General features: G+C 41.5%; 3 protein-coding genes across 9 annotated transcripts; 2 read left to right on the top strand and 1 right to left on the bottom strand.

Annotated features, from left to right (window-relative positions):
• The first annotated feature begins 23,120 nt into the window (after nucleotides 1-23,120).
• Mfsd2a (MFSD2 lysolipid transporter A, lysophospholipid) lies at nucleotides 23,121-35,369 on the top strand. Of its 2 annotated transcripts, none has more exons than XM_076862911.1 (14): nucleotides 23,121-23,275; nucleotides 24,724-24,855; nucleotides 26,543-26,667; nucleotides 30,703-30,826; nucleotides 30,924-31,002; nucleotides 31,447-31,604; nucleotides 32,066-32,156; nucleotides 32,280-32,401; nucleotides 32,611-32,694; nucleotides 33,142-33,225; nucleotides 33,320-33,432; nucleotides 33,865-34,008; nucleotides 34,103-34,279; nucleotides 35,000-35,369. In XM_076862911.1, the coding sequence occupies exons 1-14, from the start codon at nucleotides 23,189-23,191 to the stop codon at nucleotides 35,061-35,063; spliced, it is 1,584 nt and encodes a 527-aa protein (XP_076719026.1). In that variant the 5' UTR covers nucleotides 23,121-23,188; the 3' UTR covers nucleotides 35,064-35,369. The 2 variants fall into 2 exon arrangements, with proteins under 2 accessions (XP_076719026.1, XP_076719025.1); XM_076862910.1 differs by having other exon boundaries at nucleotides 23,121-23,281.
• Nucleotides 35,370-87,086: 51,717 nt separating this feature from the next.
• Cap1 (cyclase associated actin cytoskeleton regulatory protein 1) lies at nucleotides 87,087-114,403 on the top strand. Of its 6 annotated transcripts, none has more exons than XM_076860663.2 (14): nucleotides 87,087-87,175; nucleotides 88,037-88,110; nucleotides 101,610-101,731; nucleotides 102,337-102,437; nucleotides 104,216-104,293; nucleotides 105,849-105,992; nucleotides 106,092-106,177; nucleotides 108,062-108,167; nucleotides 109,676-109,853; nucleotides 111,591-111,772; nucleotides 111,948-112,071; nucleotides 112,219-112,301; nucleotides 112,627-112,770; nucleotides 113,225-114,403. In XM_076860663.2, the coding sequence occupies exons 3-14, from the start codon at nucleotides 101,620-101,622 to the stop codon at nucleotides 113,306-113,308; spliced, it is 1,422 nt and encodes a 473-aa protein (XP_076716778.1). In that variant the 5' UTR covers nucleotides 87,087-87,175; nucleotides 88,037-88,110; nucleotides 101,610-101,619; the 3' UTR covers nucleotides 113,309-114,403. The 6 variants fall into 6 exon arrangements, with proteins under 6 accessions (XP_076716778.1, XP_076716782.1, XP_076716781.1 ...); XM_076860662.2 differs by having other exon boundaries at nucleotides 87,115-87,194; XM_076860665.2 differs by having other exon boundaries at nucleotides 87,115-87,194; nucleotides 101,607-101,731.
• Nucleotides 114,404-114,466: 63 nt separating this feature from the next.
• On the bottom strand, nucleotides 114,467-139,992 carry Ppt1 (palmitoyl-protein thioesterase 1). Its single transcript, XM_076860669.1, has 9 exons — nucleotides 139,869-139,992; nucleotides 135,633-135,742; nucleotides 135,297-135,424; nucleotides 134,901-134,971; nucleotides 132,337-132,439; nucleotides 120,235-120,325; nucleotides 119,168-119,266; nucleotides 117,409-117,480; nucleotides 114,467-115,868 (listed from the first exon to the last, which is right to left on the bottom strand). Exons 1-9 carry the CDS (start codon nucleotides 139,990-139,992, stop codon nucleotides 115,746-115,748), a joined length of 921 nt encoding a protein of 306 aa, XP_076716784.1. The 3' UTR covers nucleotides 114,467-115,745.
• Nucleotides 139,993-144,179: the final 4,187 nt, after the last annotated feature.

Genomic DNA, 144,179 nt, shown 5'->3' with positions numbered 1-144,179 from the left:
TTGCTAATTCGTCTAGTCCTTATCTGCCTGCTTTCCAGCTTGGCAAGCTTTGTGGTCCTCTCTCAGTCGCTGTTGTTTTCTCTCTTTTTAAGTTGAGAAAAATTGATATGATTTTTTTTTTTTTAAATGAGACAGGGTCTTGCTATGTTGCCCAGGCTGGATTCTGGGCTCAAGTGATTCTCCTGTCTCAGCCTCCTAAGAAGCTGGGACTATAGGTGTGCACCACTGTGGCTGGCTTACCCTTTTTAAAAATTGAGATAAAATTCACGTGACATATCATGCACTCTTGTAACCATTTAAAGTGCAATTCAGTACATAAGGTTAAGCACAGTCACTGCTATAAATCTAGAACATTTTCATCAGCCCAAAAAAGAAACACTGTACCCTGGCAACTACTTATCTCCATTGCTCTGTCTCATAGCTTTCCCTTTGTGTTTGTTGTCTTTCACTAAGCATGTTTCCAAAGTTCATCCATGTTTAGGCATGATTCAGTATGTCATTCCTTTTTATGAATGAATAATATTCACTGTATGGATTTTTAACATATTGTTTATCCATTTACCAATCAACTGACATTTGGATTATTCCCATTTTTTGGCTATTCTGAATAATGCTGATGTCAACATTAGTCTATATAAAGTTTTTTGAGGGAGGTGTTGAGAATTGACCCAAGGCCTTGCATGCTACCACTCCCAGCCCCTAGTGTACAAGTTTTTTTTTTTTTTTTTTTTTTTTTTTTTATGTTTATTTACTTTTAGTTGTAGTTGGACACAATATCTTTATTTTATTTATTTATTTTTATATGGTGCTGAGGATCGAACCCAAGGCCTCACACGTGCTAGGCAAGTGCTCTACCACTGAGCCACAACCCCAGCCCCCTAGTGTACAAGTTTTATTTGAATATATGTCTTTGATTCTCTTGAGGATATACATAGCAGAATTTCTGAGTCATATGGCAACTGTTTTTCACAGTGGCTGCAATATTTCATATTCACACCAAAAATGTGGAAAGGTTCCAATTTCTTCACATCCTTGCCAATGTTTGTTATTTTCAGGTTGGTTACTATTATTACTACTATAGCCATCTTTATTGGGTATTAATTGATATCTCATTGTGATTTTGGTTTGCAATTCTCTAACAACTAATAATGCTGAACATCTTTCCTATTTTTTGGTAGTGCTGGAGATTGAACCCATGGTCTCATGTGCTCTAGGCAAGTACTCTACTGCTGAATTATATCTCCAGCCCATTATTTTTTCATGTACTTATTGGACATTAATATATCTTCTTTGGAGAAATGACTATTCAAATACTTTGCTCATTTTAAAATTGGGTCATCTTTTTGTTGTTGAATTATAAGAGTTTATTATAGTCTGGCTACTAGACCCTTATATTTTCTCCCATTCTTTGAATTGTCTTTTCACTTTATTATTAGTATCCTTGGATGTGCAAAAGATTTTAATTTTAGTGAAATCCAACTTATCTATTTTTGAAAGCTTACCTATATTTATTATTCTTTAAACAGAAAGTAACTTGGGAACTATATCTCCATTCCCAAAACTTGCTGAGTTACTTTTCAAATGGCTTTATAACTCAACTATTTTTTTCTTCATTACTTGTGAGTTTTGGTGTCATAGCTGAGAATCCATCGCCAAATCTAAGGTCGTGGACTTACCCCTATGTTTTCTTCTAAAAGTTTTATAGGTTCAGCTCTTATGTTTAGGTCTTCAATCCATTTGAGTTAATTTTCATTATGGTATGAGGTATTGGCCCAACTTCTATTTCTTCTTGTTTGCGTGAGTTTAGACTTTTTCCCCCAGTACTGGGCCTGGCACACATTTTAGCAAGTGTTCCACCACTGAGCTACATCTTCAGACCATTTTAAAATTTTATTTTGAGACATGGTCTTACTAAGTTGTCTAGGCTGGTTTCGAATTTGCCATCCTCCTGAGTCAACCTCCTAAATATTGTGTGCCACCACACCCAGCTTAAAATCACCCCCCCCCCCGCCCCACCCCTTATCCATTTGCTGTTATTTGAATGGAATTTCAGGAGTGAATGAAAATAAATACATGTGATCAATCCTCATATTTAGTCAGAAATCTGTTCTTTTTTTCAAACTGCAACAATTCTTACTTTCATTAGGCAGATTCCTGAGCCATGTGGTCTGAGAAGGCTTTCTGGAGGAGGGAAATTTGATCTAAGCCTTAAAAATGTCTAGGATTCCAGTAGAAGTAAAGACAAGAAGGTGGGAGAGGGTGAGAAGGGAGAGTTGGGGGTTGGGGGAAGGGCTCTGCAGTCAGCACCAGAAGAATTTAAATAAAGTCTAGTTTCTCATCCCATATCTGTGGCTCTGGTTCACCTGCTTGCATTTCACTGCAAAGCAGTCCTTTCCTTAGGTTTTGAGAACTTTGTACCTCCTTCTGTAGTCAATCCAAAGATGAGGCCAGGCCCAGAGAAAGAAAAGCAGCTTTCAATAACAAGGAGAAGAGTCGAATAGAAAACTTCCCTGTTTGCGAGCTGTAAACTAAACTGGCTTATACAGACCCTCAGTTTTCTCATCTGAAAGTAGTTCAGCCTATCCACAAGCATTACTGAAGAATTAAATTAAACTATTTGCAATGTGTTTAGCACAGTGTCTGGCCCAGAGGAGAGTTTCTAAGAAGTCAGGGTTTTTTTGTTTTGTTTTGTTTTCTTTCCGTCTCTCTCTCTCTCTGTCTCTCTCTCTCTAAAATATTTTTAGTTGTCAATGGATCTTTATTTTATTTATTTATATTCAGTGCTGAGACTCAAACCCAGTGCCTTACATATGCTAAGCCAGCACTCTACCACTAATCCACAACCCCAGCCTCAATTTTTTTTTCTTCCTCTTTCTTGGGAGATTTAAGGTAAACAGTCTGGTGGAGGTTTTTTTTGTTGTTTGTTTGTTTTTGTACTGAGAATTGAATGGGGGGGGGGGCTCAACCACTAAGCCACATCCTCAGCCCTTTTTGTGTTTTTATTAGGAACAAGGTCTCACTAAGTTGCTTAGGGCCTACATAAGTTGCTGAGGCTGGCTTTGAACTCAGATCCTCCTGCCTCCACCTCCCAAGCCACTGAGATTCTAGGCATGCACCACCATGCCTCTCTAGTAAAGTTCTAACCAAAACTGAATTTCTGGCTAAGGAGCTAGGACTGAAGCTGGAAGCAGGAAATTGCAGGAGGTTTGTGAGGAAAGACTGACACAGATGTACCTGTGCTTTGGAAGAAGCATTTCCAGAAGAGTCCAGGTGTAATGCAGAAGGGAGTGTCCTGAACCCCATCTGATGGGCTCCATTTTCTGCTTTGTGTCCAATACATAAATAATTGCCATCAGAGTTTCCCCAGTGGGCTATGAGGTTTTGGTTTTTTTAGTATTTATTTTTTAGTTATAGTTGGACACAATTCTTTTATTTTATTTATTTATTTTTATATGGTGCTGAGGATCGAACCCAGGGCTTTGCATGTGCTAGACAAGCACTTTACTGCGGAGCCACAACCCCAGCCCCTGGGCTATGAATTTTGTGAAAGCTTAATCCCTAACACAAACTTGGCTTACAGTTTGCCTTTTTTTTTTTTTTTTTTTTAATGGGGGTGTTACTGGGAATTGAGCTCAGGGGCACTCGGAGCCACATTCCCAGCCTTATTTTGTATTTTATTTAGAGACAGATCTCACTGAGTTGCTTAGTGCCTTGCTTTTGCTGAGGCTGGCTTTGAACTCACTATCTTGCCTCAGCCTCCCAAGCCACTGGGTTTACTGGCATGTGCTACCACGCCCATCTCCAGTTTGCCTTTTTAAAGAGAGACCCAATTGCAGGGTGGAGAAGGACTAATATCACCAGCCTGAGGTGCGATATGGGGGGGTGAGATGGGTTTTTGAGAAGCTTTGGAGATTTTGGTAATGAATGAAGTCCAGTAGGGCCTTTTGGCACTGTCCCTCACAGACACATAATTCCAAGTGCCTAGTGCCTGAGAATTTTATTTATATATATATATATATATATATATATATATATATATATATATATATATATATTAGAGATTGAACCTAGAGATGCTCAAACTACTAAACCACTTTCCCAGCCCTTTTTTATTTTTTTATTTCAAGACAGGGTCTTACTAATTTGTTTAGGGTCTTGCTAAATTGCTGAGACTGGCTTTGAACTTGCAATTCTCCTTCCTCAACCTCCTGAGCCAGGTGGAGGTGGGGATTACAGATGTGTGCCACCATGCTCAGTGCCTGGGAACAACTGTGAAACTGTAAGGACTCTCCTTAAGAAACTCTTGCCATGAGTGATGACAAACGCAGTTCACTCTGCTGAGTGCTGGGCTCTGGACAGGTAGAGGAAGAGAATCACCTGGAAATGACTTTTTTTGTCCACTAGAGGGAAACACAGGCTAGAGAGATTGGGAGCCCAGGAGACCTGAGTTGAGGAAAGAAACCAAGGAGCTAAGTCCCTAGGACTTGAGTGACCTAGGGTTAGTGCTGTCCTGGAGTTGGCTTGTATCAGCTTGGTGGGAGCTGGTTGTTGCATTATTAGAAATCATGTTGTTAAACATGATCATTAAAAATTAAATAATATATGGGGATAGGGTTGTAGTCAGTGGTAGAGCACTTGCCTAGCATGTGTGAGAACTTGGGTTTGAGTCTCAGCACCACATATAATAAAGGCCCATTTACAAGTGAAATAAATAAATATATAAATTAGGTTATGTAAACTTACACTTAAAACAACTAGATTAAAAACAGACTCCATGGGATGGGGATGTGGCTCAAGCGGTAGCGCGCTCGCCTGGCATGCGTGAGGCCCAGGTTCGATCCTCAGCACCACATACAAACAAAGATGTTGTATCCGCCGAGAACTAAAAAATAAATATTAAAATTCTCTCTCTCTCTCTCTCTCTCTCTCTCTCTAAAGAAAAAAGTCATTGTTAAAAAAAAAAACAGACTCCAAACTCATCATTTCCTAATTGTTTTACTATACGATATGTATCTGTTATGGTGGAAGTACTACATAATGCTATGCATTCAGCTTTGATAGCTTAAAGTTGGCTATGCATGATATTTACTCCATGGAAACCCACAGATACTACAAATCAGGGCTCCCTACCCTCCACCCCCACCCCCAGTTATTAAACACTGCCTAAGCCTTTCCCACATCAGGTATTGTGCAGAGGGCATGCACTTTTGTTCCAAAGATCTGACCAGAGACACTCAGAGATGTCTGTGTGGAAGGAGCACCCCATTTCTGCAGGCAGTGGCTATTGGGGGGTCCCATTGCAGAAGGCTGGCCCTGCTCAGGCTTTGTGACAGCTGCTCCCTCCACCTAAAATCCTCTTGTGCTTCAGTGCTCAGGCATGCCTTTCTACTTGACTAGCAAGGAAGTGAGTTTCTAGCTCTTGCAGCATTAGAACATGTTCTCCCAGGGGATTGGAGAAACCCCCACCTAGATCTGTATCCCCAGGCCTGGCTCAAGTCCCTGGGACTAAATACTGGAGCAGTTACACAGAATACTGCAGAATAAGAAGACATGGAAGTGAGATCAGCGCTGTATCACCCCTTAGCTGTGTGACCTGAGAAAAGCACTTAACCAGTCTGGAGAAATAGGAAGAATACTACTCATTCTGCCTGACTGATTAAATGAGATGATTCAGGCAAAGCTCTCTGTGTTTCTGTCACCTAGAAGGTGTTCCCTGATTCAGAAGCTCTTCTTATCATCTTTGTGGAGAAATGGGGATGCTGAATTAAACCAGCTCTGAGTGCTTGACTACCCTAACACTGTGTGTCAAGGAGGAAGATAGGTCATAGGTGGGACCCGGTGGGAAGGACGAGGAGGTAACGATTCCTTGCTGGCACCTTTGGAAGATATGCGCCAGACACACAGCCAGGAAGTAGACCCTGGGACTGGACACCAGCCTTCTGGCCAGGATTTTGCTCAAAGTTCTGTCCCTGGCAAGGGACGCCCTTTCCCTTACCACCCCCCTCCCCCTCACATCGGCGGGCCTGGGGGTGGGAGGGCCGGCAGCCGGGTCTGCAGCGCAGGAAGCAGCGGTCCAGGCTGTCCAAGAGCCTCAAAGCAGCGGAAGGGAGGGAGCAGCCGGCACCTGCATTGTGCGAGCCCCGCTCCCCGCCGAGCAGCCAAGGACCCCCAGGAGCACGTTCTTGGCTCCTGCGACAGGCCAGGCCTGAGGCTCTCAGGCAGGCATTAACTGGACAAGAAGAGAGCTGTATTTTAATTAATTCGTGTATTCACTCGTTTAGGTACCCATCGGTTATTAAGCAGTGGTAGGAGTTAGTGCACAAAAGCAGGATCTCAGGGATCTTCACAGTTCGTGGCTCTGTGCAGACTGCAGGGTTGGAATCTTGGCTTCTCCACTTGACTCGTCATGTAGCCTGGGCAAATTACTTAACCACTCTGGGCCTTAGCTGGTGAGTGCTGGATTAAATGAGTGGAGGTAGCTCCCCTTCTTGGTGGAGTGGTGGATTAAATGAATTTTATGCGAAGCACTTAGAAATATGTCAGCAGCTAGTAAGCATTAGTTAAATGCAGGATTTTTTTTTAAAAAAATATTTTTATTTTTACTATTACAAAAGACCATTTTAGGAGCAGAGGGATGAATTAGAGGGGCCCAAAGTTGCAAACTAGAGGACTGAACAGTGGTTTTAAAAATTCTTCAAATTGATTACCAACATTTAAAAGTTGCACAACTTCATCTGAAACTCAGATTTTGGCTTCTTTTTAAAAGACTGAAAGACTTGTGTTTTAAAAGCTGTTGTTGGTGTTATGCTAGAGGCAGTCTCTCTCTTTTTTTAATATTGTATTTTTATATGCACTTTGCAAAGTGGTTTTTAGTTGGTGAAAAAAATTCTTGGGCAATCCCCCTGTTGCAAGGGTCCAAAAGGCAAATTTATTTTAAAAGGCAGGGTGTTTTTTTTTTGGTTGGGATTCTCAATTGGCTGATTTTAAAAATGTTGCCTTCTGGGACATCTTCTAATGAAAAATTTCATAAATGTGTCAGAATGGGCACATATGCTGCCACTGGAGTCCCCTAGAACCAAGGAAAAAAATCTATAGGCCTGAGTTAGCATAGCAGGGCTAGAGGCCAGAAGGAGTTAGTAACAGGGTGAAAGAAGTGGTGATCTCATGTGGAAGTGGCGTGACAAAGACAGGTGACAGGTGATTAGAAAGTAGGATTTGCCTGGATGCCAGGCTGAGAGAGAAGACAAGGCTGATTTTGGTTTTCTGTCCTGGGAGAAGGAGTGAGAGGTGGACCCATTTACTGACCTGAGGGTCCTGAGAAGAGCACGCTTTTAGATGTATAGAGTATGAGAGTCTAGATCAGCCATGAGAGTCTAGGTCACCCATAGGTGGGGCTCTGGTGCTCAGGAGAGGGACCTGGGCTTTGGGGCTCTGATACTCATGAAAGGATTTCAGATTCATCATTGATAAGACATGGGATGGGATGGGATGGAGTTGGCTGGGGTAGGGCAGGGCTTGGGAAGTTGTAAAATCACCCCCTGCAATGTGTGCAAAGGGCTAGGCTTCTGACAGATTTTGCAGATCCATTTATATTTAAGGGATTATGTTCATGGGGAGTTTGAAGGATGTTAAAAGAGAAGAAGAGGATGAAAGATTGCTGGGTCCAGCTCCTCCTCAAGTGGCCTTAGCTTCCATCCTGTAGGACTCCACCTCTCCCCGGTATGTCACCACAGGTGGACTGAGAAACAGGCAAGGAGGAGGGAATCTGATTGGAGCTTACTGTAGCCAGATAAAGGGTGAAGTGGGGCAAGATCCTAGGCAAGCCAGGACTTCTAAGTGTCCTTTAGTAGCTCTTTCCTGCCCTCTAGGGCCACTTGGTGGGCCCCCCAGGCACTGCTGGGAAGGAAAGCTCAGAGAAAGGGCCCTATTGGGCCCCACTGGCTGGAAAGAGAGCAAATAGGACGCCCAAGACATTCTTCTCAGTTGTTGGGAGAATGAAGTTGGAAGTCCTGAGGTTCCCAGGGCTGCCATGCTGATGCCTCAGACTGTCCTAGGTGGGATGCCAGCATGGCTGTAGGCCTGGCTAGAGAGTCTTACCCCTGGCGGCCAGGAGGTACTTAGATCATCATTGAGGAAGGTCAGCATCTTGGCTTAGAAGCTAGGGATCTGGCATACCAATTTGTTATGTGCCAGACACCCTCATACATATTTTGTCTTATTCTCATGAAAATCCTATGGAGGAGGGGGCTGGGGTTGTAGCTCAGTGATACAGTGCTTGCCTAACATGCACCAGGCACTGGGTTTGATCCTCAGAACCACATAAATGTAAAATAAAGATATTGTATCGACCTACAACTTAAGAATAAACATTTAAAAATAATCCTATGGAGGTAACACAATTTCCTCCATTCTAAAGAAGAAGAAACTGAGGCTCAGAGAGCAGAAGGCACATAAGATTCACAGATGGTGAGAAGTAGAGTTGGGAGGACAAACCTGGAGCTCTGGCTCTGTCCTTTAGGTTTCTCCTGAGGTAGCCCCACTTTGGCAATGATCACTCAGCCTGCCTGCCTGGGCTCTACCCAGATCTTGCTGTCTTTTACTCTCTCTTTCACATTCCGCCTCTGAACAGGCAACAAATCATGTCAGTCCTACCCCTTGCATCTGACCCCTTCCCCCTTGCCTGGGTCACTCTCCCTTTGTGTTTCCTGCCCTGGCTATGACATCAGCCTCCTCTCTGGTCTCCCCACCTCCAGTGCCTACTCCACATCAGCAGCCAGAGGGCTCTTTTACAACAGAAGTCTGATCCTGTCACTGTCCTTTTTAACTCCTCTCAATAATATCCCCTTGCCCTCTGGATAAAGTTCAAATTCCTGAGCAGGTCACCAGATTCTGTGGTGACCAGATTCTCATGCCCAAACTCAGCAAGTCATGCCCATTGCCCTGCTACACACTGTAGCCAGACAGTAAGCTTGCCCACCCTCCTCTAAATAGGCCCTAGCCTGGGCTTTCTTGCCACTGGGACTTTGCTTCCACCACCAGCTCTGCCCATAATACTTTCTTACCTACCTTTGCCACCTGAAACTCCCTGTGCCTGATATCTGGACAAACATCAGTTCATCTGGCCACCCTTTAAGCCTAGCTCCATGGACTGCTCTTTTGCCAGAACCTAAAGGCCTTAGATTAAAGTGTTTTGTGTGGGGCTAGGGCTGTAGCTCAGTGGTAGAGCTCTTGCCTAGCACACATGAGACACTGGGTTTGATCCTTAGCACTGCATAAAAATAAATAAATAAATAAATAAATAAATAAATAGTATTGTTCCATCTACAATTTAAAAAATTTAAAAAGTGCTTTATGTGCCTCTGTTTCCCCATGCAGTGTGTCCCACCCTTTCTATCCAGCACTGTAGCTGACTTACTGGAGAATTCTGTACATGTGTGTTGGGAGCGCCTTCCTCTATCCCCACCCTTTTCCTCCTGGCTCTGGGTCTGGGTTCAGCCCCTTGTCCTGGCCTGGATCTGCTCCAGCACTGGTGGCAGCTCTAAGTCTAGTTCCTGGTTCAGCTCTAACTCTGATTCTAGTTCTGACCTGCCTTACGCTTTAGCGCTAGCTCCTGGTCTGCTCAGTATCCTAGACTAATATGGGCTTAGCCTATGGCACTAGGACCAAATTCACGACCAATCCAACTGTTTCCCTCTCTTCTGATCCTCATTTTTACTTTTGACAGAAGTTTCCTGTCTCCATGTTTCCAATCAGAGGGAGGAAGGAAAAGAGGGAGAAACCTATGACAGAGGCCCAGACAGCCTGGAACTATCACCCCTGCCTGGAGCCACCTTGCTGCAGCATCCAGTCCCACCTCAGGGCACTCATCAGTGCGACGGTAACCAAGAGTCCTGAGTTCAAAGCAAGACCCTCCCATTGACTGTCTATGAGGCTTCAAGCACCTCTTTGGGCCTGTTCTTTCTTTGAGCCTGTTCTCTCATTTTATATAAAACGGGGATAACAGTTGATGTGAGATCAACATGAAACAAGGCTGCAGGGCTTTGAATGCAATGCCTAGCACAGAGGCAACTACCAAGGGGACCTTTCCTCTTCACCCTTTCCAAGTCCATTGAGTCAGCTCTTGTAAGTGCCCTGATTACCTCAGACTGCCTGTTGCATAAGGGCTTCTCCTGCACCATGACATTGGTGGGCCTGGCACAACTTTGCTTCCAGTTTGTAGGCCTAGGGCATTTTGGGCATTGGGGACAGAGCTGAGGTATTGTACTAAATTCTCTGTCCAGAACTCCCTGTGCCTGATATCTGGACAAACATCATCAGTTCATCGGGTAGTGGGGGAAAGGTCAGCCTCCCTTCTTTGCTGTGGGATAAGCAAATATATTAGGGTTGAGGTGATAGGGGTGCTTTCTTTTCCACTCCAACTGCCTCGCTAAGTCTCTGTTCTATTTCAGAAGGCAAATGTTCCTATGGATAAGAACCCTCAGGGAGGTTGGAGTTTTGGCTAAATGGTAGATCACTTGCCTCTTATGTGTGAGGCACTGGGTTCGATCCTCAGCATCATATAAAAACAAATAGATAAAATAAAGATATTATGTCCATCTACAACTAAAAAAAAATTTAAAAAAAAAGAAAAGAAAAAAGAGCCCTCAGGGACCCTGTTCCCTGTTTCTCAGACATCAGTGGAGGTCTGGGTATGAGGACCTACTGGAGAATTCTGAGTGGGTGGCTATGGATGGACATGTGTAAGGCATACATATGGCATGGTAGATTGTGAGTACAGGCATATTAGAACACCATATGCATACTGTATATATGTCTGCAGGCAACATCAACAGCAGGATATTTGGGTCTCTGTGATGTGCATAGTAGGAGGGCTTTGTATGTAGCATGTATGTGTTGTGACTTTTGTGTGAGAACGACTGTATGTGTATAGACAGACGAGGCACTGGGTATGTGGTATAAGCAATTTATGTTGTGGGTCTGTATGTGATATGTGTCTTGTGGGGGTGGGCAGGGGGGCACTGTGAGCTGAAGAGCTCTGTTAGGCAGTGGGCAGGTGCTGGAGCATTTGGGATTCCTTCCTGAACTCCAATGTGCCCTGTACCAAGGTCATTATTCACTTGCTGCAGGAACAGATAAGGACAGTGGGGGCTGAGCTGAGGAGATCAAGGGATTGAGTTAATTTCTCCAGAGAGCAAGATGCCCCACACCCAGCTGGTTGCCCTGCCCTGATGTCTGCGAGCACGTCAGGGGAATAAACACAACCTTTGGAAGTCCTGCAATGTGTCTGGGGAGGAGGCCTCACAGCTGGAAGTTCGTGTGGGTTCAGTACCCCACAAATGCCCTGTCAGTGACCAGCAGCTGAGGCTACTGGGGCTGATGACCTTGCAGTCACTGCCCGGTCCTAGGTTCTTACCTCAGCACTCTAGTCCAGCTGCACAGCTTCCAGAGCCTCCTTGCCAAGGGGATTTGGCCCAGCTGCAAATCCACATCCCCCAGAACACAAGGCCTGTAAGAGGGGAGAGTTTAGGGACTTCTAGGGCCAAGCTGCACCCAGGTTGCTGATCTCTAAAGGAACATGATTTAGAATGAAACTTTAAATAGTGTGATCCTGTCTACCTCCTGCTACACCTGGAGACACACTATGTGCTGCAGAAACCCTGGACCACATGCATTTTCAACAATGCCCTCTGCAGCCTGCTACACAAACACTCCTTTCTACCTGGCTAATTCGGGTCATCTCTCAAAATTCAAGTTAAGTGTCGGCTTATCAAGATGGTTTCTGAGGCTGAAAAATGCTCATTATTGGCTAATATCCATTATCTGGCTTGGCCTTAGTAGCAGAGTTCTGATTTTTAGGTGCACCTATGATTGGCCTGGCATAAAAAGCATATTTTCCAGAATTCCTTGTAGTTAGGTGTGGCTATGTGACTAAGTGCTAGTCAACAGTTTGTAGGCAGATGTGTTTTGTACAACTTCTAGGAGCTGTTTTTAAAACTGATTTTAAAGAGAAAGTGTGCCATTTTTCACCCTTTTCTGGAATGCAGATGTGATGATTAGAGTTTGAACAATTCTTTTGGACAATGAGGTAGACACAGCATATTAAGGATGGCAAAGAATGGTAAAGTAATAAGATAGAAAGCATAAGGGGCTCTGATGATCATGGATCCATCATCTAGACTAGTAATTTTCAGCTATAATGACATCCACAACCAAATCTTGGCCTGATATACTTTCCCTGGATTAACTTTTCTCTGGTCCCTTCAGTTCTCTCTGAAAATGTACTATAATTCTAATTGCTTGTTATATCTGCTCACTAGACTGACCTCCCAAGGACAGGGTTTATGTCCTCTTCCAAACATAATACTTAAAAATAAAAAAATGTTACTTATGAATAAAAAAAATGAAATACACATTTAAGTATCCAGATATGGATGAAACTATAGATTTGGGATTATTAGTATAAATGTCATTAAAGTAGTGGGAAAGGATGGGGTAAAGAGAAAAGAGAACTAAAAGAGGAGGCCCCCTGAATTTGATATCATTTAAGTTTAAGTTTATCAGAAAAAGTTCTAGGATAAGGCTGAAAATAAAACAAACACAAACCTCAGTCAGCTGGCAAGGACCAGCAAGGATTGCAGAACAGAGGAGCTCTGAGACCACATCTAATCCCACAGCTTCCTCCAGTCATTGGTAATGGCTTGGGATAGGAGCAGAGAAAGAAATCATTCAGGTTTAACTCAGGATGAGGGTAGGGAAAAGTGTTACTAAGAGGCATGCCAGCCCCACAGGGGAAAAGATGGAGTGAAACCAGGTGCAGAAGCACATACTTGTAATCCCAAGGAGGTCAAGGCAGAAGGATCACAAGTTTTAGACCAGACTCTGCAACTTGGTAAAGTCCTAGAAAATTTTAGTGAGGTCATGAAAAAAATTTGAGACAGGTCTCATCAGTCCTTTTAAAAAAGGACCCAGATGTATTTCAGTGGTAAAGTGCCCTTTGATTCAATCCCCAGAACTAAAAAAAAAAAAAAATTTAAAAATGGTGTGAAATTAGGAGGGCTGCTAGGCTGGGAAAAGATGGTTGAAGGATGGGAAGACCTGATGGGGTTGGAAAACGGGTGATGTAGGAGGGAATCAGATGAGCAAGCTGAGAATTTGACTTTTGACTATTTTTAAGGGTATAATAGGTTACACCGTGCCTAGGATAAAATTAAGTTCACCAAATAGTACTTTTTTTGGCTTGGTAGGACCTCAGATTCCTCCAGGAGAGCACCTAGAATCCCAAGGGCTTCTTCCAGATGCACAGAGAACTAGTTCATGAGGTTCCTCCTTATTTCCCTCTCCCACTCAAGACTTCAGTGGAGCTAGCCCTTGTCAGTGCCAATACCCACCCAGGGCACTGCCACTGTCAAAGCTCATGGGGGGCCTGATGTGGCTGCTGGTACCCCCTGTCTGCACTGAGACCACCACTGCCCAAAGTCAAGAACACTCATGTTGAGGGAAGCAGTGGTCAAGGGCTCAGGATTCTAGAATCAGGAGACCTAGGTTTTCATTCTGGCTCTGCAAAGTTCATTAGCGCTGCGACCTTCAGCAAGTTCATTAACTTCCCTCAGCTTCAGTTTCCTTAACTGCAGAGAGAAGGATAACAAGGTTATCCTTGTCATTGGGTGGTTGTAAAGTTCAAATGAGAAAATGCACACAAACCCCTTAACATGACCTGGAGGTAGAGTGAGTGGGTAACAAATGGTGGTGATTCTTGATTTTTGTTATTATAGTCCTTGCATTCATTAACTCATTTAACAAACAAGTTCTAGGCATTCTCTCACATATGTCCAATGCATCAGCCAAAATATATTTCCTGATATTTTCCAATACTTTACGTGTTCCCTCAACCCCCAGTGGCTTTACACAGGCAGTTTGCTCTTTCTGGATTGCCCTTCAACCCACTGATGGCTGGCAAACTTGAAATTTGAGCCTCAATTAATGGCTGATCTTCTCAAGGAACTTGCCCTCAGGCTGAAGATGTAGCTCAGGGGTAGAATGCTTATCTAGCATGTGTGAGTTGCTGGTTCAATTCCTGGCACCAAAATAAATAAATTAAGTAAAAATCAAGGGCTGGGGATATGGCTCAAGCGGTAGTGCACTCGCCTGGCATGCGTGCAGCCCGAGTTCGATCCTCAGCACCACATACAAACAAAGATGTTGTGTCTGCCAAAAACTAAAAAATAAATGTTGAAAGTTCTCTCTCTCTCTCTCTCTCCCCCGCCCCCCTCACTCTCTCTTAAAAATAAATAAATAAATAAAGTAAAGTAAACTTATTTAAAAAAAAAAATCAAAGGCACTTGCCTGGACATTCCAACCTGGGTCAGATGCCTCCTCTGAGTTCCCATATGGTGAGGGCTATCTCATTGCACAACTCTGGAGTAAGAACCAATCATATGGACCCCCAGCATTGTACAACGTGGCAACTTTGCCCATTATCTTTCCGGGCTCCCTCTATCAGAGTTTTTATCACACTCCTACTGTAATGATTTATTTACCTGTTTACCCTCTCAGACTCTGAACTCCTTGAGGACTCTGGCTGACACATAGTCAGGGTGCAGTGAATGCTCTCTTGAGTGGAGGGATCCTGAGGCTCCTAGGCTGGCTGGGGGGACAGAATGAACCATCATGAAATGTGTCAAAAAGTAAGCATCACCAGAGGTTCACAGCCCTGGAACTTTTTGAAGACAAACAGACCTGCAAGGGGCAATTCAGGGTCAGTGGGTGACTGGTACAAGGACAAAAGAATGAGATACTTGGAAAGCCAAAGGCCTCAAACTTCTGGAATGTCTACTTAGCATTCCAGCCTCCTATCCCACAATTTGCACCTGGTCTAAAATGAAGGAAGTAATTGGTTTAAAGGTCTTACAGGGGGACCACCCTAGGCTGATTTTCTTTGCCAGGCCTATTTTTATATGCATGGTCAGCAGGGGTACAACATGGAAGTAGGTGGATATAATGAGAGGCTCTTACTCTGCTCTAAAATATAGTTTGAGGAACAGAGGCTTAGCTCAATTTTAGAGCACTTCCCTAGTATATGCAAGGCCCTGAGTTCAATCCCCAACACTGGGGAAAAGAGAAAAAAATCTTTTTTGAGCATTAGTGCTACTATAGGCAGGGAACAGATTAGAGGGCCTTTAGAAAAGGCCTCTCTTCCTCGGTATGGATTTAGATATTGCTGCTGAGAACAAACACTTTTGTAGGGGTGTGTGTGTGTGTGTGTGTGTGTGTGTTCTGCTTTTAACCACGCCACTGTCATCCCCATTTACTTCAAAAGTCCAAGTCAGAACAATGAGAAGTAGCATAGCTTGTCACTTCTCATTGATATAAAGACTCTAAAGGGACAAGATTTCAAGAACCAAAATGGCCATGCCCCCCCACAGGCTGTTGGCTGAAGCCTGTTTCCCTCTGTCCTCCTGCTATTCTAGACTAAGTATTCAGACTTTGGAAAACATTTGACTGTTTCTTATCCTGTTGATCCTATCCCAGGTGGCTTGTCTGGATGAGGTGTCCTGCAAACTTGATGGAGGTTTTCCCTGTCGGGAGGTGAAAAGGTGGTTTCTTTCTGGGTGTTTAGGGAAAAAGGATCTGAGACAGGGGAATAAAGTTAGGAACAAAGTGAACTCATGAGGGGACATCCTGTGAAATAGTTTAACAAATTTTGATGGTCTCTCCCCTTGGGTAGTTATGTGACAGGTACAATTTGGAATTATTTCTTCTAGTTGTATTTCCCTACAGGAATTTCTGCTCTTCAGTGAAGTTCACCACATTCACTGAACCTCAGGAGAGAAACTAAGAAGGAGGTTAGCTTGTCCCAGGCCATATTTGGGTAGATGGATTTGCAGGAAAAAGCATCAGGCCCTGCTCAAAACCAACAGTGTGAGGAATCCTGCTGGGCAGGAGACCCTGGAGCAGATGTGGGAGAGAGGAAGGGGACCTTGAAGGGAACAAAATATGGAGTGGTCCTTTGGAGGAGAGGAGGCAGTCAGGGTAAGTGATATAGATCCAGCAGAGGTTCAGGTTCTTCTGGAGATGGAGAGCTTCAAGTCCCAGGGTAGGACAAAGTCTCAGAGAAGGAATTAGGGTGGAGGTGAGGGTGAGCATCCCTTTGATGCAGTCCCAGGCCCTGGGTACTGCCTCCCTCTGACCATGTCCCATAAGAAGCCAAGCTATAGGCTGTGCCTAGGCTTCCTTGCTGTTCTCTGCTTAGTGGAAAGGTCCTGATAACATACAGGATGGCCTCTGGCTACCTGAGGATACTCCCAAGTGTCACCTGCCCTACCCTTCACCTCCCACTTCTTCTTAGTGACCAAGGAAATCCTTGGGCAGCTCAAGGAACCTACTACCTTTCCTAAGGCCTGCTCTCCTAAGAGGGAGCAATGTTGAGAGTCTCCAGGAAGACAAGTAGGGTGAAGGGAAGCTCCAGAAGCTGTGACTCTCCTCTGTGATATCCTTCCCACTCCCATCCAACATAAGCCCAGAGTCCTGAGTTCAGAGAAGACAGCTTACTGGTTAAGGTTTAGAACCCAGCTCAGCTCAAAAGCTTAGATTCAGACACCAGAGCTCAAAGCCATTTCAGTGCATATAACACAGTCTAGAACTTAGAACTCAGAGCCCAGAACAGCCCAATCCTAGTCCAAGTTCAGAGCCCAGAACTTAGACAGAACCCAGAGCACAACTCAGTACAGGCCCAAAGTCCAGCCTATGTCAAAGAAAAGAGTCAAATCTTAGAGTCAAGTCCAGATTTAAAGTCCAGCTCATAGAGTCAGGGACCAGAATTCAGATCAAAGTTAAGTCCAAAATCTAGACCCAGGACAGGCCAGCGTCCAGCTCAGAACCCAACCCAAAGCCTAGAACTTAACACTTAGCTCCAGAACTCAAAATCCAGTTTAACAGTCAGTGTGGCCTAGAACTCTATATCCAGCCCAGAGCTTCGTAGTTCCTTGTTGTTCTTTCTAGAGTTAGCCCCAAAAGAATAGGCCAAGGCTACAAGCTGAAGAGAGGGAATTTCAGATCCCATCCCTTCTAGCAGGAGGAGACAAGGAGCTGATGTTTGGGGAAGGGGAAGAGGGGTAGGATAGATGGTTTTCCTACTCTTATTTTGGAGGACCCATAATGGGGTTCAGAAACCAGGCAAAATGGCTTGGGGTTTTCTCTGCTACAGCTGCCCATCAGAATCCCAGAGGGACAGGAAGCAGAATCCTTCTGCTATTAACTTGCTGTGTGGCCTTGGGTAAATCCTTTCCCTTTTTGGTTTCACTGCTCCCAGAAAGGATATTAGGTTATCCTTTATTTAGACTTATAGACCCAGAAACAGAGGAAGGGACTATTACAAATAGTCTCTTCATCCATTTATTCTTTAATCCATCATTTATTAAATAAAACAATTTGTTCAATAAAAAATAATTTGTTCAATAAATGATTTTAAACTGGGGGATAAAATGGTCAGGTTTTTTTTTTTTTGTACCAGGGATTGAACTCAGGGGCACTTGACTACTGAACCAAATCCCAGCCCTATTTTTTGTATTTTATTTAGAGATAGGGTCTCACTGTGTTGTTTAGTGCCTCGGTTTTTGCTGAGGCTGGCTTTGAACTCTCGATCTTTCTGCCTCAGCTTCCTGAGCTGCTGAGATTACAGGCATGAGCCATCACACTCGGCCAGGTTTGGTTTTTCTAAAAATTCATCTGTGATTGGATCAGAGGGGACCAGTGAGGGATCAACTCTGATGATGACAAATGGCAATGTCTTCTTTAGAAAACACAGATGTAGTCATTTCACTGCTCTGCTCAGTCCCTTCCATGGCTCCCACCCTCTTCAGGAGGAGGGTGCAAGGCTTCCATCTCAACCTCACAGTGCTGATTCTTATCCAGCAAAAGCCCCATCAGCCCAAGCTGCTCGCTGGTCTGGGGCACACCAACCTCCATCACACCTGCATGCCTATGGTGCTCCCTTCGCCTCACACACCCTTGCCTATCTCAGGAACTCCTACTCACCTGATACGGGCCTGGCTCCATCATCACCTCCTCTATGAAGCCTTCTTAGACCTCTGCCCCTCAAACAGAATTTGGTGTTCTCAATTCTGCTTACGTGTTGAATCTCAGAGCATAGCAAGAAATTTGTTTTCTTGGTATCTATTAATCAAAGGCATACATCCTGCCAATCAGGGAAAGGATTAAAAAAAAAAAGAAGAAGAAACTATCACCTGTTTTGTACATACACATCCGCTCATCAGATCATCAAGATAACACCATAAGGCAATGCTACAGATCAGATAGATGATGCTCAGAGAAGTTGTGACTTGCCCAAAGTCACACAGATAGCCAGAGACAGAACTGGATTCAGACTCCGACAAGGTGGACTCTAGTTCCCAGCTATGCCATTATCTCTTGCTCTCGATCAGCATGAGATCACAGCATAATCATGAAAAGCTGGAGATGCTGACTTGACATAGTGGGGGTGGGAAGCAGAATTCACATAGCACTGGGTTGCCTGTATTCTTTCATGTGTGTGTGCAGATGGATAAAAAGGAAGCCCAAAGTGGAGACAGGACTCTAGGAGGTATCCAAGAAGATCTGCACCTGTTGAACTGACCCATGAGACTCTTCAACTCTGAGATGGTCAAGGCCAGCAGGCTAAGGCATGCCCTCCTTGCAGGAACATAGTATGAGCAGGAGGAGGGCAGAGTTTTGGCCAGCTATGAAAAAAGAGGTATTACTCAGACATCAGTCTCTGTTCTCTCCACCAAGGTCAGGCTCTGTCTGTGCTCTTACTCAAGGATCTTCTTCTATGATGTAAAGGTCCCTGAGGCCACCTAGTAGCATGGTTGAGCCACTGGGCCTTCTTACATGCTGTCCCATGGCCTCAGAAGCGTAGCTCTTTGAGCCAAAGCTGACATCATCCAGCTTCTTCCACTTGGTCATTCTTACATCTTCTCAGCACAGAGTAAGGGCTCTTTCTTTCTTCTGGGGAAAAGGACCTTGAACTTGAAAAAGGCTAGGACTTAAAGACCCTGAGACACTGATTGGTGACAGGCAGTGTGTGTGGAGGAGTACCAGCTGTCCCAAAGAATCTCTGAGCACTCTCCATACCCCTCATCTCTGAGAGAACTGAGGCTCAGAAGTCAGGCCTATCACCCAGCTCAAAACCAGCAAAGGAGGCCTCCCTGTGGCATGGTCTATAGACTCCTGAGATCAGATGGATCACTCCTGAGGCCTCTCCTGCTTTACAATTACCCAACCAATATGATCTAGGCAGGAACTGGCAGCCTCAAGTGACTTGAAGGGCCCTCAGACACTTCCTCCCCAAAGAACCTCTCTTGGGACCCTTCTGCCCTACCTCCTCCCAACAGGGCAAACAAAGAGACAAGATGGGGAATAGGCCAAGGCATTGCCATCACAGCAGCTATTCCAGGAAGCCCTTGCTCTGGGCCTGCCCAACCCTAATTTCTTCAACTTGGCCATTCTCTTGGAGCACCACCACCCTGGATGAAAATTTGCTAGTGGCTGCTGAGACACTCATATTTCAAAGTATGGGCTTGGCCCCTTTTCTATAGAAGTCAGGGTAGTAGTTCTGCCAGGTAGCGACTGGAAAGATCTTACCACTGGATAACAGATTGAAAGCTACTCCACCTAGCAACTATGGCAATCCATCAACAACTTTCACTCAGCAACAATATCCTAGCACCAGCTCTGCAACAGCTCCACCTGGTAATCCTGCCCTGGCATCAGCCCACTGTACCATCTTGAGTCACCAGACATATATCTAGCCCCTAATAATTTATAAGCAAATTTCCTTCCCTCTGGTCTGAATGGTCTTACTTGATGAATTTTTGTCCAAATAATGATAATGATAACAATAAACATTTTTAAGTGCTTACTTCATGTCAAGCACACTAAGTGCTCCACTTAATTCTCATGCCAACCCTAGGAGATAGGTACAATTATTATCCCCATTTGACAGGTGGGGAAACTGAGGCTGAAAGAGATTCATTTTTTGCCCAAGAGTAAAATGCAATGATAAAGACGAGGTCTGAAGCCAAGTAATTGTCTCTGGGATCTTTGCACTTAACACTGCTTCTCTGCCTTCCAGGAAGCTCATGAGGCCCAGTAGCCTCCCGGGTGGCCCTCTGAGGAGTATGCTAGAGCATGTAAAGGAGGATACTAGGTGGGGCTTCATGCCCTGTAAGGGAGCAGATAGGTGGAGAGCAAGCAGGGGAGCTCTTCAGTTTGCTTGTCCTTGGCTGTGAGGCTGGACTAGGCCCAGAAAGTGTATGGATGGCCCAGAGGGTGGTCCCACCACAGAGTGGGGAGCTGTTTGCCTCTCAGGGAGAAGCCCTTGTTTTCACTGCTGTCCTAGATGGAGAAAATGTTGCTGCACAGAATGGGCCCAGGTTTCTGCTCCAGGCTCTTGAAGCTAACCAAGCTACAGAGGATGCCATCTAGAGCCTCAACAAAGTCCCTTGGGCTCCAGGCCTGACAGTATGGGGGTAAGCAGGTGGGAAGAAAAATGTCCAATGGGCCCAATGTGTCAAATGGTCAGGACTATAGGCACCTGGAAGACAACCACCAAGCTCATCATAAGAAAAAGGGGGCCGTAAAATATAATCCCTGCTTCTCTTCTCTTAGTTTTAGGTTTATCATCTACAGAATGGGACCAGTCCCCAGTGGTGTTTTAAGGAGTAAACATGATGATCTACATAAGGCAAAAGTACTTAGCACAGTGTTGGCCCATCATACAGTGGGTGCTTGATAACTGAGAGTTATTGAATTAACTGTGCCCTGATTTAGTAAATGGTGAATGAGTATTTCTAGTGGAGTGTACGGGCTCTATTCTGACCAAGAATATGGAAGGTGGAGTTGAAGTTGCAAGGGGCAGCCTAGATCTAAATTTGGAGTGAGAAAACACTGGGCAATAGAGTCAGCCTTCAAAACAGTTTCCACAGCTTGGGATAAGCAAGATGACATTGTTCTGCTGTGAGCTTGACGATATTACACAAAGCAGAGGATGGGGGAGAGACCTAACTTGACCCCAGCTCCGGTGAAAAGGATCTGAATGATTTAGTTGACCACAACCTGATGGGAACTAATCATGGGAGAGAAAGGCTCTGAAGCCCAGCAGTCTTAGGCTGCATTAACAATGTGTCGTGTCCAGACTGGGGGAAATAATAGGCCTATTGTGTTGGCCTAGTCAGGCCATATCTGGAATCTTGCGTTGCTACACTGACAGACTGGAATCAGGCCAGGAGGGGGACCAGGCCAGCCTCAGCTCCCAGGCACTAGTGTTAAATGCTTCCTGTGCATTTTCTTGTTCCATCCCCTAAGCAATCCTATTAGGTCCTGTTAAAGTCCCCACCTTACACACTGGGAGGTTAACTGAGTTATTCAGGATCAACCACACATCTAGTGCATGGAGGAAACTGAGGCTTTTCCAAATGGGCACCTCTTGTGCTTGCACCTGAGATATGAACATTCATTCACTTCACACATATTTGTTAATGTCCTACAAAGAGCCGGGACATCAAGCTATTTAGTGGGATATAGAAGTGAAAAAGATGTAGTTCCTACCTTCAAGGAGCTCATGATCTGGCAGTGGAATCCAGATCACTTGTGAAATGATGTGATTCTAAGGGAATGGAGATTTTTAGGGCAAAAGGGTTCAAAGAGTCCACCGTGGACATCTCAAGCCCAGAGAAGGAATGGGAGACAGAACAGTGTCATAGGGCTCTTGATGGAGTTGTGGGGGCCTGTGCATGCCCTTTTCATGGTATTCAAGTGTTTCACTTCCACTCACTTTTGCTCAACAGTGACCAAGAACTGCATCCCCAACTGGGGTCTCTAGGACTCACAAAGGAGCTTAGTGTGGCCATCCTGGAATCTCATCTCTCCTCCCTGAAACCAGAGATTTAAAGAAAGAAAGGGAAAACACAAACAAACAAACAGCCTGATAAAAATAACTACAGGAACATGGGTGAGTGACCTTTGAGAGTCCAGCAGTCCCTTCACTAATCAGAACTGGCCTCTTTCCTGAGTACCTGGAAAGTGAATGAGCATCTGTGCCTGGCTTCTGTACTAGATAATGTCCTCCCATCTTCTTTCAAGGGCCAGACTACTCTACACTTTCTTTCTGAAAACCTATCTTGATAGTTTCAAGCCAGAGTGTCTTTGTAGCTTTCTATCTCCCAAGATTTCTTGTTGGGGAGGCACATGTACCCCATTCAGCCTTCTGAAACTATGCAAAAAGGGACAGAATAGGGTTATTAAGAGCAAAGACTACGAATCAGTCAAAACCTTCCAGGCCCGGCTCTGCCACATAACAGCTGTTCCCCTTCTCTGAATCTCCCTTTCCTCGGCTGTAAAATGGGGTTAATAATAGTACCACCCTCATATGGTGGTTGTGAGGGCCGAATGAGATCATGTTAAGCTTGGAGGAAGCTACCCATAAAAGGCCGCTGTTACCTTACTAGACTCTATAGCTAGGGAGCTCCCTGCCAGCAGGGGCAGACACCAGGTTGCCTCATTTTTCTGCCCCTTCACGAAGGTCCCCATGATGCCAAAGTCAGGAAGAAGAAATGGTCGATCTCTGGGAACTAAAAGAGGGACATCGGCAGGGAAAGGGACAGCCTAAATCCTTCAAGTCTGAGGGAGAGAGAGAGACGCGATATCACTTCCGATTTTAAAGGGGGCAGTGGACCTCCAAGCCCCTACCTTTCCTAGGTCTGGGAGTTAGAAGTTATGGGTTGGCTGCTCGACTCAGGGAGAACTCACTCTGGGGAACCTCGGGCAGGTCACTTTCAGCCTTGGGCCTCAGTTTTCTCGGGCGTGTCAGGTGGGTCCCGCAGACTTCCCTAGGTTGTGAGGACAGCGCGCAGCCGGATGCCGGTTCCGGGGCTTTGAGAACGTGGCTCAGTGGCAAGGCGCCGCCGGCCGGGAGGGGCTGGCGGGAGGGCCGGCGGGCGCGGGGATTGGCTGGAGGTGAGGCAGCGGGGCTCAGGGATTGGCCGGATCTGAAAGGGCAGGGCCGAACGTTTAAGAGGCGCGGAGGGGGCGTGCAGGGAGTGCTTCCCTCGCCTGCCTGTGGGGTTTACTAGGTGGCCCGAGGAGCAGAGGAGCATCCCGGCGTGCCGGTCCCAGACGGCGTGGCCCGCGGGTCATGGCCAAAGGAGAGGGCGCCGAGAGCGGCTCCGCGGCGGGGCTGCTGCCCACCGGCATTCTCCAAGCGGGCGAACGCCCGGCCCAGGTGAAGGTGAGGGCCCAGTACCCCGAATGGAGGGCAAGAGGTGGTGGGCAGGCCAAGATGGGATGCGGGGGCGTCGGAGGTTAGGCCTGATTCTGGGAAACAAGGGATTATCTGGGGACAGGCGGGCCTAGAATTAGGAGAGGCTGGGGGAGCCCCGAAACCAGGGAATGCCCCGGGCCAGAACGTGATGGAGAGGATCTGTAGGAATCGGCGCCCACTTTTGCCTACACACTTTCCTTGTCGGCGAGGGCCCTGCTGACAGCTTCTTGTGGTGCCGGGCTCTGCCTAGCCGGTTTTGGTTCTTATGTGTCCCGAGAGGCTCGGATTTTCCGCCCTAAAAGTTAGAGAGACCCCAGAAACCTGGAAATCCCCCCAAGGGGATTCATTGGTTCCTCATTCACCCCCACCTCCCCCCCACCCCCACCCGCCTACTCTCGCGCCTCAACTCAACTAACTCGGGCCACTCAAGTTCATTCATAAGAACAAGGGCTCAGCTCTTAAAGGAACCGCATTCCTCTGGCGACGGTGAGTGTGGGGGTTCGCGCGTAGTGCTCTGCGTCTGTCTCATCATCCACCCGTCCCAGCCCCTGCCCTATGGACTTATTTAACGACCGAATAAAACCAGGCTGTCCCAGGAACGGATCTTAGGCAATAAATATCTGCTTGGGAGGTTACTGCCTTTTCTTTTAAATTTTATTAGCTGATCCTTGGAAGGAACTGAGTGAGCAATTATGCTGTTACCATGTATGAGTAATCTCTACTTTCCCTGGGCAATCCCAACCTCCGTAGTCCCCTACCCAGAGAGGGCCTACTTCTGCACCTAGAGGCCTTTCCGCCACTCTCCTGAGGTCCCCTAGGAGCAGGAGGCTAGGACCACCCCTGAGTTTGCCTGAAGCTCTGGTTGCCTACAGGGACCAGGGACGCTCTGGGACAGATGGAAGGAACAGCTGTGCCTGCAGCCAGCTGGGATGGGCCCCTAGGGCTCTCACTCAGTAGGCAGGTGGATCCTGGCCTCAGCCAGGGTGGGAGCCTGGGCTGGGCTCAGGCAGCTCTTGGCAGCAAGAGGATTTTCAGGTTGTGGCAGCTGATGTTGGGTGGGGACAGGTCTGCTGATGGAGCATGCTCCCCCTCTGTAACTTGGGAAGGAACAGTGGCTGAGGCCTGGGGGAAGAGGGGCGGGGAGTAGCTATTTAGAGATGATGGGCTGATAGATTTCCTCAGACTGGGGTGGAAGGGGGCGGGAAACTTAGGGGCGACTTCTTCAGGAATATGAATGACCTTTTTCCCCAGGTTCCCAAGAATAAAGAATACCTTTCTCTTCTTATGGGAAGTGGAATCTCCTTGGGTGGGAACAGGGCAAGGCAGAGTTGTTCCTCCTGGCAGAGCTGGCTGGCCTCTAGGATGAGGCCAGGAACTTGAGCCTTTTCATCCTTTCCTCCTCTTCCCAGAAGGAGCCAAAGAAGAAGAAGCAGTTGTCCATTTGCAACAAACTTTGCTACGCTGTTGGGGGGGCCCCCTACCAGGTGACGGGCTGTGCTCTAGGGTTCTTCCTGCAGATCTACCTATTGGATGTGGCTCAGGTGAGTGGCCTGAGCCCTCTAAGGCTCCTCCAGCATACTGAGGTGGGAAAAGTTAGGCACCCTGAGAAGGACCAGTTAGTTTTCCCCATCTGTGAACTGGGACTAAAAATTCCTACTTTGCTGTCTCTCAGAGTCACAGTGAATGAGAAATAAGTCTTTAGAAAGTATCAAGGAGGGGAGTCTATCTGCCCCAGAATAGCTGGCAACTCCTCCTTGCCTGGCAAGAGCAATAGAGCCTGGAGGGGTAAGCGGTGGTGTGAGGGAGAATGGAACCCGCTGGTGACGCTGTTCTTAGAAGAGACTGGCACACCATGTCCCTGGCTGGAAGAAAGTCAGCTGGCTTGGCTCAGGGGCCAGTGAATGTTGCCAGGCTTGTGGAGATGTATATCCCACCTTCACCTGAGGAGCAGAGACATGTCATTGGCAGTGGGACCCTCACGTGCTGGGCTAAGTTAGAATTCCCCAGTGCACAGGGGCTTTGATTAAGAGGAATTCTCAGGGTGAAGCAGAGCTACTCTGTGCTTTGAGAAGCCTTGGCCAGCAGCCTGGCATCCCGAGAATTCACCCTGTCTGGATGGGAAAGTGGGAGGCTGAATAGCCATGGCTACCAGGGATCCTGCACTGGCTGTCTTTCTATGTAGCATCTGACTTGGCAAACAGAGTGTCTGGGTTGTATCCATTTTCAGGTAAGAAATACTAAGCCCCAGAAAGGACAAATGATTTCATTCAGCAGATAGTTTTTGAGCAATATCCATGCACTAGGCCCTAATTGAGGTACAAATATGAGAAACTTGCAGTTGAAGTATAAAAATGTAGTAAGTGTTAGAGCTTGGGGGTCAGATTGGAGAGACTACGGTATGCAAGAGGCTTCCAGCTTCCCAGACCAATAACTTGATGGTTGAGTAGGAGTCCAAGGAATCTGCGTTTAAATTCTGTTTGGGGACAGAGGGATAGCTTGAATAGGTAGAGATGGGCCACCTTTTAAAAAGCTTCTATAGGGCTGGGGTTGTGGCTCAGCAGTAGAGTGCTCACCTAGCATATGCGAGGTCCTGGGTTCGATCTTTAGCACCACATAAATAAATAGAATAAAACTATTGTGTCCAGCTACTAAAAAATAAATATTAAAAAAATAAAATAAAATAAAAAGTTTCTATAGACTCCTTCCTCATTCAAGATAGAGCTTGACCCTCTACAATAGAGATAGTAACTCCCATTATACAGATGGAAAAACTGAGACCCACTGTATATACCCAGTGAATGTTAATTCTGATTTCAGGTGGTCAGAGTCTCAGGGATGTGAAAGGGAGGGAAGGAAATGATTTTGGATTTATTCTACTTGATAGGAGTATTTTCAAGGGCAGCAAAGGGGAGGAAATAGATCCAGGAAAGCTTCTAAGGGAGCACACAGTGCTACTGTTATCAGATAAATGCTATTGTCATTTTTTTCCCCTGGGGATGGAACCCAGGGCTTCACACATGCTAGGCAAGTAATCTACCATTGAGTTATACCTCCAGGTCCACTATTGTCATTATTAATAAGGAAAATGAAGATGTTGAAGGCGCAGATGGCAGCAGCATAGGAGCTCAAGGCCTGGCTGAGGCAGGGAGGGAGTCCCTGCTTTTGCAGTTAGGATTGAGGCGAATCAAAGAATGAAAGAGTTGTCTCTTTCCCTCTTCCCCCTTCCAGGTGAACCCTTTCCCTGCTTCCATCATCCTGTTCGTGGGTCGAGCCTGGGATGCCTTCACTGATCCTCTGGTGGGCTTCTGCATTAGCAAATCTTCCTGGACCCGCCTAGGCCGCCTCATGCCCTGGTGAGTGGAAGAGGCTCCTTCAAGGTAGCAGAAGACAAATCTTCTGGCATATTTCCCTTGATCCTTTCATCTCTTGTCACAGGCTGGGGGGTGAGGAGAAGGAATGATATAAAAATGGTGTTGAAACCCATTTGAGGCCTCAGCTGCCCCATACACAGCCACTGTAATGCCTAGCCTATTCATTCCCAGACTGGCCAAAGTACCAGGCATGGCAGTTTCCCTCAGCCCAGGCTGGAATTCTGACTTCTCCCACTCAGTCACTTCCATAGTAGCAGAGCTACTGCTCTAGAACAGTTGAGCTAGCCTGCCTGGGTTTGAATCCCAACTTCACTACTTAACAGTTGTGCAATCTTGAGCAGGTGAACATCTCTGAGCCTCAAGTTTCTTCATCTGTAAAATGGGGATAAGGAACTTCTCACAGGGTTGTGGTGAGGGTTAAATGGTTTTTAATGTGTAAAGCACTCAGCAGACTACCTGGCACATATTAAGTGATATATAACTTGGCCCTCCTTCAGGGTGGCTCCTTGTGAGGCAGGGGTTGAGGGCTATATTGGAGTGGGGTAGCAGATCCATAACCTCTGGTGCTTTGGATGATATGAACTACTTTTTCCCTTGGTATAAAGCCTGTACTACTCAAACTCAGGCTGTGGAGCAAGGTGGGAGGAGGCGTTTGCCATAGATCAGACAGCAAGGGAGACATACAAGACAAGGCCAAGCCGGGGCTCTGGTTCCCTCCAGGACATCCTGCTACAGGGCGTGGGGGGGGCATACCCCTTTCATCTCCAGCCCATCCAAGCTCAAGTGGGCGCCTTCCTGCCCCAGGGGCGCCCATACCTGGTCTCCGGCCTTCAAAGCTCTTCCCACAGCCCCTGCATCCCCACAGCTTCCTTTCCCACGAGGCCCCCCACCCACTCAATCCTGCCAACCCCTGGCAAAAGCCCAGGTTGGAGCCTTTGATCCTGACTTCAGGGTAGAGGGCAGGATGGCCTGTCTTACCTGAGCAGGCTGCTGGGGACTCCCTAATCGCCAGCCGTGAGACTTGGCCTTGTGCCCATCTCCTGGCAGCCGGTAGAAGGCGGGGCCCTGCTGCCACATCGCCTCATGAGGCTCAGCCAATGAGAGGAAGCTGCTAGGCCAGGCTGCCTACCACCGAAGCACAGAAGCTGCAGAGTTTACTCCCAGTCACATTGGGCTCCTCGGGCAGGGCAGCGCTGTTCTATTCATCTGCTTAAGAGCCAAGGATGGCATGTCAAGGAAGGCTCCTGGGGAGCCCTTTCTCTCTAAGGAGACACGTGGATTTGGGAGGGTTAGAGGAGGCGGAGCACCCAGAGGACCCACCCTATAGGAGGCAGGATCTGAGGCCTTGCTGGGCTTGGAAAAGTCACTGGGGGCCCTATAGGTTGCTTTCTGCTTTAGCAGGTGACTTTGTGCATGTTTGAATGCAAACTCAAAGGTCTGCAGCACCCCTTTCTTTTTAGTGTAGGAAGAAGCAGGGTGTGTAAACCGTAGGACTTCCTCTCCTTCCAAGCCTGGGGGCAGCCCTCCTCTAAACCTGTACTTAAATCCTCTTCTTCAAACCAGACAGACTTTGAGGTTTAGAGACAGGTGTCAGAAGGGACATGTAGAAAGGCCAAGATGCAGCAGGCTGTACCTCTGGTGTGCTTTGAAGCCCCCTGGTCATGGCCTGTACTACTTCTCCCAGGGCGGCTCCTGCTAGCTTCCCTCATGTGATCACTGTACACAATGTCCCAAGAACTGCTCTACATTTTCATGCCAACTTATTTTAAGTTTCAAGACTACTTCAACCCTATGAAGTAGAACCCAAGTCCTTCCCATGGCTCCTAGGATGTCCAATTTCCTCTCTAAGCTTATCTCCTAATTTCATCTCCCTTGCTCACTGAACTCTAGCCCTCACTGTTCCTCAATCTTATCAGGCACGTTCCTGCATGAGGACCTTTGCACTGACTTTCCCTTGTCCAGCCCAGCTTTGCCTCAGATGCCTGCAGACTCACTCCCTAGTTCTATTCAGTCCACACAGTCATTGCCTTCTCAGTGGGACCTGTGCTGTCTATCTGTTGTGAAATGCACCCCCATTCTCACTTCTAATTCCCTGTAGTCTGCTTTACTTTTTTTGGGGGGGGGTGCTATTGGAGGTTGAACACAGGGGTACTCAACCACTGAGCCACTGTCCAGCTCTGTTTTGTATTTTAGTTAGAGACAGGGTCTTGCTTAGTTGCCTAGGGCCTCACTAAGTTGCTAAGGATGGCTTTGAACTCTCCATCCTCCTGCCTCAGCCTCCCAAGCCACTGGGATTTCAAGGGTGCACCACTACACCTGGCTGCTTCCTCCTTATCTCTTATCACCTTCTAACATGTTTTTAAAAACTGTGACAAAATATATGCAATATAACATCATCAATAATCATTACAACCATTTTTAAGTATAAAGTGACATTAAGTTTATATTCACATCTTGGTTAGCTATCACCACCTCCACTTCCAGTTCTTTTTATCTTCTTAGATAGAAACTCTGTACCCATTACAATAATCTCCATTCTGCCTTTCTCCTAACTCCTGCTAACCTCTCATTCCATTTTCTGTCTCTATAAAGTTGGCTTACCTTACATAAGTTAAATTATACAATAGTCACCTTTTTGCAACTGGCTTATTTCACTTAGCTTAATGTCCTTGGAGTTCATCCATTTTATAGTGTATATCATAATTTCATTTCTTTTGAAGGCTGAATTTTATATATATATATATATATATATATATATATATATATATATATATATATATGAAATTTTAATTTTGTGGGTTTTTGTTGTTGTTGTTGTTGTTGATCAACTATAATCACAAGGGCATTTTTGGGGGGAGGAGTACTGGAGATTGAACCCAAGAATGCTCTACCACTGAGCTATCTCTAGCCATTTTTATTTTTTATTTTGAGACAGGGTCTCCCTAAATTGCTGAGGCTGGTCTCAAACTTGTGATCCTCCTGCCTCAGTCTTTTGAATAGCTAGAATTACAGACATACACCACTGTGCCTATCAGGACAATGTTTTCTTTCTTTCTTTCTTTTTTAATATTTTTGTTCACTAATATATCCTGAGCAATTAGAATAGCACCTGGTACATTATTGGCGCTTATTAAGTATTCAGGTAAATGTTGGACGTAAGGCATGTGCTATTTTTTTATTCACATTTTACACATGAAAAAATGAGTCTCACAGAGGTTAAATAACTAACCCAAGACTAAGGATTTTTTGTTGTTGTTGTTGTTGTTTGTTTGGTATTGAAGATTGAATCCAGGGGCACTTAACCACTGAGCCATATCACCAGCCCTTTTTATTTTTTATTCTGGGTTAGGGTCTCATTAAGTTAGGGCTTAGGGCATTATGAGGTTGCTGAGGCTGGCCTTGGACTTGCAATCCTCCCCCCTCAGCAGCTCAAGATGTTGGGATTATAGTTATTTGCTGCCAGGCTTGGATATCCAAGACTAAGTTTTTATAGTTAGTTGGTAAAACCAGAGTTGAGTCCCAGAAGTAAGACTTCTAAGATCTTTCTCTTAACCTTTGTACTCTGCTCCCTTTCTATGCTGATGCTGTGAAGTCAATCCATCCTGAGGTCTAAGGTGACATGGGTAGGACTCACGTGTACATGGCATATACTTGTCCCCTTTATACTTATGTCATGAGGTCCATTCCTCCCAGGTGGCTCCTTCATATTCTTTCATCCGGAGTTGGCTTCTCCCACCCCACCCCACCCCAGCTTCCCTGTGTGTGCAGACGATACATGTACACATGTAAAAACACACATTTGCTGGGGTTGCTCCTTTTCCCTGCTCTGAAGTCTTGGTCTCATTGCAGTCCAGGGGCCCCATTCCATTCTGCGCTTACTGGCTTAGCCTTCAGCCTCTTCCCAGAGGCTGGGTAGGTGGGTTTAGTGGGAGGAACTTCCTTTCCAGCAGGTACCTACAGAACCTGACTCCTGGGGTTCTGGCCTCCAGCCTCCACTTAGACCCTCCCCTTCCTCAGGATCATCTTCTCCACACCCCTGGCCATCATCACCTACTTCCTCATCTGGTTTGTGCCTGACTTCCCACAGGGCCAAGAGCTTTGGTACCTGCTTTTCTATTGCCTCTTTGAGACTCTAGTCACGGTGAGTTGTGCCCCTGGGGACCTGGGTGAGGGCAGTCCCTAGGTTTTCCACATTTGTCCATCTGTCTGACTGGCCAAGGGCCTCTCTTTCATGCCAGTGTTTCCACGTTCCCTACTCAGCCCTCACCATGTTCATCAGCACTGAGCAGAGCGAGAGGGACTCTGCCACGGCCTATCGTAAGTGTCTCCTCAGCCCACCTGACCCCACCCAGGGGGCCTGGCCTCTGCACTCCTAGACCCTTCCTTGCATGTCCAGGCTGTTGTTCTGCTCTTGGGCATGGGTGTGAAGCCATCTTTTTTGTTTGTTTGTTTATTGTGGTTCTCGGAATTGAGCCCAGGGCCTCATACATGCTAAGCAGATGCTGTATCACTGAGCTATATCCCCACCCCACGAAACCATGTTAAAAACAATTCAGTCCCCTTATTGCTCAGTTGAGACCCAGAAAGACGCAAGTACTAATCTAAGGTCACACAGAGCAGGCCATGAGTATAGGTCAAGGTGCCATCTGCCCTGCCCCTTGGATCCACCATACCTGGATCTTGATCTCCCATCTGTCTGACCTTCCTCTCTGGGCCCACAAGCCATGAGGCCCTCCAAAAGACTCTCTTTTCACTGCCCAGGGATGACTGTGGAGGTGCTGGGCACAGTGCTGGGCACAGCGATCCAGGGGCAAATTGTGGGCCAAGCAAACGCACCTTGTCTCCAGTACCTCAATGGCTCTTCAGTGGCTTCAGAAAGTGCTAATCGCACATACAGCACCACCTCACTCAGAGAAACGGTGAGGCCCCTGGCATGGCAGGGATTGGGGAAGATGGGGGACAGTGAGATGCTTTGTAGTCATCCTAAAATTAGTAATAATAGTTAGTATTTATTAATTGTTGGGCATTTGATATACATAATTATGACTATGCCCAAAATGCTGATAAGGAAATTGAAGCTTAGAGAGAGAGGCTGAACAATTTGCCTACGGTTGTAGAATTGGTGATTGAAGAGATTTGGGAAGATTTGAACTGTGGGCTCTCAGCTTTCTTTGCCCAGAGCCTGACTTCTTAACATTTTGTACTTTCAAACTTTGCCCAGCCATGGAGAGCAATAGCAGGCCCAGGATGCTTCTCCTGTTTCACAGATGGAGACAGTGAGGCACCCAGAGGAAAAGGGACTGGCCCAATATCATTGAATGGGGCTGCTGGAATGAGATTAGACTGACAGTCTCTGTATGTCGTCTTCACCCCTTTATAGCAAAATGCATACCTGCTGGCAGCAGGGGTCATTGCCTCCATTTACGTCATCTGTGCTGTCATCCTGACCCTGGGCGTACGGGAGCAGAGAGGTAAGAGGGTCCCAGCTCGGAAGAGGTTCAGGCCCCAGCGCAGAGTGGCTATGTCATTCTGAGTGGCCCTCAGGATTTGGGAGGGTTCTCTGCTTCCTCCTCACTGTCCTCTCTGGTCCCCAGAACCCTATGAGACCCAGCAGGCTGAGCCAATGTCCTTTTTCCGGGGCCTCCGCCAGGTCATGAGCCATGGGCCATATATCAAGCTCATTGCTGGCTTCCTCTTTACCTCTCTGGCTTTCATGGTGAGTGGGGCCTGATGTGCTTAGCCTGAGAGGGGAGTGCAATGGGAGTGGGGTTGGAGAGGACACAGGATGTGATGAAGCTGATGGACTGATGGAATGAGGAGGGCATGGACTGAGGTTTGTGGGGTGTGGGAAATGACTTGGGGAGGCTCAGCCCCATTGTTACTTCCTTCCTTGCATTTCCTTTCCTGCCCCGCCCCATTCCTCAGCTGGTGGAGGGGAACTTTGCCTTGTTTTGCACCTACACCTTGGGCTTCCGCAATGAATTCCAGAACCTACTGCTGGCCATCATGGTGAGTGCAGGGCTTGAGGTGGGGCAGGCAGCCTGGGCTGACATGGCTTAGGCTGTGAGGGATGGTTCTTTGGATAGTCAGAAGATGTTTTCAGACTGGCCCATGGTCAGAAAGGGGTGAGGGAAACTTCTTGGAATATTTATTTGGAATTGACCTACAGTTGCTTAGGCAGGAGTTTGCAGTTGAGTATTTAGAGAGCACAACAAAAGCAAAGGTATAGAGGTCAAGCGCTCTGTAACTTTGTGCTTAGAGGTGTGAGAAGGCAGTAGAAGGACCTCCTTCAGCTCCCCAGGAGCCGTTAGGCATGCCTGTTCACTTTCTCACTGCCTGGATGATGTCATCTGGCTGTTCTTTGGCAGGGCTGGGAACGCCTTTGGGCACCTGGGAAGGGCAGGAGGGGTTCCATGGTTCTAACTTGTCTACCTCACCCACTTTGTCTGTCCACAGCTTTCTGCCACATTTACCATTCCCATCTGGCAGTGGTTCCTAACCCGGTTTGGCAAGAAGACAGCTGTATACGTTGGGATCTCAGTGAGTGGGGCTCTAGGGATAGGACTTAAATTGAGTTGGGGTTACTGGTGGGGGGCCTCCCAGCTGACTCATCTTATCACACTACCTCCCCTAGTCAGCAGTGCCATTTCTCATCTTGGTGGCCCTTATGGAGAGTAACCTAATCGTCACGTATGTGGTGGCTATCGCAGCCGGCATCAGTGTGGCAGCTGCCTTCCTATTACCCTGGTAGGTGTATTCAAATTTAGTTGGGTCTGTTCCCCAGCCTTCCCACTCCAGTTCTGAAGCTCCTTGGGGAAAATTCTCTGGGGGCTTCTCCTAATATAGACCATTCTATGGGTTCAAGTTGGGGTGGATCCATGTCTTAGAGTTGTACAGTTTGTGTACTGTGCAAGAGCACCGTCACACGGTGAGAAATGGAGCTAAAATCTAGCTTGCACTCCATTTTCCAGGCCGAGCATCCAGATTGGGACTCCTTCATCTTGGGGGAAAGAAACCTTATTCACATGAAGGTGCCATAAGCTCCTTGGAGCTGTGGGGTGCCACAAGATCCTAGAAGGCCACCTCTTCTTATTGATACAGGGGCCATACTGGCTAGCGGGGGCCTGGCAGCTAGTTGTTGATGGGGTCCTCATGGTTGCCATTACCCACTCTGCACAGGTCCATGTTGCCTGATGTCATTGACGACTTCCACCTGAAGCAGCCTCACTCCCATGGCACTGAGCCCATCTTCTTCTCCTTCTATGTTTTTTTCACCAAGTTTGCCTCTGGAGTCTCACTGGGTATCTCCACCCTCAGTCTCGAGTGAGCAGAGTGGGAACGTGGGGTGGGCAGGGCAAAGCAAAGCCAGACCCCAAAAGCTGCATCTTTACAATCCCCTGCCCTCTGGGTTCCACAGCTTTGCTGGGTACAAGACACGAGGGTGCTCACAGCCGGCAAGTGTCAAGTTTACACTGAAGATGTTGGTGACCATGGCTCCTATAGTCCTCATCCTGCTGGGCCTGTTGCTCTTCAAGCTGTATCCCATTGATGAGGAGAAGCGGCGGCAGAATAAGAAGGCCCTGCAGGCTTTGCGGTGAGAGAGGAGAGGTGCCATCCAGTCTAATCCTCTGTGGCTAAATCCACACTTAATCTCTGTACACCTTTCCTCGACAGCTCCAACACTTAGCTTTGTGCTAGCACTGCACTGAGTGGCTTTACATTTATTCACTCAACATCTACTTCCTGGGTGCCTCTTAGGTGCCAGCTTTGTTCTAGTTAACAAAACAAAGCTAAAGCCTCACCCTTGAGGAGCTTGTGTTTTAGGAGTGTGTGTTCATGATCTCCCATGTTCTTCCAACAATGTTTGGTGTCCTAGATTTTTATGATTTTCATTGTGCTGATAAAAAACCTAAGACTTAACCAGGAAGAGTGAAGGGCCCAGTGGCTAAGGGGTGGAGCTTGGCTTTGAGCCTCATATATGTCCTGACCATAGCCTGTACTCTTTGCTACCCTCCTAGCATGCAGGACCTGGAGTGTGACTCAAACCCAGAGGGTAATATAGAGTGAGTCATTCTGCCTATAAGCCAGCCAGGACCAGAGTATATATCCTGGGGCTTGTGGTGCCCCATGTACAATAAGAATAGCAAATAGAGGAACCAGAAGTTTCTGGGCTGAAAGAAGGAGTAAGCAAACTATCTGTGGTTTCCCTGTGGCTTTTACTATAGGGCCAAGATTGCTGCAGAAAGAGGCAGGTGTCCGTGGGTGTGGGACAAGAGGCTTCCTCCATCCTATCTCTTGTGGCTTTTTCTTGCAGGGATGAAGCCAGCAGCTCAGGCTATTCTGACACAGACTCCACAGAGCTGGCCAGCATCCTCTAGGGCCTGCTGTGTTGCCTATTAAAAGTCACCATGGAGAGGGTCTGGGTCACCAGGCCACACGAGGACCAGGACCTGCTTGCCTACTCACTGAACAACTGGTCTCCAGATGCCAGGATACAGACTGAAGACTGGAGAGTGAGCAGACCAGGATATCTTACCCACCATGGGGCTGGCCAGTCTGCAGCTTCCTGCCTCCTCTCTGCCCTCCCACAGGGCCAAGCCCTGGGACTGCTACTGTGAATATGCCAAGGACTGATCGGGCCTAGCCCGGAACACTAATGTAGAGATGTTTTATACAGAGACTAATTAATAACTTAATGACCATGTACATAGCAATGTGTGTGTTTGTATATGTCTGTGAGCTATTAATGTTATTAATTTTCATAAAAGCTGAAAAACTGAGCTGCCTGTTTCTGTCTGTATCCTTGACCACTCAACAAGCCCTTCTGTGCCAAGACAGATAGAGGGTACCATAAGCCTCAGGTACCCCTGAGTAGGCAGAATGTGTCTGGGGTTCGATGACAGCTTTGGCTAACATTTGCTGAATACTTGTTCAGTGGGGAGGCATTGTATGCACTTCAGTGGTATTCTCATTAACCCTCAAAACTGCCAGGTCAAGTCTGCCCCCGTTTTAAAAATAAGAAAGCAGAGCTCCATCATAGAGGGGGATGTGGCTAACTTCACACAGCCAAGAGCAATCCAGCAATCCAACTGGAACTCCATTCCAGCTCTGTGTGACTCCAGGACCTTACCTAGCACTCTTTACTCCCCTGTGTCTGATGATGACCAAAGGACTGGCAGACAAATGGTTGGTCTCTGTGTGCCTGAGCCTGCGAGACTGACTGTGCTGGTATAGACTGTGACTGAGGCCCTGAAGACCTGGCATTCTTCTCCCACATTATTATCGCCAGTGTTGAAGCGGGGAGGATGGACCTGGCTAGGGGTGAGTGTCAGATAAGGAAGGGTCCTGCCTCTGGTGGGGAGCAGGGGGATAGGGAAGGCTTACTTGTAGCATTTATCCCATTTCTGTGGTGTGAATACTCATGCCATAGCCAATTCAAGTTACCCAAAGTTGTACCATCTTGCCAAATTTCTGAACATTTACCAGTTGGCTTCTACAAGCTGGTAGGATTGCTCAGCACACCACTGGCTCTCACACACATAGGTCAAGTTCCAAAATGACAGGGAAGTAAAGCTGGCAGGATCAGGAGTGACCAGTTCAACCTCATTATTTCACAGTTAGCATTTCTGCTTTGTGGGCTTCATTTATTTGAGACTCTTCAGGCTTGGTTTTTGCCTTGAATGTGGGGGTTCCATTGTTGCTGATGAAGTTTTGCCAAGTTGCTTTTATAAATTCCATGAAAGATTACTAACAGGCACTGTTATGTGTTCACAAATATTAATTCAGTTGGTCTCCACAACTTCCCTATAAGGAAGTTACTATTATTATGCTCATTTTACAGATAAGGAAATGCTGACACAAGGAAATTAAGTAACTTGCCCAAGATCACCAGACAGTGGTGGTAAGAGGATAAGTTGATACTTCAATCCAGGCTGATTGACAGTATGGCCTGTGCCCTTAACCACTACTTGGGCTGTTACATGAGATAACAGTTTGGCCCCCACCAGTCTAGTTCTAGTACTTTTGTAGCTGCATCTCTGGTCAGAGGCTGTCTGGGCAAGGCAGGAACCTAGGGCTGGCTGGCCTCTGTAGCTAGAATACTGAATGTCTGAGCTTATAGAGGTTCTTTCACACTACCACCTTCCTCCACTCTATCAATAACCACCAAGTTCTGTCTTTAAATATGATTTCAGGTGCTAAATGTTTTCTCTGATACAAGGAGGCTGACTCATAGTGGGATAGGGAGGGGGAGCATGGGAGGAAAAAATGAATTCTAGATAGGGCAGAGGGGTAGGAGGAAAAGGGAAGGGGCAGAGGATTAGTAAGGATGGTGGTATGTGATAGACATCATCATCCAAAGTACATGTATGAAGACACGAATTGGTGTCAACATACTTTATATACAGCCAGAAATATGAAAAATTTTGCTGTATACATGTAATAAGAATTTTAATGCATTACGATATCATTTATTTAAAAAAAATCAATAAAAAAATAAATATGATTTCAGGGCTGGGGATGTAGCTCAGTGAGAGAGAGCTTTGCTTAGCATGTGCAAAGCCCTGGGAACTATTTGCAGCACCAAAATACTGTTATTACTAGTAATAATGATAATAATAATAATAACAAATAAATTTTCTAAATCACACAAGCTCATCTTCTCTCACCAGGACATTTGTACCAGCATCCCAACTGGTATTTGTCTTTAATTGGATCTACTCATATTCCCTCTGCAAATTATCCTAGGCAACTGAATAGCTCTCCTGTGCTGAAAGGGAATCTCATTTGTTTTCAGGATACAATCCAAGAGCCCTGCTGATGTCCCCAGCCCCAGATCTAGATGGAGCCCTTCTTCCAGCTTACTTGCCTTGCCCTGGATATACTTCTGTCTCAGCTCCACCAAGCAGAAACTCCTCCAACACATCTTGCCCTCAGAAAGCCTCTCTGAAGTGGTTCCTGCCCCTCTGCCCCTTGGGCCAACTCTGAGAGTGAGTCCAAGCCTCCCTCTTCATGGTCTCCCACACTGAGCCCAGGACCAAGCATGGCAGGGTGGGATGGACATGTGGAGCTGAATGAATGTGAGCCAACTGGAGAGGGCTTTGTCTGGGAGCCAGACCAAATTCCTACTGACCCAGTAAGATATTCTGTCTGAATCTCAGTTTCCCCAAATGTTCTATGGAGATTTAAGTTGAAAACCCTTCCTATCTTTCATGCCTACAGGAAATTGCTCTCCTATTTGAAGGTGTCTGATGAGTTCTTGGGAGATGAGTTGTAGTGGGGCAGATGAGGACAAGGAAAAGCAATCTGGAATCCCAGAAATCCCCAGGGTCACTGGCTACACTAAGCCCCTTATGGACCGCTCATACCTACTCATCCTTTGGGAGAAATGCCATCTTGACTTCATCTACACTTGGATTCTTTAAAACCACAGCTAAATTCTGTCTCTCTTCACTGCATCCAGGCTTTCAATCATGCCAACTGCACTCCCATCAACACCTCTGCTGAGGACCAGATGTGGATTTGGTGCCACCTACTGGAAAAAAGGAGCAAGACCTCAATATTGAGAAGAAATTCCAGATTGTCAATGACCTAGAGTATTATTCCATTGATATTTACAAGTCTACTATATATCAGGGACCTGCTAGCCTCTGAAAACAGTAGTGAATAATAGAGTTTATATTCTCTGTGGGGATAAATGACAAATAAATAACCATTGACAGATAAATTTACAATTTCATATTATAAAAACACGATGAAAGAAATAAGAGGGGTGTTGTGATAGAGGAACTGAGAAAATGGGGTTTTCCAGGTGTGGCGGTATACACCTGTAATCTCTGCCACTGGGGAGGGTAAGGCAGAAGGATTGCAAGTTCAAGACCAGCCTGGGCAACTTAGACATTAGCTTGAAATTGGGAAAAAAAAAAAAAAAAAAAGAAGGTGATGGGTGGATTGTAGAGATGTAGCTCACTGGCAAAGTGCCCTGAGTTCAATTCCAAGTACTCAATAAAATAAAATAAAAAATAAAAATATGGCCCCAACTTTTGTGTGGAGAATCCATTAGAGAGGGACAAAAGTTGAATGGAAGAGAATACTTTTGTCACCCAAAAATTTCCCATCCAGAGAGTTCGGCCTAACAACCCTGACTCCTTCAAATTAGATGAGGTGTGTGTCAATGCTACTTATGCATTAGGATTGCAGGGGTAGAGATATTAATTTATGCAACAAAATACTGTGTGAGCCCCTCCTGTGTGCCAGGCCCTGTTCTAATTGTGGGAGATATAACAGATGAGTTGTAGTGGGGCAGATGAGGACAAGGAAAAGCAATTGGAATCCCAGAAATCCCCTGGTTCACTGGCTACTTGATGGACTTTGTCCCTGCCTGGAAATACTGAGATTAACTGAGTGAACATTCATATCATGAATGTTCCACGGAAGAGGAAGGAGCTATGAACCTGTGTAACAGAATCAGCTTAGGTTGAGATATCCTGGCCTGAGGCTCAAAGAAAGAAGAGGAATCTGCCAGCCAAAGAGAACACAGGAGCAGGAGGGTCTTTCAGAGAGGAGGTCCAGCACCCACTTAAACTCAGAGGCCGGGAAGATGATAGTGGAGGCCGGGAAGATGATAGTGGAATCCGGGAATAGAAAGAAGGCCCATGTGACTGAAGCACAAGATGGAGAGGAGGAGATCCAAGAAGAGGTTCAGAATGAAGACAGAAAAGGATAGGCACACATGGCTTTTGGTCCCTGTGACCACTTTGGTCCTTATCCTAAGAGCAGAGGGAAGTAATTAATTGTTTCAGGTAGGGGAACCATGGTAGAGGAAGAGTTAGAAAGACCATGTTAGCTGTTCCGTAGGGAAAGGGAAAAGATTGAAGGAGGTAAGAGTCTCATTAGCAGGGAGACTAATGAAGAGGCTGTTTATGTAATCTTCCAAGAATGAACACTTATGAAAATACTGCCTGGGGTGTTAGCAGAGATTGAAAGAGGAGGGCTGACTTGGCAGCTGGCTGGGCTAGATATAATTGAGAGGGGGAAAAAGGTGGGGGGAAAGGAGGAGAGAGAAGAAGGTCATAGTAGATTGTAGATTTCCAATTTGGAAAACAATGAGTGGCACCTCCTCTCAGAATACAGGAAGCAGGTGAAGCAGGCATGGAGAACAGAACCATTCATTTGCTAGTTGTTTGGGTCATTTTCATATAACTCGGGAAGGAATCATATTTAGAAAGTCCACTGTCAGGTATAAGGATAAATACTATCACCACTCTGACATATAACATTCCATTGGCTAACATAAATAGTAGAAGCTGATGCAATTAGATAAGAAACAATTTAAAAAATGGAAAGGAATATGTAAATTTATCTTTGTTATTGATCTGTTTGTGTTCTAAGAGAACTCAAATGAATCGACTGAAAAACTACTATAAACAACAAAACCCATCACATAAAAGGGGTATTGCTCTGTGTGATGGTATTCACCTGTAATCCCAGCTACTCAGGGGGCCAAGTCTGGAGAATTGCAAGTTCGAGGTCAGCATGGGTAATTTAGCAAGACCGTGTCTCAAAATTAAAAAATAAAAAGGGTTGGTGATGTAGTTCAGTGATAGAGTCCCTGGATTCAATCCCCAGTACCACTAAAAAAGAAAGAAGAGAAAATGGGGTATGAAACCAATATACTCAAGGCCCTGGGTACAATGAATAAAATAAAAATAAAAATAAGCCGGGTGCGGTGGTGCACGCTATAATCCCAGCGGCTTGGGAGGCTGAGGCAGGAGGATCACCAGTTCAAAGCCAGTCTCAGCAAAAGTGAGGCACTAAGCAACTCAGTGAGACCCTGTCTCTAAACAAAATACAAAACACGGCTGGGGATGTGGTTCAGTTGTTGAGTGCTCCTAGTTCAATCCCTGGTATGCCCCCCCACCACAAAAAAGAAAAAAAGAAGTTTTTGCAGAATGTTTTTTTGTTCAGTGTTGAGTTAGAAGATATAGTAAAAAGAGTTGACCTCATTTATGCAAGCATAAAGATACGTAGGAGGGGATGGGTATGTGGCTCAAGTGGTAGCGTGCTCACCTAGCATGTGTGAGGCACTGGGTTTGATTCTCAGCACCACATAAAAAAATAAAGATATTGTGTCCACCTAAAACGAAAAAATAAATTAAAGAAAAAATGATACCTAGGAAAAGGAAAGACAGCTCTTTGTCAAACCACATGACTTAGTTTTGGTCACAGGTCCCTTGCCAGGAACTCCTATATTTCAGAATTCAGCCAGAGTAGCATCTCTTCTGGAATCTTCTCTGATTCCTCCAATCTGAGATTCTTCTAAACTCCAGTGCAACATATAGTCAATCCTCATTATTCAAAGATTCCATATTTGTGAATTTGCCTACTTGCTAAAATTTATTTGTAATCCCAAAATTAATACTTGCAGTAACTTGTGAACATGAACAAAGAAGCAAAAAAAATTGAGTTGTCTGATGTGATGTTCCCTGCTGAGGTTAAATATACTCTGCCTTCTTTTTTTCACTCCCCAGTATTTTCAAGTGTCCTTTTTGTGGTCTGTGTAGTGCTGTGGTGTTGTCATGAACCAGCTATGCCATTAACACAGACCAAACACATTTGTCTCTTTCCATAATATAAAAATTTATTGAATAGCAATAAATTTATAAGCTATACCACTTTCACTTGTTGCTAGTCACTGAGTACTCACCTGATGGTCATAAACCGGGTAATCATGGGTTCTCTTATTTCAATCTTAACTAGTAATATCTAGTAATAGGAATATCTAGTAATAACTAGCAATATCTATGACACTCAAGTATCACAGTATTTTATATATATACAAAATACTACATATTTTATATACATAAACACTACAATGTTATAGATATTGATAAATATTGATTTATCATTCATATATGTATATATATCCATATATGTGATAAACATATATATATTTTGTATATAGGTATACATATATATGAAATGTTGCATTTTTATATATACATATGTTCATATTACATTTTTATACACATGTATGTATATATAAAAGTAATGTTTTATATTTTATATGTTATATATAATACTTAATATTATATATAATATATGTATATAACAGAAAGGCTAAGAATAGGTTAAGGTAGCCACAAGTTTCAGGAGGTTGAACTGAGAGAAAGGCAAAGAGCAGATACAAATGTAAAAGCCACTATAGGTAGTCAGATAAGATTACCAACCAGCAACAGCTAAGAACTTGTTCAAAGCACAGAGCTGACTGACAAAGGGTGGAACTTATTCTAGACCAGGGTCCAGATGCAGGCAATTTTGAAGTAAGCTACATCAAGAAAGGAGATTGATCTGAGCTGAAGCTGGGGACAAAGAGTCAGAGGTTCAACACCTGCTGATCTTGTGACACATTCACCAGTGGCACAATGATGGATTAGTGTGTGCTGCTCAAGCAGTCTTGGGGTGCTCCCTTTTTTATGGGTCTCAGGTGAGGGGGCTGTGTTGTTTGGTGTTCTGGTGTGTTTGAAAAGCTCATGGGCCTGGTTTTCCTGTATGGATTTGATATGCCCCTATATCCATGTGCATGATTTAATTCAATAAGTTCACAGATGGTCATTTTTATTAGCACAGTTAATTTATTTATCAGTTTGTGCCTTACGGGTTGTGCTAGGCAGATGGTTGTTGTTTACTTGGACAAACAAGGCATAGAATTGTTCTACCTCATCACTTATATTCAAAATGGAATAGATCGTGGCAAATTACTACTTATATAAAATGGAGAGCTCAAAATTAGGCACAGCCTGAATACTACTGTTCTATTCATTGTGGAGTAACTCAGGACAGCACATAGCCTGCTCTTCACAGGTTTTTGTTGTTGTTTTTGTTTGTTTTTTTCATCTTTATGCTTTTTCCTGGTGATTTTACACATGCCTCTCACATGCCAGACAAGTGCTCTTACCTCTGAGCTATACTCCCTGCCCAATAAAGCACACACATGAAATAAGGCTATGATTGATCTGTTGACAGAAATGTGATCTTAGGAACCTAACCTTGTATTTTGCCTATGAGCAATGGTCTATCATTTGCTTATTCAGTGTTCAAGGTAACTCTATAGAACATAACCATGGTAAATAATGAGAATCAATGGTCCGTGTATATCTCTGTTTTTCTCATGAGACCGTGAGCTCCTTAGGGCAAGGCCTGCCTTATATCACAAATCTTTGTGTTTGTAGGATATAACTCTCAGTGCCTGCACAGTGGAATCATACTTTATGTTGAAGAAAAACAGAGAGGCAGGGAAGAGAGAAGAAAGAAGCAGTGATGGCAGGTACTAAGTCGGGTTTAGAAGTAATTGGACAATAGCCAGAGCCTCTCCCTGTTTCCATACAGGGCAGCTGGGCAGAGCTGGGTGGGGCTCACATCTCTAGGGAAATCAAGGAAGTCCCTGATTACTGTGGCCTGAAGCCCTTTTGGGGTGAGGCCCAAGCCCTAAAGAGGCACAGCCTAGGGTGAGTCGTGATTGCTCATTGCCCAGGAAGTTGCCTTTCCTCAGGCAGAAATCCTGTTGAAACTGGCCTGGGGTGGGTAGAAGAGGTTCATGCCCAAGGTGATTCAAAGTGGTATGGGTGGCTTGAGAATAGTCTTGGATGTCCTCAGGTGATTTAAGGTGACAGAAATATGGAGGGACTGGACGGTCCACTGTGAATGAGACCTGGAACGTCTTTGACTCATCTGCCACTATAACCTTGACAGCTGTACATCCCAGTCCCTTTCCCTTCAGAGTCTCCCATGCAGCCCCAAAGTATGCAATTACTGGAAAGGCCATAGGAACTACCTAGGCCGCCCCCCATCTTCAGAGAGCAAGGGAAATTACCTAAGATCACCCAATAAGCCAGAGACAGAAGCTGGATAGAATCTGTGTGTTACCCCCTGCACAGACTTAGTTGTTTTCTCCACCAAATTTTTTGTTTCCCACCACATTTGTGAGTGGTGAGAAACAAAATCAGGACCAAGATTTTATCTGGTGTCTTCCTCTCCCTCTTCATTTCTATCAAGGCCCAGATTCCGGAGCTGGTTGTCCAACATTAAATGACTCGCAGCAGATGGGCTTGGTGGCCATTTCTGTAAATACAGAAGGACAACACTGGATATGTCTTAATGTAGGATTGGTAGTGTATGTATATGTTTGATTTTTATGAGAAACTGCCAAATAATAACATATGAGTCTTCTAGTAACTCCCATTCTCAGCAACCTTTAATAATGACAGCTGGCAAAAATTTTTTTAGTCATTCTGCAAAATGGTGTCTCATTGTGGTTTTAATCTGCATTTCTTTGATGAGACATTATTTAAAGTAATTTTCATATTTACTGGCCATTCATATTGTAAGGGTAAAAGAAATTGAAGTTAGAGTGTAAAAGTTAAAGTGTAAAAGACCGGGCATTGTAAAGTTTCTAAGCTGCAAGGCCTGAGTTAAAAAGTAAAGGACCAGGTATTGTTAACTTCCTCTGCTACCCCCAAAACCTGAAATTCCTGTGGCTGTTAGGACAATACCCGAACTGCCCAGTAAATATTCCCACTGACTCTCTGGTTGTTTAATAACCTGGGACCCTGTGAAGCTTGTCACGTAGGCATTCGGGCCCCAAAACCAATCAGTTTGAATGTGTACCCCGCTTAGGAGTGACCAATCACCCCTGCCCAATCTGTTCCCGCCAATGAATGTACTAATCATGTCTCAGAGTTGTTGTTCAATTTTCCCGTGCCTCATGATGATTTGTTCTGATGTATGCAAAGCCCCCGCCCTCCCCAAAAAGTGTACTTAAGCACTGCTTGACCTCTGCTCTGGGCTCTGGGCTGCTCTCCCTTCTTGAGTGAGCCTGGAGCCTCAGCGTGCTGAATTGGATCCTCAATAAATCCCCTTCTGCTAATTGCATGAGTCAGTCTCTTGGTGGTCTCTTCCTCCGACGTTTCACCGGACCCTTACAATATATCCTCTTTTCTGAAATGCTTTTTAAAGTCTTTTGCATCACTCTTAAATTGACTATCTTTTATTGATACATAGGGTTTTTTGTATGTTCTGAACATCAGTTTTTTTTAATCAATTTATTTACTTTAATAGTCTATTTGCTTTACTTTCTTTTTTTCTTTTCTTCTTCTTCTTCTTTTTTAGTTGTAAGATGGACACAATACCTTTATTTGTTTATTTTTTTCTGTGGTGCTGAGGATCCAACCCTGTGCTTCACACAAGCTACACGAGCACCCTATCACTGAGCCCCAGCCCCAGCCCTGCTTTACTTTCTTAATCATGTTTTGTTTTTTTTTCTTCAGAACTGGAGATTGAATCCAGGGCCCCACACAAGTGCTCTACCACTGAACTACACTTCCAGCCATTTTTATTTTATTAAATTGATCAGACTGGGGGCTGGGGTTGTGGCTCAGCTGTAGAGCGCTTGCCTAGCATGGGTGGGGCCCAGGTTCGATCCTCAGCACCACATAAAAATAAATAAATTGTGTTGTGTCCATCTACACCTAAAAAATAAATATAAAAAAGGAAATAGTTTTTAAAAATTGATCAGGCTGGTTCCAAAGTTGTAATTTCTTTTGCCTCCGTTTCTTGAGTGGCTGGGATTAGAGAAATGTGCCTCCACGCCTGGCTTACAGATAGATACCTTTTGATGATTAGATGTTTTTAGCTTTAATTAAGTCTAATTTTATAGTTTGGTTCCCTTTGTGTTCTAATTAAGAAACATTGGACCACAAAGTGAATCCAACCTATCTACCCCAATACAAAAAGTGTTTTCTTATGTTTTATTTTGAAGTTGGCTATTGTAGTTTTTGCATTTAGGTCTCTGATCCACCTCAAATTATTTTTTTTTCTCCTTTTCACTATGCTGCGATCAAATCCAGTGCCTCATGTAAGCTAGTCAAATACTCTACCACTGAGCTATATCCTCTGCTCATTTTCTAAACCTTTTATCATAAAGAATTTCAAATATACATACAGATGTAGAGGAAACAATACAATGTATTTTCAACTACCTGTACCTACATTCAATATTCAACCATATTTCTCTCAGTTTTAAAATTCATTGATTTATTTTCTTTTTCTTTGCCAAAGTATTGTAAAGTGAATTGTGGGTGCCGCGTCATTTCACTCCTACATATTAAATATGCATTTCTTAAAAGTATGGGCTATTTTCCTGCATATCCATCATGTCACGATCATACTTACTAGAATTGTACATAGTTCTTAGGTGTCATTTACTAACCAATCTATAATTACTCTTTTCCTAATGTCTCAGATATGTCCTGTTACAGTTGAATTTGTTCGAATCTGGATCCAAAAACGGTATACACATTACATTTTGTTGTGCCCTTTCAATCTATTTCATCTTCAGCAGTTGTTCTTCCCCTTTACTTTTTCATGCCATTGATGTGTTGCAGAACCAGCTCAATTGTCCTATAAAATGGTCCACATTCTAATTTACTCCTTTTTTATAACAAATCCTTGTAACTTGGCCCTTTACTGTCCTGAAATGAAATTCAGAGATAATATAACTACTGTGTTAGTTAGGGCCTGGCAGGAAACAGATGGCACACTCAAAATGAGTTCAATTGAGACCAGCTTAATAAGGGACTATTGCCAAAGATGTGGGCAAAGTTAAAAGAACCCACAAGAAACGATGAAGCACTGGGAGAGTCTCTGCCTACCCTAGGCCCGAAGAGTCAAGATGAGGAAGTGGTGTGTCTTCATTTGGTTGAACCTAACTGGAAGCCACTGGGCAAGACAGCTGGTTGATACCATCTTTTATATTGTCTCCTAGGGCAGGAAACAGGGTGCAGAAGAGCAGGTGGATCTGGAGGGGAAAGTGGAGAATATCCCCCAACACCAACGTTCCCATGTAATTTCAAACAAATGAATTTTATTTCCTAAATGTAATATAAAGAGAAGCAAGGGAAATTAATATATGCAATATTAATTTGAGCACGTTAAAAACTATGAGCAATTTCATCAGAGTTCCTATGTCATCGTCAAATGCTTGCAGACATTCCTAGAATCGCTGTGCCTGCCCAAGCTGCACATGCAGACTGATCCAGGAGAAATGGACTGTCACCTCAAATGTAGCAAACAGCCAAGTTGCTGATTTTCTGAACAAAACAAAGCATGCTCTTCCATCGATTACATGGAAGTAGTGGTTCTGAAAAATTCAGTTATTAAAACTAAACAAAAATACTTAGTGTTTGTGTACAAAACAGTTAAATTCCAGGTTGAGACAAACAAGAAAGTTTTTTCCCCCACCAAACAAATGTCGGATGGAACATTTAAAAAAATCCTGTGGAGTGGAATGTGGGACAGTTTTTGCTGTGCAGGGTTGTCCTGTGTATTGCAGGATGCCTGGCAGCCCCAGACCCACTCATTGAACCTTGCAACGCTTTCCACCCTAACCATCATAACCATCTCAGTCACCCCCTGCCAGAAACAATGTTCTAGCAATCACCCTCATATTTCTCTACCAGGTGGATTATATTTATGGAGAACCATTGGCCTAGGGGATCTCCTCTGGTCCCATGAATTTAAATTAAGGATGCTTTCCAAGATGTTTATTCATCCTCATCCACTGTCCTGAATACACATTCATATATTCAATTTCTACTCAGTGTCTCTATTTAAAACACTAAGTTGAATCTCAAAATGTAAGTTTCAAAACTGAAACCTTAAATCTACTCCTCAACCCATATACCTTCACCCTTCTCCTCTTCCAGATTTATTTTAGTTTGGTGTCGCCACGACTGAACATTCAAGGTCACTCTAGGTGACCTGGGCTGGCACAAAATAATCACACAGAGACAGAGAAACACCTTTTTCTTTGGGTCCTGTGACAGCTCCTCTGACATTAGGGGTCCATGGAAAGAGAGCAAGGAGCACGTGCTGAACCCTTTTATTGGGAAGAAGCCATTTAAATGAGGCAAGAGTATGATTACAAAGGAACAGGTGAGTGTAGCTCAACCCCTTGGGGTACCGCCTTCTCCTAGGGCCTAAGTCACGAGTCAGGGCACTACTGCGCCAGACAACAGTGATCTTTCAGGTCCTGGTGGTGCATCAGGACTTAAAGGTACATGCATTTGGAGTGGCTCCCCATAGTTTAGTAAGTGGCAATTTAGTTCTTCTAGTTGTTCAAGTTAAAAGGATAAGGCACGGGCTGGGGTTGTCTAGCATGGACAAGGCCCTGGGTTTGAACCTAAGCACCACGTAAAAATAAATAAGCAAAATAAATGTATTGTGTCCAACTACAACTAATAAATAAATAAATAAATAAATAAATAAGGCATTTCCCCCAAGACCTCTCTTTTCCTTACGTCCTATATCTGATCCATCAGCCAATTCAGTTGGCTCTACTTTCAAAATACATTCCAATCTGATCACTCTTTATCATCACCATCATCCTGATTCAAATACTGTTATTAACCTTCCCTGAACTGTTACAACAACCTCCAAAATGGTCTCCCTGCTTCCACCGTGGTCCTTAGTTTATATGGGCAGCATGGCAACAAGTGTGATAATTTTAAAAATGAGTTTTGGATTAGAGCAGGCCTGCAATACTTCCCCATTTCACTTGCAGCCAAAGTATTTGCACAACAGCTCAAGCCATTAGTTCATCTCTTTCTCTTAGCTCTCTAAGCTTGATTTTATTATTCTCAATATCTCTTACATCTGTCCTCTTTTCTACATTATCACTGTCATCATGTTGGTCAAGACCATTATAATTTCTGCATTTCTGATCTGAGAAGGTATGGCAGCCTCCTCCCTCCTTCAAATCTCCTTGTCTTCCATTTTGATTGCTTAAATCTCTTTTGACATGGTAGGCATAGAGTCAGGCTTCCTTTCTTTTCTTTTTCTTTTTCGCAGTGCTGGGGGTAGAACCCAAGGCCTCATGAATGCTAGGTGAGCCCTCTACCACTGACCCCTGCTGCTTCCCTCACCCACGCCCCAGCCTGAGAGATTTTTCTTAAGCAAAGACTGTCCATAAGTCTTCCCTTGTTTAATATGTCATTAATTTCCCTTGTTTAAAGGACAAAGTCCATACATTGTCAGGCACCTCTACCCATGCACTATGTCTTCCTTTCTGCTTCATTGGATAAAACTGAGTATGCTCTTAGGCCAATCTCTTTACTAGTGCACTCAAATCTATTTCCCTAGTCAAGGTCATTGCTTCTAAAATTACTTTTTTTTTTTCCTGTAACATTGGCTTTTCTCACAGCAAACAAACAAAAAACATGATTCCGTCTTTCTTGTATTGAAAGAAAGAAAGAAAGAAAGAAAGAAAGAAAGAAAGAAAGAAAGAAAGAAAGAAAGAAAGAAAAGACCTCTCTCTAGAAGCCGCTCCATTTCTCTGCTGCCATTTACAGCACTCCCAGTGTCTGGGGTAGTTAAGTCATGGTCACTGAGGTGCTGTTGGCTGAAAGCAAAGTGAACATGGAATGGGGAGTTGAAGTAGGTTATAAATTCTGACTATTGTCATGTTTTCTGATATAGAAGTAGAGACTATTACAACTATACATCTTTTGTCATTTACTTTGTTGTATATGTGTTTGTACATACAAGTGTGTGCGTGTGTGTGTGTGTGTGTGTGTGTGTGTGTGTGTGTTGGGGGTGTCAGGGATTAAACCCAGGGCACTTAACCATGGAGTCACATCCCAGCACTTTTATTTTTTTATTTTGAGACAGGGTCTAAGTTGCTGAGGCTGGCTTTGAACTTACAATCTTCCTGCCTCAGCCTCTGGGATCACAAGCATGTGCCACTATGCCTGGCTATTTGGGATATTTTTTGAGGATTGAATCCAGGACCTTTTGCATGTTAGGCAAGTGCTCTACCATTGAGCCATACCCCCAGCTCACATATTTGCATATATTAACCAAGTTTTCTTTTTTTTATTTCTTTACCATCTTATGCAGGGAACATTGATTGATTAATTTTGTGCTTTTATCCTTCACTTGCAAGATATTGAGGTAGGATTGTGACTCAATTAGAAGAATTCATGCCACCCTCATATGGATATAATGAGGGATTTTATGTGTTTTGGAGAGGGTGTGAACATTCTGATCTTAGTTTGTTTTTTGTTGCTATAACAGAATACCCAAGGCTGAGTATTTTTTTATTTTTTTTTTAAATTTAAATTTGTTGTAATTAGTTATACATGACAATAGAATGCGCTTTGGTACATCATATATAATGGAGTATAATTTCTTATTCTCCTGATTATACATGATGTAGAATCACCCTGTCATATAGTTATATATGTACATAGGGTAATAATGTCTGATTAATTCTATTATCCTTCCTACCCCTATGCCCTCTCCCCTTCCTTCACTCCCCTCTACCTAAAGTAACTCTTTTCTTTCCTAGGCCCCCCACTTTGTGAAGTAGCATCTGCATATCAGAGAAAACATTGGCTTTGGTTTTGGGGGATTAGCTTATTTCATTTAGCATGATATTCTCCAGCTCCATCCATTTACTAGCAAATGCCATAATTCCATTCATCTTTAAGGCTGGATAATATTCTATCAAATATATATCACATTTTTTTATCCATTCATCTGTTGAAGGGCACATAGGTTGGTTCCATAATTTAACTATTGTGAATTGTGCTGCTATAAACATTGATGTGGATGCATCACTGTTATATGCTGATTTTATGTCCTTTGGGTGTAAAACAAAAAGTGGGATAGCTGGATCAAATGGTTGTTCCATTACAAGTTTTCTGAGGAATCTCCATACCACTTTTCATTATGGTTGCACCAATTTGTAGCCCCACCAACAATGTATGAGTGTATCCTTTTCTCCAAATCCTCAACAACATTTATTGTTGTTTGTATTCTTAATAATTACCATTCTGACTGGAGTGAAATGAAATCTTACAGTAGTTTTGATTTGCATTTCTCTAACTGCTAAAGATGTTGAACATTATTTCATATATTTTTTGATAGATTGTATTTCTTGTTCTGTGAAGTGTCTGTTCAGTTCTTTAGCCCATTTATTGATTGGGTTATTTGGGGCTTTTTGGTGTTTTTGAGTTCTTTATATATCATGGAGACTAATGCTACATCTGAGGTGCATGTGGTAAAGATTTTTTTCCAGTCTATAGGCCATCTCTTCACATTAGTGATTGCTTCCTTTGCTGAGAAGAAGCTTTTTTTTTTTTTTTAAATCCATCCCATTTAATGATTCGTAATTTTACTTTTTGTGTTTTAGGAGTATTGTTAAGAAGTCAGGTAAGATTTGGGGGTAATTTACTTTTTTTAAAAAAAGAGATTTATTTTGGCTCATGGTTCTGAAAGTTACAAGTCCAAGAATGGGCAACTACCTACATCTGCTTGGTTTCCAGTGAGGTTCTCATGATAGGAAGTAGGTCAGCCAGAGCTGAGTAGGAAGGTGCACAACTGCAATCCCAGTGGTTTGGAAGGCTGAGGCAGGAGGATTGCAAGTTCAAAGCCAGCCTTAGCAATTTAAGAAGGCACTAAGCAACTCAGTGAGACCCTATCTCTAATAAAATACAAAAGAGGGCTGGGGACGTGTCAGTGGTTGAGTGCCCCTGAATTCAATCCCCAGTACCAACCCCCCATAAGAAAGAAAGAAAAGTAGATCAGCCAGGCACGATGGCGAACACCTGTAATCCTAATAACTCAGGAGCCCAAAGCAGGAGAATTCCAAGTTTCAGGTCAACCTCAGCAATTTAGTGAGATCTTTAGCAATTTAGCAAGACCTTGTCTCAAAATAAAAAATAAAAAGGGTTGGGGATATAGCTCAGTGGTAAAGTGCCTCTGGGTTCAATCCCTAGGACCCCTGCCCCCTGCAAAAAAAAGGAAGTAGAAGGTCAAGTGGGAACATGTGGAAGAGACAAAGCTGTAGCAGTAATCTTGCTTTATAAAAGCATGTTCTGGTAGTAACTAATCCAGTCCCTTGAAAGGAAATTTACTCATTCTGAGGACATAGTATTATTCTACTCATTCTATTCTGCTCAATCCCTGTGATCCAAAACACCTCCACTAGATCCCACCTCCCCAAACTGCCACATTGAAGAATTATGCTTCAACATGAGTTTCGATGGGACACGATATATTCAAAGCATAGCATTCTGCCATAACAAAATACCACAGACTGGATGGTTTACACAACAAATTCATTTTCTCACAGCTCTGGAGGCTGCAAGTCTGAGATCAAGGTGTCAGCAGGTCTAGTTTCTCTTCTGGGTTTGCAAATGGCCTCCTTCTGGCTGTGTCCTCACATGGTCTGTAAGGGTCTGGCGAAGCGTCGGAGGAAGAGACCACCAAGAGACTGACTCATGCAATTAGCAGAAGGGGATTTATTGAGGATCCAATTCAGCACGCTGAGGCTCCAGGCTCACTCAAGAAGGGAGAGCAGCCCAGAGCCCAGAGCAGAGGTCAAGCAGTGCTTAAGTACACTTTTTGGGGAGGGCGGGGGCTTTGCATACATCAGAACAAATCATCATGAGGCACGGGAAAATTGAACAACAACTCTGAGACATGATTAGTACATTCATTGGCGGGAACAGATTGGGTGGGGGTGATTGGTCACTCCTAAGTGGGGTACACATTCAAACTGATTGGTTTTGGGGCCTGAATGCCTACGTGACAAGCTACACAGGGTCCCAGGTTATTAAACAACCAGAGAGTCAGTGCTAATATTTACTGGGCAGTTCGGGTATTGTCCTAACAGCCACAGGAATTTCAGGTTTTGGGGGTAGCAGAGGAACTTAACAATACCTGGTCCTTTACTTTTTAACTCAGGCCTTGCAGCTTAGAAACTTTACAATGCCCGGTCTTTTACACTTTAACTTTTACACTTTAACTTCAATTTCTTCTACCCTTACAGATCTTTTCTCTATGTGTACACACTCCTGGTGTCCCTCTTTGTGTCCAAATGGCTTCTTACAAAAACACTAGTCACATCAGGTTTAGGGCCAACCCAAACCACCTCATTGTAGTTGAATTACCTCTGTCAAGGCCAACCTGTCTCTAAACACAGTTCCATTCTGAGATATTAGGGGTTGGGACTTCAATGTATGAATTTTGAGGAAATATAATTCATCCCATAATAATACTTTCACTCATGTGAGGGATAGATGAATCATATTAGGAGGAAGCATGAAATTGTTATTATGTTGTTTGAAAGTGAGATATAAACAGAAGAACATATATGAATTTCACTGATGGCCAAAGGTATAGATCATACCAAATTATTGGCATTTTAGGAACATTCTCTTTTCCTTCTAGGTTTTTCCCTATATTTTGAGGGCTGGAAGGCTCAAAACTACATTTCCCAGATTCCCTTGACAACAGGATAAAGACTGTTTTCTGTCAGCAAGAGGTTCTCATGTGAGATTTGGAGAACAGAAGGAAAGGAGAGGCTATCATAATTTTATGAGTGGCGTACAGGCCTAGGGCTTTAACTGACAGTAAGCAGTTGGGAGTTTGGAATGCAGCTCCCAGGCATCTTCCTGTGAATCACTCACTTTACTGCCTCTGGCCGATGAGATCATTGGTAGTGGTTCTTGTGATTTCTGTACTTCCTGATTTCTAAAACACTAGAAGATATATTTTTGACTGCAGAATTATTTTTGCAAAATAGTTCTCCAAATCTTTTATTATTATTACTAAGCCTTTTTCCTCTTCTTCAATTATACAGGCATGGAAGCCCATCTGGGCAGGTCAACTTGAAGTAGCCTGGTTCTCCAATCAGGAGCAGAAGCATTGAGATGCTTCCTCATTAGTTCTCATAAAACCCACTGTGGTTTGAATGCATCCCCCTGAGTTCAAGGTTTGGAAATATCATCCCCCTCATGCAACAGATTTGATGGGGGTGCCTTTAAGAGGTGATTAGATTATGAAGTTCTGCCTTCATGATCAAACTAATGTTATTATCGCAAAAGTGGGCTGTTGTTGCAGGAATGGGTTTATTACAAAAGTGAATTCAATCGTCTGCTCTCTCTTGCCATTTGGTGTCTTTTGCTATGGTATGAAGCAGCAAGAAGGCCCTTACTAGATATGGGCCCTGGATTCTGAACCTCCTATGAACTAAATAAAATTTTGTTAATTATGAATTTCTCAGGCTGTGTAATTCTGTTCTAGCAGCCCAAAACTGACTAAAACATATCCTCAGGGTTTAGGTTCTAACACTCTTCCCAAGGCAACTTTGCAATAGGTGGTTGGCTACAGGATGGGCAGAACATCAAACTTAGGATCAGGAGACCTAAGTTCAAGTACCACCCCTATTATGTAATTGTGATATCTTGGTTTCCCTATATATAATATAGGAGCAAGGAGAAGAAAACAAATGTAATAGCTAACATTTACATGCTGCTTTCTATGTTCTGATCATTATTCTAAAGATTGTTCAAATATCCACTCATTTAATCATCACAAAAACGGTATGAGAAAGGTATTATTATAATCCTATCTGATAGTTTGGAAAATCAATTTTAAGAAACTTATACATCTCCCCCAGGCAGCCTGTGTTCTCATTAGGGCTTTAAACAATTAAGCTATATGGTCTCTTGTTATATGAAAATTATGATAAGTGGTTATTGATATATAGTTGCAAAATGACTGCTTTGAAACGTAGTACTTTCTGTCCAAATTCTTTGGACTCTACATTAGAACCAGAAACTAAAGACATCAGGAATCTCTTTCTGTTTTCTTCTGTCATGTCATTCTTTCTCGACATACCATTGCTCAGCTTCTTGTTCCATATGGCCTACCCACAGCATGGTAGGAGATGGCCTACCCACAGCTTCCAAGTATATACCTCCTCCGTTCAACCTCCCAGGTTAAACTGGATATTCCTGATACTAATTATAAATTTCTGAGTGGGGGGGAACCATATTAGCTCAGCTTGAATCAGGGTTTGATTGCTAATCCAGTGAAAGAGGCCACAGGGCAGAGTTATGTAGCACATGTTATCTGCTTAGGGCAGAAGCAGGTAGACACTGCAGAAGGCAAGTACTTTAGGTGCTTGGTCTCTCTAAATTACAATTTAGGCATTTAGGCCTTATTCTGTGTTTTTTTTCCCCTGCTGAGGGATTATAATATGTGTCTGTCTCTATGGGGAAACCTCTGTCTACTTCAGGACTGGCAGCTAGTCTCCACCTCTCAGGGACAGTTCACCTATAGTGGAAGAACCCTCCTCTAGCAATCTGAAGTCCTGGGATCAACTGCTAGTCCACAACTTACTAGCTGGGTAACCTCAGGCAAGTTATATAAACTTCCTGAGCCTCTGTGTACTCATTTCAGAAAAATCAGAAAATGCAAACAATTGTAACTAGAAAAAGAAAACCACACTCTTTGTCCCCTTCTTTCTCCTTTTCTCTAGGATCTTTCTTATGTAATAGGCACAAGCACAGCCTGAAGGAGCCTGAGGGTTTAGTTTCAAAGCTTTGGCTGGGTCTTTGTGTCTTTGTGTGGAAAAGGGAGAAGCTATGAAAAGTTACCTGACTCTTCAATAAATAGACTTGCTCATTATTCCCAGCAGGCCTAAGAGAGCACAGTTTGAAAGGACAAGGATCAAAGAAATAAAACGGCAAAGAGGAGTCCTAACTCCATTGTGAGAGAGGCAGTTTTGCGAATTATAAGTAAAGGCAGTGAGTTTGCTAGGGCAGGAACAAATCCTAAAACGTAGGGGAATTATATAAACCGCTAGGGGAAGGTAGCTGAGGAGGTGTAATATAGGACAGGATGGGATGTGTGGGTTCCCCCTTCCTGTTCTGACATTACCAGTGGCAGCAGGGCTACTCCTATCACATTAAGCCCCTTGGTACAAATTATAAAAATCTGCTCCCTGTCGCAGTGGCACTTCTCACTATTTGGTGAGAGCAGTGTGGGCTGGGCATTTTGTACATTGCATGACTTCCAAGGCTACGCTTAGTAGCTCTGAGTGACAGCCCTCATTGTTGACTGATGGGCTGAAAGCGACAATCTGCCAACAGGAGTGGACTCAAATGGAGACAGAACAGGCTGATGCACAGGATTCTCCACCATTTCAAGACCATAACTTATAGAATAAGAAAAGCTCTGTACTGAGATCACTTAAAATTGCCTCTAACCTCTAATCTCAAGCCCTGTGGAGCCTCCTTAAGAATCCTGGAAATTCCCATGGATTACATTCTTATGTCATCCCTTTTGTTTTTCGGATTTCTTCCACATATATGATGTCATCTCTCCTCCAAGTTTTATAAATATCACTCACACTAAACATTCATTTAGGTAGTAGGGATTCTAAAAGATTTGGAAATGGAGACAGGGAGAAGATGAATCAAGTGTTTATTGTTTGTGTGCTTTTGCAGTATTAGGGATTGAATTCAGGGTCTTCTGTGTACTAAGCAAGCACTCTGCCACTGAGCTATATCCACAGACTGAAGCAAGTGTTTAAATTGAAGTGAAGTAGGTACACTTGAACTTTTCTCTAGGGACAATTCCGTTTTTTAGTTTAGTTTAGTTTTGTTTTGTTTTGTCATTGTTTTTGGTACTGAGGATTGAACCCGGGGTACTTTACCTTTGAGCTACATCCTCAGCACTTTTTATTTTTTATTTTAAGACAGAGTTTTACTATGTTTCTTAGGTGCTTGCTAAGTTGCTGAGGCTGGCCTCGAATTTGTGATCCTCTTGCCTCAGTCTCCCACGCTGCTGGGATTATAGGTGTGCACCACTGGGCCCAACTGCACTAGGGACAATTCTGATCTTAATATTTTTTTCTTTTATCCAACCATTCAAGGGATTTCTCACTGAAGTTAAGTCTGCATATACCCAATCTTAATCTTGTAGAATTTTTCTGATTTCCCCCTCTCCCCTTGACATCTCCTCTTATGCAGAGTTATTTAGCTTTCTCCAGTTCTAAACCTCTGACTTAAATATCTAAACCCACCAAGTAGGGTCTTGTACTTAATAGAACTATCCTATTTACAATGATATTATATGTGGTACAGTTGTAAGAAGCTAAGGAAAAAAGCAGTGGCCTTTTTCAACCATACAATTTGCTGGTAAAGCTCCTGGGTATATGACACTGAATAGATAGGAGGGAAGTACAGAATATTAGGTAAAGTTTAAAATTAGAATGATTTTTTTCTTTTTAAATTTTAATTTGTTATATATGACAGCAGAATGTAGAGTGATTTTTTAACCAGACTGGTAACTTGAGTTGTTACCTTGACCTCTGAGCTGAGAAATTGCAATGTTCTGCATATCTAATTTAACCAGGAATATATTGATCTTATCAATTTGATATATAAGTGGAAATTAAGATATATCAATAATGAAATCTTCAATTTAACATTCCCTGAAGTATAGAAGAGATGAAGTTGGGTTTTGGGTTCTGAGAATTATATACTTCTGAGAGTAATTTTTAGTAGTGACTCATAAACATAAAAATAAAAATTTTTAAAGGGCTGGGATAGCTGGGCATGGTGAGGCACACTCATAATCCCAGCAGTTTGAGACTAGTTCAAAGCCAGTCTCATCAAAAGCAAGGTGCTAAGCAACTCAGTGAGACCTGTCTCTAAATAAAATACAAAATAGGGCTGGGGATGTGGCTTAGTGGTCGAGTGCCCCTGAGTTCAATCCCTGGTACTCCCCGCCAAAAAAAAGAAGGACTGGGGTATACTTCAGTGGTAGTGCACTTAGCTAGCAAGTGTAAGGCCCAGGATTGGATCCCCAGTACCGAGATTGATTTAGCTCACAGTTCTAGAGTGCCAGTCCAAGATTGGGCAAGCACACTGCTCTGAGCCTCTGGTGTGGGCAGCACACAATGGCAGGAGCATATGCAGAGCAAACCACTTGCCTCATGAGCTAGGAAGCCGAGGAGAAAGAGAACATGCTAGGGTCTACCATCCCCTTACAGGATATATACCTGAGGTTCTAAAGACCTCCTCCTGGCCCCCACTTCTCAAAGGTTCCATCACCTCCCAGTAGTACCACTCTGGAAACCAAGCCTTTAACACATGGATCTTTAGGGGACACTCATCTAAATCATACCCATCACTATAATTTTGCCTAAAAGTGAAGCGACTTAAGTAATTACAAATCTTGAATTTTTTGTTCATCCAGGACTCAGGGCGGAGATCAAAGCAAAGGATTTTGTTAATGGCATCCTAAGCCACAGCCCTGACTCTAGAGCTCCCAACTAACCAGGTCCAGCCACTTGCTCCAACCAACCAAATAAAAAAGGTAATGATGAAAAGCAGGAATATGGCCATATTGGGAAAGCAACATGAGAACAAGCATTTTAGCCCTGTCTGTGGGAGTGCTGACATGAGCTTTAAGTATAAACAGAGGAAGAAGGCAAGAGGTAAGCATAAGTAAGCAATCTTGGTCAACTGTGGTCTGGCTGATCATTCTCTCAGTTCTGATTGTAGGAGGTGGCTCCGGAGAAATACTTATCACTTAAAGGGGCAATTTCCATTTGCTGCTCAGGATGTTTATGCATCAGACCTGTGATCCTGGAAAGGGGCAATTTAGTTCCTATGAGATAAACTCCTGTTTGGGAGTGGGGTGCAGTCTCAATATGGGGTGATACTTGTCTCCCCCTCCTCCTGGAAGGTGTGGGACAAGGACTGGAGACTTCTAGGCACCACTCCAGGGGTTTGAAACAGGATGCTCCCTGCAAATTTGGCCTCAGTCTTGCAGAGGGATAGGATAGGTTTGGTAAATTTAGGGCTAATAAACCTTGCATTATCAGTTTTATTTTTTTAAATATTTATTTTTTAGTTTTAGGTGGACACAGTATTTTTTTTAATGTGGTGCTAAGAATTGAACCCAGTGTCTCATATATGTTAGGGGAGCACGCTACCACTTGAGCCATATCACCAGTCCCAGCATTATCAGTTTTTATATGAACATTTTGAATGATTAACATGCCTACATGCAGAGCTGAGCAGGAACTGGACCCAAAGTTTGAGGTAATAAAGAAGACAGATACAAAATGAAGGCAGAGAAGCTAAGCTTTGTCCTGCTTTTAGTTACCCATGGGGCATCTGTAGCAGCCTAACTAAAGAGTTGCTGCTTTTAGCAAAGGTAACCTCTCTAAGTTACAGTCTTTCTTATAGCGAAGTTTGATAAATCAGATATTTTGCTGTGTTCCAAGAAGTTTAAACACACGCCCAGACTTTAGCTCCTATCTATGTAGTAGAAAGGGAAGGCCAAGTGAAACTACTTGTTGCACTTTGGTCTCCCTCCTGTTCTGTAAAGAAATGATCAAATTGGACTGCAGTTCATAATAAAGATATTTAGAAATCTTTCCCAGTGGAGTTTTACCAATGTTTATGTAGCAGGCAATATCAGGATTCTTAGGAATGGCCCAAAGCAGTGTTTGTTGAGTTTAGGCTATGGATGATGAGTGACTTGGGTTGGCTAAGACAGAAGGTTTCTCAGAGGAATGATAACCTTGATCAGCAAAATAGAAGACCACAAGAACCCTGTACTTGCTTCTTCCTCTAGTTCTTTGTCATTGACAGCCTGAATTTCCTATTTCTCATAACTGTCAACTTGGTTGAAAATGACTTGAGTCCTTCTCAAGAAAAAGAATATTGCTGGGTGCCAGAATACATGCCTAATAATCCCAGAGGCTTGGGAGGCTGAGGAAGGAGGATCATAAGCTCAAGACTTAGCAATTTAGCAAGGCCCTAAAGCAACATAGTGAGACCCTGACTCTAAGTAAAATACAAAAAAGGGTTGGGGATGTGGGTACTTAACCACTGGTACATCCCTGGTACTCTCTCTATATAAATAAAAGAATAAATACAAAATAAAATAGAGAGCCTTGGAAGGGTGTCATATAAGTCCTAAGTTTTAAGCTTCATTAGCTTCTCAGTAAATACGCCTCAAGTATACCTGAGATGTATTTCTGATCAATCCTTCTGGAAGACAGTGTGGAAAAGAACCAAAATTCATTATATTCATTTTTGCTGAATGGATGGCATAACATCAGAGCAGAAAGCTTGAGTCATCAGGGATGGACTTTGAAATAAGAGAATCCAGTAGACATAGCAGGAACTTATCCAGAAAACATCCGGGTTATTATGACCATTTTCCCAGCATTCCCAAGCTGATTGCTCAGAAGCTATTTGCACAGAACAATGAAGTGTGGAGATGAGCCAAGATGATTAGGCCAAGCTCTGCTATTTTATAACTTCCTGTAGCAGCAACATCCCCCTCTATATATATTCTATTTTATTTGCTAAGGATGGAATATGACACTTCTTTTATTTTTTGTTATTTTTATTTTTTTATGAGATGGCCCCAGACTTCTTACAGTGTGGCCAAGGAGCTGTGTTTTCCAGCTGTCTGTTTAATTGAACCACAGCTATATCTGATGGGATTTGATTTGAATGGAAAGTTCCTTTTGGTGGCCATGTGGAGAGCTCATATTGGGGACAAGAGTGAAAGTTGGCAGATGAGTTTAGTGTAGATGAGAGATGACAGAGGTTTAGTCTTGGTATTGAGGATTTCTGAGAAGAGGTGGAATGTGGATATGTTTTGAAAGGAGAGCCAACAGAACTGATAATGAGTTGGATGCAGGGTGGGAGCTGGGAATGGGAGGAAAAAGAGGGCTCAAGGTTGTTTTCTAAGATTTGACCTGAATGACTAAAAGAAATTTCAGAAAAGGTGAAGATAAGGTCAAGTGCAGGTTTGGAAAAAGATAATCAAGAATTCTTTTTGGGGGGAGAAGGCACTGGGAAAAGTTGATCAGTGGGTACTAACTTCCAGTCAGAAGCAAGAAATTCTGGTGTGCTGTTATATAGTAGAGTGATTATAGAAAACAAAAATGTACTGTACGTTTCAAAAAGCTCAGAGAAAGGATTTTGAAAGTTTTCAACATAAAGAAATAAATGATAATTTTTTATGAGACAGAGACATTTAGCCTGATTTAAATATTACATAATGTATACATGTGTTGAAACATCACTTTACTGGTACCTCATTAATATGTACAATTTTTATGTATCAGTTAAAAATAGATTTTCATTTTAAAAAAATCAAAAGAAATCTCTTTTAAACACAAAATTAACCTGGTCAAGCACCATAGTTTATGAGACACCCATTCTAAACGATGCAAAAAAATTTTTTTATGTACCTTTATTTTTTATTTATTTTTATGTGGTGCTGTGGATCGAACCCAGGGCCTTGCATGTGCTAGGCAAGTGCTTTACGGCTGAGCCCCAGCCCCAGCCCAACAATGCAAATTTTAAAGTCAGTCACTGAAATATTCATCCATTGGTTGTATGATTACCAATGTAAATAATACATTTGTGCTAATAAATTTTGTTTCTTTTACCCTGTCCTGTAGAAATCTATAACCTGTCAGTGTGATAGCTAATTTGACATAAACAAATTCCACTTCCTCTGGAGACTTTGAAGGCTTAAAAAACAATAAATATAAAAAGTAAAACCTTGATCACTCTTTTTGTAGGTCAAAGAGTGACATGTAAAAACCAAGTCTCAAGATTAAATTATCAGCAGACAACTCTAAAAGAGACGTTTGCTGAGTGCGCAAAAGTTTTCTATGTACCTTATAATTAATTAATTAATTAGTGATTTTTTTTTTCACATATAAGCCAAAAAAATAAAAAGAAAGAAAGAAAGAAAAAGTGGAGATTGGGAAGATGGCGGTGAAGGGAGTGCATCAACTCCATGTACCGAGTCACTGTGCGGGAAAATGATGAGTTAGAACGGCTAAAAGCTATCTTGTTAGGAATTTCCAGCAAAATTAAGGTGCTCCAAAACCTAGTGGAAGGATTTTCATTGCACGAGGATCAGCTATGGGGGCTCAAACGTGAGCGATTTGTCCGTATGGAGGGTCACACTGCTTATTCAGCAAATCGCCCCGTGGCTAGAGTCTGCGGCACGCGCTGGGAAATGACGAGCTAGCGGCGCAGAGATGCAGCACTGCTGCTTCTGCGGGCTACTGCCAGCTGTGCATTTGCTGTGCTTGGAGCTGAATTCTGGGTTTGAGACGGGAGAAGGAAACGGTCCAGTTCGGTTCTCCACACCGGTCAGACCACAGAGGAAGCCAGCGGCCACCATCTTGGAGAGCTGACGTCACCATCCCAGTTTTCGACTGATCGCAGCTCTTTCAGCTATAGAACAGGTAATTTCAGGCTGACATTTGTCTGCGTCTCGCAGACAAATTGCTCAGACTTAGTGCTAAAGAACCTGCGGAAACTGCTTCTTGGAGCCTGCTCCTATTGGAACACGCACCGAGCCCGGAGTGGCCGAGTTCCGGCTCCCGGAGCTGCTCTGGCCCAGGGCTATAGAACCCACGGAAACTGCTTCTTGGAGCCTGCTCCTCTCGGAGCATGCACCAAGCCCGGAGAGGCCGAATTCTGGCTCCCGGAACTGCTCTGGCCCAGGGATAAAGAACCCGCGGAAACTGCTTCTTGGTCCGGGTCCTGCTGAATACTGTGGAGGCCAGAGGGGCGGAGCAGAGCCGCTGCCCGCACCCGGAACAGGCCCAGCGACCCGCCAGTGTGGTATCACATCACCCCAACTGGAGTGGGGGCCGAACAGAGCCGCCACCCGCACCTGGAACAGGCCCAGCGACCCGCCGGCGTGGCAGTCACATCACCCCATTTGGAGTAGGGGCAGAGCAGAGCCACCGCCTGCATCCGGAACAGGCCCAACAACCCGCCGGCATGGTATCACGTCACCCCAACTGGAGTGGGGGCCGAACAGAGCCGCCGCCCGCGCCCAGAACAGACCCAGCGACCCACCGGCATGGCAGTCACGTCACCCCATTTGGAGTAGGGGCAGAGCAGAGCCGTCACCCAAGCCTGCAAGGTAGACAGACCTGCGACCGACCGGCGGATCAGGCCCAGCGGTCTACCTGTGTGGTAGACACGTCACACCAATTGGAGGAAGGGCAGAGCAGAGCCGCCTCCCGAGCCCGGAACAGGCCCAGCGGCCCGCCAGCGTGGCAGTCACGTCACCCCAATTGGAGTAGGGGCAGAGCAGAGCCGCCACTCGCGCCCGCAAGGTAGGCAGACCTGCGACCGACCTGCGGATCAGGCCCAGCGGCCTGCCGGTGTAGTAGACACGTTACCCCAATTGGAGTAGGGGCAGAGCAGAGCCTTCGCCTGCGGCAGGAGCAGGCCCAGCGGCCCGCCGGCGTGGTAGTCACAACACCCCAATTGGAGTAGGGGCAGAGCAGAGCCACCACCCGCGCCCACAAGGTAGGCAGGCCTGTGACCGACCAGCGGATCAGGCCCAGCGGCCTGCCGGCGTGGCAGACACGTCACCACTTTTGGAATAGGGGCAGAGCAGAGCCGCTGCCCGTGCCCGCAAGGTAGGCAGACCTGCGACCGACCGGAGGAACAGGCCCAGCAGCCTGCTGGCATGGTAGACACGTCACCCCAACTGGAGTAGGGGTAGAGCAGAGCCGCCGCCCACGCCCGGAACAGGCCCAGTGACCCACAGGCATGGTAGTCACGTCACCCCAATTGGAGTAGGGGCAGAGCAGAGCCGCCGCCCACGCCTGCAAGGTAGGCAGACCTGCGACCAACTGGCAGAACAGGCCCAGGGGTTCGCGGGCGTGGTAGACACGTCACACCAATTGGAGGAGGGGCAGAACAGAGCCGCTGCCCGTGCCTCCAAGGTAGGCAGACCTGCGACCGACCGGCAGAACAGTCCCAGCGGCCCGCCAGCGTGGTAGACAGATCACCCCAATTGGAAGAGGAGTAGAGCCGCCGCCTGCCCCTACAAGGGAGACTTTTCAACTATACAAGAGCAATATAAATATATAGGGGGAAAATTTCAAAAACACAACAGTTTCACCAAGCAGAAAGAAACACGAGCAATATGAAAAGACAAAGGGGGCTGGGGATGTGGCTCAAGCGGTAGCGCGCTCGCTTGGCATGCGTGCGGCCCAGGTTCGATCCTCAGCACCACATACAAACAAAGATGTTGTGCCTGCTGAAAAACTAAAAAATAAATATTAAAAAATTCATTCTCTCTCTCTCTCTCTCTCTCTCTCCCTCCCTCCCTCCCTCCCTCCCTCCACTCTCTCTTTAAAAAAAAAAAGAAAAGACAAGGAAAGAAAGGACCACAAGCAATGCAGATCAACTCAACTTTAGAAGAGGTAATAGCTGCAGCAGATGGAATGTCAGATAAAGAATTCAGGATATACATGCTTCAGATGATCTGGAGTCTCAAGGAAGACATTAGACAGCAAAATCAGACAATGAAAGATCACTTCGACCACTTCGACAATGTATTACATAAACAAATCCAAGAAGCAAAAGATCAACTATACAGGGAGATAGAGGTAATAAAAAACAAACAAACAGAAATCCTAGAAATGCAGGAAGCAATAAACCAACTTAAAAACTCAATTGAGAATACTACCAGCAGAGTAGAACACTTAGAAGATAAAACATCAGACAATGAAGACAAAGCATTTCAACTTGAAAAGAACATAGACAGCTCAGCAAGACTGTTAAGAAACCATGAGCAGAACATCCAAGAAATATGGGATAATATAAAGAGACCAAACTTAAGAGTCATTGGGATACAGGAAGGTATAGAGGTCCAAACCAAAGGAATGAACAATCTATTCAATGAAATAATATGAGAAAACTTCCCAGACTTGAAGAATGAGACAGAATCCCAAATCCTAGAAGCCTACAGGACGCCGAATGTGCAAAATCATAAGAGATCCACACCTAGACACATTATAATGAAGATGCCCAACATACAGAATAAGGAGAGAATTTTAAAAGCTACAAGAGAAAGGAAGCAGATTACATTTAAGGGTAAACCAATCAGGATAACAGCTGATCTTTCAACACAGACTCTGAAAGCTAGAAGATCCTGGAATAACATATTTCAAACACTGAACGAAAATGGGTTCCAACCAAGAATCGTGTATCCAGCGAAATTAAGCTTCAGGATGGAAGATGAAATTAAAACCTTCCACGATAAACAAAAGTTAAAAGAATTTGCAGCTAGAAAACCATGTCTTCAAAACATCCTCGGCAAAAGATTACAGGAAGAGGAAATGGAAAATAACAATGAAAACCAACAGTGGGAGGTAGGACAGTAAAGGGGGGAAAAATAATCAAAAAGGAAAACAAACCATGTTTAGTAACATAAATAAACAAATATGGCTGGAAGAACAACCCATATCTCAATAATAACCCTAAATGTTAATGGCTTAAACTCACCAATTAAGAGACACAGGCTAGTAGAATGGATCACAAAACAAGACCCAACAATATGCTGCCTACAGGAGACGCATTTGATAGGAAAAGACATACATAGACTGAAGGTGAAAGGTTGGGAAAAATCATATCACTCATATGGACTTCGGAAACAAGCAGGAGTGTCCATACTCATATCAAATAAAATAGATTTTAAGCCAAAGTTAATCAAAAGGGATAAAGAGGGACACTAAATACTGCTCAAAGGAACCATACACCAACAAGACATAACAATCATAAATATATATGCCCCAAACAATGGTGCAGCTATGTTCATCAAGCAAACTCTTCTCAAGTTTAAGAGTCTAATAGACCACCATACAATAATCATGGGAGACTTCAACACACCTCTCTCACCACTGGACAGATCTTCCAAACAAAAGTTGAATAAGGAAACTTTAGAACTCAATAACACAATTAATGACCTAGACTTAATTGATATATACAGAATATACCACCCAGCATCAACCAGTTATACTTTTTTCTCAGCAGCACATGGATCCTTCTCAAAAATAGATCATATATTATGTCACAGGGCAACTCTTAGACAATATAAAGGAGTAGAGATAATACCATGCATCTTATCTGATCATAATGGAATGAAACTGATAATCAACAATAAAAGAAGGAAGGAAAAATCATGCATCACTTGGAGAATGAACAATAGGTTACTGAATGATCAATGGGTTATAGAAGACATCAAGGAGGAAATTAAAAAATTCTTAGAGATAAATGAAAACACAGACACAACATATCGGAATCTATGGGACACATTGAAAGCAGTTCTAAGAGGAAAATTCATTGCTTAGAGTTCATTCCTTAAAAAAAGAAAAAAACCAACAAATAAATGATCTCATACTTCATCTCAAAATCCTAGAAAAAGAAGAGCAAAACAACAGCAAAAGAAGTAGAAGGCAAGAAATAATTAAAATCAGAGCTGAAATTAATGAAATCGAAACAAAAGAAACAATTGAAAAGATTGACAAAACTAAAAGTTGGTTCTTTGAAAAAATAAATAAAATCGACAGACCCTTAGCCATGCTAACGAAGAGAAGAAGAGAGAGAAATCAAATTACTAGCATACGGGATGAAAAAGGCAATATCACAACAGACACTTCAGAAATACAGAAGATAATCAGAAACTATTTTGAATCCTTATACTCCAATAAAATAGAAGATAGTGAAGGCATCGATAAATTTCTTAAGTCATATGATCTGCCCAGATTGAGTCAGGAGGATATAGACAACCTAAACAGACCAATATCAATTGAGGAAATAGAAGAAACCATCAAAAGACTACCAACTAAGAAAAGCCCAGGACCGGATGGGTATACAGCAGAGTTTTACAAAACCTTTAAAGAGGAACTAATACCAATACTTTTTAAGCTATTTCAGGAAATAGAAAAAGAGGTAGAACTTCCAAATTCATTCTACAAGGCCAACATCACCCTGATTCCTAAACCAGACAAAGACACTTCAAAGAAAGAAAACTACAGACCAATATCTCTAATGAACCTAGATGCAAAAATCCTCAATAAAATTCTGGCAAATCGGATTCAAAAACATATCAAAAAAATTGTGCACCATGATCAAGTAGGATTCATCCCTGGGATGCAAGGCTGGTTCAATATACGGAAATCAATAAATGTTATTCACCACATCAATAGACTTAAAAATAAGAACCATATGATCATCTCGATAGATGCAGAAAAAGCATTCGACAAAGTACAGCATCCCTTTATGTTCAAAACACTAGAAAAACTAGGGATAACAGGAACTTACCTCAACATTGTAAAAGCAATCTATGCTAAGCCTCAGGCTAGAATCATTCTGAATGGAGAAAAATTGAAGGCATTCCCTCTAAAATCTGGAACAAGACAGGGATGCCCTCTCTCACCACTTCTGTTCAACATAGTTCTCGAAACACTGGCCAGAGCAATTAGACAGACGAAAGAAATTACACTATTTGCAGATGACATGATTCTATACCTAGCAGACCCAAAAGGGTCTACAAAGAAACTATTAGAGCTAATAAATGAATTCAGCAAAGTGGCAGGATATAAAATCAATACGTATAAATCAAAGGCATTCCTGTGTATCATCGACAAATCCTCTGAAATGGAAATGAGGACAACCACTCCATTCACAATATCCTCAAAAAAAAAATAAAATACTTGGGAATCAACCTAACAAAAGAGGTGAAAGACTTATACAATGAAAACTACAGAACCCTAAAGAGAGAAATAGAAGAAGATCTTAGAAGATGGAAAAATATAGCCTGTTCATGGATAGGCAGAACTAACATCATCAAAATGGCGATATTACCAAAAGTTCTCTATAGGTTTAATGCAATGCCAATCAAAATCCCAATGGCATTTCTTATAGAAATAGAGAAAGCAATCATGAAATTCATATGGAAAAATAAAAGACCCAGAATAGCAAAAACAATGCTAAGCAGGAGGTGTGAATCAGGCGGTATATCGATACCAGACTTCAAACTATACTACAGAGCAATAGTAACAAAAACAGCATGGTACTGGTACCAAAACAGGCGGGTGGACCAATGGTACAGAATAGAGGACACAGAAATCAATCCACAAAACTACAACTATCTTATATTTGATAAATGGGCTAAAAGCATGCAATGGAGGAAGGATAGCATCTTCAACAAATGGTGCTGGGAAAACTGGAAATCCATATGCAACAAAATGAAACTGAATCCCTTTCTCTCGCCATGCACAAAAGTTAACTCAAAATGGATCAAGGAGCTTGATATCAAATCAGAGACACGGCGTCTGATAGAAAAAAAAGTTGGCTACGATCTACATACTGTGGGGTCGGGCTCCAAATTCCTCAATAGGACACCCATAGCACAAGAGTTAATAACTAGAATCAACAAATGGGACTTACTCAAACTAAAAAGTTTTTCTCAGCAAAAGAAACAATAAGAGAGGTAAATAGGGAGCCTACATCCTGGGAACAAATCTTTACTCCTCACACTTCAGATAGAGCCCTAATATCCAGAGTATACAAAGAACTAAAAAAATTAGACAACAAGATAACAAATAACCCAATCAACAAATGGGCCAAGGACCTGAACAGACACTTCTCAGAGGAGGACATACAATCAATCAACAAGTACATGAAAAAATGCTCACCATCTCTAGCAGTCAGAGAAATGCAAATCAAAACCACCCTAAGATACCATCTCACTCCAGTAAGATTGGCAGCCATTATGAAATCAAACAACAACAAGTGCTGGCGAGGATGTGGGGAAAAGGGTACACTTGTTCATTGTTGGTGGGACTGCAAATTGGTGCAGCCAATCTGGAAAGCAGTATGGAGATTTCTTGGAAAGCTGGGAATGGAACCACCATTTGACCCAGCTATTCCCCTTCTCGGTCTATTCCCTAAAGACCTAAAAAGAGCATGCTACAGGGACACTGCTACATCGATGTTCATAGCAGCACAATTCACAATAGCAAGACTGTGGAACCAACCTAGATGCCCTTCAATAGACGAATGGATTAAAAAAATGTGGCATTTATACACAATGGAGTATTACTCTGCATTAAAAAATGACAAAATCATAGAATTTGGAGGGAAATGGATGGCATTAGAGCAGATTATGCTAAGTGAAGCCAGCCAATCCCTAAAAAACAAAGTCCAAATGTTTTCTTTGATATAAGGAGAGTAACTAAGAACAGAGTAGGGACAAAGAGCAAGAGAAGAAGATTAACATTAAACAGGGATGAGAGGTGGGAGGGAAAGGGAGGGAGAAGGGAAATTGCATGGAAATGGAAGGAGACCCTCAGGGTTATACAAAATTACATACAAGAGGAAGCGAGGGGAAAGGGAAAAATAATACAAGGGGGAGATATGAACTACAGTAGAGGGGGTAGAGAGAGAAGAGGGAAGGGGAGGGGAGGGGAGGGGAGGGGAGGGGAGGGGAGGGGAGGGGAGTGGGGAAAGTAAAGGATAGGAAAGGCAGCAGAATACAACAGACACTAGTATGGCAATATATAAATCAATGGAAGTGTAACTGATGTGATTCTGCAATCTGTATATGGGGTAAAAATGGGAGTTCATAACCCACTTGAATCAAAGTGTGAAATATGATATATCAAGAACTATGTAATGTTTTGAACAACCAACAATAAAAAAAAGAAAAAGAAAGAAAGAAAAAGCATACAACTTTTCTCAAAAGGAGACAATCCATGTTCAGTTATATCATTTAGTTCTTCCCTGGTTACATTCATTCATTCAACAAACATGTAATGAATGCTTTCTACGTTCCAGGCACAGTGCTAGATTATGGGAACACAATTATGAACAAGGTATCTTCTCAGTCCCTACGAGTTTGCATTCTTGTTGGGGTTATAGAAAAGTAAATACACAGGACTTTCAACTCCAGCAATCTGGCAGACTAGATAACCAGGAGAAGTTCTTGTGTAAACATTTAGAAATCATGGCCAAAATATAAAGAAATGCAGAATTGAATTTGTAAGATGTCAGGGAAATCTCCAGGGTCCAAACTGAAGAGAGAGTTGAAAACCAGAGTGGTCAGCATCTGAGAGCAGAAAATGTAGCTGCACTAGAGAAAAACTGTAATTCCAATAATCTGAAATATTATAGGGTATATTTAATGTAGAAGGGTACCAGAAGGGCACAAACACTGGGAGATGAGAATTACTGGGTGCTACCTTGAAGTCTGGGTTTAACAACCCACCTGATAAAGCACTAAAGTAACAGAGGTGCTAGCCAGTCAATGGCAAGAGAATATGAATTGGGTGGGGGAGGACAAAGTCATAAATACCACCATCAACTCTAGAAATGAGGACGGTAGCTTCAACCCTATTTCTTCCTTGCTGCGTCATGGATATATTTTCTCTTTTATTGAAGTATATTTGCATATACTAACATGTATAAAGTCAGATATATTTTAAAAGTAATTATTCTTCTCTTTTCTCTTCCTCTAGAATTGTATGTGCTGTGGATAGGTGATGGTTAAACTTGTCATTTTGTCTACAAGTTGCAAAATATGGAGGAGGATTATAATGGAACCAGGGAAAGAATGGATGCCATAACTGGACATGGGTTGTCTCCTTTTGGAAGGAGTTGAGTGTATCTTTTGTTTGCCTTTGAGATAATTATATTATGTTAGACAGAGGCATTTTAAAAATTGTATATGGTATTTTAAAAAGTGGGAGGATGTTGCTTGGCAACCCATGGTTGGAATGCAGAGGACATCTGTTGTTTTTCTCTATCAGCATTCTATCTCTTTCTTTTAAAGAACACCCCTTCCCCCACTGCACACTGGCTTGGTGGGGCTGTCAATCATGGTTTAATGCCCTTCCCTTGACAGAGGATGCCATCCAATCACGACTAGACCAGTTGGAAATGCTGTCTCTGGAAAAAGAATTTAGTGGGAGGCAGGAATATAGAAAACTCTTGAAGCTGATTCATTCTGGGCAGCATTCTGAGAAAATTTTCTTTTCATTTCTGTGACCTACATATCCAGAACTGCCATGATTCCTGTATATATAGATAATTGACTGTTGAGATACACAATTTTTCAGATTGTATTGATTCTATTAATTTTTGCACTTTTTTTAAAAAATAAATTTTATGTTCCTCCTCAAGTTAGTCATAATTAGTTTCTGTTGCTTGTAGCCAAAAAATTTTAATTAGTAGTTGATCCCTCAACATTAACTCAATTAGGATGGTCTCATAGCGAAGAGGACCCAAAAGTAAAATGATATTTTAGTAATCCAGCTTTTTCTGCATATGCATAAGGAAATTCTCCACAGGCATACCTCCAGAGTGTCTGAATTTGAAAAGGTTTCAGGAAAGGTGCCAGCAGTTTCTAACACTGCACTCAGAACTACTACCTAAGGCACATATGGTCTTATGAGTTTTGTACTACAAAAATTCCAGGAAATACCGCTCAAGTAGATTAGGATGTGAATGGTGTCTTTGGTGTTGTGTCACATAGTATCTGTTATTTCCCTCTCAGCCTCCCCTCTCAAATCAGTCCTTGTGGCTGAATTTGTTTTTTTGTGCCTACTCCTCCTCTTGAATTTTCTCTCAAGTACACAATTGAGCTTTCCTGCAAGCAGTCAGGGGTTTACCAACCCATCAGATTAATTTGTAAGTGTCTGAATAAAATGGTGAACAGAGAATAAGACTGTTTCTTAGGAAGGTCCTAGGAAATCAGTAGATACACTCAATATCATATGTCAAAGTCCTAACCTCCAATGTAGCTGTACTTGAAGATGAAGTCTGTAAGGAAGTAATTAATGAAGGCAATAAGAGGAAGCCCTAATCTGATGGGATAAGAGAAACCAGAGAACCCCCCTCCATCTCCACATAGGCATGCACTAAGGAAAGAGAATGTGAGAACGCAGAGAGAAGTGGTGGTGTGAGCCAGGATGTGGGCCCTCATCAGAAGCCAAACTGAATGGCACCTTGACGTTAAATTTTCTAGCCTCAAACCTGTGGAAAAATACATTTCCGTTATTTATGCCACACAGTCTGTGATGTGTGTTCCTTCAGTTCAAGCAGACTAAGAGAGATTTGAATAGATATGTGGAGGTGGAAGAAGGGTATTTCACTCATCAGGAGCACTGACTCCCAGACTCTGCCCATCTTGCTACTTAAGGAAGTAAAATATAATCAATCAGGAGATTGTTGTAGGGAGGACTCATGAATGAAAGATATGGGAGGCAATAGAACTAATATCCATATGCATATGCACAAAACGCTGGATTACTAAATATCATGCATTTATGGTTTTTTAAAACATGTATTTAGTTGGTGATGGTTGTGTAATCTTCTAATTATACTCCAAATCCCTGAATTGTACACTTGTGTGAATTTTATAATATGTGAATTATATAAATTTAAAAACAAGAAATGATAACAGATCGATTTCTATACTTACAGACCTCATACAACCACCTGACTTTGTATTTTCCACCAAAATGTTAAGCAAAAAGGAATTACTGGAGGTTGGAATTACAGTGGTGAAATGCTTACCTAGTATATGCAAGGCTCTGTGATTCAATTCCCAGTATTGACAGAAGAAGGGAATATGAATCTTTGATTGAAAAAAAATATCCTATATTGTATACAATACTGATCATAAATGCAATACAAAGTTCTACAAAATGCAAACAATACCTACACACAATATATAAAAAGTCAACATCTCATATAATCCTACTGTAGAGGTTAATGAAATGCAAGCAGTCTTACAAGTCAATCTTAACAACCTCAAATGCCTGCTAAAATAAAAATTTATTTTTACTTCTGAAATCCAAAACAAGAGTGTTTTAGTTAATAATTCTTTGCATTAAACTTTCCCTGTCCAAATAACTGGGTGGTTTCTGTCTCTTCATTGAACTTTTTTTCCTTCTTGAAGGAGACAACTTATTAACCCGGCATTATTTGTTCTAATGCTTAGAGTTGACAGCTGCCACCTGTTCAGATCTCTCTGTTCTTGAGGTGTCAGTCTTCGGCTCCCTCCTTGGTCCTTTCCCACAATCTCCAGCCTTCAACAGTTGTACCTAAAGAGGCTAATTTGCACCTTGATCTTATTTAGATGATGAGATCCTAAACTTTTGAGCTGCTGTCATGTGGAGTGAGACTTTGAGGGACATGGGAGGAGGGTGAATGCATTTTGTACATGGAATGGATGTGAATTGTATTGGCAGAAGGTGGGCTATGAAGATAGTCTTTAAATACGAACAGTATCAATCTTTATTGCAACTGTAGTACATCCTCTTTTTTGCTCCTGATTTTTGGTCCTTTATCATTTCACCAGTATTTGTTTATTTTATTGCTCTTCCCACAGAATGAACTTTTGGCTATGTCAGTCTTTCTCAAATATCAGCCGCTTTTTTAAAAAATATTTTTTAGTTATCAATGGACACAATATCTTTATTTTGTTTATTTATTTTTATGCAGTGTTGAGGATTGAACCCAGTGCCTTACGTGTGTGAGGCGGGCACTCTGCCACCAAGATACAGCCCTAGCCCTCAAATAGCAGCCTTTTTAAACACACATATTTGTTTACTGCTCATTTAATTTCTCCTCTTATTTTAACTATCTCATGATTTCTTCTTTATTTGGATCACTCTGCTCTTTGTGTAACTTCTTGACTTTAAAACTTTGTTCTTTAAATTTCATCTTATTTTCTTTTCTAATAGTCTCACTTAAGACTATACATTTCTCCTAAAGTACATTCCACAAGTTTTGGTCTAGTGCATTTTTAAAATTATTCAGTTCTAAGTACTTCCTGATTTCTCATATCTCCTTATTTAGTTCAGTAGTATATTTAAAAATTTCCAAACATACTGAGTATGTTTGTTGTTGATATTGTTATTGTTCTCCAGCTACAATACAGACACACATTGTGGAAAACCTACTGATTCTTTGGTATTAATTATTTATTTTGTAACCTAGAACATAGTCAACATTTATAAAAACTCCATGGAAATATTTGATAAAAATACACATTCTAGGCTGGGCACAGAGGCACATGCCTATAATCCTAACAGCTTGGGAGACTGAGGCAGGAAGATAGCAAGTTCAAAGCCAGCATCAGCAACTTAGTGAGGCCCTAAGCAAATTAATGGAACCCTGTCTCAAAATGAAAAATAAAAAGGGGGCTGGGGATGTGGCTCAGTGATTAAGAACTTCTTGGTTCAATCCTGGTACCAAAAATAAATAAATAAACAAACAAACAAATAAATAAATAACATTTTCTAAATATAATCTATTAAATCAAACCAATTTTTAAAACTGCTTCCTAGTTTTGGATTCTGCCCACTGCCCATCAGAATTGTATGCTATTTGTGACACCTTTGGCAAGAGTAATTAATTTTTTCACTTTCTTTGTTAATGTCATGTGAAATATTTGAAAATCCAATGGTTTATTAGTATGCTTGATATTAAACTGTGAATTTATGGAGTTTGACAACATTTTGAGATAATGATATTTGATACCCTCTCTATATGAACAAAATGACTCCAAAATCATTGTAAAATAATTTAGAAAGTAATTATAACCTTGTGCTGAAATCTCTGAGTCACATGGTTTAGGTTAAGAATTACATACAACGGTGATGCACGTCTGTAATCCCAGCAGTTTAGGAGGCGCAGGCAGGAAGATTGTGAGTTCAAAGTCAGCCTCAGCAATGGCAAGGTACTAAGCAATTTAGTGAGACCCTGTCTCTAAATAAAGTACAAAATAGGGTTGGGATGTGGCTCAGTGATTGAGTGCTCCCCCTGTAATGTGCCCCGGCCAAAAAAAAGAATTACATACAAATTGTTCCAAACTGTTCACAGGTTTTGTTCTGTTTTCCCCAGTATTAAGGATTGAACTCAGTAACACTTTACTACTGAGCTACATCCCTAGTCCTTTTTATTTTTTTATTTTGAGACAGTTTCACTAACTTGCCCAGGCTGACCTCAAATTTTTGATCCTCCTTCCTCAGCCTCCTGGGTAGCTGAGATTATATGTGGTGCTGAGGATCGAACCTGGGCCGCACGCATGCCAGGCGAGTGCGCTACCACTTGAGCCACATCCCCAGCAGGTAGCTGAGATTATAGTGCATGACTGTGCCTTGGCAGTCTATATGTTCTGATCATGAAACAAAGGTAATAAAATATTGATTATAAAAATATATCTAGCAAAAAAGTAGACAGAATTCAAACATATATCCCAGTGTTCATGGCAATTTTAGAAATGACAAATATTTAAATTCAGTGAGTGAGGTATACATTTTTTTTTTAACAAATGGTAATGGCACAGTTAGTTAACCATCTGAAAGAAAGTAACTGAACTCCCAAACTCAATACATTCAGAAATAAATTCTGGATGCATTAAAATTTAAATGTAAAAAAAAATTAAATTTTGGAATCTAAATGTATAACTTATGACTTATAAAGACCTTTTAAACAAGAGAAAAAAACAGATGGGCAAGGAAAAGTTATGTTTATTTTACCTCATAAAAATTCATTTTTTTAATAATGAAAGATAAAAAGGCCAAAGAGAAATAAATGATAGGAAAAATGTTCGCAGGCAAGGTGTGGTGGTACATACCTATAATCCCAGACACTCAGAAGGCTGAGGCAGGAGGACTGCAAATCTGAGGCCAGTCTCAGCAATTTAAAGGGAGACCTTGTCTCAAAATAAAATAAAAAGGGCTGGTGATGAATTCAGTTGAAGAATACTTTCTTAGTATGTGTAAGACCCTGGTTTTAATCCCCAGTATCGAAAAAAAAAAAAAAAAAAAAGAAGAGAAAAAGAAAAATGGAAAAATGTTATACTTGTAGACTGGGATGTAGCTTAATGATAGAACACTTGCCTAGCTTGCCCAGCTTGTCCAGCACTGTTTGTTTTTTGTTTTGTTTTATTTTGTTTTGTTTCAGTACTGGGGATTGAACTCTGGGTTGCTTTACCACTGAGCTACATCCCCAGCCCTTTTTATTTCAATACAGGGTCTTGCTAAGTTGCTAAGGCAGGCCTCAAACTTGCAATCTTCCTGCCTCAGCCTTCTCAGTTGTTGGGGTTACAGGCATGTGCCACTGTATCTGATTTGCTAGTGCTTTAAGGCCCTGAGTGCTATCCCTAGCACAAATAAAACTACTAATTCCATCCTTAGCATTGGCTTGTGAACAGATCTAAATTTATACAGCTCCTGACTCTAAGACACAGAAGGTATGATTTAAAAAAAAAATCCACAACATGTGGGGCACAGTGGCCCATGCCTATAATCTCAGAGGCTCAGAAGGCTGAGACAGGAAGATTCCAAGTTCAAAACCAGCCTCAGTAATTCAGCAAGGCCCTAAGCAATTTAGCAAGACCCTGGCTCAAAACAAAATATAAAAACGTTGTTGGGGATGTGGCTTAGTGGTTAAGCACCCCTGAATTCAATCCTGATACCAAAAAACAAAACAAACAACACACCCACAATGCTTTTAAGAGAATTGTTCAGGCAGAAGCTTTTTCATCTGGGATCAACAGGGACATAGGCAATATATAATGGAAAGAGGGCTTTGCACTCCTACCTTGTTACAGGCAGGAAGCAGTCTGAGAAAACTACTTGGATGCAAATTCAATTTTCTTATGGAAAGGAAAGATGATTCAGAGGGTGGAACCAAGACTGCTTACATTGGAGCCAAAACCACAATGAATGACTCCCAGTCAGTTGACTAAACTCTAATTAACCTAGGCCTGTTGGATTTCAGAATTGTCTCTGCTGTGTACCTCTCAGTTTACCTCAGTTTTAAAAAGGGCATGACCAACAGAGATTGTCCTATGCCTTTTCTACCATTGTATGTAGGATGTATAGAAATAGATAACTTGCCTCTTTTTTTTTTAATTGCCTCTTTAGTTCACAGATTTGCAGTATAGGGAAGGAGTGTCCAATTAGGAGATAAATCAAAGAATTCATAAGACAGTCTAGGTAAGAGATGGCAGTGTCTTAAATAGGAAGCAGTGGATAAAATGATAAAGTGGTGAGATGCAGAATGTATTTCAAAATTTGGGCCAACAGTTTTAGTAGATATATTAGAAATGGGACATAAAAGGAAAAGAAGGGCTGAATCTGATTTCAGTCTTTAGCTTGAAAACTTTGGTGGTTGACATTCCCCTTCTAATTCATTTTATCTGTCCCATATTAGATGAAAACTGTCAAGAGTGCCCTACACTACTGTTTCCATCTTCTCACCTCCTTCATCCCATTCCTATGTAGTCTCTGCCCACTATCACTTTACAAAAACATGCTGTTGATAATATCAATAGCCTTATTTTTTTTTTCTAAACCCAATGGACACTTTTCCATACTCTTTTCACGTGACCACTCTGGTTGCATTTAATACAGGTATCTATGGCTCTTCGATATGTTTCTTTCCTTGGTATTTCTGAACCAGAAACTTTTCTGGTTTTCTGCTGCCTCTCTGGTTGCTTCTTCTAAACCTTCTTTTCTTCCTTCTCTTCCAACTTGCTATTAATGTAGCTTTTTTCAGTAGCCCAGGATGATCCTCTTCTTGCTCAGTCTATATTCTTTCAATCCCAGAGCTCCTACATCAACACCTACTGGCCAGATTTGTCTTCTGAGCTTAATCCTACATATTTACCTGCAAATTCAGGAAATCCTACAGACAACTCAAGTGGGACACATCTAGAACAGACTTCATCATCTTTTCCCACCAAACGGACTCTTCCTCTAGTGTGCCCAGTCTCTGTAAGGAAATACCATCCAAGCAGCTGTTCAAGCCAAAAACTAGGAGTCTTGAATACTCACCCTTTCTCACACATGCTCCCATACACAATCAATCACTACCTCCTATCATTCCCACTTCTTAGATACTCATTCTTAATCTGTCCATTTCTTTTCATTCCTACTAATCTCAGCCTTCATCATCTCTTGCCTTGCATCATTTCTGCATCAGCTAGCTCCCTTTTCTGATTTTCTGGTATCTACTTTTGTTCCCCTCCATTCTATGGCTAGAATGTTCATGTTCAAATATCAATAGGACCATGCACTTTCTTAAAAGTCTTTTAGTGATCTCCCTTGCAATATATTCAAAATCCTTACTATAACAATAAGACTTTGCGCTATCTGGACCCTGCTGTTCCTTTTACCTTGGTCTCCTATCATTTCCTTTTGTTCTCTGTGCCCAGCCACACTGATTTTTCTCAAACCTAATGAGCTTTCTCTCACATTTGGATCTTCACACTTTTTCTCTCTCCTCACACAACTCTTCTCTATTCTCTTTCTCCGGCTAACTCATACTTGTCCTTTAGCCTTCTGAACTTCTGTTTGGCAGCACTTTCCTTATGCTTCTTGAAATAATTTAGCAGTGTATCCATTTTGGATCTGTCTTCATCACTAGTTGTTAGCTCTATGATGACAGACTATCTTTTATTCACCATTGTTTCCACAGTGCCCAGTAGTACTGGGCATGTAGTTAGATGCTTACAAGGTATTTATAGATGATTGAGAACCAGTGAAGTTTTGAGAAGCACTGGACTTAGGGCATAGGCTATGACTCTCAGACTATACCTCCCTCTTCTTGCCTCAGGGAAGTTGTAAGAACAAGGGAAACAGAAGTATTCTATGACTCCATGCACTGCCTACTACAGTATGGAAGAATATTCATCACAGTTTTACTTATTATAAGTGAACAACTGGAAAATATCTAAAATGTCCAACAATGGGGGATGGCTTAATATATGACACCAGTGGTTTAGAAGTATTGTCTAACACTGTAAATCCTTAGTTTTCAGACAAAACATTGCATGGGACCCTGATATGTAAAATGCACTAAAATCGGGTTATTCTGCTTGAATGGGGCACATAACAGAGCTTAATCTCTTGGACCTCTTCAGCTTTTCCTTTTCTTTTCCTTTCCCCGTTTTTCTCGTCCTTCCTCCAAGTCTTAAAGACTTTCCAATTCCTGGCTCTACTCCCTCTTTTAAAGTTGGGCATCATTTCTGTTCTAGATTTTCATGAGCATCCTCAAATGCTTGGTTGTGTTGTTGCTGTCAAACTGGTTCAAGTTGGTTTTCTGTTACTTGTAATTTTAAAAACACATAAGAACAAAAAACTTAAATAATACTGTTGCAGCCTGAGATTCACTTATGTAATGGAAGGAACATTGGTTTTGGAGTCAGAAAACACTGGTTTAAAATTTAAGTCCTGACTGAGCTAGTTAACCATTTTCAACTTTAGTTTTCTCATCTTCAAAGGGGATAATACCCAACTTTTTGTAAATTAAAAAAACCTTACTAACACATTAAAAGACCCCAAATTTAGGAGTTTCTCAAGTAATGTTAAATAAATAAGATTAAAATCTTGTTCAGAAACCTCTTCTACCTCTAACGTGAAGGAGTGTAAAACTGGATTCAATGTAGGCTGAATTCAGCAAGGCTGCCATCTTGTGGTAATTTACTGGCATGATGTCCAATGAGCAGGATTGAAAGATGTTTCAAGAAACTAAAGCTACATACAAAGATGGCAGGCACACCAGAAAGACACTGAAATAAAGATAATAACTAATTACTAATGACCTGAGATGAGGGCAACTCATTACCAGAAGGAGCAAAGAGTAAAGGACCTAAGACTGAAAGTTTAGGAACTGTCATGCCGCAGAGAGTCAAGGGAAAGGGAATAAAGAAGGGGTTGATGAAGCAGGAGAAACAAACAAAGCTCACTGTATCATTCAAGGTTGACTTACATATTTGAATTAGTGGCTGACTTTATTTTGTATCACTGGCAAAATGGCTTTTGCTAATCCTTATAATAGCACTTGTTCTCATGCCATATAGTTCCAAAATGTTCCTTCTGGAAGCTCCAGGGGAAAAACTGCTCTTTGTCTTTTCCACTTTCTAGAGGTTGCCAACATTCTTGGTAACATTACCAAGACCTCTGCTTTCACTGAACCCAGGGCCTTATATCATTTCTCCATCTTAAAGACTTTCTGATTCCTGGCTCTAGTGTGTGCTTAAGCTAAGCATTAGAGCTATACCCCTGGCCCTCATTTTCACATCTATTTTTTCTGACACTGACTCTCTGCTTCCCTTCTTCCTTTATAAAGGATCTGTGATTATAATGAGCCTACCTGGACAAGCCAGGATAATCTCCCATCTCGATGTCCTTAATTTAATTACCTCTGCAAAGTCAATTTTGCCACCTAAGGTTGTATATTCATAGGTTCTAGAGATTAGGATGTGAACATCTTTGGAGAGCCATTATTCTTACCATAGGACATTTTTACTGACTCTACACTCAGTGACAAAACTTTGATAGGTTAAAATTGGCCATGGTAGGAGTATTTACACCAATTAAAAAAATTCTAAAAATCAAGGCTTTCCCCTTAGAGATCTTATTGTTCAACTCTACCTGCATACCCCTGGTTACAATGATAGGCCCATTATCAAACAGAAGAGAATTATCACTATATAATAGAGGAAAGGAGGATTATGGATATAATCCAAAGGATGCCAAGGGTAACTGCTCCCACAGACTGCTACATCCAGTGCTAAAAACTAATGGAAAATTATGGGAATGTTATACAGGTTAGACCCTTGAGATCTCTAATCCTTGAAAACAGAAACTTGATCACCTATGGAAAATTCAATTATAAACTCAACTAGAAGCTGTGTGACTTAAATTGTAGTTGATGAACTAATCAAGTATAAATGGAAGTGATAAATGCTACTTCTGGTTCAGGGCCTTTAGACAGTGCCATGTCCCTTTCATTTCTTTTTCCATCAAGAGGGCCCCTGAGAACAGAGAGGTACTGCTGAAGTCAGTGTGGAATGGGTGGTGGACAGATGCAGTCCAAGTTTCCAACTAAAGCCTTATGATCAGCTATAGAAAGATTTCTTGCCAAGTCAGTTAAATATTTTATATTGTATTTAATTTTCTTCTTCTTTCTTTTTCCTTACCTACTCCAATATATGTAGAGGGTGCTATGTCATAGTATTAAGTCTAAAGTTTAGTCCATAGGCTTTAGAACATTTAAGCAGGATCATTGTGAAACTGGAAAAAGAAGGAACATTATTTAGAGATCCTGGATTTGAAAATTATGAGAATTTGGATAGATTCCTTTCTTTGGGTAGGAGGTAGTGTAGTGAGTGATATTTTGGTTTCAAAAGGGAAGCTTGCTTGAGTTTGGAGTTCTGCTTTTATTTTTTTGAAGGGTGAAGTAGAGAAAACAGGGTATATGTTGATATAGGGCAATCACAAAAATTTGTCTATTTTTTGTTGTTGTCTTGATGGTCTCACAGTGTCACCCAGGCTAGCCTTGAACACCTGTACTCAAGTGATCATCCTCCTGCCTTAGCCTCTTCTAGCTAGGACTACAGGTACGTGCCACCAAACTACAAAGATTTATTATAGAGAACATCTACCTTCCTCATTGGACACTAAACATTTTCATCCCCTTCCAGCGACTTCCCAAATGTGTGAGATAGTGCACCTTATATTCTCAAAGCTGACAATGCTGTCACTTTCCTACTGTAGTGGGCCCAGCCAATTCCATTCTCTTTAGTTTGGGTTCCCTGAAACAAGTTGTAGAAGGCAGAAAAGTCAAAATAGGATTTGTTAGTGAGTGGTTATTACTGTGGGCAACTGGGCTAAGGCCCTTTGTGGACCCTCAGAAACAGTGTGAAATGCATCTCAAAAATCTTCCTCTGAGAAACAAGGAAGCTGAACTTTTTGTTCACCATTAGATCTGGCTATGAGACGGGAAGCAGGGTTTATTTTGTAAGTTCCTTAGAAAACTAGCTTCCCAGTTTCAGAGGCTGCGTCTTCCCTTCTTTTTCTTCTTTCCTTGAACATGATGTGACAGTAGGGACTGCAAAAGCAATAAGCTACTCTAAGGGTAAGATGGCCTAAATCACAGACACAGCAACTCTGACATTACTGAGCTAGTAAAACTGCCTATCTCCACTTTTCTTCTATGTAAGAAAAACAAACCAAAAAAACTTTAGCTAGTCATGCTAACTTTGGCACACACCTCTAATCCCAGAGACTCAGGAAGTTAAGGCAAAAGGATACCAAGTTCAAGGCCAGTCTGGACAACTCAGACCCTATTTCAAAATAAGAAAATAAAAAGGGTTGGGGATATAGCTCAATGATAAAGCATTCCTGAGTTCAATCCTCAATAACGGGGGGTGGGGTACTTTATAAGAAGTATCACTACCATCTAATTTTCTGTTATCTGTAGGCGAAAGCATTCATATCCCTAACTGATTTAATTTAGTTTCACTTGCAGCCAAGGGCACAGGTCCTGGCTTTGAATCAAAAAGATAGCGATAAAAATGAGCAGAGACTGGGGAAACTGTCTGGTGACAGGGATAGTAGTGATAATAATTCTGGTAGCATCATCTACTATGTTGATACTTCAGAGCTTATTTCCTTCACCAGGGTCACAAACAATAGATTTTCTGTACTGAATTATAATTGTTAGTAGTCACTGAAGGTCTATGTGGGTCAAGTGTTTTATACATTTTCTCTTAATTCATATCAACCATTCAAGACGGGTGTTAATTTCCTTCTCTGAGGTTAAATGAGGATAACTCCAAGACCACACAGTCAGTGCCAGAGTTGGGATTCTGTTTCAGGTCAGACTGACTCCAAGGCAAGCTCTTATCCACTATAACTATATTGTTGTATTTCTCTTGGCAACTCCTAGTTTTTGGACCTGGGATCCTGCTCAGGCTGGAGCCTAGGGCCATATCTTAGGAGAAGAAAGACAGGCTCCCATAGACTGTTGTCTGTCATCAGCTCCTTCTGGCTGGGGGATATAGGATCTGCCCAAATGTAGACAGGCTCTGAGCCAGGCTGCACAGATGTACACAGTCCTCTGAGCCAGGCTGGGAATGCTCCAGATGAACTGCCAGACTTCTGTGTCTGAAACTCTGAGAGATAAGGAGGAAACTTGGGTGGCACCCTCAGAGACAAAGCAATTCTGCAGGTTTGGAATGTGCTGAAATCCCAGCAAAACCCAAGAAGGTGGAAATATATTTGAAGAGGGGGGCATGTGAGAAAATCAATCAACTTTGTAGCAATTATTGCTTGTAAATTAACTAACTACATTCCTTTCTCCTCTTTTCTTTCCAGACTAGGTTTTAAGGTTTGAGACTCACTGCCCATAAATCCAGAATCACTCCTCTTCCCCTCACTCCTTCCATCACTGAGATTCCAAGGCTCAGAAATCCTTGGCCCCTCTCACCTTTTCCATTTAGTCAATTTTTCCTACAAATATTTATTGAGTACCATTTTTTTCAGGTAGACAAGGACTTATAGGGAGGAAGAAACTTACAGGGGAGAAAGATATGAAAGATAATTGCATATATAATGAGGATGTAATACCTGTGACAAAAGAAAAGTAGTATCAAATGAGAGTGAATACCTGGTGTATTAGCTCTTCCTGATACTAACAAAATACCAAAGACTAGATTGTTTATAAAAAGCATATATTTATTTCTCATAGTTCTGTAGACTAGAAATTCAAATCAAGGTGCCAGTAGATTAAGGGCCTGGTTAGAGGACCTGCTTTCAATTCCATTATGGTGCTTTAATGCTGCATCATCACATGGTAGAAGGGAGAAGGGCAAAAGGGCCTTACTAGTTTCCTCAATCCTCTCATAAGACCCTAATCCCACCCATGAGGGCAGACTTCTCATTGCCAAATCATTTCCTACAAGCCTCTTAATTGGTGACTAAATTTTAATATGAATTTTGGAGGGGTACAAACATTCAAACCACAGCACCTGGGGCCAGATCTAATCTGAAGGATCATATTCAAATCACCTCCTTTTCACTTGTCCTCTTCCTATCATCACCCTCATTATTCCTTTCATAAGAATGGTGTCTTCTGAATTGGCCCCTTTGCTGTGTTCCTATACCACAGCTTTGATTCAGATCCTTCCTAGATCATTGTATCTATCATCTAATAAGTCTTCCTGTTTCTTTTTTATTTTGCCACTCAAGCCCATTCTATACACTGAAGCTATAATTTGTAAAATACAAGCTCCTCCTTGCTTTCACTTTAAAGTTTTTATTTCTCCTTCCTGTACAGTTTGTTCAATTTTTTTTCTTAAAGCCTTATCTCCTATTCTTCTCCTACAGGGACCTCTCACTTCAGCCTGACACAGTTTCCCATCTCCAATATTGTTTATTCATGGTCTGCAGTGTTTTATGTATCCATCTCAGTATAGGAAATGACTCTTCTAAATTCAAGGCATTCACTGATGAGAGCACACTATAGATGAAGCACTTTGCTAGGCACAGGGCAAGATGAGTGAGGAAGAAAAAGCTAGAAGCCAGAAGTCAGCACATTTGATGACCATCCCAGATGGTAATACCTGTTTCCAGAATAGACTACATACTTTTTGAAGGCAGCAACAGGGTCTGACTAAGGATACTGCAGTATCCTTGGTTAAATGATACATATAAATAATTCAATAAACTTATTTTAGTGTATAAATAAATAAATAAATGAATGAATAAAAGTGACAGATGTTGGAGTCTGGGGAATAAACCCAGGCCTCAAACACACTAGGCAAACACTCTATCACTGAGCTACATCCCCATCTCTTTTCAAAAATTTTGAGACAAGTTTTTCCAAAATTATCCAGACTATTTTTGAACTTGTGATTCTCCTGCCTCAGCCAGGAGAGTAGCCAGGGTTACAGGAACGCACCTCTACACCAACCAGATATTGTTCTTAAACTATCTTGCTCTGGAGTTACAAGTGTATGGGTCTAGACACCTTAAAAGAGAATATTCTGAGGGGTAGGAGTTATGACTTATGTGCACTTTTCACAAACGATTATTTTACAGAGTGGTTTCACATGGATTATTGCTTCTGTTTCTCTTTACAACCCCATGAATTACCATCTCCATTTTATAGATGAGGAAGCTTCCTTTCTTTCTTTCTTCTTCTCATTTCCTCCTCTCTCCTCTTCCTTTAGGATGCATGTATGGTCTGTGCATTTTGTATCCCTATCACAGAAAGAGATTTGGAAGGGTTAAATGTAGAACAAAGATTACAAGGGCTAGTGGGGCTATTTGCCCTGGGTTTCACATACACTTAACCTTTTTTCTTCTTCTTTTTTCCTTCTGTTGGGGATTAAACCCAGGAACACTCTTCCACTGAGCTATATCCCCAGCCCTTTTATATTTTGAGAGAATCTCACTAAATTGTTGAGGCTGGCTTCCACCTTGTGATCTTCTGATGAGGCCTTCCCAGTCCCTAGGATTATAGGCATGTAAGAGTGCCCAACTCACTCCAGAATACCAATTACAAAGAATACAAGTAACAATAAATGTTGGTGAGGATGTGGGGAGAAAGGTATTCTCATACATTTCTCATGGGACTGCAAATTGGTACAATCACTATAGAAAGCAGTATGGAGATTCCTTAGAAAACTTGGAATGGAACCACCATTTGACCCAGCTATCCTACTCCTCAGTCTATACACAAAGAATTTAAAATCAGCTTAGTACAGTGACGCAGCCACATCAATGTTTATAGTAGCTCAATTCATAATAACCAAGCTATGGAACAAACCTAGGTGTCTTTCAATAGATGAATGGATAAAGAAAATGTGGTGTATATACTCAATGAAATATTACTCAGCTTTAAAGAAAAGTGGAATTATGGCATTTGTCAGTAAATGGATGGAGTTGGAGAATATCATGCTAATGAAATAAAACAGTTCCCCCAAAACCAAAGGCTGAATGTTCCGTCTGAGGGAAATAGGAAGGACAGTAGAATTAATGGGACATAACTTTCCTATCTTTGTATTTGAATACACGACCAGGATAATTCTGCATCACGTACAACCACAAGAATAGGATCCAATTAGAATAAGTTATACTTTATGTGTGTATAATATGCCAAAATACATCCTACTGTCATGTGTATCTAAAAAGAATAAAAAGAAAGAAAAAAAAAAAGACGATGCCCAGCCTAAATTTGACATGCCAATGTTATCCAAATATAGTTAGTGTGTACTGTGAGACAGTGTTTTTGGTTAAATGTAAATTTAAAAATATACTACAATTTTCGTACCATACTTTCTCATGTTGTCATTTTTCTTTTAAACATACTGGAAGTTATAAAATTGGGAAGAGGCCCAGTAAATTATCCAAGGTAATCGAGCAAAGTCTGACCCCTCGTAAAGGGCTCAGGCTAGGACTGAGATGTTGAACCTGAGATCTCCAGATGCAGAGGCTTTCACTGCCTCAAATAATTCCAGTATGGTCTTTCATATGGGTTAAACTCAAGGGGGTTAGAGTCAGATGCGTTCCCTTCAAAGTTCCAACAGTTACTTTATGACCTTGCTTGGCAAATTATTCAGCTTCCTTATTTGAAAACCTGAGGGCACAGAACAGAGATGCTTTTAGAATTAAACGAAATTGTGTTTGAAGCATTCAGCACAGGCCTGGAGCGTAGTCACTGCACTGAAAATGGTAACTATTATTATAAGAACTATATTTGTTGAATGACTCTGGCATATAATACCTGCATTCCACTTGAACACGGAGCTGTCACAGGCATTCGGTTGAAGGGGTGGGAACTGTAGCACTTACCAATTTTTTTCTAGAAATAAGTCATGTGGGAGGATAACGACCGGTTGGGAAAGTGTGAGCCCAGAAGGAACAAATATGCAATCACCGGTCCAAGGAGCAAGGAAGCGAAGTCTTCCCCGCAGGCTGCAACGCTAAATCGCCCTCGGACTTATTAGCAGAGTACTGGGTATACCTGCCAGGGGCAAGGATGCCTCAGAAACCGGATTTTTGCGTAATGAGACAGAATTTCCTCATTCAGCTCATCTTATTCTCAGGGACCACACCCCGCGCGCCGGGAGGAAGGACTGCAGCTGCTAGGCGGCGGCTTCCGCACAGACCCAGACCTGACCATCTATGGTCACAGAGTGCACCCAGCAAACAGGAAGTGGGGTGAGAATGTAGAGTTTTTCTCCACCTTCCCAGCCCGGGGCGAGAAAGTCGGGCGAGGGCGGGAACGCCCAGACCCACGAGCTGGGTACAGAGCGTGCTAGCTAATAGCCTTTCTACCGCCCAGCCTCCCCAAGTCCTCTTAGAACACTGGGCAGCCCAGCTGCCTCTGCGTATCACAAACCCGGAAACCGAAGTAGAGGTGAAGTTGGCCTCGACCCCCCATAGAGAGTTGATGGCCTCCCGGGCTCGGATACCCTGACTCCGTTTCTCTAGTCCTTCCAAGACCCCTTCCATAACGCCGTGGAAACGGTCCGGACTTTTCTATTGACACCAAACTGACAGGAGAATCAGCCACTCATCTGTTCTCTCTTCTAGAGGAGGGACTCTAGCCTGTGATTTCGGCCCTTCATTGGTCCCGGGCGACTCCCGATCGGAGCGGTGGACAGAGGAGCGTGGCCGGACCTACGAACACGCCCTCCCCGGCTCGCTCCCGCCTCCGGGCGGGGCTCTTTACCAAGTGCCCTCTGCGCTAGCCCTGATTCGCTTTCCCAAGCGTGGTGAATAGGGGCGGAGTCACGAGCCGGGTAGCCGACTTCCTCTCCAGTGCGGGTCCAGCCTAGCGGTTCAATCTGAAGTTCATTTCCGGTGGGAGTGCCGCGCCCAGTGAGGGCCCGGAAGTGGGGCGCGCGAAGATTGCTGGGCGGTTCTTGCCGGAAGTGGAGAGCGGCTGAGCGGAGTCCCGAGGTGAGGCAGAACTCTTAAGGTGAGGGTACGCGGCTGGGTAGGGACTGGGGTTCTTTCCGGGCCCCACCGGTTCCTGGCATTGTTAGTGGCCGATCCCTGCTGAAGGGGCTGGGGTGAGGCCCTCAGTCTGACTCGGACTCCTGGGTGCGGTCTCTTGAGGTGGGGCCGGGGTGACCGGCTGAGACGGGCGGTCCTGGAGAGGCCCCTTCATTCGATTTCACAGCGCTGTAGGTCAACCTCAGCGGAGACCTCATTCCTAACGTGCCCTAACTGAAAGGAACCTCCGAGACCTTAGAGTCTTCCCTTTCCCCCGACTCGCTCCCATCTCACGGATGGGTAAATTGATCCCCGAAAACAGGAAGCAGTTGGTCTACGATCATGTATAGAGTGAGGAAGAGAATCGGAATTATTACTTTGTTTTCATAGATAACCAGTACCAGATCCTTCCGACGTTCATTACCTTGATATGCCTCTTCACTTGGAGTAGTCTTCCGGTCCGGGCAGCTGTTGGTTAAAGGCCACCTGATGCGTGGAACTTTTTTTTTTTTTTTTTTTAATACATTTAGCTGTTTGAGATACGTGGGAAGTTTTTAAAAGAGGCAAGTCCTGCCTTTGCATTCAGATAGCATCTCTTTACTCCGAGATTGCTGCTCTTAACTCCGAAAAGCCAAGCTAACTTTATTGGCGGGGTTTTGTACTTTCGGAACTAAAATCAGGTGTTAGTGTGGCCCCATTACTGAGAATCTATAGTTACAGATGCCTTATTTAACTGCCCTCGCTCCCCATACTGGGGATTCAACCCAGGGATGCTGTACCACTGAGTTCAACCTCCAACCTTTTCTGTTTTTCATTTTGAGACAGGATCTCCGCCAAGTAGCCCAGGGTGGCCTGGAACTTTTGATCCGCCTGCCTCTGTCTCCGGAGTAGATATTACGGTTGGCTTTATTTAACTTCTTTATGTCTCATTTTGCTTATTTTTAAGTGGTCTCTGCTCACCTCCCAGGATTAGACTCAGTGTATAACATTATCTTTATTCTGTACCAGCCTTCTCCCGGATTCAGTGAATGCTGCTTTGAAACAAAACAAGCTAGTCCCTGCCTTCATGGACTAACAGTGTTTGCAGAAACCTTTCAGAAATAAATATAAATGTGTTGAGTGTTAGGAAGAACAGGGTGCTATGGAATTATGTAACAAGGGTTTCAGAAAAAAATTTGAACGATGAATAGAATAATGAAGAGGAGATGAGGACATTTTATACAGAGGTTATTTTCAGAACTATGTAAATTTGAGCTCTTTGTAAGGATCCCTAAATGAAAATCTAGGGGTAGCTCAACACTTTCATTATTTCCAATCTATTATTGGACTTTTAATGTGTGAAGTACATATTAAATGAGGCATTTAGCCCTTGTGGCTAAGAATATACTTGTTCTCATGAAGTTTACAGAACAGGAGGAAGCAGGCAAGTAAATCAAAGATAGCTTACTGTATGTACTGTAATGAATACAAGGCTATGAGAACATAGAGGAGAAATACCTAAACCAGATTTCCAGGCTTCCAGGTAGGAATGGGAGGATAAATAAGATTTTTTTTTTTTTTTTTTTAACCATATAGTGATCTGGGAAAGGTATTTCCAGATAAAGAGAACTGCATGTGCAAGGACATGGAGACCTGGACTTGTGAAAGACTGACTTAATTCAGTGTGACTGGAATTCCATAAATGCTTGGAGAAGTGGAGGAAGTAATAAGTGATGGAGTCAACTATGGAGGACTTCATGCTGAGGAATTTGGATTTTGCGCCAGAAGTTATGGGAATGCTTTGATGGTTTTTTAAAAAAATATTTTTATTCGTTGTTCATGGACCTTTATTTACTTATTTATATGTGGTGCAGAGAATCAAACCCAGTGCCTTGCACATGCTAGACGAGTGCTCTGCCACTGAGCCACAACCCCAGCCCCCGCTTTGATGGGCTTTATGTGGGAAAAAGATGTGATCAGATTTGTTTTAGAAAATACACTATCTTGAGTGGAAAGGAACCAGACACTGGAGAAGTAGAAGTGTTTGGAAGCTGTTGCTGTAGTCATTTAGAACAACCAAATGTAAGAGGGGAAGTGGAAATGGACAAGAGGGATCATATTTGAGAAATGTTAAGAAAATGAAAACCAGGGATTGGAGGCTGATTATGATAATGAAGAAGTAGGAACAGTCTGGACAATTGCCTGGTTTTCTGGCCTAAAAAGCTGAGTAGTATTCAAATAGGGATATAAGAGGTACATTGGGAGAGTGGTAAATTAGGGAAGTAGCACATAAAAAATGAATTTTGGACTTGCTCAGTTGGAGGTGTTTGTAGCATATCTAGGCAAAGATGTCCAATAAGGTGTCCCAGCTAGAGCAAACAGCAAGAGCAAAGGTGTGAATCAGGAAAGAGCCTATTTTATCCAGTAATACCGGAGCCTGGAGTTTGGCAGAAACTGGGGAGGTGGGGTGGGGTTTATCTGCCAGGTTGTGAGGGTTTTGATGCCTTGTTTGGATTTCTTTTTTTTCCTCTCTCTTTCTTTTCTTTCTTTCTTTTTTTTTTTTTGTACTGGGGATTGAACCCGGGGTACTTAACCACTAAGCCACATCCCCAGCCTGTTTTTAGATTTTATTTAGAGACAGGGTCTCACTAAGTTGTTTAGGGTCTCATTAAATTGCTGAGGCTGGCTTTGAACTCTTCATCCTCCTGCCTCAGCCTCCTGAGCCACTGGGATTACAGGTGTGTATCACCACACCTAGCTCCTTGTTTGGATTTATTCTGTAATTGACCGCTAATTTGCTTGGATTATTCTGTAATTGGACAGCCATAGTCCAACATAAAAGAAGTTTCTTTAGGCATTTCCCACCTTCATCATATGGGCGTAATTGACATCTCCAAGGGGTTGAAATAAAATGATAGCAATGAAAGTACCTTATAAAATACAGCTTGCCAGGCAAATCGCAAGTGGGATATTGTAAGTATATTTTTGTTTAGAGTAGGTTAGCTGTTAAGTTTGTAAACTGTTTTGTTTCTAGCCTGAGGGTTGATCTTTTCTTCTTACCCTTTTCTTGGTCATTCATTTGTTTAGTTATAATTCTGTTTTTAACTAGAATCTGAGCCCTTAAAAAGTGACTTCCTGAATCAGGAATGGGGGCACATGCCTGAGGTCCCAGCTACTCTGAAGGCTGAGGCAGGAGGATCACTTGAGCCCACGAGTTTGAGACCAGCCTGGGCAAGACTAACAAGACTTCAACTCAAAAAACAAACAAACAAAAAAAAATCAATAAAAAATGACTTCCTCCTTTTGATTTTCTGAGATTCATTTTGTTTAGAACAACCAAATGTAAAGTGTTATTGGAAGTTGAACCCTCTGGTTTGAAATTTAAGTATCCTTAACTTGTGTCTTACCCAGTCCTAGTGATTATTCTTTTGAAATGTCATCATCATTTCTTTGTTTACTACTGACCTGGCTTTCATACCTAATCTTTTAATTTCTCTACTATAATTAATCTCTTATCAGTTCTTTAGAATAATTTAAATATTATTTTCACTAGCTTTGTGTTCTCAAAAAGTCATGTTTAAACTCCTTTATCTTACTTAAAAGTTCTCCACAATCAGTTTTTTTTTTTGTTTTGTTTTGTTTTTTGTTTTTTTTTTTGTGGGGGCGGGGTACTGGGCATCAAACCTAGCTTCTTGTGTATGTCAGGGAAGAGCTTTACCACTGCACTATATCCTCAGTTCTACAGTTCTACCCAGATCCTTATCTAAATTTTTATTGGGTGGCACAAACAGCTCTACTAGCTCTGCTACTGAGCTATAAACCAGACCTTTGGTTTTTTTAATTTTAAAACAGGTTCTTGCTGTATTGCCCAGGTTGGCCTCAAACTTGAGATCCTGCTGTCTCAGCTTCCTGAGTAGCTGAGATTTCAGATTGACTTTCTAATTTAGATTGCCTTTTTATTTGAGTTGTTTGCACTTCTCATTGGCAGTTCCTTTATATCAGAACAGGGTTTCTCAGTCTAGGCATAGTTGATATATTGGGCAGGATAACTCTTTGTTGTGGTGTTGTCGTGTGCATTGTAGGATGTTTAGCAGCAGCCTTCACCTCTGCCCATTGAATGCTTGTAGCACTTCCTCAGTTGCAGCAACCAAAAATGTCTTCACACCTTGCCAAATACCTCCTGGAGGACAGAATTACCCCTATTTGAGAACTACTGCATTAGCAAGTAGTTTACTACTGACCTGGCAATAATTGTGCAATGTCTTATCTCCCCAGCTAAATTTTCTGAGGACAGGCTCCATGGCTGTACTTAGCACAATGTACAGATTAAACACTTAGTACTCTAGAATGAATCAGTTATTTGTTTTCATTGAGGCATCCAGAAATTATTGGGCCTTCAAGGAATTCCTGGGTGGTCCTCAAAGAACTTGGCCCCTTCCCCTCATTTTGGGTGTGATCTTGTCTTAATAGAGAAATGCCACTGATTTGCACTAGAAGTAAGCTTTGTGTTGTCAGTGCAAGTCATCAGATTTCCCTTTCCTCTGTATTGTGGATATATAAATTTCCGTTTTGTTCATGTTCATATTGCCTGTGTTTAACCTGCTTAGTTTCATTGGGCAGGGATTATGTTTATTTAAGTTGCCTATGATTTATAGAGTTGGTGTTCACCTCTTTTGATCGATGAAATTATTGTAGTATTGTTAATGCAGTTATAGCCTTCACAATGAAACTATTTCTTCTTGATATACTATCATGTAAACCTAATAAAAACAACTACTGCTCTAAAAATATTCTTCAGCCACATTTGCAGCTCTGTTTGCCTTGTATTACCATATGTTTGTGCCAGACTTTTCCATTTGGCTGGAAAATAGTTGAAATGGAAAAGTTTGGCGCACGAGTCTGGTAGTACAAGGAATGGGCTTGCTATTTTGGTTTGAGGTTTTGGTTTGAGGGTAGGGATTTGTTTGCTTTTGTTGTTGTTTCCTCCATAGATCATTAAAAAACTCGTGTATTGTTCATTATTGACTTAACAATTACAGGTCTTTTCATATATTTATTTAGTTGTTGAATCATGGCTGAAGTTAAATATCCTTAACCGTATATTTACATGTGGGAGTGGTAAATGCTGTGGGTTTTTTATTTTTATTTTTTAACATTTATTTATTTTTTTTTTAGAAGTTGTTGGACACAATACCTTTATTTATTCATTTTTGTATGGTGCTGAGTATCGAACCCAGGGCATTTCACATGCTAGACTTTACTGCTGAGCAACAGTCCCAGCCCTATGAAATGCTGTTTTCGTAAAATAATTCAGGATGAAATCAGTCAATGCAGTTGTTCTACAATGGAAAATATGTACAAGATGAAAGGGTCTGCTGAGTACTCAATGCAGTTAGTCTTAAAATATTCTTTGAATGTAAGGGAGAATGGAGCCAATGACCACATGAAGGGAGGTTTGCCCTAAACCATAAAAACAGCTAGTTTCTAAGTCTGACTTAAGCTTGTACAATGTTACTCATTTTGCTTACTCCTGAAGTTTCAGATAGAGGACTGTGTGTAAGGAGGGAACAGGAGACAAACACTGATACTGGGTTGGATTCCTTCCCTCTCTAGAAGATAGGCCTTTCTTTTTCTTTTAATCTAAACCTCAGGTGGCAGTAACTCAGGCACTAAATGTCATTGGTTTCATCAGCGAAACCAAATGCTTAGGGAAGAACAGTGGCTCGTGATTTGGGTTAGATTTAGATGACATCTTTACTGGAGCAAAGTGGTGTCCTTTGGTTTCTGGGTTAAACCAGCCAGAAAGTATCTCCTATTAGCATGTTTAGGTTTTACTTTGTGATATGTTGGAGCCTAGTGGTAAGAATTTCTATATTGTTAGGAGTAGAACTAACTAATATATAGTTTAGTGGTAGCTTAGAAGAGTTATCCACATAGAAATTTTTTTTGTTATATAAAAGTTACGTTTCTCTGTTAAAATTTGGAAAACAAAGGGGGAAATTTTTGAAGACCCCATCACCCTAATGTGACAAATACTGTAAATTTTATGGTCTCGTCACATTTTTTTTTCCACTGTGCATTTCACTATTTCCCCATAATTAGAAGTCTAAGATACATATAACTATAGTTAGCTAACATTGCAGTGAACATCTTCCTGCCCATCACTTTTCCTCATTAGGGTTTACTTAAGATAAAGTCTCAGGGGGTTGGGGATTTAGCTCAGTAGCAGAGCGCTTGCCTAGCACGCACAAGGCCCTGGGTTCGGTCCTCAGCCCTAAGGGGGAAAAAAAAAGATAAAGTCTCAGGTAGGATTTATTTTCTTAACATAAAGTCTCAGGAACAGGATTACAAAAGTCAAGGCTAAGAAAAGCATTTTGAAGCAGATCAGTTGGGCTACCATAGTATGTATATAGGCTGACTTGTATGGTTGCATTTTAATTTTATTTGAGTGATAACTTAGAAGAACATCTATGGGGCAAGATAGGAAATATTTTAACATAGTAGTTACCTACCAAGATTGAAATTCTTACTACTGGCTTAATCACCTGTTGATGTGACAGAACTACAGAAGAAGCCTGGTTCCACCTCTGGAATAGCCAGAAGGAATTATATTGAATTGTTAGAATGATGAAAGAGAAGCAATTTTGATAAGAATCTCTGGCCATTTCTGTTTTGTCTTGGTTTCAAAGCACCAAAGAAATTGCTGGAGAATCAAGCTCAGTTTCTTTTTATTCTGTGTGCTATTCATTCTCATGATCTCATGACATTGCTTTGTCAATGATTTGCAAACATCATCTCCAGGCTTGATCCTTTTCCAGGCTTTATTTCTAAATACTGGACATGTTCACTTAGAAACTTCCTTTTCACTTCAAACTCAGCATATCCCAAACTGACCCCATCTTCTTTTCTTTAATAGAAAATGCTAGAACGAGTTTCTGCCTATAATGTCATCATTCTCTTAAGGCCCCCCATATGTACAACTCTGGGGTCATCTTTACCTCCCTTCTCTGAATGCCACTGTGTTTTCAGTCAGTACCACATAGTTTAAGACTTGTTCTCTGTTTAATTCACACTTGTTTTGTGTGACCTCCAAGGGCCGACCAAGATCAGTGGGTGGAAGTTGCAGGGAGGCAGATTTACATCCATATAAGGAAGAATTTTTTGATACTTTTGAGTTGCTTAATAGAATGGGCTGTCTCAGAAGTTTCAGGTTCTCCATCACTGAAGGTGTTTGATCAGAGGTTGCTAAACTAATTGCTTAGAATTTTGAAAGGACTGTTCTACCATCAGATGGTGCTTTTATGATTTCTAGAAATGCTGCTAATCCTGAGAAATGGTAATTCAATTGAAGGAAGCCTCTTCTCTTCTGCTAGACTCCCCTGAAGGCAGGGAAATTATTTTTACTCTTCTTTTATAGTCCATACACATTTAATTCAGGTGCTGGTTCCTTATTTGCCTAAAGGTAATTATTTGTGGGTTAATTCTTTTCATTTAGTTTCAGTATCTGGTTAGAACCAAATGTTTTCTAGTAGCCTTCTTATTTTATAACTAGATGAATAATAGCTTTTAACCTAAACTTCCAGGCCCTAACATTTTCACTTTTCTCCAAATTCCATTTTGTATATCAAATAGTGCTTATTTGCTAGTTGATTTGTTTTAAGTCCTTGGTATTAAACCCAAGGGTACTTTACCACTGAGCTATATCCCCAGTCCTTTTTTTTCCTTTTTCTTTTGAGATAGATTTTGCTTAGTTGTCTAGCTGGACTGAAACATGAAATCTTCCTGCCTCCGTCTCCCAAGTCATGGAGATTACTGGCAGGTACCACAGTGCCAACTCAGTGTACTTGTAAATACTTAGTTTTTATCAATAGCCCTTCACTCAAAAGATAATGTCATATTTATCACAACATTAGATCTAAATACTACCTGTGTTTTAGTGTTTTCCACAATTTGACCCAGCTTGCATATTTATTCTTATTTCCCATGATACTCCATGATCTTGACAGACTAATCTTTCTGTACATGCTTCTCCTATTTTCTGTATCTGGTTTGCTTAGTCTTTGATTTTTCACTGAAATGTCTTTATTTTTTTTTTTGTTTCTTTTTGTATTGGAGATTGAACCCAGGGCTTATTAACACATGCTAGGCAAATGTTAGCAACAGAATCTTTCCCTTTTTTCCTCTTGCCTTTTTATTAAGACACCCCACTTCCCTTCTAAAACTTAACCGCCTCCAGTCTTCATTCATTTCTTCAGAACGCTGAGAGCATATATTCATTTATACCATGTAATTCAGAACCATAGCAACAACATTCTGCAAAGAAAAATCTTTAGTATTCTGATATTTTACTTTCCCTTATCTGTCTGAAGTTAGATAATCTCTAACAGAACTTTTAAAAGTTCTGTCAAGAATAAGTTCTGTTAATAAGATGCATTCAGCATCTTATTGGCATTCCATTTTGTTGGCCTTCTCAAAAATGAAAGCATCTGAACTGTAGGGACTGTTTCTTCTGCAGCAATCACAACACACTTTGATTTTATGAGCATCTTGTACGTACTTGGTTGTTCTAGGTGCTGGGAGATAGGGTGGAATTGGCAGGAGAATGGATAAGTTCCTGTCTTTCTGGAACTTGTATTGTAGTACATAGTATGCAGTGCTAACATTTTATATTTGAGTTTCATTTTAAGACTTCCAAGGTGATTATTCTCAGCTAGGAAATCAAGTTCTTTGATTTTTTTTTCCCCCACAAAACTCTGTGCTAGGTGAGGATTATAATTATGAAACGACTGTCCCCAAATTTCACAATTAATATGTGGCTGGTTGAGATTCAGATCTTCATTTCCTAAATTCTAGTTTTACTTTAACTTGTGTATGTTTACTTATAGTTCTTGGCTATTACCATTTAGAAATAAATGGCAAGGAACAAAGTTAGGCAGAACTGGTTTTCTGTTCTGACAGTTATCCTTTGGGAGAAGCCTTATTTTAAATATCTGCTTTCCAAATATGTCATCTATCCTGAAAGTGATTGAAAAAAAAAATTGGCCTCCATGGAGAAAATTGAAAGCAGAGAAATTTAAAGTTGCTAATAATGTAACTAATGACACCATAAAGAGGTCTTGAACCCACAGTGATGTTCCCAAGAAACAGTAGGGGATGGATGCTCTGATGAATCACCTAAGTCCTTTAAAAGCCATTATAGAATGACAGAGCCTCAGACCCTTCCGAATATTTGTGCACAAGGCCTAGGTTCTCTGCTTATTGAGTATTTGCTCTCTGGTAAGCTTTTTTTTTTTTTTTTTTTTTTTAATAATATTTTTAGTTGTAGACGGACAACAGTTTCTTTTTTTTTTTTTTTAATGTGGTGCTAAGGATCGAATCCAGTGCCTCACATATGCTAGGCAAATGCTCTACCACCAAGCCACAACCTCAGCCCCTCTAGTAAGCTTTTAAATTTCTGTAAATGTCAGTTTTTTCATTCTAAAAATGAGGAATAATATCTATATAATACACCTGACAAAATTATTTTAAGTCTCAAGAAACCACAGATTGATGATGTAGAGCACAACTGTGTGGGATCAGTTTCTAATTAATATTCTAATAAATAGCGTTATTTTTCTTATGGTACTTAGTTTGAAGACCTCTATATCAGTGTGATTTGTGCCTTAGAAAACATCATTTATTTGAAAGATGGAAGTGTTTATAGGGTTCTGCAAAAGCAGGTAGGTGGGGTTGGGAGTTTGGCTCAGTGATAGATTGCTTTCTTAGCCTGTATAAGGCCCAGGTTCTATCTATAGGACTGCTCCCCACCCCAAAGGGCAGGTAGACAAAAAGAATTACAAAATAAGAAGAGGGAGTGAGGGGAAACACTTCACAGACTTGACAGGAAGAAGAGATAGCCAGACTTGTATTGAGGGGAGAGTGGATATGGGCCTTAATTCATTCATCTCTACATCTACCAAAAACTCCTATTGATCTGTTATATTTTTAATGCCTACTACATTTATAGTTCTGGAATTACAAAGGCAATATCTGGTCCCTACCCTGGGGAAGCTAATCGCTTACTGTTAAATTATTTTAAATGTTCTCTGTTAGAGAAAAGTGCACAATGTCATAGAAGCACATGCTGGAATTGCTTTGTAGGGAGGTGATACCTTACCTCAGACTTAAAGGACAACAGAAGTTCCAGAGAAGGGGTAGATTGCAGAGGGAAAGCAGCCAAGCAGATAAGATAACATAAAAACTCAGAAGTGAGAGAAAGCACGACTTTAGAAAATGCAAGTAGGTCCTGAATTGCTGTGTTTGTGCTGAAGAAAGGTGTAACGAGATAAAACTATGGAGTAAAAGGAGATAAAGCAGGACTAGATTATGGAAACCCTTGTTTGAACTTCACCCTGAAATCTGTGGGGAGTTTTGAATGATATTAAAGAATATCTTTATTTACATTTGCATGTGAGATGGATCATTCTGGCTATAATATGGAGAATGGATGAAAAAAAGGTATATTATTAGAATTAGGGGAGACTAGCTAGGAAGTTACTGCAATAATCTGTGCAAAGTCTTGATGACAACTTTTTTTTTTTTAAATTAGAATGGAGCAAGGTACCTCTATTAGTTAGATATGCAAAATAGATCCTTTTTTTTTTTTTTTGTAGATAGACACAATACCTGTATTTTATTTGTTTTTTTCTATTTTTATTGGTGGCGGGGATTGAACCCAGCCCCTCATGCATGCTAGGCAAGCACTCTACCATCAAGCCACAACCCTGGCCCCCAAGCCTATGGATTTTGATGACTGATTAGCTGTGGGGAATAAGGAAGAAGACAATTTAGTTAACATTTATGGAATTTTTACTATTTTGGAGGACTATTCTCTCTGTAACTCTCTGTATTTTGTGGATTGTTGTCCCCATTATGTAAATAAGGAAACTGAAGCTCAGGAAGTTCAATTAACAGTTCAGAGCGAGATGAGTTAAAATTCAAACCCTCAATCTATCTACTACTTCTTTTTTTCCTATCTGCCTTCTCTAAAGACTGCTTTTGTCCATACATAGTGGTGTATGCCTATAATTCCAGCAATTTGTTATGCTAATGCAGGAAGATTACAGGTTCCAGGCCAGCCTGGGCAACTTGGTGAGACCCTTTAGCAATTTAGGGGGAAAGGGTCTCCAAAAAAAAAAAAAAAGTCTGGGATATAGCACAGTGGTAAAACACTCCTGGGATCACTTCCCAGTAACACCCCACCCCCACCCCCACAACAAAAAAAGGACAATTCTTGTTCACTGTTTCTCTCCTACTTCCCCAGTTACCATCTTGGTTATTCAAGTAATTGATGATAATGTTGGATTGTAGAGACTGTGAGAGTCAGGGGTAGGAGAACAATTTTAGGGTTTTGTTTTGGATATTTCAGTTTGAGTTGCCTTTGGAACATCTGTGTAAAGATGTGCTGGATACAAGATTCTGAATCGCAGAAGAATGGCCCAAGATGGATATGCTGCTCCAGGCATCTATATCTATAGGTGATTGCGGTGGTACCATTGGCAAATGAGCTAAGTGTCTTAGTTAGACTTCAACAATAGTAGCTGAAGACTACAAGGAGTGCACATGACCACCTAAAGAGTGTGAATGTTTTTAGAGAATGAGAAAAGGTGTGTGTTTTGGTCCCTTTAATTCAGGACATTCTTTCCCATAACATATCAAATCTCAGCCTTCCCCCAACAAAAACAAAAAAACAAGTACTTTTCCTCTGTGTTTGATTAATGGTAGAATGAGATTAGCTATAAGTGGTAACTGTATTGTCTCTTTTTCATGCTTCTTAACTCAGCAGAAATATAGCCTGTATGTACAAGTTAAATATAAAAAAAAGGAAACCAAAATCCCCTGGAGAGGTGTATTATTAAGCTTTTGAGATTGGTCATTGTTCACAACCCTGGCAGCTTGTACAAACCTACACATCTTGTACTCCTGTCTTCATGTTAACACTAGTCTCAACTTGTAGTGTCCATTGTATATGAAGAATATGTTTTATAACATAACTGGGTAATATCTATTCATGGAAGGTAGCTTGGGAGTTTGTTCCTTTCCTTGCCTTTTCTCCTAGATTTTTTTTTTTTTTTAAATACAGTTTTTTGGTACTGGAGATTGGGGTGCCTAACCACTGAGCCACATCCCCAGCACTTATTTATTTATTTATTATTTATTTATGAGGCAGGATCTCACTAAGTTTCTTAAGGCCTTGGTAATTGCTGAGGCTGGCTTGGAACTTGTGATCCTCCTGCCTCAGGCTTCTGAGTTGCTGGGATTACAGGCATCTGTCACCACACCCAGCTCCTCTAGGTTTATAAAGTGTGGATTATGTCTCAGTTTGTCCTTGGCCAATACCCACTTTGGATATTGGTCAATAGTGTAACATAAGGGAGAGTATATTGGCTGCTTCTAGTTTTTCTATCTGTGAATAGAGTATAGATCAGGAAGTTTCTGCTTTTTCTCCAGGCCAGGGAATGGAGACTAATTTGGTTCTCTTTGTCATTTTTTTCCTTTGGTATACTTTCTCTGTTTATTGTGGTATTGGGGATTGAACAGGGCTCTGTATCACTGAGCCCTTTTCATTTTTTATTTTGAGATATGGTCTAAGTTGCTCAGCTTGGCCTTGAAGTTGGTTATGCACTTTCCTTAGCCTCCCAAGTAATTGGTATTACAGGCATGTACTAGCCTTTGGGAGTCTTTCAGACAGGATTCTCTGGCAAGTGACTAGACACAGAGAGACCAGGACCTATACCCAGAAAAGAATGGACAGGGATTATATTGTCTTGTGAGCTGCTGATCTTTTTCACAGTGAGGACAGTGTGTTGAGATATTCTGGCATGTCATCATTTTGGGGTGAATCATAATTGCTGTGGTCATTTTAGGCATCTTTCAAAGGAGTTAAAGTCTTTCAAGTTTAATTACCTAAATTAATTAATGAAGGATCTTCCAAAGTCAAGGCTTTAATTGAAATTTTTAAAAAATATCTTTGTTTTTGTTTATTTGTTTTTTTATGTGGTGCTGAGGCTCCATCCCAGGGTCTCATACATGAGGAGCAAGCACTCTACCACTGAGCTACAACTCTAGCCCCTTTAATTGAAATTTTACTGACTGATTTTTATAAGATCACTCAAGGATTCTAGTTCTTTATGTAAATGTATATTGGTGACATTTTATTTACACTTAGGTATATAGTGTGGACAACTTTAAGAACCCTTGTCTTAGCATTTTGGAACACTATATGTTAGATTCATTAACTTTTTAATTTTTATTATTTTTTATGGTAATGGACTGAATTCAAGACCTCACACATCTTAGTGTCATTCTACCACTGAGCTACATCCCCAGCCCTTTTTATTTTATTTTGAGACAGGGTTTCACTAAATTACCCAGGCTGACCTTGAATTTGTAATCCTCTTGCCTTGGTTTCCCCAGTGGTTGAGATTACAGGCATATGCCATTATTCTCAGCTAACTGCATGAACACCTACTACCTGTCAGGTGGTGATCTAGATGGTAGAGTATAATAAGGAACAAGTTAGATAAAGTTCTTTGTATTTTGGAGTTTGCTTACTTTAGAATTTTAGACATCAAATGAGGCAATTCAGGTAAGTTAGTACTTGTGAAAAATATATAACAAGCATTTTTTAATGTGTTCAGTCTTCTTTATCATATCCAGATCCTTCCCATCCTCATTTGAAACCTGGCTCAAATGACAGTTTCTCCACGATATCCTTATCTGATCTTTCCAGCTGAAACCTTCTTCCTTCCCTGAAACCCCATGGCACTTTATTTTCAGTTCTTCGCGTTAAGCATTTTTTTTCTATTTGCTTTATAGTTGTTAGTGTATATGTTAAATCTCCCCCATAGATCACAAGTAATTGAGGGTAGGGCAAATATTCCATTCATCTTGGTTTGGGACATTTTGCATGCAGGTAGTAGGATATTATGTGGGTTCAAGAGTTATAGGGGAACTACACTGAACTCGAGCCAGACTTGAGTTGACTACTGACTTCTCCAATTACTAGCTGTGTGACTATAGACAAGTCCTTTATTTTGCAAGTCCTTTAATGTCACTAAAATTTAGTTTTCTATTTTTAGGAGTGTAGTAATCATCCTTCCATTCCTCAATATTGATGGGAGTCTTAAGTAACTGAGATAATGACCATACTTGTAAATTCTAAATATCTATGCAAATGCTTGTTAGTGTTATAATAGTCAATAAGTATGTGAATGAGTATGATTTGCTTTAGTAAATACCTTTTTCTAAGTAGTTCTCTTGTTTAATGAAGTTTATATAATTTTGCAAATTTGCTAGAAACTTTTCCATCTTAATATTATCGTCACCTCCTGTGGGTGCTATGTAATATTAAAGTAACAAATGACATTTGTTTCAGCAGGTGGTACATTATGGCTGACATGCAAAATCTGGTAGAAAGATTAGAGAGGGCAGTGGGCCGCCTGGAGGCAGTATCCCATACCACTGACATGCATCTAGGATATGGAGACAGTCCTTCAAAAGGTAAGAAGTCTGCAGCCCAGCAGAATGCCTTGAGTAGTGTCTTGGCCTTAATTTTTCTGTCATAGTGAATTTTCTTTGGAGCTGACCTCCCAAAACACTTATTCTAGGTAGTTTGTTTCTTCTAATTCTTACTGCTGTGAACAGATAGGGAGGAAGTGACTTGTGCAGGGAGGCCTGTGGTTAAGTTATTTTAACACAAGAACTTCCTGCTTGTGTGATATTTCCAGTTCTTTTTAAGCAGATGACTCCAGTTTAAGTCAAATGACAAGTGATATTAAAATTTCTTCTCCAAATGATTGTCAGATCAACCATTTTGCACAAGCACTAATTGAAAATAGAATGTTAGAACTAAAAGGAATCTTGAAGGATCATTTTGTTTATTTTCATTTTATAGATAAAGAAAATTAAGCTCAGAGAGAAAAGAGATCATACAACCAGTTAGTGGTGATATTAGAACTGGAACCTGGGTTTCCTGACTCCCTTTCCAGTATTCTGTGTACTATACTACCTTGTCCCTTCTTCCCCATTTTCACAGGGAAGTGCGCTTTAAAGTGCACATCCTTTGGATTGTGAATGATTCTTCCTGGTGTGTTTGTCTTTACCAGGAGCAGTTCCATATGTGCAAGCATTTGACTCACTGCTTGCCAGTCCTGTGGCAGAGTACTTGAAGATCAGTAAAGAGATTGGAGGAGACGTACAGAAACATGTAAGGATGTTGTGCCCTTTCCTTTTAAAGGCTGGTGGTTTTCTTAACATCCCACTTATCCTTGGTTTAAGAACCCTTTTGAGAGGCTCCTGACTCCTTTTTCTGTACCTGCACCAAGGAGTTCATTCATTCCAGGCACAGAAATGAGTCTTCATTTTTCTAGGTATGCTGCCTTTATTACATATTCTGTGTGGGTTTCTTTATTTAGAAAGCTTGCTTGTTGTATAAAATTGGACTCTGTTCATTTTTGTGATGAAGAATATGCTACCAGCCTGATCCCAACATGTTATGTAACCAGGCCTAGGATGGCTTATTCCAAGGAGTCAGTATCATGACTGAGCCTTTACAAAACTGTGTTTGCTAGCTACTAGTTATGCTAATGTGGGTTATTTTCACACTTGGCCCACTGCAAGAATATGAAATAAGTAATGATGGTTGCCTATTTACCCACCTCCTTTCTGTTTCCTACATTATCACCACTAACATCACATACTCCACTCTTCATATACATCCTGCCTCTCTTTGGAACCCAGAACTTTCCTACTAATGCACTGAATGACCCATTTTTAGACTCTTCCTCACTTAAACCCTGAGCCACTCATATACCAGCTGTTGACAGTGGTCTTAGCTTTAGGGAGTAGGACTGGAACTTGGACTTACACAGGTGTGTGGGAGCTTGCCTTTTTTCTTTATATAGTTCTATAACATTTGAAAGAATTTTAAAATGTGCATCACTTTTTATCTTTGAAAAATGCAAATTCAGAAAAAAATAGATTATCTTCTTTTAGTAGTACTTTTATATTTTAGTAGTGCTTAGTAACCTTAAATTTCTTAAATGCTTTTGACTATGACCCCTTAGTAAGAAATAACATTTGTAACTGAGATAAAAAGTTTTTGGGCTGGGGTTGTAAGCTCATGGTAGAGTACTTGCCCAGCATATGTGAGGTACTGGGTTCAATTCTCAGCACTGCATATAAATAAATAAAATAAAGGCATACACACACACACACGTATGTATTTACAAAGTTTTGACAAAGTAGTGCTTATAATAGTTATATGACTAGTTATATTGTACTTTTTAATTTTTTCACTGTTTTGGAAATAATTTCAATTTAGTTTGCTGCTCTCTTACTTTATTCGTTTTCACTTTTAATAAAATGCTGGTTATGGGCTGGGGTTGTAAGCTCAGTGGTAGAGTGCTTGCCTAGCATGTGTGAGGTACTAGGTTTGATCCTTAGCACCACTTAAAAATAAATTTAAAGAAAGATTATGTCTGTCTATAACTTAAAAAAAAATACTGGTTATGTCTCACTGAGTTGATTTCATTAATTGTATGCATGATCTAGCATTTGAGCAATAACTTAACCTGAAGGAGTAAATACCTTAAAAATTTTAGGCATACGTTTGGGCCTTTGCCTTTACTCCTACCTCCAGTTTTGAGGAAAGTGATTTTTGTTTTTATTAATTTTGGTGATGTGAGGAGGGATTTTTCAGTGCATGTCAGAAACAACATATGTGAAGTGGCTAACTTGTCTTCATCTAAAGCTAGCCCTGATTATCTTCATTCCTAAATCTGGCTACATATCCCTGATTTGTTTTAGCAGGAACAGTAGTAAATGTGATTCCAGTCTTTCGAATCTGGAATACATGAGGAAAACAATATGAAGGTCCTGGGTGCTACCAGACCTTATGAAAGTAGAGGTTTCAGGTTATTCTTATCAGGATCTTTCCAGTTGTAATGTGTCATCGATAGAGCTGATTTTGCTTCTCTCCTGCAGGCAGAGATGGTCCACACTGGTTTGAAGTTGGAGCGAGCTCTCCTGGTTACAGCTTCTCAGTGTCAGCAGCCAGCTGGTGTAAGTTGATGACTAGCTGGTTTAGTTTTGGTTTTATGTTTAGGTCAAATTGAGAGATTTCTGCTAGGTTATCACAGCATGGTAAGACCTACCAGACATTCACACAATGTCCCAGGGTTAGAGTCAGACTTAAAAGTGCCATCATGGGAATGTGTCATTGAGTATTTATTGGTCTGTACTGGCTTTTTTTCCTCCCTGTCATTTTGCTTAGGATTTATTTACCCATGGGACTTAGCCACTTCTCTGAATATACAACTCATTATTGTAGAGATAGTTCTCCTCCTTCATCATGGGTAGGATTTAGTAAAGCTTCTATGGAATCTGAAAACATCTGAAGTACTGCTTCTCCCCTTATTACTCACTGATTGGGGAAAACTTCCCTTTAATTTTACCCCAGCTCAAAATTTTATGCTGCAGGATGTGAAAAATTGAATTAGAAAAAACTGAGATGTTTCTCAGAATGGAAGATTTTTAGTATTCTAGGCATAGGAGGGTAATCCAGCAGTCTTCCTGCTACTGTTGTATTATTAAAAGCCTTGACCTTGGCATGGGTCATTACATAGTGTAAAAATAATGTAAGATAATTTGAATATATTAGAGTTTAGTCTTTAATCTGCCCTGAATGGCTATTTGTCTAAATACATTCTCTAAACCCACACTTGATCATAAGTCAAGCAGCTGAGACACTGTTACATTTTCTTTGCTGTAGAAGGGGCTAGCAAACCACAACCTGCAGGTCAAATCTAGTCCACCACCTATTTTTGTAAATGAAGGGTTTTTTTGGAACCAGTGTTTATTGTTTGGTTTTTTCAGAGAAAATGTTTGTGGACTCCTGGTTAGACAGTATTCATATAAAGACCTAAGATTTGAGGTATTTGGAAATGAAGCTTTGAAGGAAGGATAAACACTGAAACTTAAGATCCATCTGTTTTGCTGAGCTGTCTACTCAAATGTCAAGTCCCCTAATTACATTTGATTCATTACATCTCTATTCAACAGCTGCTATATGGTTAACAATGCATTGAGGGCTATAATGATGACAAAGGAGAACTAAGACAAAACCCCTGGCCTTGAAGAATTAATGAGAAAGAAAAACATGCTCACATGGGTCCATTGTACTGGTGTATGGTGAAGTGCCAAAATTAGCTTTGCTAACTGTAAATGTTATAGGAGACTGGTGTGGCTGGGGTTGGAGAAATATTTGGATAGATGGAAAAAGAAAACATCATCGTAAGATTCAGACATAAACTAATATATCCTGTTTAGTAGGACAGAAAAGAGACAAGTAACTGAAATGATGGAGGTTTTGTAGTATAACTGGAGTATGGGTACTAAGCATGAAGAACCACACAACCCATCCTGAGGAGTTGGAACTTTATGCAGAAGTGAGATGATAAGGCATATTTTAGTCATGTAAATCGGGATAGGATGAATATTTATTTATGTGCTCATTGTATTCCATAAAGAATTCTTGCTTTCAGGATTAGAGTTGACCAACATATACAGCTTTTGAGGAAAGATTCTAATCTAAACCTTTTCCTGTCTCTTTTCCTAGAATAAGCTTTCTGACCTGTTGGCACCCATCTCAGAGCAGATACAAGAAGTGATAACTTTTCGGGAGAAGAACAGAGGCAGCAAGTTGTTCAATCACCTGTCTGCTGTCAGTGAAAGCATCCAAGCCTTGGGTTGGGTGGCTATGGTGAGCAGCATTAGTTTCAGGAGATGAAAGGGATACACTCAAAGAGGGAAGAAGATAAGATTGGAAAAGCTAAGTAACTGACTGCTTCTTTCTCTCTAGGCTCCCAAACCTGGTCCTTATGTGAAAGAAATGAATGATGCTGCCATGTTTTATACAAACCGAGTCCTTAAGGAATATAAAGATGTGTAAGTCTAGCTTTTCCTCAAGGGGTAGAGGACAAATCCAGCTGGTTACTTCCTGGAATAGCACTTTGGTTAATTAAGGCTATCCATGGCTTCTGTGTCAGTTCTCTATTTTCAGGGCTACTTTTTTTTTTTTTTTTAATATTTTTATTTTTTTGTTGTAAAGGTGGCACACAATATCTTTATTTCATTTTTATGTGGTGCTGAGGATCAAACCCAGTGCCTCACGCATGTTAGGCAAGCATTCTACCACTGAGCCACAGCCCCAACTCCAGGGCTACTTTCTAAAAAGCTTGCTAAATACTGGTTCATTGAAAGTACATTTGCAAGAAGGAAGTGTTTCTGCTTTCACATCTCTTTTTTTTCCTCCATAGTTGGTAGAGACCCTTTTAGTTTTCTGATTCTTACCCTTCCAGGTTAGGAAGTTTTGCTGTAGGTAATGTGGACTAATGTCCTTTGATTTGCCTGTCTATACAAGATTTTGTTCCTCTATCACAGATTTCTCACTGGTGCCATGGCAAGGGGTTCAGTAGGACTTAGCTAGAAAATACCATGACTATTAATGCAGTCAGGTAAAATGAGAAAGTAAAGCTGCCTTGCCAATGTAGGCATAAAGCTAGGAAGGTTATTTTATGTCTTAACACACCGGCAGACCTGTCCTCACTGGCTTCTCGATTGCTAATTTTGAACTGGAGTGACTGTAAGCAGCAATTACTTAGTTACATAGCTTTCTAAACACCTCTGACCATCACTGGTCAACCAGCATTTGTTGAGTAACTGTTCTGTGCAAGAAATAAGCCTTCATTTGTATGAAACATGTTGCAGAAAACCAGGCACATCTTTGATCTCTCTAGCAACCTGGAATGAACATCACAGTGATTTGTATTTACCCCATTATTTTGCAGTTGAGGAAAGTAGGTCTTGGGCTAAGTTACCTTAAAGTCTTATAGCTCATAGGTAAGAATAGAGAGGACCTGAAACATAGTGCAATTCTATTTTTATAATTCAGTGCTGATTATTTTCTCCTAAAGGAAAGTTTGTTCATTTGTTGTTTGTTTGTTTATGAGGGGATGGAACATATTAACACAAGACACTGTCTCATGAGACATGTGAGTTTCTTCAAGTCCTTGAGTTCCATAGTGATGCCTTAGAAATCTTGGTTCTACCATGGCTTCATGCACAAAATACTTGCTTTTGTGTTTTACATGTTAGGTTCTGGCTAAGACCTACTTTGAAAAAACAATTTTGCTTTTAAGAAAGTTTTGAGAAATATTGCTGCTATAAGAGATGGAAGGAGATCTAATCCAGTGTCCGTGTCCTGCTGAGTTTGGTCTAATTAGGATAATTGACTAGGATTTTTACTCTTTAAAAAAATAAATAAATAAAATTATTTTTTAGTTGTAGTTGGACACAATACCTTTATTTTATTTATTTTTATGTGGTGGTGAGGATTGAATCGAGGGCCTCGCACGTGCTAGGTGAACGCTCTACTATTGAGCCACAACCCCAACTCTTTTTCTTTTTTCTTTAAAAAATAAAAATAAAAGTAAAAAAGCTTAGTGGCTGGGCACAGTGGCACACACCTGTAATTCCTGCTACTTGGGAGGCTGAGGCAGGAGGATCACATGTTCAAAACTAGCTTTGGCAACTTAGCGAGACCCCGTCTCAGAATAAAAAGAAACTCTGGGGATGTAGCTTAGTGGTAGGGTGCCCTTGGGTTTACTCTGGAGTACACCTCAAAAATAAATATTTTTAAAAGCCCAGTATTGATGAAAAGCTACCATTGACCAGAGCCTAAGAAACACCACAGGCGAAGATATGACTTATAAGCAGGAGAGATTTTGGAATCACTTACTGCCTATCACAAGTTCTTTTTAATTCTTTTAGGGATAAGAAACATGTGGACTGGGTCAAAGCATACTTGAGTATATGGACAGAGCTACAGGCTTATATCAAGGAGTTCCATACCACTGGACTGGCCTGGAGCAAAACGGTCAGTGAGTCTTCCTTCCTTCCTTCTCTATTTCTCCAGGACCGTAGAACCAGAAGGCCTGAGAAGGAATTCTAGTTTTTCTTTGGTGGAGAGTAGAAAGGAAAGGGAAAAAGAGAAGAAAGTAAAGAAAGCAAGTTTCAGTCAGCCTTTAATCCTAGGAATTCAAGAGGCTGAGGCAGAAGGATCATAAGTTGGAGGTCAGCCTCAGTAGTTCAACCCTGTCTTACCACATTAAAAAAGTTTGTTGAGGGGGTGAGTCAGTGACTATGGGAAGTAGTTCAGTGGTAAGAGGCCCCTGGGTTCAGCAATCCCCAGTACCAAGAAAAACAAGTGTCAGAAAGAAGAAATATTGAGTTCTGTTTTTTTTTTTTTTTTTTTTTTTGTGTGTGTGTGTGTATGTGTGTTTTAGTCATAGACAGGCACAACCTTTTTATTTTGTTTGTTTCTATGCAGTGTTGAGAATCAAACCCAGTGCCTCACACATGCTAAGCAAATGCTCTACCCCCCCTGTTCAGTTTTAATAAACAGGTCACAGAGAGCAAGTGGTGCTAGAGGGGAAGAGGCAGATGAATGAGTCACACTATCCCAGCCCTCAAGGCACCTATAGATACTAGGGTTCTTGTGGTAGTTTTACTTGGCATGGGGTTTCCTGTCTGCAGTGTACAGGTTCAGCATGAACCCTTGCGCATGACCCAGCCTGTCTATGGCTCTGACTTTAGATGAGCTGCAGAAAGATCTAGAAGAGGCCACTAGATAAAAGAATATTTGATGTCCTTACAGTAGAGAAAAGCAAGATTGAGACAGAAAGAAAAAGTTGCAAAAGAAATCACAGAAGAAACCATAACTTCTTCATAGTGAAAAACCAGCCATGGTGTTTGTGAAAAATCAGTATATAATGGGATATAATGTGAAAATCTGTAATTATGGATAGAATCAGATAAGCCTGTGAAAAATCTGTATTACTTTAATAGGAGTGAGGGGTATGGGCTCATTCTCAGACCATGGAAGTGGTCATGATGCCAGGAGCTATTAGGGGCATTTGTAGAAGATAGCTTCAAGATTAACTTAATGAGGTCAAGGGAGTTGGAAGCCTCAAAGAAGATCAAATAGTCAAGCTTGGATGTCTTTTCACTGAAATAGGGACCAGGGAATGATGTACAGATAAGGAAGCAGGCAAGAGATGATGAAATCAGTCTTAAATGTGTTGAATCTGAGGTATTGGTACCATACTAACGAAGGTGTCAAGTAGACTTTTAGAAATATGGGTTTTGTTGGGAGTCAGGTGAGGTCAAAGATAAAATGTGAAGGTTGAGAAATAAGAGCTGAGAGTGGGATCCTTGAGAAAGGTTGAGAAGGAATAAAGCCAAATGTGGTGGGGGTAGGGGTGTTAATTGTTGCCTCAGGGCTATAGAAAAGAGCCCAGATACACTGGACACATTTGAGTCCCTACTGGGAATGGCATAGAGTGGAAGAGAGAGGATGACTATTAACTTGTACTTATATTCCAGGGACCTGTGGCAAAAGAACTGAGTGGATTGCCATCTGGACCCTCTGTTGGATCTGGTCCTCCTCCTCCCCCACCAGGCCCACCTCCACCCCCAGTCCCTACCAGTTCAGGCTCTGATGACTCTGCTTCCCGCTCAGCACTGTTTGCACAGATTAATCAGGGGGAGAGGATCACACATGGTGAGTACTTTGGCAAGAACAGTTGGTACAGCAAATTGGACTAGACCTCACCAACCAGATACTATAGCTAGTCTGCATGTGGAAGGACTTTTTTGGGTGTCACTTTCCTTCAAGTTGCCCACAGGGACAGCAAACATGGCTTAGGTAGAAATTGAAACTAAGTGATATCAGTTGGGGGAAGCCCTCTGCCCCATGAAAAAGTGACTAAATATTAAAAGCATATGTAGAATAGCTTCTTGTGCCAACCATACAGTACTGGCAGTTTTCACCAGAACTTTCTCCATAGTAAGTACCACATGGTCCCTCTGGGATTTCACTATGTCAGGAGCTAACTTTCTCAGAGGATGCTTATTAGCCACGTGGGAAGTTTGCATAGGACTAGACCTAATGTTATAAAATATGAAAGCCTTATACACAGCTGGTGGAAGTCTTAATTGTACAGCCCTTTTCTAGGAATTGACTCACATATTTAAAGTTTTGTATTATAATAGTAACTAAAAATGGTGTGACAATAAAAATATCCAACAGTGAGGGAAAAGGCTAGTTAACTATGCTATATCCTATTCATGGGGTATTATGTAACCATTATATTTTCTTCTACCTAAAGACTTGTAATGTTTAAAGGGGAAAAAAAAATGTAAACTATAACCACTTTCAGCCACTATGAGGCTCAGTAGACCCAACCCAGCTGAAGAAGTTGGATCTGATTGTCCTCCCCACCAACTACAAGCCCCTCCACAAAATGGCTCCCCTCTCCCAGAAAATAAACTATAACCATTAACTGTGGTAGAATTAAAAACATCATCCAGTATTGGTTCTAGGGTCAGTATAGATTGGGCCATGTTTAGGAGTAAGGTGTAGGTCAGTCTACTAAAGGAGATTATGGAATCTTTTTCTTAAAAAAAAAATTTATATATGGGGGGGGGGCGGGATTAATATATCTAGCTATATAAATATATAAGGCCTGCGGTTGTGGCTCAGTGGTAGAGCGCTTGCCTGGCATATGTGAGGCACTGGGTTCGATCCTCAACACTGCATAAAAATAAGTTAAAGGTATTGTGTCCATTTACAACTAAAAAAGTATATATATCTACATAGATATATTTTAGAACCATATGTTAACAGAGGTTTTATTAAGCATTAATTGGTTGGACCAATTTTGTTAATAGTGTATACGGTTTTGGCCAAATAAAAACAATATGACTAGAAAAAATACTGGATATTTTCCACAATGATTGGCATTGGTATTGGGGGAAGAAGGTTAGTTAGAGGTGAGGGTTTTGTTTTTTGGGTTTTTTTCCTTTCACCAAATTTTCTTTACTATCATGTTTCCTGCCTTGTTTTGCTAATTTAAAACTATATACATACACACATTTTTAAAAAATATTTATTTTTTAGTTATAGGTGGACATAATATCTTTATTTTATTTTTATGTGGTACTGAGGATCAAATCCAGTGCCTCGTGCATGCTAGGTGCTCTAACTTTGAGCCACAACCTCAGCCCTGTGCATTTTCTTTTATTTTAATGAAGCCATGTAATTTAACCTAGGGAGAGAAGAGAAATTATAAAAGTACTTCTCCAAAAGTGCTTACAAGAAAACATCCCAAAGTCTCCAGTTTTTGCTTTAAATTTTCTACTAATAATCAGTTTAACTTCCAATGGCAAAAGTTGATAATTGGCTCAGCCCAAAGCTCTTATAGGAAGAACGGGAACAAGGTAGCTGTTGTTCTTACAGCCCTGAAACACGTATCTGATGATATGAAGACTCACAAGAACCCTGCCCTGAAGGCTCAGAGTGGCCCAGTACGAAGCGGTCCCAAACCATTTTCTGCACCTAAACCCCAAACAATTCCATCCTCCAAACCAGCCACAAAGGAGCCACCTCTCCTTGAACTGGAGGGCAAGAAGTGGAGAGTGGTGAGTTAAAAATACTTGGAGTAGGGGAAGGAGGAGTGAGGACGGGGTTTAAACAGAATTCAGCCAAATGAATGCAGGGTTCTGGCTTATAGTGGAAGAACAAAAGTTTGGGATAATCTCTTATTGTTATTGGTGTGTGCTTTATGATAAGAATTCTGGAGTATCTCTTTAACAGGAAAATCAGGAGAATGTTTCCAACCTGGTGATTGATGACACAGAACTGAAACAGGTGGCTTACATATACAAGTGTGTCAACACGACATTGCAAATCAAGGGCAAAATTAACTCTATTACAGTAGGTGAGTCTTTGTAGTTGTCCTGGGCACGTTCTGTGGTATAGCCTGAGTGGGCTAGAACCATTTTACCTACTCTCATCCTAAAGATTCTAAAAAATGTGTTAACTTTCTTTAAGTTACTCTGCTGACCTGCTTCCTTTCTTCTCCTAGATAACTGTAAGAAACTTGGTCTGGTGTTTGATGACGTGGTGGGCATCGTGGAGATAATCAATAGTAGGGATGTCAAAGTTCAGGTAACCTGATATCTTGGCTCCTTCTTTTGGTCTCTGAGGTATTAATTGAAAGAGACAGTGGACTCACAGATATTGCCTTAGTAGGAATCTGATTCTACAAAGTCTGTAAGCTGAGCTGCTTTGGATGTAGCAGAAGAGGGTTGGCGCTTCAAGGGAGCTCTTTCCAGCATCCATCCCAATCCACCCCCAGTATCTACTATCTGTTGTCCACCTGAGAGCTTTTCATGTAGTTGCTAAATCACTGGAAACAGTGAAAACTTTCCCTACACCTTACTATTGTCTTTCCCTGCCTTCTGGGACTCAGTTCTCTTGTTTTTCTCTGCAGGTAATGGGTAAAGTGCCAACCATTTCCATTAACAAAACAGATGGCTGCCATGCTTACCTGAGCAAGAATTCTTTGGATTGTGAGATAGTCAGTGCCAAATCTTCTGAGATGAATGTCCTCATTCCTACAGAAGGCGGTGACTTTGTAAGTTTCTTGATTTCTTTAGTAGTATAATGATAAAAGCAGAAGGGACTTAATAAGACATCTTGCACTCAAAAAAAGTTATTTAAAGGACATTGGACACCAATGCAAACCAGAATAGAAGTGCACAGAAACAAGGTAGTCCCATGTAATGGAGCTCCAAAGAAAGGTGGTTTCTGCCTTTATTTTCTTGAATTCACGGTAGGAAAAAGAGTCCCAGCACCCTATGAAGCTAGCACTATTAAAGCATTCATCTTCTTGTTTCACACAGTGTGTCTGAAGACTACAGATCACTGAACAGTATAACATAGCATGGCTGGGTGGCTTCATTTTGTGTCACTCCATCCTACCCTGCTGTCTGGGTTAAGTGGAAGCAAGAAATGGAAAAAGTGTGAGATTTAGCTCCAGCTTGTTCTTTAGCCTAGATTTCAACCTATTATCTCTTCATTATTTGCAGAATGAGTTCCCAGTCCCTGAGCAGTTCAAGACCCTATGGAATGGGCAGAAGTTGGTCACCACAGTGACAGAAATTGCTGGATAAGCAAAGTGCCAGTGGGTTCTTTGCCCTCTCCCTTCACACCATGGGATAAATCTGTTATCAAGATGGTTCTTTTCTAGATTTCCTCTACCTTTCTGCTCTTAAACTGCTTCTCTGCTCTGAGAAGCCCAGCTACCTGCCTTCACTGAATATACCTCAGGCTGAGATTTGGGGTGGGATAGCAGGTCAGTTGATCCTCTGCAGGAAGGTGCAGCTTCTCCATATCGGTGTAGCCACACCACCAGTCCATTCTTAAGGAACTGCAGACCTGGACTGGTGCAATTTAGCTTTCAGCTTTTGGAGGTTATTCTTCCAACACACAGTCCTTTGGGAGGAATAAAACAGTCCCAGGAGTTAACGGATCAGAATGTGCACACTAGTTAATTTTTTTTTTTTTTTTCTAACAATGAGCATGGAGGTAGCAGAAGCTAGTATGATTCCTGATAGTTTTCCTAACCAAACTAATTTTTCACTGTTGACAAGTGAGGCAAGGGTTGCATTGGACCAACAGCTGAGACTTGGCCATCTAGCATTCCAAGCAAACTTTGTTTCCTATAAGCATTCCTTTATTCTGCATTCCATCCTGGGTCTGCCTCAATCATGAGACAGTAGGTTCTCCAGTCCTGGCTGCAGTAGCAGTGCTATGGGTCTTGTACCCTTTCTTTCTCTGGGATCCCTGCTCAGCACCTTCCTACAGAGATAACTTTAAAAGAAAAACATCACGCCATTCCAAGGAATGGGGCCCTCCTCCTCCTCCCCTGCTAGGTGCCTGTCATCCACCTTTGCTGCCTCCTTTTGCGTGTCATGCTCATCAGCTTAGGGCTCCTGTCCAGATCCCTGAGCAGAGGACTAAAACCTCCACTGCAGGTTGGTTTTAGGTCTCAATTTATTAAGAATCTTGCACAGCATTGCTAATATCAGTTTTTCCCTCTAGGACACACTTACCAAAATATGCAACTTTTTTTTTTTTTTTTTTTTTTTGGTGGGAGGAGAGATTGTCCTGTGACTTCTACCCATTTCCTAAGGCCTGTGGAAATAAACCTTTATGTACTTAAAGTTATACAGAAAATAGAATAAAGTTAATACCAAACTTGTTTATTTACCTGTGATATTTGCTAAACAGAGATATAAAAATATTGAAAAGAAAAATACCACTAAGGATAAGAAATTACTCTTTATTTTAGACAACCTCATAAAATTTTTCACATCCCACTTCTTGTCCTTAATCCTTATCTTTCAGTTGAAGAATAAGGCTTAAGAGAGGAAAAAGAAAATTCATAAAAGGTAAACTGCAGCACAAACAAGGTTCTTTCATGAAAACATCTTAATCATTTCTGCAGCTTGGCATTCTATAGAAGTTGTCCAGAAAGTGTTGATAGGTCTTCATAGAGTGGGGGCTAAGACTTCCATGCTCAAATAAGATAGAAAATGGTAGATTAATGGTTATTTTCCTTTACTGTTCATTAGGAATTCTCAGTCCTTAGTCTGATGTGGGTTCATCTCAGAGAAGGAACATACAGTATTCTTCAAGTTTTGTCCTTCTCTCAAAGAACATCTCAGTTTGGAATAAGCTGGTAAATATGACTTGTGGGGTGGAAGTTAGAAAACCTGATCTCTCTACATTGTTCCTCCCATGCTCTGCTACAGCCAATAATAGAGTAGTTACATCCAAGCCACTTAAGATGGAATGGAAAGAACCAGCTGCCTTGTTTTCATTTCCAATCCTGTTTTCTTCATGGTCATACCCTACCCTGCCACTGTCTTTTAAGTTATGCAAGGTATACATTTCCTCTTTTAAGCAACCCAATTAGGTGCTATTTCCCTCTTTTTAATGACAAAGCAATTAATTCATTATTACCTTACGAGACAGTGGTTTTATAGAGGCAAGATGGAAGGCCAGTGGAACCTGTCTAGTAATTGCTAAATACCACAGAAGGCAACATATTCAAAAGAGGAAAGCAGCCTTATCAAGCAATATTTTCCCAAGCACTAGTTAAATCTTCATCAGCAACACAAAGTATTTATATGAAAAAAACCTCAGGCCTGGGTAACAGCCTTCTACTTGCTTGAATGTAGCTAGATGTTGCCTTCAGAATCTCTACTGCTTTAGTTTGATCAGTCACCTGTGTCCAGTACAATTTTGGCATCGATCTGCAGCAGACTCCCTTTCCTAAGACTGAGCTTGACCACATCATAAGGTTGTAAAACAATCTCCATGGTTATTAGCTGATTAAACTTGAATTCAACACCATATGGTGATAGGAGGCAGCAAAGGATAAGATTCTGATCTTAGATCATTCCAATTAGGGCATGTTAGATGATAACGAGAGAAGGATTAGTTGCAAGCTGGATCTGAGCTCAGGGTTGGGCATGAAGAACTGTTCCATGTAGTTTGGGAGAGCTAGGGACTCCCTGAGCTGTGTTGTGAACTGCAGGGGCTTCATTTAAGGAAGGGTATGATGTGGGCATAAAACCATTCTTGAGACAGTTGAAGATGGTCCCCTTCTGTAGCCAGAAACACCAGCTGTCCAGCTTTGTCCATTTCCTTTAGCCCCAGGCGGTCCTGCAGAAAGAAAGGCATGATGAAAGGTTTAAGTAAAACAGTAAAGTGACAATGTTCACTTGCTATGTATTCTCAAAATGCATTTTTTCCCTTAGTACCTTAGAGGTGTACTATTATTCTGGTTTCTTTTCGGCGGGGGTGGTGGTTGCTGGGGATTGAACCAAGGGCCTTGTACATGCTAGGCAAGCACTCTACTAACTGAGTTATATCCCCAATCCCAGGTGTATACTGTTTGAAAATGTCAAAAAGGACACCTCCTTCAGTTTTCACTAAGCATTAAATGTATGTGCAATTTGAAATTGTTTTATATAGCTATATTCTGTACCCCACCAACACCACCCCTATGGTGCTGGATTTTTTAACCTTCTAACCCAGAGTCTCACACATGCTACTGAGCTACATCTCCAGCCCCTACATACCAAATTCCTTTTTTAGGTGGGTATTGGTGATTGAACCCAGGGGCATTTAAGTCACTGAGCCACATCTCCAGCCCATTTTATTTTTTGAGACAGTGTCTTGCTAAGTAGCAAAGGGCCTTGCTCAGTTGCTGAGGCTAGTTTTGAACTTGTGATCCTCCTGCCTCAGCTTTTGGAGTTGCTGGGATTACAAGCAGGTTGCTAAACATACCCAATTCTTAATAACAATCACACATAACTGCCTCTGGCAGAGAAGATAAGCAGTTGTGACAGGGCCAAAATGGCATTTCTGCTATGGCTACCATCAGACTGAATTTCTCAGGGAGAAATTTCCAAAACTCTTCATCAGATCCTAGCTGCCCTTTCTTCTACCTTACCCAGGCTGGAACACAAAAAGCAAGAGAAAAGCCAAGAGGATAAGATGGCCTTTGAAAAGTGGAAGAATTCTAGGAGATGGTGATTGTGCATTTGTGAGAGATTCTGCCTCCAATATAAATCCCTTAGTGTGCAGCAGGCCCATAATGATGTGAAATATTGCAGGTTCTTCTTAAGAAACAGACCTATTACTGAACAAAATTAACAACTACACCTGCTTGACCTGCAGAAGGAGCTCTCTTCATCAATACCAACTTTATTGATATTTTGGTGCTGGGGACCAAAATCATAGCCTTGTACATGCTACATAAACATGTGCTCTGATCTATATCCTTAGTCCCCCAATGTTTAATTTAAAAACAGGATTTTTATGTCTGTGATTTTTTTTTTTTTTTTTTGGAAAGTAGCTCTCTGCTCTATGTTTTCATTTCTGTGGAGGCTTCTTGGATTTGTAGCAAAACCCACCTTACAAAGGAAGCCAGTTCCAAATCTTTTCTTCAAAAAGAAAGTCTTACCAATGTTGTTCTTGTTTTTGCTTGAAAACCATGAGACAGGTCTTACCTTATGACCCAATGAATTTTGATAAGCCAGTGCCAAAGAAGCTAGTGCAATAATCATCTTACCAAGCCTTGTCCACATCAGACAGGAGTCAAATGGTTCCTTAGGCAGAGCAGGGGAAGGCTCTAGCACCAGAAAACCTAGGAGCTTCAGGAACCAGAGATGAAAGATGATCTTTCTCTCCCAGTTACCTGTATGTACAGAGTTGTCTCTTGTAAGGGAATGGTTTCCTTGGCTTGGCCACTTCTATAAAATCCAAACCACTGCAGGAGGCAGAGAGGGGGGAAAAAAAAGGTCAGATACTCAACACACACTGCCAAATTCATTTGAAACTGGCTACCATATCTACAAATATCACAAAGCTATATATGTAGCTAGCAAGAAGGAAAAATGGATAAGGGGATATCTTGAGTCACTTTGTTTTAAAGGTTAATCCTGAGGGATGAGTTAATCTTCCCAAAGAGCTTTCCATCTCCTCAGAATTTCTGCTTCCTTTTCTTATTGTATACCAATCTTGAAAATCCCTGTGCTGAGGACTAGGCTCAGCAGTAGAGTCCTCACCTAGCACATTGGGGGGTGGGGGGGGCTGGGGGGCTGGGTTCAATCCTCAGCACCACATAAAAATAAAAATATTGTGTCCAGGGGCTGGGGCTGGAGCTCAGTGATGGTGTCTGGCATGTGTGAGGCGCTGGGTTCGGTTCTCAACACCTCATATAAATTAATAAATTGAATAGAGGTCCATCAATAACTAAGAAAATGTTTTGAAGGGGAAAAAAAAAAAAGATACTGTGTCCAACTACAACTTAAAAAAAATAAAATAAAATTTAAGAAAAAAGAAAAATCCCTGTGCTGAACTCTAGCCATTCAAAGGTGAATATATGATCTCTTTTTCTAATAAGCTCCCAGTCTAGCAAGGAACAGAGACAATTCATTGTTCAGCAGAGGGCTGGCAAACTTTTCTTTTTATAAAGGCTAGATATAAAATGTTAGAGCTGTATGTTTGGAACTACTCAGTGCTGCCATTTTAACACAAAAGCAGCCACAGATAATTTACAGATAACAGCTGTATTCCAATGAAACTCCATTTATGGATTTGGAAACTTTACTTTCATGTCATTTTTCACATAAAATATTCTTTTTAGTTTTTTTCCCAACAACTTAAATCAGTAAAGTTCTTAGCTCACAGGTCATTCAAAACTGGCAGGCTGGATTTCGTCCTATAGGCCTGTTTGCCACCCACTGGTGGTCTGAGACAATGTGAGGAGGGCTTTACTAGGGGCTGGTGATGATACAAAAGAGGAAGCAAATTCTGCTGGGGATAAGGACACCCTCCTAGAGGAAGTAACATTTGCATTTGGCCTTGACAAACAAATAGGAGTTAAAAGACAGGAAAGAACATTCTACAAATGAAAAAGCATGAGCAAAGGCATGCAAGAGGGAGAAAAGCTCATGCCAAGTTTGGGGCATTTCAAATACTACAATATGGCTTGATCAAAAAAGTAAATGATGTGAAGGGAAATGAAGCTGGAAAGAGGTCAAAGCCAAATCAAGGCTATATTTAGGAATTTATAAATTCCTGAACCTTTGGGGGGTCATAGATCTCTGAAAATCTGACTAAAATTATAGACCCTTCTCCAGAGAATGCAATCACATACTCTTACATAAAGTTCTGGGGTGGAATTCAGGATTACAACCAATTCAGTATTCATTTATGGAACTCAGAACCACTGCTCTGTACAGAAGTAGGTGGAGCTGGGGATGTAGCTCAGTGGTAGTGTGCTTGCCTAGCAAGCACAATGCCCGAGGTTCAATCCTGAGCACAAAAAACAAAAACAGAACAAAATAACAACTAATGTACGTGGAGAGGACTAAAGGTTTTTGCCCAGTAGGCGCTGTGTTTTAGTGCCACTCTCAGTCCCCTGGCATGCTCTGGCCTAAGTAATACCTCACCTCAGAGTCTACAGGATCCACAATGGAATCATTGAGGAATTTCACCATCACAAATGTCTTCAGGGCCATGAGGTTTTTTTTGTAGGACTCGTTGACACTCTGGAAGAAAGGCCAGCAGCACCTCAGAATCATTACCATCATTTTCCAACAGAGGGATTAAAGCCTCTCAGTGCTTTGTCTTCCTGACCCTGGGCAACAGTTTCATTCCCATGAGCATGGGCTGCTTTTCCAGCTTTCTGCTTAGATTATGCCCTGAGTAGCCTTTTTTTAACCATCTCATCTGACTGACATGCCACCAACCATGGCAAACAGGTACTATGATGAATCTATCCACAATCTATAGACATCAGTCCCATAGGTTAAAGGCTTCTAGCCAGAGAATGCCAAGGAAAAATAAACAGAAAATTCTGGGTTGTTCTTGTTATTCTGGGTTGTTTTCTGTTTATTTTCCCCTTCAAATTTTCTGTTTAAAAAAACAATGAACGGGCTGGGATTGTGGCTCAGTGGTAGAACACTCGCCTAGTATGGGCGGGACCCAGGTTCAATCCTCAGCACCACATAAGAATAAAGGCATTGTGTTGTGTCCATCTACACCTAAAAAATAAGTTTTAAAATAAATAAATAATAATAATAAAAAAAAAACAACGAAAACCCTCAAATGAGCCTAATAAAAATACAACCACCAAGTTACCAGAACCTCCAAAGCCATGCTCATGTCTGGGGCACACTCAGTGCCCTCTGCAGTGTTTCTACTAGGTTAATCTCTTTTCTGAGAAAATCTGCCCTGAAAGGTCCCACTAGGAAGATTCCCTCATGAAGACAGTAGGTAAGAATTTCCATATAGCTCAGTCAGCAATCTACTGACCAAAAGGGAAAGGCCATTGGGGAGGAAGGCCTAATGAATTCTAGTCTCCCTGAAAGGAACTTCATCGCATAAGCACTGTCTCCCCCAAAACAGAACTTCTGATTCCTGGGTTCTGCCCAGGACAGTTTGGGTAAATTGTTACTGCTCATTTGCATCTGATGCCCCAAAAAATGCCAAACTGGGAGCCCAGCTGGGTCCTTACCCGCTCCTGATTTATATCTGCCAAGAAGATGCTGTGGTTGCGGTACACATCCTCCTTTATGGGATCATGCCAATATTCTGCTTGTACCAGGCTACAGGGAGAAAATAAAGGTAACCAAGCTGCCTGTCAACATGCCTCAGGCATATGCCAGTATAAAAGCCACCAAGAGGCTTCAAAAGGACAAAAGATCAGAGTCCCCACTTCTCAGGCCTTATCCTCCAGTACAGAAGACAAGACCTCTACCTACAGGACAGTTCATCAACAATACATCTTGCTGAGACAAAGATGGGATATTCAGCATGGTACAGAAAACCCAAAGGATTTAGGGAAATGGTTCATCAATATTTGATTCCTCTATGGCTTTAAGCTTTATCACACTTAAGCCTTCCAGTCATGTTGGTAAATGCTATCCTGTGCCACAGTCCCACGTCCCTTACTGTCCTTTGCATCCTACTCATCCTGCAAGACTCACCTCAAACATCACTTTCTGCCCCTTCTCCATCCAGTCATCTCTATCTCTTCATCTTGCCCTCCTCAAACTAGAATGGAGTGCTAACACATCCCAGTGAGGGTATCAGTAGTAGTAGTTAGAATGACATTCTATAATCTGTTAAATTTATTTGTATCCTTTAAATGTTTGGTTTCACTGATCTTTAAAAATTCAATGAACTCTGAACATTTATAAAATACTATTAGTACTGTTCTTGTCATTTTGTTTTAGTATTGATGTATAAGTGATCCTGTCTGTCCCCTACAGGAGCTACGGGCCTTAAGCTCTGTGTGGCATACAAGAGATGCTTGGTGGTAAGGATTTGCTGAGTGAAATGGACTGAACTCTGAAGGAAGCTTCCACTGAAAGAAGGTTAGGATTAAGAGGTGTGAAGAGGACTGGGATTGAAGCTCAGTGGTGGAGCACTTGCCTAGCATGTGTGAGACACTGTGTTCAATCCTTAGTACCACATAAAAATAAAAAATATATAAATATAAATATATATAAAACCCAGCAGCTCAGGAGGCTGAGGCAAGAGGATTGTGAGTTCAAAGCCAGCCTCAGCAACTTAATGAGGCATTAAGCAACTCAGTGAAACCCTGTCTCTAAATAAAATAGGAAAAAAAAAGAGCTGGGGATGTGGCTTAGTGGTTGAGTGCCCAAGTTCAATCCCTGGTACCAAAAAAAAAAAAAAAAGCAGGGTAAGGTGGCACACACCAGGGAGGCTGAGACAGGAGGCTCATGAGTTCAAAGTCAGCCTCAGCAAAAGTGAGGTGCTAAGCAACTCGAGAACCTATATCTAATAAAATACAAAATAGGGTTGGGGATGTGGTTCAGTGGTTGAGTGCTGGTCAATCCCTGGTGCCAAAATAAATAAATAAATAAATAAAGCGGTGAGAGGAGAGGGGAGGCCAGCATAGTTAGAAGAACAAGGGGGAGAGGCAGCTTCAAGAGTGGGTGGGAAAACTATCCCAATGACTTTGGAAACTAAAGTAGGAGGACTGCAATTTTTTGTTTGAGGCCAGCCTAGGCAATTTTGTGAGCATGAGCAAGTTCCTGAGTTCAATCCTCAGTAGTGCGCGCATACACACACACACACACACAAAAATAAAAAAAAAAGTGGGTGGACAACACACCTCTCAGAAAGGTGACCACTCTTGGCTTACACAGACACTATAAGGGAATGAACACAAAGGTCTTTGGATCTTGCCAGGCAAGGTTTCTGGTGACCCAGAATTCCAGTGAGCGAGGCCTGATGGTTGAGGATGAAAAAAAGAGTAAGGATGGTAGCCATAGGTCACCTTTTTGCATGAAAAGGAAACAGAGCCACGAAGGGGCATCAAAAAGAAGCCAAGGACATTTTGTTTTGTGAGAATCCTGAAGTAGCCAGGCGCAGTGGCACTATAATCCCAGCAGGTCTGGAAGCTGAGGCAGGAGGATCACAAGTCAAAGCCAGCATCAGCAACTTAGCAAGACCCTGTCTCAAAAAAATTAAAAAAGGGCTAGGGAATGTGCTCAGTGGTTAAGCACTCCTGGGCTCAATCCCTGGTACCAAAAATAATAATAAAATAAATCTTGATGCATACGAAGAGTGAAGGGAAGGCCTGAGGATGAGTAGGAGCTACAGGTGCTCACAAGGTGGGGCACCAAGGAGGTGGAGGTTCCAAGTGCAAAAGGCAGATGGAAAAGGAACACAGGTTTGTACTCGTCTCATCTCCTTGTACCACTGAAGGAACACATTCAGACAGGCCAAGTAATAAGCTACATAGCTGAAGTGAATGAAGTTAAGGTAAGAATTTGAGGGGCTGGGGTTGTAGCTCAGTGATGGAGCGCTTGCCTAGCACATGTGAGGCACTGGGTTCGATCCTCAGCACCACATAAAAATAAATAAAATAAAGGTATTATGTCCATCTACAACTAAAAAATATACAATTAATTAATTAAAAGAAAAAAGATGAGAGCTTGAACCATCAAGTCCACACTCTTGCCAACGCACCATGCTCAAGGGACAGGAAAGGACAGCTCCCCAGGCCAAACTTATCAGACACAGGCTAAAGCCTGCAAGACAAGTCTTTGCCACTTGAGACATGCTCTAGCCATGTGGCTTAGAGATAATAGTAATACTTGTATAACATTTCCCTTACCAGGCTTATTCTAAGCTCTTTAGCTATATTAACCTATTTAATCCTCCTATGAATTCCATGGGGAAAATTCTATTATTATCCTCATGTTTCCAAATAAGACAATGATATTCAGAGAGATTGAGGAACCTCGCCAGGATCAGACTACTTGTAAGCATAGAGCCAAGAGCAGAGACGCAGGCAGTTTAGCTCCAGATGTCCTGCTCTTCACCACTCCCCTCCACTCTCTTCTGTATATGGGATATAGATAGTACTAGCAGATGTCCCACAGACTTGGGTTGGAATCAGGTTTTTACCTGAGTTTATAAAAATTAAAAAAGGAAAGGTCTAGTGCTATATCCACCCAAGGTATAAAATCAATATAAGATAGTGATATTAGATCTGTTATCATTCTCTTTTGCTCTTTTTCTCCCCTATCCTGAGTTGAGCTATCAGTACAGATGTGGTTCAAATTGAGACATGCTGCTCAAGGGCCCAGCTTGAGAGATAAGGGCCTGAAAGAGGGAGAGCAAAACGCACAGGAAGGTGTGTTGAGATGATATAAAAACTCACTAAGGAAATCCAACTGAAATACTAAGGTGAGTTTTGGTTTTTGTTTGTTTGTCTTTTAATTCTGTAGTACTCAAAATCAAACCCAGGGCCTTGTGCAAAACTAGGCAATCACTCTACCACTAAGCTCCAGTACCCTTAAGATTTCTGGTGGAATCTGACAAAATAATTCTAAAATTCAGATGAAACAATAAAAGCCCAAGAATAGCCAAGACTTGAAGAGTTAAGTAAAAGTTGCTATAGTAACTAAAATGGTGTGGTAATGAGGTAGCAACAGATAAATGAATCGGACAGAACAACCCCAAAACAGACTCAAGAATAGAACACACAGGAGGTAGATGAAATGCATAAGAGTAAGAAATAAAATTCAAAAGAATTAGAGGAAATTATGGAATAGAAAAATAGCTTTATGCATTAATCATAAAGATGGATAAATTTGACTACATCCAAATTAAAAGCTGCTGTACTGGTTTATAGCTGTACAACAGTGTGAGAAGAATTAATACCACTAAAAATGGTTAAAATGGAACCAGGCACAGGTTGCACATCAGTAATTCCAACTAGTAGGGAGGCTGAACCAGGAGGATTGTTGAGTTCAAGACCATCCTGGGCAACAAAGTAAGACCCTATCCCCCTGCCTCCTCCAAAAGAAAGATTAAAAGACAAATCTTAGGTCATATATATTTTACCATGACTTAAAACAATTAAAAATATACCAAAAAAATATATACATTAAGTGGGTAAATTATAAGTATTTTATTTATATCTCAATAAAACTGTTAAAAAACAAACCTGGGGCTGAAGGTATAAGTTAGCGGCAGAGATTGTGTTTAGCATGCAGGAGGCCCTAGGTTCAATTTCCAGCAGCACAATAGCCAAAAAACACAAAACCCTGCTGCACCAAAAGGCATCATAAACTAAATTGAAAGATGCCACAGGCTGGGAAGAGGTAAGTGTAACATATTAAAAGTCTTAATATTAAGAAGAAAAAAAAAAGGGGTGGGGCTGGGATTGTGGCTCAGTGGTCCACATATGTGAGGCACTGGTTTGATTCTCAGCACCATAAATAAGTGAATAAAACAAAGGTCCATCAACATCCAAAAAAATTTTTTTAAAAATTGTGTATATATGATACAAATCAATGAAAAAAAAGACAACCCCCACCCCAACAGGAAAATAGGCAAAGGCTATGAATAGGCAATTCACAGGAAGGGAAACCAGAGTGACCAATAAACATGAACAGATGCTCGACCTGACAGACAATCAAAGACTTGCAGATCAGGATAGTAACCATTCCATGTACATTTTTTTTTTTTTTTTTTATTTTGATTTTCTTTTTTTTTTTTTATTCAAAACATTACAAAGTTTTTTTTTGTTTTTTTTGTTTTTTTTATTTTGATTTTCTTTTTTTTTTTTTTTTCCATGTACATTTGATTGGCAAAAATTAAAGACATAGGATCAAAAATTAATAAGAGCAGTAAAAACAGGAACTCTAATACTCTGTTGGTGAAAATAAAATTTGTACAGCCATTTTGTCAATATTGACTAAAGTTTAAATTGCACATTTTAACAATCACTGTCATGGGGCTAGGGATGTGGCTCAAGCGGTAGCACACTCGCCTGGCATGCGTGCAGCCCGGTTTGATCCTCAGCACCACATACAAAGAAAGATGTTGTGTCTGCCGAAAACTAAAAAATAAATATTAAAAATTCTCTCTCCCTCCCTCCCTCCCTCTCCCTCTCTCTCTCTAAAAAAAAAAAAAAAAAAAAAAAATTAAAAAAAAATCACTGTCATAACAGCATCTGACATACACTGAGTGTTTTCAAGTACTATTCTAAGCACACTACATCTATTACCTCATTTAATCTTCTCTACAACACATGGGGTATAATTATTGTCCTGTTTCACAGATGATGAAACTGAGGCAGAGCAATAACTTTCCCCAAATTAGCCAATTAATAACTGATAGAGACCTCCTGCCTTTGCCTCTTGAGTTGCTGGATTTATAGGCATGAGCCATGATGCCCAGAATTACTATTATTTTTTAACAGACAGAATATTTCCAGAAAAAGAAGTGGCAAGTTTACTAGTTGAGCACAAAGATGTAGAGAAATGCAACAACTGAGGAAAAATACTTTGAAAGAGCCACTGAGGGCAGGGAGGGATGTAAGCCCTGCCAAGCTCCCAGTACACAGGCTGGAGCCAGGGCCTGGGGAAAACCCAGTTAATGACATGTAAAAGTTTGAACTGGGCTTGTAGCTCAGTGCTTAGCGCCCTGGATTCAATCACCAGCACACACATAAAAAAAGGTGTGTAAAAGCTCTAGTTTCCTCTGAGCTGGCTCAGGATGAAAGGCCAAGATGAAGGCCAGGCAACAATGGAGTATTCACTATGGCAGGGAGCAGGAATGGGGATAGGAAGGCAGGACGGGGTGACAAGAGAAAACTAGAGGAAAGAGGAGGCCAGGAAGGGCTGACAACATCTGCAAAATGAAAGGGCAGAGATCACAACTAGGAAGGAGACAGCTGTTTTGCTCACACCAGTCCTCACAGCCCCTGCCAGGCCTAGACAGGGGTAGGGCTTGAAAAATGCTTCCTACTAGTTACTGAGTATATCAGGATATCATGTTAGCTTTGCTAAGGTTAAATTACCTGGAAAGTATAGAAGATATCTTTTGTTTTTATCTAAAAAACAATTCTCCCTTGTTTGGGAACTGCGCTTCTCCTGCCCCACCCACTAGTTACAGGGTGGGGAAAGGTTGGTTCATAGGTCCCACATCTTGGGTTGCAGCTAATGACAGCAGAGGTGGGGACCGGAGCTGAATTGGGGTATGGCCCTTCTCTAAGAATCTGAACTGGGACTAAGAGATTATAGCCTTGGGTGAGCGTGATGACACACACATATAATCTCAGCAATGTAGGAAGGTGAGACAGGAGAATCTCAAGTTTGAGGCCAGCCTGGGCAACTCAGTGAGACCCTGCTTCAAAAGAAAAGGGGTTGGGGACGTAGGTAAGTGGTAAAGCACCCTGGGCTTAATCCCCAGTACTGCAAAAAGAGAGATTCTAGCCTCAGACCAAAATATCTCCTAAACAGAAGAATAAACACTTGAAAGCTGCATAAGGCCACCTATCACCATGTGGTTAGTACAGGGTGGTCTGCATGGCAAGGGAAAAGATGCAGTGATAAAGAGAACTAAGAATAATAGCTAGAAAGAGATGCTTTGGCTCCTGATGGCTCCCATTTCCTGATTTCAGGGCTTCTGAGGCCTTGGGAACCAAAATGTTATAAATTTATTTTTTAATTTACCTTGGCTTGATTTGGTTTCTTTCTGGTAATCAGGATCCTCCCTAATACAAAGGGCAACCTTGGACAATACTGCAGAGAGAAATCCTGTTTCTTTTTGTTATCTTCAGCTCTCACTATCCCTTTTCCCACCACTGAATTTTAGCTACTTGCCTCTTTAGCTCTCATACTGGCCATCTGATAAAATGAGATTTTGCCCATACAAAGACATTTTAAAAAGAAAAAGCAAACAATTCCACAAAATTAGAAAAGTATCCTAAAAGTTAATCTAAATATGAGCTGCTGAAAATTCAGAATGCTTCCCATGGAAACAGCTCAATTTCAGCTCACAAGTATAATTCATCTACAATGTCATAGAACACCTCAAATCATTCCTCTTCTCTCACTCCCACTGTCGCCACCCGTGTGGACCCATGACCAATACACTCTTACCTAGATTGCTGCAGAGCCCCTAACTGGTTTTCTATTTTTCCTCTAGCCCCCTTACAATCCACAAAGCAATGAAGACCTTCCAAAAACATAAATCAGGTCATGTTAACTCCTGCTTAAAACCTCCCTATGGCTCCCATTCTGTTCAGAATAAAGTCTCAATACCTTATGTGGCCTACAAGTCCTTGCATGATGCAGACTCTACTTTTTTGTTCAACTTTCCCCATCTTGCACTAAACTGTAGTTACCCTGGCCTAGAACAAGCTAAACTTGTCCTAGCTTCAGTGCCTCTGCCAGCTGTTCTTCTGCCTGGTCCTTCTTTTCTTAAATTCTCCCAGACTCTTTCCATCTCATCCTTCATATTCTAGATTCCAGATCTCTTCTCCAAAGACCAATTCTGTCCAAAGTAAGTACTCCCTCCATTACTCTGCATCACAGGATCCTGCTTTTTTGTCATGGCTTTATCCTTGTTATTTAGGGCATCCATATGCCCCTTTCCTCACTAATATGTTACTTCATGAGAGCAGGGACCCCAATATCTTCTTTTCCATGGTATCTGTGAAACCTATAATATCGCAAAGAGCAATAACTCAGTATTTGATGAATTTATAAACTGCAACTCAAAGTTAGAGAAAACAAGCTGAGTGCAGTGGTGCATGCCTATAATCCCAGGTACTCTGAAGGTAATGGACACTGAGGTAGGAATAAAAATAAATAAATAAAAATTAATTAATTAATTAAAAGGGCTGGGGATGTTGCTTGGTGGCAGAGCACTCCTGGATTCAATCCCCAGTACTGAAAATAATAAATAAATAAATAGAAAACAAAAACACTACAGTATCTATAAAGGAAACAAAAAACTAAAATAAATAAGTATTTTGAACACAGTACCACTAGTAATAACAACAAAAGTCTGGCCACTTAACATGAACTGAACATTGCACTAAATGTTTTATTTTTTTATTTTTTTTTAAGAGAGAGAGAGAGAGAGAGAGAGAGTTTTTAATATTTATTTCTCAGTTTTCGGCGGACAAAACATCTTTGTCTGTATGTGGTGCTGAGGATCGAACCCGGGCCGCACGCATGCCAGGTGAGTGCACTACCACTTGAGCCACATCCCCAGCCTGCACTAAATGTTTTATATCCAGTTTGGTTAATCCTCACAATAGCCCCTAGGAAAGTACTAACTTCATAGACATTGAAGGAAATGAGGCTCAAGATGCCTAGGGACCCCATAACTAAATGGTGATAGAACTGAAGCTCTTTATCCACCCCCTGGAAAGATAGCATGGAAGGTGATTTTTTTCCCTGTTTTTGCATGTCTGAAAAAAAATCCTTATTTTCCCTCACATGTTTAGTGCTACTTGGGGGTTAGCAAACAGAATTGTAGGTTGTAAATTATCTTCTCTCAGATTGCACAGATCTGTGCCACTACCTTCTAGTTAGTAGTTTTGCTATTAGGCATGTGCTGCCATCAGGATTCTGACTCCTCCTGTGCAGCCTCAATGGGATCTACTCTTTACCCGTACTTTTCTGAGATTTTACAGTAATATACTTGGTTATAGTTTGGATTTTTTTGGGGGGGTGAGCAGGGTACTGGGGATTGAACTCAGGGACACTCAACTACTGAGCCATATACTCGCCCTGTTTAGAGACAGGGTCTCACTGAGTTGCTTAGCATCTCGCTTTTGCTGAGGCTGGCTTTGTACTTGTGATCTTCCTGCCTCCGCCTCCTGAGCCACTGGGATTCAGACATGCGACACTGCACCCGCCTATACTTTAGATTTGTATTGTCCCCAAAGACCCATGTATTGATGGCTTGGTTGCCAGTCTAGCAAACTGTCTAGTATTACTTACTCAATAATTCCAAATTTAGGGCTGGGATTGCAGCTCAGTGGTAGAGCATTTGCCTAGCATGTATGAGGCACTGCGTTCAATTCTCAGCAATGTATAAAAATAAATAAATACAAGTATTATGTCCATTTACAACGAAAAAATAAACAACCAAAAAAAGACTCCCATTAGTCAGATATAACTTCCTAAACTGCTTCTCCAATTTTATCTGTTCTCCCAGTTTCTCTACTTCTGAATTTTTGTTCTAATTTCTAGGAGATTTCCTCAACTTTTCCCATACCTCCCTTTTTTTTGATTATTATATTTTTAATTTCTAACAGTTCTATCTTACTGTTGATTTTATTCACATTCTAATATCATAAATGCAATCTCTCTGAAGATAATAATTATGGTTATCCAACAGTATCTGTGGGTGACTGGTTCTAAGACCCATACAAAAAGTAACTCAGAAAAAATGGATGACAATGGAAGGAACAGAAGAAATCTTTTTTTTTTTTTTTTTTTTTTTAAAGAGAGAGTGAGAGAGGGAGAGAGAGAGAGAATTTTTAATATTTATTTTTTTTTAATTTTTGGCGGACACAACATCTTTGTTTGTATGTGGTGTTGAGGATCGAACCCGGGCCGCACGCATGCCAGGCGAGCGCGCTACCCCTTGAGCCACATCCCTAGCCCAGAAGAAATCTTAAAAAAAAAAAAAAAAGCCTGTCCAGTTGGCCCTGATTCTATGGGTTCCACATCCATGGATTCATCTAACCTCAAGTGAAAATATCCAGGGAAAAAAATGTGTACTGAACATGTACAGGCTGTTTACATGTGCATCTGAGGATGTTCAGATCTCTTACACAAAATAGTATAATCTATGTACATCCTCCCATACACTTTATATCATTTCTACATTACTTATAGCCTATATTATACCTGGTATAATGTATATGCTATGTAAATAATTGTTATGCTGTATTGTTTGAGGAATAATGACAAGAAGAAAGCCTGTACATGTTCAGTACACAGTTTTTTCCCCAAATATTTTCACTTGAGGGTAGATGAACCCATGGATGTGGAACCCATAGAAACAGGGCCAACTATATAAGGCCTTTTTTTTTAAAAAAGATTTCTTCTGTTCCTTCAATTGTCATCCATTTTTTCTGAGTTCCTTTTAAATTTTTGTTTGTATGGGCCTATCCTTCATGTTGGAAGCTTTCCTCTCAGATGTCTGGACAGAGCCTTTGATTCAATGCTCATATTTAACGAGGCATGTCAAGGCTGACAGAAGCTTTTTGTGTTAAGAGCAGAGCTTATCTACAGGTGGGCTCAGTGTACAGTAATGGGGAGGGGGTGGGGGGCCTGCCTTGGAGGATCCTCAAACATGGATTTGTACATCTTTTCTTTAAGTCAGTTCTTTTAAACAGTGTTGACCAAACTCTGCCTGGTAGGTAATCTTGGCTGGCTGCTATCGTTCTGGGAGCAGGCTGGGGAAGGAGATGTGTTTTCAGTATGGCATTGCTCCTCCATCCTGTGCTTGCTATCTCAAGTCTGGAGCTTCTCTAGTTAAGTTGCTCCAAAGAATAAAGTTTGCTTCTTCTGTTAGGGTGGGGGAAGAGTAGTCATTTGGATGTACATTTAATGGAATTAAGGAGTCCACAGATTTTCAACAAAAAGCTCTGCTTTAGTACTACTCACTTACTTCCACCTTCAAATTAACTTTTAGCTTTAATTCCTGAGCCTTCGTGGAGCTATAGAAGATGAATCTGCTCCTCTTTGTCAGTGTACCCCTCTTCAGGCCTGAAGGTTCCAAGGTTTTCTGTTTTCTCTTACTCATTCATCTGCTTTCTCTTTTAAAGACATATTTATTTACATTTTGTATTATCTCTTATCTCCTTTCCTATTCTCCTTTGACTTTATGGGTTTATCCCTTTTTATCCTTCTGCTACTGAATTTTAAGAAGAAAGTGAAGATAATACATTATTCTACCATTTCAACCAATATTTAGGTGTCACTTTTTATCACCCTTCAACTGTTTATTGATCATTATTAATGTAATTCTGGTTGCCAGTGGTTATATATTTTTTGGGGGGATGGGTATTGGGGATTGAACTCAGGGGTACTCAGCCACTGAGCCACATCCCCAGCCCTATTTTGTATTTTGTTTAGAGACAGGATCTCACTGAGTTGCTTAGGGCCTCGTTTATGCTGAGGCTGGCTTTGAACTCGCAATCCTCTTGTTTCAGTCTCCCAGCCGCTGGGATTACAGGTGTGCGCCACTGCCCAGTTTGTCAGTAATTATAATTTAGATAACAAAACAAAGAAACAAAAGATGGGTTTTTCTGAAGCATCTGATCAAGAGTTAGAAGAATAAAGACTAAAAATGTAAGAATGAAATTTAAAGAGGCCACATACATCCAATGAAAGCAGAGAATATGTAGCCCGTGAACAACCAATATATCACTAATTAAACCAGGTATAGTGTAAAGCTTGGCACAGTCTTGAGTTGCTGGAAGAGTTAAAAGAGGAGGTGGAGATATACAGCTTCTTGCACTCACCATCAGGTGGAACTGTCAGCCCAGGACAGCTTTGTGTCTGGAGTGCAGCCATTGGGTCGGAAAGGAAGAAAGCCAACTGTAGAATGTTTGTATCTGTCAGTCAGTCACAAGGCTACTTTGGAAAATGGCTTCCAGGATGTGTTGTGTGAAGAATTGTTATTTGACAAGAATGATACACTAGGTAAACCCACAGGATAGATATAAACACATTAGTTGATCCCAAACCCCAGCTACCACCTAGAATTCTCCAGACTTATTGGATCAGAATTTCTAGGGATAGAGCCATTTTTAGTGAATTTCCCAGCAGTTCTGAAGTATAATTCAGTATGTAAACTACGGAACAAAAATACACTCCCAAAGTGATTCTGTATATTTTTAAATAATCAAACCCATTTGAATAGTTGGGGATACTGATGTAAGAGTGGTTAACCTCTCCCTGCTGACAACATAAACAATCTGTCCTCCAAATATTAATAGTTAATTCCCTGGGCTTAGTACTATCTAGATGCTGTTTTGTTCTTTAATGATAGTGTTTTATTTGTTATCATTATATTTTTCCCATAGCAAAATGCCTTTTTCTTTCTTTTTTAAAAATTAATGTCATTGTTAGAGCAATTTTAGGTTTACAGTAAAACAGAATAGATAATGCAGAGATGGTTATTAAAAACAATGTCTCATTTGGGAACTGGAGCTATAGCTTCATAGCTATAGCTCCATCCAGCTAGCATGCATAAGGCTCTAGGTTCAATTCCCCAGCACAGATAAAAATAAATAAATAATAAAAAGAGCTCATACCGTTCTTGAACAGCTTTGGAGTAAGCCCCAGCATTCAGTGTTTTTCTGATAAAGTCACAGATGTGAGAGCTCTCTCCTGGGCATCGAGGGAGTCCAAAAACACCTAAAAGAGCAAAAGACAAACATCCATTCCTTCAGCAATCATGTCCTGGATCTAATATGTTCAAGGCACTGGGATAAAGAAAAACTGACAAAAGCCAGACCTTAATTTCATTAATTTCTCCCTCAAGAAAGTGAGTTATTGAGAACTAATATAACCAGCTTCATCCTGGTGCTATTATGATTTGGATCTGGAATGTCCCCTGCAAATCTCATGTGTTAGGCAATACAGCAATGTTCAGAGATGAAAAGACTGGCTTATGAGTCGATTAATATATCTGATGGACTGAAAATCGGAATAGACAACTTGGTGGTAACAATAAGCAGGAGGAGCAAGACTGGAGGAATCAGATCACTGAGGGCATGCCTTGGGGACTCTTTCTGTCCTAGAACCCCTTCTTGTTGTCTCTGCTCTCCAGCTGTCATGAGCTGAGCAGTCTTCTTCTGCCATGCCTTTCTGGCAAGATGTTTCTGCCTCAGAGCCAGCCAACCATGGGCTGAGACCGCTGAAACTATGAGCCAAAATAAACTTTTTCATCTCTAAATTGTTCTTGTCAGTTATTTTGATCACAGTGACAAAAAGCTAATGAATGCTTAGTCCCACATTCTTTGTTGACTAAGGACCTCTGCACCTGCTCTGCACCTGCTCTTCCCTAGAGGGTGTGCTGCTTCTGTACTCTACCACATGGCTAGACTCATTCTCATCTCCTGGGTCTTAGCTTGTGGATGTCAGACTATCCACTATGTGAGGTGGTGCCTGTTCCCATTCTCTTTCCCTCCCTCAGTTATACTTTTATTCTCAGCATCTTCATCAATAACTTTTTTGGGGAGCGAAGGGAAGGTACTGGGAATTTAACCAGGAGCATTTTACCACTTAGCTACATCCCCAGTCATTTTTATTTTTTATTTTGAGACAAGAGTCTCGCTAAGTTGCTTAAGACCTCACCAAGTTGCTAAGGCTGGCCTTATATTTGCTATCCTCCTGCCTCAGCCTCCCAAACTGCTGGGATTACAGGTGTGCAAGCCACTGTGCCCAGCCATCAATAACTTTTTTAAGTACCAAGCATAATTCTAAAGCATATATAGTCATTCCTTGGTATCTATGGGGAACTGCTTCCAGGACCCTCCTGAGGTCATCAAAATCTATGGATGTTCAAGTTCCATGTATAAAACTGTGTAGTATTTGCATATAACCTATATACATCCTCCCATATACTTCATTTAAAAAAAATTTTTTTTGAGGTGCTGGAGAATGAACCCAGGGCTTTGCATACTAAGCATACCCTCTACCACTGAGTTATGTTCCTAGATTCCCTATAGATTATAAATCATCTCTAGATTACTTATAATACCTAAAATAATGTAAATACTATGCAAATAGTTTTCATAATGTTTAGAGAATAACAAGAAGAAAAAAAGCCTGTATGTGTGCAGTACAGATGCAATTTTTTTCCCCCAAGTATTTCCAGTCCATAGTTGTTTGAATTCACAGATGTGGAGCCCACAGATTCAGAGGGCCAACTGTGTTGACAATAATTAATCTTCCCCATGGCCCTCCGGAATAGACATCCTTTTTTTTCCCCCATATCACAGAGAAAACTTTAAAGAGAGGTTAAATACCTCATCCAAGGTCATACAACACTTGTTACAACAAGGACTTTAACAAGCTTGGCTCCAGAGCCCCTCCATAAATATTTGTTGACTGAATGATAAAAATGTTGTTTTTTTTTTTAACCAACATGTATATGTAAAATTCTTATACTTTTGAAAAGTATTTTCCCACCCACCATTTTACTTCAGTCTCTGAAAAATTCCCAGAAAATGGACAAGGCCTTGTTTACTTTACCTCATCTGTGAAAGGAACCTAAGATACACTGATATGCCCATGAGTAACAGTTAATAGTGTCAGTCCAGCTTTTCTGAATACTCGAAGAATTCTCCTGTTCCTGAACAGTTACATTCATCAGAACAGAGATAAAATCCTATTCTAAAGACATATTCTTCCCCCCAAATATGTAATTCTAACTAGAAAACTTAATGTTTTTCAAAGGGTTTAATCTGTATTGTTAAATTTATGACCAAAAAAGGCTTATACACACTTTTTTTCCTTAAGCCCAAATTCAACAGCATAGCACCAACAACAGAAAACAAGAAAATTCACTATATTTTCCTAACTCCTTAAGTGCCATCTGCCACGTGGCTGCAACCAACTCACCTGCACATGACATCAGTTAAGTTGGAGAACAATAAATGGCAACCTAATGATTCACCTGTGTAACTGGGCTCTGGAATCCTGGGTCTCTTCCTATTTCTCATCAGTGCTGGCTAGTTTGTCACAAGCTACAGAAACAGGATTTTACAAAGGTGGCTGACTTCTTATGCAAACAGAGCCGCTACATTTTTAAAAATCAAGTGGTCATGTGGGTTAGAGCAGAGAAAGAAGGAAATAAAGTGGTCAAAGTTACCTTGATGTTGTCCCCCAACTGAGATGAGATTGATCATGGGAGGTGATGGGCATCTCTGAGCCACTGCCCTCCTGGGGATTAAAAAAAACAAAAAAAAAGTGGGAGGTGGGGAGAGATTATCAATGCTGGCAGATAAAAATGTATCATTATCAGTTAGCATCACAGATTAAGCTACTTAATACCCAACTGTGCCCCCAAACACAAAACCTTTTTTGTTGTTGTTTTTCTCATAGAAAGTACATCATGTTCCCATGTTCTTACATGGCAACATTTTAGAATAATTTTCTTTCTAAGACAGGGAAGGATCCCAAAAGAATTAGAGGAAAGAATTTATCTGAAAAAAAGAAAAAAAATCAATTCCATGCAAGTAGCAATATATATCAGAGAAGGACTTACAGAAATTGGCCTCCCTGGGAGAATCCCATAGCATTGTAACCTTGCTGCAATTTAGGATCTTCAGCAAGAATCTGGCATACTGTTGTTACTTGGGAATTGACATTCAAGAAGAAGCTGTTCTCCACATCCTAAAAAAGGAGTCACAGACAAGTGAAAGGATGGGACTGAAGCAACCACTAGCATCTGCAAGAGGTGACCTCAAGTTGGCACCTTCACACAAGCCATCCAGAGTGAAGGTGTTCTTGTATAATTTGCCTCTGAAAATGCAATGTGAAGCATTCTAACAGCACATTCAGTCACCAAGCCTTCAAGGAACAGAGTAGCAAAGGACCTTACCTCTATCATGGTCTTTCCAATCTCTAAAGACAAGACGTAAATTCCAGGTATTTTCTTCTCAACCATTTTTTTAATAGCACCCATGCTTAAGGGATTACAACAGCTGTCTCCTAGCCAACAAAAACAATGATGGAAACTCATGAATCAAAACATTACTTATTTTTTAAAACTTTTGTGCCTCAAAGGGCATTATCAAGAATATGAGAAGGAAACATACAGAATGGGAGGATATATTTGCAAGACATATATCTGAGATGGATTTCCAGAATATATAAAAAAATCTTTACAATAAGACAATGTAATTTTTTTTTAAATTACTTTTTTTTAACATTTTTTTATTTTTTAGTTTTTGGCGCACACAACATCTTTTGTTTGTATGTGGTGCTGAGGATCGAACACGGGCTGCACACAGGCCAGGCGAGCGCGCTACCGCTTGAGCCAAATCCCCAGCCCACAATGTAATTTTTGAAATGTGAAAAGGCCAGGGGAGGCGGCAACATGTAATCCCAGCAACTTCAGGAGGCGGAGGCAGGAAGACTGCAAGCTCAAGGCCAGCCTCAGCAACTTAGCAAGAACTTGTTTCAAAATAAAAAATAAAAAGGGCAGGAGATGTAGCTCAGTGATAGAGCAGTCATGGGTTCAATGGCTAGTACTATACACACACACACACACAAAAGGACTCTGACATTTCTCCAAATAAGATATTATAATGGGCAACAACAAATATCATTGATCATTAAGGAAATTCAAATCAAAACAACAATAAAGAACAAATTCTTACTCATCTAGATTGCTTTAATAACAACTTTTCTAAAAAATGGAAAGTAAGTGTTGTCAAGGACATAGAGAAATAGGAACCCTCATATATTGCTGGTGGAAATGTAATAACAAAGCCACATAGAAAAGTTTGGCAATCTCTCAAAATAAATAAATAAATAAACATACAATTAACAAATGACCCAGCAATTCCAACTCCTAATTATATACTCAAGAGAAATGAAAACATACATCAATACAGAAACTTGCACACAAATGTTTACAGTAGTATTACTGGTAATAGCCAAAAGGTGGAAACAAGCCAAATGTCCATTTATGGATGAATGAATTAACATACTCTGGCATATTCTTTTTTTTTTTTTTTTTTTTTGGTTCCGGGGCACCAGGGATTGAACACAGGGCACTATACCACTGAGACACATCCCCAGCCTTTTTTATTTTTTGAGACAGGTCTCACTTAATTTCTTAGGGCCTTGCTAGTTGCTGAGGCTGGCTTTGAACTTGTAATCCTCCCAAACTGCTGGGATTACAGGGATACACCACCACGCTCAGCCTGGAATATTCATTTGATGGAATATTATTCAGTCATAAAAAGGAATAAAGTATTGACATATGCTACAACTTGAATGAACTCAAATACATTATGCTAAATGAAATAAGTCCAACACAAAAGTCACACGTCCTATAGTTCCTTTTATATGACTTACCCAGAATAGACAATCCCATAGATACAGAAAGTAGACTGTAGGTTACCAGGGGTGGTAGGAGGGGAAATGAAATGATTACTTAATGGCTGGCATGTTGAAAATTTTTGAAACTAGAGATAAATGGCGCTTGTATGACACTATGAATACACTAAATACCACTGAGTGCTGTACTTTTAAATGGTTAACTTCATGTTATATGAATTTCATCTTAATAAAAAGATTAAAAGAATACTTTTTTGCCCTCTACCTATTTATCAAATAATAACACACTTCAAAGGCCTGCACAATATACTTGAGATACTAAATTTACAATTGAAAACTAAGCAGGGGTATACTCTTTTACCGTAGGGGACATTTTAGGCAAAGAAAGAATTTCTCTTCATAGCCAAGATTAGGATAAGGCAAGTGAAGCACCTAGCACAAAATTTAAGGGGGTACTCACTCTCCAGTTCCTTCTAATTGTCAACCCTTCACTTGTAGAAAATTGAAAGCAAGAGCTTCCTTAAATTTGCATTCTAGCTGCTTCCTAGACTCATCCTAGTCCCAGACTTGTTTCTCTTCCCATTAAGGATCCATAACTAAGAACTGAAGAAAACTCAGTAGAGAAGTGAACTGAGATCATTTCCCATTTTTCACTTAATCATTCCATTTTCAATCTTAGATGAAGCTTAAGTACCAGTTTAAAGAAGGAAAAACTATGGCCTGGAGAATCATCTGTTTCTCTCCCAACAACATTCATCACACTGACCTGTTTATTGTTGGCTACTTAACTGCCTCCCTTGTGACTGACCGCAAGTACTGGGACAGCGGGAAGCATGAATCTTGTATCTTCTTTTAACCTCACTGTAGTAGCTCCTAGCTTGAAATGGAGTCTTAAAAGAGCTGTCCACGTTTGCTGACTCTAACTCCTTTCTGAACATGTTTTTAATCCGTTCCAGTAAAGCTCTATTACCACTTTCCCCCAAAACTGTTTTTGTCAAGATCATGAATGATCTTCACGCTGGTCAATACAATAACCAATTCTCAGACCTCAACCTACTTAATCCATCAACAACATGTGATACGGTTGATTGTTCCCTTCCTCTTGAAACATTTTCTTCCCTTGGCTTCTGGAACACTGCAGTGTCCTGACTTCCTTCCACCTTGTCTCCTTTGCTAGTTCCTCCTCATCTCCTCTACCTCCAAATGCTTTAGTGCCTCAAGGTTCAGTACTCTGTCTACACTCACTCCCTAGGTGATCTAACACAGTCTCAAGGATTTAAATGCTAGTCAGATGCCGAAGGCTCCCAACTGAAATCTCCAGCCTGTATCTCTCACCTCCACTAGATGCACTTAAGTCTGTATGAATCTCCCGGTTATATAACAAAGATCTCACATTTAGATAAGTCCAAAACCAGATTATATCTGGGAGGGGGGGCGTGTAAAGGCGTGCACCACCACACCCAGCTCAAAACCAGACTCTTGATTGTTCCTCATCCTAAATTTGCTCACCCTACAGGTTCCCCCACCTTGGTGAAATGACAACTTCAGCTGGGTATGGTGGCACACACCTGTAATCCCATCAGCTCAGTAGGCTAAGGCAGGAAGATCACAAGTTCAAAGCCAACCTCAGCAAACTTAGCAAGGCTCTAAGCAACTGTCTCAAAAATAAAAAGGGCTAGGGAATATGGCTCAGTGATTAATGCCCCTTGGTTCGATCCCCAGTACAACCTTTTAGTTGTTCTGGCCAAAACCTGTGGTCATCTCTTGACTCTTATCTTTCTCTCTTGTGTCACATCTAAATCCCAAAGTTTCCACCTTCAAAACAGACCTGTACTTTGACCACTTCCAACACCTCCACTGTTAATAGACAGATCCAATCCACCATCATCTCTTATGTTATTGCAATAATAGCTTCCTAACTTGTTTCCCTGCATGACCCCGAGTCTACTCTCAATACAGCAACTTCAGTTAAAATGTTAGTCAGATCATGTCACCCATATGTAGAAAAGGTTCCTGTCTCACTCTAGCCAGAGTCCCCTTGCTCACTCAGTTCCAGCCACACTCATCTGAATATTGTTCCTTGCATATACAGGACATAATTGTGTCTCGGGGCCTTTGCATTTTGCTGCTGTTCCTTCTATACCAGACATCCAAATGACATCTTTTCTTACCCACTTCTGGTCAGTGAATCCTTTCCTGACTTTGCTTTATAAATGTACAGGATATCACCTTCGGTCTCTATCCTCCCCACTTTGGTTTTCTCCATTGTACCTGTTACCATTTGACATATTAATGTTTTACTTATTTATTCCTTTACAAGCTGTCTCTCCCACTGCAAAGTAAGTTTCAAAAAGGCAAAGATTAGACTTTTTCATTCAATGCCGTATTCTCTGTGCGCAGCAGATGCTCGCTAATATGCTGGATGTATAATGTAGAGCCTAACGAATTTCGATTCAATGTGTGAACGAATAAAAAGGATGGGTGCACCGCTCAGGTAGGCAAGACCAGCCAGCCTGAGCAAGTTCAAGACGCTGCACGCTGTGCAACTACTGCAAGGATGACACAGAGACAGCCTAAGACCCCGTCGCAGTACCCAGCTATGAGCGCTCACTCCCGCACAGCCCCTTTCCCTTCTCCCGGTGCAGAGCAGCGCCCCAAATCCTAAACCGGACGGGTGCTAGAGAATCACTGTCCTCGCCCTCCACACCCTCATTTTGCAGACGTGAACCCGGAGAGCCGCCAAAGGCCTGGACCCTCCTCGCTCACTCACCCATCCCGTGCCAGATCACCAGAGGCAGCGGCGCCGGCGGCTCGAGATGCCCCAGCGCCCGGGCAGCGCAGGACCAGGGCAGCAGGGCGACAGTCAGAAGCCACAAGAAGCCGGGCGCCGCCATCTTGGCTGTCACATGATCGCGGGCGCACGGCGCCAAGTACCGCACTCTGGCCGGGGCGGGGCCGGCCGCGGGCTGGCTGGTTCTGGTACTGCCGCGAGGTGCGCGCCAGGGGGACAGTTCCCGGCGACCACCACCACAAGCCAAAACTATTGCTAACGTTTATTCAGCGCTTGCTGCATACCAAGCACCATGCTTTACATCCTTTCCCTGGTTAAATCCTCTTAACGCTATACACTTCTTCCCATTTTACAGGTAAGAACACTGAGGCCCTGGGAAATTGGGTAAGTTGCCAAGATCACAGAGAGAGCAGCAAATTGGTGGGGTCCAAAGTCGTTGCTCTTCGCCACTGCACCATGCTGCCATTGGAAGGAAATGCTCTGTGGAAGGAAGAGAGGAAGAAAGGACTCAGCCTTGTGTTTGAAATGGAAGGGGAGACATCATTTCCAGCCAGGACTAATCATGACAGAGGTGGTGTTTATTCTGGATCATGAAGGAAAGCTAGGATTTCAATAGGCAAAGAGGACATTTAGGAAAAGACTGACATGAGCCCTAGCTCCCTAGAGGACAGAGAGTAGGCGTATTTTCTAGAAATGCCAGGGCTACCAGTCTAAGGAGAGCATCTGTGGGCTGCTGAAGAGTGAAATTTACCGCCACTTCCAAGTCTATTCTCAGAGCTGGATTATTGCAAGAGGCTCTCATCAACCATGACCCCTTTTCCATCCTCCCCTCTTCAGTCCATTTTATGTTCTATTGCTGGATCCTCTTTCTTAGTCCATTTCACCATCTCAGTTCCCTGCTCCTACTCACCCACCCACCACCACCACCACCCCAGAAAAACATCAAAAATTGTTTTAAAGCAATTTTAGTGAGACCGTTGTTCTGAAAAATGAAAAAGCAGGGCCTGGGGGTGTAGCTTACCTCTTATGCGTGAGGCACTGGGTTCGGTCCTCAGCACCACATAAAAATAAATAAATAAATAAAATAAAGGTATTGGGTCCAACTACTTCTTTAAAAAAAAAAAATGTAAAAAAAAAAAAAAAAAAAAAAAAAACAACAAAAAGGGCTGGGGATGTAGCTCCGTGGTAAAGTCCCCCTGGGTTCAAGCCCCAGTAACAAAACAAACGCAAATGGTTTTAATAAGGAATCTGTTAGGTAAAGAAGGGTGTCCACATACAATGGAATACTATAAGGCTGGCTTTTCACAAATGAGGTAGATATGGTGACATGAAAATTTTCTCGATATATTATAAAGGAAAAAATTTATTAGACATGAAGTCCTTCCTTCTGGTACGATTACAACTAGTAGGTGCAGGTGGAAAATTCCATTAAAATGCAGAATCATATAGAATTATTCAATATGCAGCTTTGTTTATCTAAAGAAAAGTAAACATTATATATTGTAAGTATTTTCTTTTAAATTTAAGGCCTATAAATGTAAAGTCTTTCACCAATCTTTTTAGGTTGAGTTAGGCCCTTTCTATGATTATGATACCTCTGAAGCATTTCTTGAAATGATTTGTTTCTTACCTTTAATGAATCATCTGTGGTTTCTTTAAAGGTTTTATTAAGGGGCTGGGGATGTGGCGCTCGCCTAGTGTGCGTGCTGCCCGGGTTCAATCCTCAGCACCACATACAAACAAAGATGTTGTGTCCGCTGAGAACTAAAAAATAAATATTAAAAAATTCCCTCTGTCTCTCTCTCTCTCTCTCTCTCTCTCTCAAAAAAAAAAAAAAAGGTTTTATTAAACTGAAGTGATATTTGAACGACACTTGTAAAACAATTCAAATGCAAAATTATTCTAGATGATCCTAGTATTTCCACTTACAGATTTCTCACCCATACCTAATTTAACAATTTTTTAGCAATTTGCCTTTAGCAAGCCTTTCCAAAGCATCCAATTTAGTGTTTTTGTTTTGTTTTGTTGGGTTTTTTTGGTTTTTTTTTCTTTTTTCTTTTGGTACTAGGGACTTAACCACGTGGCACTTAACCACTGAGTCACATCCTCAGCCCTTTTGTATTTGTATTTAGAGACAGGGTTTCACTGAGTTGCTTAGGGCCTTTCTAAGTTGCTGAGGCTGTCTTTGAACTCAAGATCCTCCTGCCTCAGCCTTCCAAGCCACTGGGATTACAGGCATGCACCACTGCACCTGGCTCCAATTTAGTTTTTGCAGAGAAATCTCTTTATATTCATATTTCAAGTGTTTCCACAAATCTAAATTACAGTAGAAAATATCACTTATATATAAGTGGAATGTCAATTGGCATTTGGTAGGCATTCAGGCAACAGGAATAGAACTATCAGAAGTTGCCAAAATAAGTTTTGTAGTCATGTTTATCATGCTGTAGGCATCAATAAGAAATTTTGGAATTGGCAGTAGGTTAATAGGGATTAAGAAAGTAACTATGTATCTATGTACCTATATACAGAGATGGTTGCCCAATCATTGGAGTATACAGATAAGTGTATTTTATGACTTGTAAAATATGCCTCAACAAAACTGTTCTTTAAAAAAAAAGACATCTAGGGCTGGGGTTGTGGCTCAGTGGTTGAGCACTTGCCTTGCATGTGTGAGGCATTTGGTTCAATCCTCAGCACCACATAAAAAATAAATAAAATGAAGATATTGTATCTATCTACAACTAAAATAAAATATTAAAAAAGACATCTATATATTCATATATTTCTAATGGGCATTGACAAGAAAAATGAAAATAGATGTATAAAGTAGATGTATATCTGGAGACTTTAAAGTTATTCTTTTTTTTTTTTAATTTTTCAGTTTTCGGTGGATACAACATCTTTATTTTATTTTTATGTGGTGCTAAGGATCGAGCCCAGCGCCCCACGCATACCAGACAAGCACGTTACCGCTTGAGCCACATCCCAGCCCCTATTCTTTCTTTTTTTTAATATTTATTTTTTTAGTTTTAGGTGGACACAATATCTTTGTTTTGTTTTTATGTGGTGCTGGAGAATTGAACCCAGTCCCTCACACATGCTAGGTGAGCGCACTACCACTGGAGCCACATCCCCAGCCCAAAAGTTATTCTTTTTTAATATTTTTTTTAGTTGTAGATGGACATAAATACCTTTATTTTATTTATTTATTTTTATGTGGTGCTGAGGATCAAACCCAGTGCCTCACAAGTGCTTGGCTAGTTATAAAGGATATGTAACTTTTATAATCACAAAAAATAAAGATATATGCATATTAAAAAGTAGTGCATGTAAACATGCTGCACCTGTGTGAGGGTGGAGCCTGATCTTGTTTGGGCACCTGGGAGAAGCTTGCACTCTCCTCCCTGGTGCTGGCAACACCCACATCCCCCAAAGACAGAAGCCAAAGCAGCTGAATGGGGAAAACCCACTGAACTTCTAGGTTAAGAAATGGAGTAAATTGAGACTCATTTTGTAGCTGAGTATTTGGTCAGTTTTCATACATGTTCCACGTATGTTTGAAAAGTCTGTGTATATGAGAGGTTCAGGTTTTCATGCATGTCCCTTAGATCAGCTATTTGTGCTTATCATCTCTTCTACATAGTTATTTGTCCATTTCATTTTTGAGTTTCAGGTAGTGATGTTAATATTTATTATAATAATGAATTTTTCTTGTACTTGTATCAGATTGTTTCCCCCCCCCATAAGTTTGGGGACTTATTTTTAAGGTGCTTGTGCGTTATGAAGCCTTACATCTTACTAAGGAGTTATTTGGTTGTCATTTTCCCTAAACTTATTACTTAGTATAGTTTAGGGCATTTATTTGACATTAATTTTTTTTTAAATTGTTGAACACTTTTGTGTTTTTTCCACAATACCTTTATTTTATTAATTATTTGTATGTGGTGCTGAGGATCAAACCCAGTGCCTCACACATGCTAGGCAAGAGCTCTACCCCTGAGCCATAACCCCAACCCCAATATTAATTTTTAATACTAACTTTTGATTCATATTTGTTAATGGGTACTTTTTGTCTTTTTTTTCCTTTTTTTCCTTCTTTTTCAAATTATTCTTTGTAAACAACAACAAAAAAATAAATTTGTTTTTCTTAGGAAATTATCAGTTCAGATACAGGTGCAGCCCGTAGTATACTTTCACCTCCCTACTTCCCCACAGTTATCTCCTAAATTTAGTGTTTATTATTCTGGTAAAAGTTTCCATACAATCACTACAAATGCATGCATGTAT

The sequence above is a fragment of the Callospermophilus lateralis genome, chromosome 7 (genome assembly GCF_048772815.1).
Source record: "Callospermophilus lateralis isolate mCalLat2 chromosome 7, mCalLat2.hap1, whole genome shotgun sequence".
Classification (NCBI taxonomy): Eukaryota; Metazoa; Chordata; class Mammalia; order Rodentia; family Sciuridae; genus Callospermophilus; species Callospermophilus lateralis.
The sequence above is the reverse complement of the archived record's forward strand: the minus strand, read 5'-3'. Positions and strand labels throughout refer to the sequence as shown.

What these genes read in the sequence shown, in the direction of transcription:
- Mfsd2a (XM_076862910.1), top strand. Translation starts at nt 23,189, where the DNA reads ATGGCCAAAGGAGAGGGCGCCGAGAGCGGCTCCGCGGCGGGGCTGCTG. An exon ending in CTGTATACGTTGGGATCTCA is followed by an intron (nt 33,226 to 33,319) that starts GTGAGTGGGGCT and finishes TACCTCCCCTAG; the next exon opens with TCAGCAGTGCCATTTCTCAT. An exon ending in GCTGCCTTCCTATTACCCTG is followed by an intron (nt 33,433 to 33,864) that starts GTAGGTGTATTC and finishes CACTCTGCACAG; the next exon opens with GTCCATGTTGCCTGATGTCA.
- Cap1 (XM_076860667.2), top strand. Translation starts at nt 101,620, where the DNA reads ATGGCTGACATGCAAAATCTGGTAGAAAGATTAGAGAGGGCAGTGGGC. An exon ending in CCTTGGGTTGGGTGGCTATG is followed by an intron (nt 105,993 to 106,091) that starts GTGAGCAGCATT and finishes CTTTCTCTCTAG; the next exon opens with GCTCCCAAACCTGGTCCTTA. An exon ending in GACTGGCCTGGAGCAAAACG is followed by an intron (nt 108,168 to 109,675) that starts GTCAGTGAGTCT and finishes CTTATATTCCAG; the next exon opens with GGACCTGTGGCAAAAGAACT.
- Ppt1 (XM_076860669.1), bottom strand. Translation starts at nt 139,992, where the DNA reads ATGGCGGCGCCCGGCTTCTTGTGGCTTCTGACTGTCGCCCTGCTGCCC. An exon ending in TTGGAAAGACCATGATAGAG is followed by an intron (nt 135,425 to 135,632) that starts GTAAGGTCCTTT and finishes CTCCTTTTTTAG; the next exon opens with GATGTGGAGAACAGCTTCTT. An exon ending in AGACAACTCTGTACATACAG is followed by an intron (nt 115,869 to 117,408) that starts GTAACTGGGAGA and finishes TTCTTTCTGCAG; the next exon opens with GACCGCCTGGGGCTAAAGGA.